This window comes from Narcine bancroftii, chromosome 14 (assembly GCF_036971445.1).
Source record: "Narcine bancroftii isolate sNarBan1 chromosome 14, sNarBan1.hap1, whole genome shotgun sequence".
In the NCBI taxonomy this organism is placed as follows: domain Eukaryota; kingdom Metazoa; phylum Chordata; class Chondrichthyes; order Torpediniformes; family Narcinidae; genus Narcine; species Narcine bancroftii.
In genome coordinates this window covers 12,345,828-12,490,006 of record NC_091482.1, presented here as the reverse complement: position 1 = coordinate 12,490,006, position 144,179 = coordinate 12,345,828, and the positions used below count along the sequence as shown (strand labels likewise).

Here is a 144,179-nt window from a genome sequence, read left to right as displayed (position 1 = left end):
AATGGAGATTATGCTAGACAACTTCGAGCACAAAAAGATAATTTCAGATCTGTTGTTTCACGTAGGAAATTGGAGAAGAGTTAAATTAACTTTTAGTGAATTTAGCATGTTTAATCGCATAATGATCCTGACACATTCAACCTTCTTTCCACTCACATCCCACTTTATGTATTCCTTGTGCCAGAGGTGCTCTCTGATTAGTACGGGATTGCTTACGGTGGGAAGGGGCCAACTGCTCTGGACCCAATTGTTACTGACATATTTTGCTTGAGAAAACTTGTCATTGGCCCATTTCCTTTGGAGTGATGAACCCGTGCACATAACAAGTCAACGAGGTACGATTCAAACAGTGGTTTTCCAAACTTTTTCTGTCCACCCACAGACCACCTTAAGCAATCACAGAACACCTCTGGCATAAGGAATACTTAAAGTGATCTGTGAGTGGACAGAAAAAGGTTGAGAACCAGTGGGTTAGTTCGAATGACCTAAAAATATTTTGCCTTGATTTCGGTTTTTACTCAGTACCTGATACATTTAGTGTCAATGTCCCTAAATAGTCGGCCAGCATTGATGGATGCCAGTTGCACAGATACTGTAATTCCATCGTGGCAATGTCCTGGTGAAACTTTTCACCATGTTCGTCACCAACTCCACTGAGATCAGCAGGGAAAAAGCCCAAGTGCGAATGCAGAAAATGAATTTTCAATAACATGTTGCACTTTATGGTTTTGTAGACTTATAATATGACAGGAAATCAGGAAAAAAAAGGCTATATTACAAAAATGTGATGGGAAATTTTTAAGGTGCTTTCCATGATCAGAAGCCCAAAATCCATAAAATACACCCAAAAATGTTCAGAAAGCAAAATCTACATTGTCCAGTGTTATTACTAATATTTCAGGCCCAAGCCCTTCCTCAACATGAAATCAACTATCTGGGATACTGGGACTACCCTCATTGTGGGGACAAGGTGATTAAAATGCTCTGCATAATGATTGATATTTGTCATTTGCATGTTATTAATAGTGTCTTCATTGAGCTCTCTCTGTGCCACCTTGAGCTGTTGGTCCCTGTCCAATACCTCCCACCCTGTCCACATGATAGTCGCCTTCTCCCCTCTGCAGAGGGAATCCTGCAAGTCCATTTCTCACTGTGGTTCCTGCAGTGGTTCACTCCAGCCACTTCAAACACATTCTGACCAAGACTTGCTACATCAGCCACTAATCCTTGGCAGCTGCCAATCAACTGCCCCTTCACCCCTCCCTGATTCACTAATCACCCACTGGTCCCTGTCCAACCCCCCTGCACCTGCCCTCATTATCTTATTATACTGGCTGTTTCCCCACTGCATTCTGAAGTTTAAGCCCTAAGACTTTAACCATTCTTTTTCTCCCATTGATGCTACTGGATCCACTGACTGCCTCCAGCAGATTGTTGCTCCACATTTCAGGATTTGTAATCCACTGGACTCTTCTGTTGGCCCATTTATATTTCTAATTCAAAAAGTGCTTGGCAGGCATAACTAATTTGCATGAATTTCCTTTAGTACATTTATCTTCAATTATTGGAACAGTGGTTGCTATGGTGGCATGCACTCAGTGGTTATTGATTGTATCGGGATAAGGTGCAGAATGTGCAAACAGCAGGCCATGAAAACAAGCTGGAAATCTGAAATAAAGAACAGAAAATGCTTGAAACACTCAGCAAGATGCAGGATCATTGGAGAGAGAAAAAAACACCCAATATTAGGGGCATTTAAGAGACTTCGACAGGTACATGGATGAAAGAAAAATGGAGGGTTATGAGGTAAGAAGGGTTTTGGGTTTTTATTTAAAGTAGGAATATATATATAAAAAACACAGGGCTGAAGGGCCTGTACTGTGCTGCAGTTTTATTTTATCCCCCAGCTCTGATGAAATGTTTAGCTGTGTGTCTTTCCACAGACACTGCATGATCTGTGAGCGTTGGCAGAATTTTCTGTTTTTAGTTCCATTTCAATTGCTCTCAAACTCTGTTGCAAGGTAGAACAATACAGAGAGATGACAGTTAACCTCCTTTCTTCAATCTGATTACTGATGATTAGATTAAACTTGGCAAAAAACAGACTAAAGATCTTGTTTTAATGAATTATGCTGCCAAAGTTCACCAAGCTCACTATTACAGTGAGGTGGTAATAACCAGGCAATAGGTGGCTGCTTTGGCTATGCAATCTTTTACCTCCAGTCCTTTGAGTTTATCCAGAAAATGTGTCTGTAGCATTACAGTACTCCATCAGTATCGCACGGGAATGTTCATCTAGATTGGTCAGAGAAATCCCATTCCAACACAGACTTCCTCTGTAACCTCATCTCCTTCATTCCCCTCAACTATCCACCCCCCCCCCACAAAGATTCTGTCACCCTCCTACACAGTCATACACCTGACTAAGGGCCCAGGCTTGAAACGTTGGTTACCCTTTACTTCCCGAGGATGCTGTGTGACCTGCTCACTTTCTTCAGCATGTTTGCATATTCCACTCGACCCCAGCATCTGCAGACTTGTTTATCCCCCAAACTACCAAGCCACGCAACTTTCAGATGTGGGAGGAAAGCAGAACATCCAGAGGAAACCCACAAAGTCACTTGGATGCTCTGCATGGCCAACAGTGGAGATCAAGATTGAACCCAGGTCTCTGGAGCTACATGATAGCAGAACTACTAGCTGCACCACCGTGCTGAACTAAGGAACTAAGGCAAGATTAAAAGGATAATTTGCTTAATCACCTTCTCTAGTGTATTAAGTTCTTAAAAATGCAACAAAAGTTCAACATACTTGATTATTCTTGGTTTTATCTGGGAATCCTTGTCTAGAATATCTTATGAAATGTTACAACATTAAAGAAAACTATGTTATTAGATACAGACTTTTAAAATTTTATTTAGACATACAGCTTGGTAACAGGCCATTTCGGCCCACGAGTCCATGCCTCCCAATTTACACCCCATTAACCTACATCCCCAGTACAATTTGAATAGTGGGAGGAAACCGGAGCCCCCGGAAAAAAACCCATGCAAACACGGGGAGATCGTACAAACTCCTTTCAGACATCACGGGATCTGAATTCCAGTCCCAATCGCTGGCGCTGTAAAGCCGTTATGCTAACCATGCCACCCCTTATCAAAGAAGTGATCTTATTGGTTCATTACACAGATTCTCAGTCCTAAATAAAGGTCATTTCACCTTTGAAAAATATTTTGAGAAAGCAGAAGAAACTGGAAAGATCGTCTAATAGCTCGTCTGGGCAAATGCCGAATGGCATATAATTGTGCTTTGTGATTATTTTAAGCTCGATTCATTTGATTTTGTGTTACAGGCACACATGTAAATGCCCTGTATCCTTCACTAGGAGGTTGATTTAGCACATGGATCTAGTACTATTATGCACCTTGTGTTTTGTAGATCGTCCCATTAACAAGTTATGGTTATTCGTGAATTGGAAAGATAGCACGAAAGGCATACACAATATTTCTCTCAAAACCTTGGACCTAAGAAAAGCCACCTCAGTGGATTTTTGAATATGGTTAGTAAATAAATAAAACAATCTCACTTGGGAAGCAAGCTCTGCAGTTGGCCCCAATATCCTCTCTCATTCTAGGTCAACAAGTAGATCACTCTACTGTTGTTTGTAAAGCAGATGAAAACAGCCGAGCAGTAAGCTGTGCTCTTCCACCTTATTGCTTCGCATTATACATGAAGGGCTAAAGGTCAGACATAATCAGAGAGCAGCTGGAAATGCCTTTATTTAGCTCCGTTTTGACTGCTACCTGGTTGCTGGTTGGTGCCACTGCCATTGACAAAAAAGTAGAACTGAGATACAAATGCCCTCTTGCAAGGATTCGTCCACCAGTTTTCAGCTGAAAAGCTGGCTGCCTAAATAACGTCAGTTCTCATACTGAATGGACCAGGGATTCATTAGTATCACAATCATTCGGCCACATGGTCAGAGTCTCACTGATGCTACAATTTGAGATGTCAAAAATATGGCAATTGGCTGCCATATGCTTGAAATTGCAATGGTGAAGCCCAGATAGGAAAGTTTGCTGCAAGCTAACCTGGGAAGAATGGAGCTGTGACGGCACCCAACCCCAACTTCAGTGCCAGACCAGTTCGGGTGAACTGATTCAGGGACAACATGTGTTCGGAGTGCCACAGTGTCCCTAAGACAGCAGATGGGTGGCATCAGACAAGCCCGCTTGTCATCAGTGTTTTTTGAATCCATCTTTAAGAATGTATGCGCAAGGAAGGTGGGTGGATAGGAATGAGGCTCTGCTGCGATACCACCAAGATTAAATACTGAGATCATCTAATCCAACTTAATTAAAGAGCCACTGGAGTGGAAATGATACCCAAAGAATTATATCCACAGAAATACCAGAACAGAATGGGCTTGAAGATGACAAGGCTATCAAATTGATAAATGAGATGTGATAAAAATTCAAAGGAAATTTTATAGATTCTCAGGAGACATAGATTATGACGAGGGTGTTCAGATTCATTGCCCCATACACAATAAGGATAGCTGGGCAAAGAGCTGGTGCAGATCTAACCGGTTAAACAGCTTCCCACTGTGATTGTGAATTTTCTGTAATTTCTGTAATTCAGCCTAGCATTCTACAACTTTAGCTAATTCCTCTTTCTGCCTGTGTTGGCTCAGTTTGGCTTATCCTATTGGTATGGTCTCTCCTTCTAGTTATGTCTCTCAGCCTCACTTTTACTACCCACTATGCACATTGGCAGCTGTTCCTATTGAGCTATTGTTCCAATTAAATTCAGTGGGATGCTTTAAATGCCTTCCCCAGCCCATTGCAAGTTGCACTTTAAATCATGCATTACATGATATTTCTACGTTTTGTTCAGCAAAGTCAAGGTCCAAATTATTGTGCAGTGATTGTCATATGACTGGCTGCTCAACATTTATTTGAAAAAAGTAATAAAGCAAATTAAATTTTAAAAAAATCAATCTGCTCATTTCCGAAATATTGAATAATGTCCACAGATAATTAAAGTTGTCAGTGATGCAGTGCTCTTTTTTTTTTAAAGAAGTGCAGGAGCTCACCAAAAACATTGTCAAAAAGGTCCCGGAGTGGAGCTTCTGTGATCTCCTGGAGCACTGCACCCCTGAGAGTTGCACCACACAGAACAATTGGCTTATGCTCAATGTTCCCTCTAATTTTTAGTAGTCATTGTGCTGTTGGCTAATCTAAATCACCCAAGGTCATTATTCGCTAGGTGTCCGCATCGGAGCTGTATTGAACATAGATACATAGCACATTTCTTTCCCTCTACCTCATGGTCCAACCCCCGACCATCGTTCCACACCAGGTCGCTTCTGTGGACGTTGCTGGACGCGTCATGGGTAACGTGCGTACTACACTGAAGCCGAGCTGTAGTACCGCGATAGATCAATACTTGCAGAGAGCCACATTCCTCCTGTTGGTGCAGGGGAACAGAGAGTGTGTAAGAGTCCCTGTTTGTTGTGTGTGTACTCGTGTGTGAGCATGTTGAATATAGGTTCACTCTTGTCAGAGTCCAACTTATGTCCGAGGTGAATGTCTATATCGTTGCTTAAGTGAAATAGTAATCGAGTACCATTTAACATTTTTCCCCCGTCTGTCTCCCATGCAATAATTAAAATTACATGTGATAGTAACACTTGTGTCCGGACACATCCAACCAGATACTCTTCCCCAGCATGACAGAGTAGGAGTTGGTACTGGGTATTGGCCAGATCCAATTAACTTCTCTCAGACAAATGTTTCCATTGAAATAGCTCATCGATGGGTTACCAAATTCACACTGCTTCACCCAGAATAATTTCATCCAGGAAACTCGGTAAAATTTAACAATGTTCCTGCATTCACAGATACTCTTTGACCAGCACCTCCTGGTTTCCACTCAATGGGCGGGGTAACGAAGGAAGCCTTGGAAAGGGGCGGCTATAGGAAGATGTAAAACAAGAAAATGGTCCAAGGTAAATGCAGAATGCTATTACATTCATAGTGGGAGTGAATAAAACCATGGGAGTTGGGTACAAATCATAATTAGAATGGAGATCATAAAGGTCTATGCTAGAATAATACAACAAGTTGACCACGAGATGAAATGGTCAAAATAGAAATCCTGTGCTATTTTAATAAATGAATGGGAAGTTTTAGGCAGAATAAGATAATCAAATGTCCTTTTGATAGCCTTCGTCACAAGGAGTTAAATCAGAAATTTAAATTTTACCATGGTTGAATGCTCCCGTGTATAACTACCCCTAAAGTAGAAATTTGTATATCTATGGAGGGGAAGGTAATCTCATTAAATGATATTTTGATACATTTCACATAACATGGCAAATTCCTGAAGTCAGTAGTGCAGTATAATGAATCTGGTTGAATGAAGACAGTGTAGAAGATAAAGCTGATCTACATAATATTCCATTAAATTTACACTCTGTCTTAGAGCTTTCAGCTGATTCATAATTAAATACACTGCTCTAAATTAACAAACAATTTACTTTGATTTGAATTCCTGTCCTTGTTCTTTTATTTTCTTAAACTTGGAGCTGCCTCATCTTATTAATGTACTAATAATTGTTAGATTGTGTTCAAAGCAAACAAGACTGAATTATGGCATCTAAGAAATAAAACTCTCGAACAATGATGTCGCCACAACTCCTTACAATAAATGCTTCTTGAAGCAAGACAGAAACATTCTTCTTTACAAACAAGCAACATGAAAATATGTACAGGTCATGTACATGCTTAGGAATGATTCACATTTGTCAAACACCTTTAAAACTCAAATTATAAGTTGTTTTTGATTTATAGTTTCAAGAAGAAAGTGACCCTGGATTTACTCTAATCTTTTCCACATATGCTTTAAACATATTTTAAATTTTGAGCTTGAATAAAACTTGGAGAAAAACATTTTTTTGGTTTTCACCATTTCCGGCTCACCCCGTCAGGAGTCTCGATACATTTTTTAAAAACAAATATCAGAGTCTTGCTTGTGGTATTCAAATAAGCCCTACATTTTTCTGAAACCATCTGATCAGATCGCTAAAGGGCACGAATTAGATGTGGTTCATATGGATCGCAAGAAGGCAGTCAGTCAGTTTTCTAATAAGCGGCTTGTTGAAAGAAAATTTAGATGAGGATACAATTTGAAGAGTCATGGGGTCGTAACATTGTGAGCAACAGGATGATTTGATGTGACCTGTTTGGGGAAGTGGACGAATATTGAAAACAAAAGTATTTTTTAGTCTCACTTCTTGCAGTTGCTTTCAACTCAGCCCTCATCTGCGTTTCCCTGCCCTCTTACCCCACACCTCCCAAGACCTATCAAGGACAGGGTTTCCCTTGTCTCCACCCTACAAACCAACTAGCCATGAGTCTCCTCACCCAACATATTAATCGCCACAATTTCTGCCACCTGCAACCAGTAGTCCCTTTAAGCGGTGCGTGCGCACTCCCGCACAAAATGGACACAGCTCAGAGGGAACACTGCCTCCAACGCATTCTCGCCACCAGACATATAATCCCCTCCTGTCTGCTTTCCGCTCCCTCTGCGACTCCCTCATTCACTCATCCCTTCCCACCAATCACCCCTGTTATATACAGTGGAAACTTGGGACTATTTATGCTGGAACAGGAGCACTGCAAGCCTGCAAGAACCACATCACACTTGAGTACTGAGCATGCCCACTGAACAGCCCCCTTGGTACCTACCCCTGTGACCGCCAAAGTGCTACCCTTACTCCTCCTTCCTCTCCACTGTTCGGGGCCCCAGGCATCACTTCACTTGGGAATCTGTGGGGGTCATTTTCTGCATTCAGCACTCCTGATGCAGCCTCTTCTGCATTGGGGAGCCTGGGAGTTCACTTCATTGAACACCTTCCCTCTCTCCACTGCAACATCAAGGACTTCCCAGTGGCCAATTATTTAATTCCACACCGACATCGATCCATGGCCCCAAACTGCCGAATCAAGGCCAGCTACAAATTGGAGGGAACAGAACCTTATTCTCCAACCAGATGGCATCGGTTTCCATTAACCCTCTCCCCCAGTCTCTTACCCTACCCCTGTCTCCCCACCCCTTCTATCAGAGAATTGCCCATCTTAGCCCTCGGCCATCTCCCCATCACCTCTCAGCTTCTTTCTCTCCCTACCCTCCTATTACCTCTGACCTGTGAGCCTGTTCTCCTTCCCATTACTCCTCTTCATCACCTTATTAATCAGGCATTTGCCTAACTTTCCATAATCCTGAGGAAGAGCTCAGGCCCGAAATGTTGACGGCCTTTGACTTCCTTTTAGATGCAGTGTGACCTGCTGGAGTTTCTCGATGTTGTTTGTGCAGTATTAACAGAACGTCAGCATATGAGACACCACCAGAGAGAGCTTAGTGAAAAGCAAATGATCCACTCACCAACATATGGAGCAGTCAGAAAACCTTCGCATTTGAAGTAAATGGGGAATCAAAATGGATGTTTTCTTATTAATATATCAATGACCTCCATAGCATAATTAATTAAGTTTGAGTTAGTAACTACTATATATATATATATATATATATTTTCTTTGGCTTGGCTTCGCGGACGAAGATTTATGGAGGGGGTAAAAGTCCACGTCAGCTGCAGGCTCGTTTGTGGCTGACAAGTCCGATGCGGGACAGGCAGACACGGTTGCAGCGGCTGCAGGGGAAAATTGGTTGGTTGGGGTTGGGTTTTTCCTCCTTTGCCTTTTGTCAGTGAGGTGGGCTATATATATACACACACACACATATATATATATATGCGTGCGCATGTTATAGTCAAATTTTGTGGCTTGTCAAGAGTCTGCCATTGGGGCATTGGGCAGGCGGCCTGGGCCTAGGTGAGAATTGGCAGGAGCTCCAGTGGGTGGGCAGTCGGGGCGTCAACTTTTACATGTGACATATAGAAAATACCAGATTTTTGGACCAAAAATAGGAGTTTGATTTTTCACAGTATCAGCTATTACAAACATATATATGGTAACTAGCAACGCTATGGCTTTGGAGTGACACGGGGTGGCTGTTGCTGGATAACGGGGCATAAAACCAACTGCTGGATTAACTCAGCAGGTCAAGCAGCATCCGTGATGGCAAAGGGATGGTCAATGTTGCAGAGTACCACAGTGGAGACTTGTTCGAATGACCACTTCCTGCGTAAAGAAATTTGTCTCACTTCAATCTTCAGTGAGCATTCCCCTGAGATTATGCCCCTTTGCTCAAGATGTTCTTGCCTCTCTCAATGTCAATCCCTCTCAGTGTTTCAGTTATATCTTTTCTCATGGTTATAAACTGCAATGAGTTAGGCAAATCTTATTCAATCACAAGACAATCCCCTTACTTCAAAGGCAGTATGGTAAATCAACAGTCTTGGATTCCCGACAATTATGTTGGAAGGAGAGGAAAATTCACTTCTCAGATTTTGAGCCAGATTGGACCTGTCACTAAAGCAAGAGCCCAATTGGCCTCAGTGGGGAATTGTTAAGCAGAGATTCAAGGGACAAAAGGGAAAGGTCAACTACTTCTTCAAACAGAGTAAAACACAAATGTCTGCAGATACAGTGATTGAAGTAAAAACATGATATTAGAGAAATTTAGCAGGTCAGATAGCATCAAGGCATTGATTAATGAAGGTCTCAAATCCAAAACATTGGTTATGTATCTTTATTTTTGCTATTTAAAATATACTTCTGCTGAGTTTTTCCAGCATTGTGTTTTTACTTCTTTAAATAAAATATTTTACTCTAATATTTTGTCCTTTTATTGCTTTATTAAATGTTACTTAACAACTAATTTTTGAAATTTTAATCGTCTAATGTATTGGAATATCATAGACATTTCAAACGCTTCGAAATCACAGCTTTCACAGCAGGGGCGCGACATCCTCAGTGAGTCACTGGATGGCGCCACTGCTCAGCTTTGCCTCTCACCTGGATGAGGTGCGCCAGTAAGATTTCCCCTCAGTGTCGAAACCAGGTGAATCTTGACATGGCCCAGAGCAGGAAGCAGCTCCTGGCGGATGGGTTTAGTCAACAAGTTCGGATCCTTTGGTGATGTCACAGAACAAATCCCACTTTGCAGTACTATCTGGTGGCTTGCACCATAAAATGGTTGGGAATTCGTTGGACCGTTATAAAAACAGAGCTGAAGTGTCAAGCCCCAGGTTGAAAGTAGTCGTCCACCTCCATCCATAATGTATTTTAGGGCAACTCAGAGAGGCAAACACATCATCTTTACAACACCCCACATCTTGGAGAAATTAAAATAACTAAGGTGAAAAACTCTTCAAGAAAGAAAGATCACGCCACCTCATTACAATATTGTTCACAACCGGAATGGTTTCTATTTGGAACTGCAAGTCATGTCTCTAAATGCAGCAACTTTGTAAATGAGTTGTAATGGATATTGAGATGAAATTTTATCACCGTGATGAAGCATTTCAGGATGGCACTTAATTTATGCCATTACTGGCATTGGATGATGGCAGCATCCAGTGACACAATCAGTGAACACCAGGCAAATCTATCAGAACAGAATGTACAATGTTGTAAAGCTGAAATATCAGTGGGGTAAGAAAGATAGTGTTAACTTTCAGGTATTCTAACCCCAATAACCTTTCACATTTATAAAACTGACTCCACATGCTGTCTAACCTGCTGGGGATGTCAGGTGTTTTCCAGGACTTAATGCAGGAAAAGTACCAGGACCTGTTGACAAGCTGCTGTTATCAAGAGTCCATTTATCTTCTTGTACCTGCTTTTGCTAGTTCACTCTCAACTTATCCCAAAGCTCCATTAAACCAGTCAGGTTCTGACCATTCATTTTGTTTTGCCTTTTATCCACAAAACTGAATCTCTGGCAACCCTTAAAAGTGATAAATGTTTTGTATCAAAATACACTCAACTTTAAATCTTGCAACCACAAAATTACAGAAAATTCACAATCACAGCGGGAAGCTGTTTAGATCTGCACCAGCTCTTTGCCCAGCTATCCTTGTTGTGTATGGGGCAATGAATCTGAACACCCTAGTCATAATCTCACGAAATTTCCGGTTTCTCAAAACTCCCTTCGGGCAGGTATTCCCTGAGGTCCAGCACCTCCAGTTTATAATCCAACAGCTGTCAGGTTCTTGAACCTCCCTGAACTACACAAAATCCTAACTAGAAATTTCCCCAGGACCACCAAAAGATCTGTGTGCACTACTGAATCTTCATTCTATTTTTCCTTTTAAAGGGGCCTGTTTTGGTGCTGTAATGTTCTATAAATTCTCTCTCTTCTTACCCACTTGTGGTCATTTAAATTTTTACCCTTGGAATGGAGGTGATGTACCTCTTTCACTGTAACAAGAATTTTGGTGCATCTGTACATTATTGTCAAGTAATACCACATTTAGGATGTAACATGCATGAAATTCTTTAACTTTTTACTACCATAAGACAGACAGAGAGATGTCACTTCACCCAGCACCCCTCACAGAAACCTGCAGCACTTGGTGTTCCTAGACTCTCCCCTCCAAGTACTAGCCAGTCCTGTGCCTGCTTAGCTTCTGAGATCAGACATATCCAGGCTATTAGGAGCTGTTTGTATACAAACATAAACTAATTGAACATTGAGCTGTGCAAATTCTTTCCTGCTGCTTTATCCAGCTCAATTTGGAATGTCACGGGACATTTGGCAACTCTGCGTTGGAATTGTATTCTGCTTCATTGTCAAATCTATCAGAAATTCAATGCTGCACTGAAATATTGTATCACCAGTGAAGATCGATCAGGTAGTTTATCCAATTTGATTCCCAACTTAAAATGAAAGAAGATCACTGGCTGGGTTCCAAAGAAGGGAATCCTAGTGCAAAACAATCAACTTAGGAAAGCAGTCTCGTTTCACCACAGCTCACAACATAATGACTGAAACATCTCAGGAAATGTACCCACACTTCAGGGAATCACAAAAGAACTCTTGGCATGTCTCTTGAGAAACAGCCATGGAGTTCACTCTGAAAGCATATAGAATAAATTTGATTCCTTGATGTGTTAGTAGATTAAACCCTGTTATACTGTGAGATTTTGATTTCCTGGATAGAACTCAGTTGAGTAATGCATACTATTGAAAGGACATATGCCACGCCAAAAATAAAGATCTTAATTTCTTTATGTAATGTTCATTCTACTTATTGTTAACTGATGTTTTCTCCACAATTACTTTGAATGGGAATATCCCTTCGATTCATAGCCTCACAAAACACTATAACACAGTATAGGCCTTTTGGCTCACAACCCATAAATACATATTTAAAAAAAAAAGAAAATCCTTCCAACGTCATAAGCCTCTATTTTTCTTTCATCAATGTGTCTGTTTAAGAGTCTCTTAAATGCTCCTATTCTAAACCTCCACCACCACCCCTGGCAATGTATTCCAGACACCCACAACTTCGTTTAAAAAAAAATACCCCTAATGTCACATCTAAACATTCCTCCCCTCACTTCGTAAAGCTTACCTCAATTTTCTTCAGATTTTTTTTTTTTAAATATATCTGACTAAATTAATCTCACAAATTAGAATGCAGGAAAATGACAAAGGTCATAAATAACTGTTTATGAATTTACCACATCTGCCAATTTTATATAAAAAAAACAAACATAATTAAACATTGTAGCCTTCTAAAAAAATCAATCAAATTTTCCAATAGGAAGAGAAGAGCAGTCTTGAGCAGAGTTCATCTATTTTCCAATAATTCTATCTTAATTACCTTTTGGCAGAACATTAAAAGATGGCAATTTCATTGCGTCCATATTAGCATAGGATTTCTAGAACTGATGAAGATAACAGAGACCTTTAAAAGCATCTTCCAGCCTGTAGAAAGTGTGTGCACAATAGCAGCTAGTAAGGTCACCCCATTTACATTAGAAAATATGCAGTATCATAAAATAATGAATGCCAAGCATTTGAAGGGGATGTAGGGAAGAAAAAAACTAGTTAGTTTTAAATTTCCTATCCATGACTGCACGGAGCTCCTCGCAATAGTACCATCTCCCCAGACTGCTGAGTTGAAGTGAATTAATGCCACAAATTCCCTGAATCACTTGATCTCCATTGTCCAGTAAGCTTCCTGCGGATCGGAGCTTTACGAATTCATCTGCCTGAGTCACCTGACTCCAATTACCTTCAAATAAAATCCCCGTTGAAGTCTGCTGCAGGGCAGCTTAAAGATTGGTTAGCGTGATGGGCAGAGAGGAATCTCACAGTAGTGTTGAAGAAGTAGAAGTGGCCCATTGCAAAGCCCCAATGGTGATCTGTGAAAGGAACAGCTTTCGATTATGGAGCAAAGTGTGATGGACACATAGTGTTCCTCAAAGCCTGGTCTCCGGGGTTTAAGAAAGATTTCAATTTGAAACTGATTACACAGTGTGAAAGGAATGTCATGTGGGACTTAAAAGCATGAAGCTGAGAAAGGATAGCAAGGTTCTGGAACCCTGGATGATGAGAGAGATTGTAAATGTCAAGTCAGGTTTATTGTCATCTGACTGTACAACCCAGCAAAACAGTGTTCTCTGGTCCTCAGTACAAAACACGCAGGCACACAACAGGCAGACAATGCATATGGCAAGACAAGCATCCATATAAACAAATAAATAGTTTCATAAATACGAGAGTCACAGATGGTTAGTGTGAGCAGTTCCTTTGGTCATTCACATTCTCACTGCCAGTGGGAAGAAGCTGTTCCTCAGCCTGGTGGTGCTGGCTCTGATCCTCCTGTATCTCTTTCCTGACAGGAGCAGCTGAGAGATGCTGTGTTTGGATCGGAAGGGGTCCTCAATAATTTTGCACGCCCTCTTCAGACAACTATCCTGGTAGATCTCATCAATGGAGGGTGGGGAAGGTAGGTAGACTCCAGAGATCCTCTCTGCCACTCTTATGGTCCTTGTGGATTGACCTCCAATCAATAAGGGAAGCACATGCAAGGTTTATGAAGTTGTGATCAAGGAATGTAAATAAACCAGGAAACAAAAAAAGAAATTAAGAGGGGCCATCAAATGTCTTTGGCAAGTAGAATTAAGGAGAATCCTAAGGCATTTTGTTTGCATTTTTGTAGCAAGAAGGTAGTTATGGAAAGGACAGGTCATCTCGAGAGCAAAGAAGGAATATTGCACGGAGCCAGAGGAAGTGGGGAGACTCTTAATGAGAACTTTGGATCTATACTCACAAAGAAGAAGGCTGATGAGATCAGGGAGAGGAATATTGATCATACCTGTTCCAGTTCTGTCGTGTTCTGCATTCTATGTTCTGGGAGTCTATGTTCTGGGAGTCTCTGTTGTGTCAGGACTAGAAGTAATTCCTTGGGCCATTCTAGCTAAAACCAGATAAATAAAATTGACATCAAATTGATGACTTATTTTGTTGCTATGGCTGAGCCAGGATTAGAGTGATTCAACCATGCAAAATATATGTGTGGACTGCCCGATGGTTTGCAGGGGATGGTTATGTGGAGATGCATCTTTTATGATAGTGAAGGCCATGGTATTTTGTGGAAGGGGAGTTGGTTTTAAGGGGGAAGAGAGATTGTGCTTGAGAAAGGGAAACATTCACAATATCAGTTCAATACACAAAAGTGGTGGAGAAACTCAGCAGGTCACGGTGCATCTGTAAGACCATACAACAAAGGGGCAGAATAGATTACCCCTGCCATTCTATCATGAACTGATCCATTTTCCACTCACCCCCACTGCCCGGCTTTCTCCCCATAACCTTTGACGCCTTGGCTAATCAAGAACATATCAATATCTCATAAATACATCCAATGACTTGGCCTCCACAACCATCTGTGGCAACAAATTCTACAGATTTACCACTCTCTGGTTAAAGAAATTCCTCTACAACTTTGTTGTAAGTGGGTGCCCTTCAAACTTGAAGTTGTGCCCTCTTATTCTAGGCCCTCCCTCCATGAGGCACAATGGTTAGCGAAGCGGTTAGCACAATGCCTTTACAGTGGCAGCAATCCTAATCCCACGCTCTCTGCAAGGAGTTTTTACATTCTCCCCGTGCCTGCGTGGGTTCCCTCCCCCATTCAAAATGTACCCAGGGTGTAGGTTAATTGGGTGGCACGGACTCATGGGCCGAAATGGCCTGTTACCATTCTGTATGTCTAAATTTAAAAATTTAAATGTAAATAAATCTCAGGTCCAAAGGTTCCCCTTTGCTTTCTCTAGATGCTGCATGACCTGTTGAGTTTCTCCAGCACTACAACCCCAGCATCTGCAGACTTTCCTATTTAACTCCATTAATTTCAGCTTATTCTAGGACTAGGAAGTGAAGCAGGATTGTCAGCAGTCTGACGTTTCTGCAGACGGGGAAAATCAGAAGATGGATTTCTCAGGAGCAATCATGTAAGAGGAGATGGGCATCCAAAGGATGATGGGTTTAACACAAGTATGGGGTGGCATGTGATATGGCAGGACCAGCCGAACAGGTGATCTTATTGTCAGTTGCAAAGGAGGTGGGGAAAGGGAAGACTAGGCAAGAGAAGGTTGGTAACAATCCAATTTCTCCTGGAAGATCCCAGAGTAATGGATTCTTTTGACAGAGCAAGTGCGGATGGATAGCACTTGCAGTTGCGTGGCCAGATCTTGGCTGGCGGAACTGGTTGTGTGACTTGTGTGTCCAATTGTCCTCTGAGGACTTGAGGGAGCAAGGCTGAAAGCAGGAAGTCTCTCCCTGCCAAAGCGCAGCTATATTTCCAACTGAGTTAGGGTAGCAAAAACCAGAGTAAACTCTGCTCTGCCCGAGCATTGGATTGTTGATCAAAACTGAAGACTCTTTGGTTTGTTTGCACAATGTCATAACACTCAAACCTTCAAGGATCGGAATTATTTTCCTTTAAATCAGAACACAAAAAAAAATTCTGCAAAGGCCAAAGTCATGATCAAAATCTGGGCAAGGCGAGAACAAAAGAAACATTCTTTTCTGTTTATTTGACAATGGCAGGCTTGATAAATAATTGGGACCTTTAGCTCCCTGGCATTTGCTGACCATCCAAGGCTATTGAGATTCTATTAATGTGAAGCAGTTTTATCAACTTCTTAATTTTAAATGAAGATTCCAGTTACAAAATCAATTCCAGAAGTGATGGGTTTCCTTTGACACTGACGACTAAGTCAGAGGGAGAGTGGTTTCATACTGTGGATTTTCTAAGCATCGATTTTCTTTTCCCTAGCTGCCTCTGCGTCCCCACCCAGAGAGTGGCTCAACTTCAGACCTTTCACAATCATTGCATCAGGTGGATGGAAATTAGTCTGTGCATCACCAGCTGAATAGTGCTCTCATTGAGTTATTTGCCACAGACCCTGTGGCCCACTGATTCTCCACTGACCATCATTCATCCTTTGCACTACTCCCATTTTATTACCCCCACCTTATCATCCCTTGAAGCTCCCACTCACTTACTCACTAGAGGCGATTTCCTGTTGATAGTTGACCCATCATGTTGCATGACTTTTGGATGTGGTAAGAAACTGGAGCACTCAAACAGAGACCCATGCAATCACAGGGAGAACGTGCAAACTCTGGGGGTCTGAATTGAAGCTGGGTTATAAATGGTGTCACCCAGTGCAGTAACTCATGGTTCCCCCCCAAAAAAAATTAGCAATGTTTGAAAAAAAAGTTGTAAAAATCAACTTGATTAAATTTAATATTTCTTAGATTCACCTCCGCCCTAAACAAAAACGGATCAAGCCAGCACCTGAAGTGACTGTATACTGTCCTGAAGAAGAAATCTGTGAGGACCCCCCCCGAAACAGAAATATCACTTGAAATAATCCCTTACATGGGAATGCCGTAGGTGCCCTGTTGATTAGTAAGGGATTACTAGGAGTGGGTTAAACTCATGCGAGTGATGTGCCCAAGTCTGCAGACGCTGTGATTGCAGTTAAAAACACAGTAAGGGCTGGAGGAACTCCTTGGAGAGGGGCTCGGGGGGTGGGCGCATGTCGTTAGCTCCCGTGGGCGCTGCCAGATCGCCGGGGTTCCTCCTGCATCTGTGTGTTTAAACTAAGTGCTTGCCAAGCAGCGGAACTCATCAATCCCCCACCCAGCGAACAGGCTCCAGATAAAACCCCCTCGATTGTTGCAAACGAGTCAAAGGAGCTGCTTTAAGCGGATCCCGGCCATTAGCCCCAGTTACTTCCAATATCGATCATGTTTTGTAATGGATTTCTGCGGCTCTGCGCATATGAATTATGCAGAGGGAATCGTGGGGGGAGTGAGAGGAGGAGATGTGACACACGAACCCCGAAAGGAAAGACGCACGCTTTAAATGCATTTGTGTCCCCCCACCCCCCCAGGGCTCTGACGATTGGTGGGGGGGTGGGGGTTGGCCAGGCGACAACCTGGCTGTGGGGGGGGGCAAAGTCTGTGGCAGGGGGGGCCGTGGAGACGGGCAGGTCATTCTGTTCGCTGAATCCGCCCTGGAACTGCACGCACTTCAGCGAGCGCAGAGGGAGAACGGGGCTCCGCTGTGCGGTGTCCTGGGAATGGGGGGGGGGGGGGGGGGGGATTTGCTGCTGCTTCCGACGAGTAGGAATGGAATATTCCACTCCACCTCCTTGGGTTGGAGTGCGAGGGAGTCCAGTGTGTCCGCGCAGAGGGTGGCAGCGTTACGCAGAGAGCGGATACAGTCCCAGGGAGGGTGGGACTCTATCATCCATTGACCGCCCCTCTCTCTGTTGTTTTGTTTGTTACTTTCTTTCCTTCCTTTCCCCCCTCCCCTCCCCCGAGGATGAAAGTGTAACATATCGGAGGAGAGCGCAGCGATGGCCATCAACACGGACGCCGAGTTTCAGAAGAACTTGGGCGGAGCGGAGGACGCGGCGTTGGCGAAGGAGCACCCGGAGACGGAGAAGCTGCTGTTCAGCACCTCGGACGGGAACCTGGAGAATGGCATCAAGAACTCCAAGTCGTTCGGTGCGAGCGCCAAGGAGCTGGAAGCCGAGCCCAACGGCCACAACATGCAGTACATGTCTTCGGAGTCCGTGACCCAAGTCGGCGCCACGCCCCTCTCCCCGTCTCGAGTGAGCGTGGGCAGGGCATCGTCCACTGGTACCACCAGTGCCCAGGAACAGCCCCGGCCCAGGGATTACCTCATCCTGGCCATCTTCAGCTGCTTCTGCCCCATGTGGCCCATCAATATCGTGGCGCTCGTCTACTCGATCATGGTGAGTGGTCAAGCATTTGTGTCGCCTGCCCCTCGCCCGGTCGAGTGCTCCGCGCCCCTCAACGGGCAAGTCATAGCCCGGTCCACGATGAGCTGGGGAACTCGCTGAGGGTCTGGTTGACCTCAGACGAGACGTTGCTCCCAGCTCTCCTGAGGGCTTCTTCCCCCCAAAGTCCATCGCGGAATGACCCAGAGATTTTGTATTCGATGTTCCAAACTTCCGAGGATCCTTGCCAACCCTCCACCCTTGGTCACAGAATGGAACTCGGGACAGACAGACCACATGGCAAATAAAAATAAACCTGCCCACTTTGGGAAACGCATTTTCTCCAACACCTTAAAAATCCGGTTGTTTTTCTTTTCTTTCCAGTGGAAATGTTGAACGTGAAGGTAATTTGCTGTATCAATGTGTCTGCAACATTTGGACAGAGCACACTCCCCAGTGTACTTGTTTTAAGGATTTAGCAGTAAGGGAAACCCAACCCTTAGTAGTGATTAGGTTCAGGCAAGACCAAGGGAAGTGGGAACTAAAATACCTGGGAAAGGTAAAAACACACAACGCTGGAGAAACGCAGCAGCTCAAAGTGTACGTTAGATAGCAAATATAAAGATACATTCAGGCTTGAGCCTTTGGGGAAGGTTGCAGGACTGGATCAGACCGCAGTCAGGGAGAGAGCAGGGCAAGCATTTAAAAGCCGGAGTTAGGAAGTGGGCTTCGCTGGAGCCCACTGTAGATCACCTTACAGGGTTGAACAGGAAGTAACACGAAAATAGGACTGGATGCAAGTTCGCAATGAAAACCGTAAATGCTGGAAACACTCCGCAGGTCAGACACCACCTGCGAAAAATGAAAGGGAATTAAAGATCCAGCCAAACACCCTGGTTCTCATTGAATAGGGTTGGAGCCAAATTCTCTCTCTTCCGCCCCCCACCCACCAGAAGCTGTTCGACAGGCTGAGAGCTGCCAGCGTACAATTCTGTTTACTTTCGTGTAGCGGGCGGTGCTGTCCTGGGGAGAGACGAGCCAGCGGGTTCAGATCTAAAATTTCGACAAGGCGAAGCGGCAATTGTGGGCTCTTGCAGTCACGGCGCCGGCAATGAGGATCAGGCCAATTGGGGCTTTGCGGATTGGTGGGGTTGGAGCTTGAGCTTGAAGACAACGGGACAAAGGGTTTGGGGTTCCTGGTGCTGGGGAGACGCTGGGAACCCCTCTCCCGCACAAAGCAGCTCCCTCCTTAATCTGCACTCAAATCTTGCGTCAAATAACCAGTGGATCTATTGGGGATGACGTGGGGGTCGCAGGAATTAAGAGTCCAGCCGAGGGTCCCTCTCTAGAATGGCTGTTCCCCGTTCCTCCAGAGTCCACCCTTCCCCAGACGGTACCCCGCGGGTGCCCTGCCGATAAATAGAACCTGGGGTGGCCCTGCCTGCAGTTGTTGTGGCCGAGACCTCCAATAGCTCAGCGGAACCAAGAGCCCCGAAACGTCTGGATCTGCGGGCAAGTTCAGTATCCCAACGGAATCGATCGGCAAGGCACCACCAGAGCGGTCTCGGTCTTGTGGAGTCAACAACATCCAAAACGTCTTTATTCAAAGAAATGTTTCCCCAAGCATGATGTTGGGGACTAAGGCAGATTGACTTTGGTCAAAGTGTTTTAAGGATTTAGGATTCGGTAGAAGGGTTCAGTAAGGGAAACCCAACCCTTAGAAACTCATCAGGTAAAAGATAGTTGTAGAGTGATTAAGCTCAGGCATGACCAAGTAGGATCCATGGAACGAAAATACCTGGGAAAGGTTAAAAAAAAACACTGGAGAAACGCCGCAGGTCAAAGAGTGTACGTTATGTAACAAAGATACATTCAGAATGGAGCCTTGGGGGAAGGTTGCAGGACTGGAGATCAGGGAGAGAGCAGGGCAAGAGTTAGAATGTTAGTATTGAACTGGAGTTTAACTGAAGCCCATTGCAGATCAGCTAACAGGGTTGAACAGGACTCGGTGCAAGTTCGCACACTGATGGTGGAGTTGTGGTGTCTGGAGATTCAATGAATTTCAGAAGTTAGAGCCATGGAACACTAGTTCTCGCTGGGTGGAGCAGTGATAGGAAAGGGTGGGACATGTGCTCAGTGCAACACCATGTAGGAACATGGGCGAGCTTCTGAAAAATACATTGACCCATCCCACAATTAAAACTTGGAGCAGGGAATATAATTTTGGCTAGTTTTTGACTAACCAGGCTCCATTGCTATTTTAATCATCCTTGGTCTTTCATCAACTCTTGGTTGAGTTACGAAATCAACAATTATTAAGAAATGTGCAAAGAACTTGGACATGGATACAAAGACGATCAGCATTCCTAGACAAACAGGAATTTTTTTTGTGTCAGTCAATATCAGTCTTATTAAAACAAGTTATTGGTTCGATGGAGTGAGCACAGCAGAAATTAATTCCTGTCAGTTCGAACCACACCCATCTCCAAAAATCCTCTGGCTTTTTAAAAAGGTTCCCCTGTCCCCGGTTGCAATTATTCCAGGGTGAGCCAGCGTTCTTGGGTCCCAATAAATCACTACAGGCAGGATACCCATTTTATAGTTACTTTCCCAATTCAGTTTTCCCCTTTTCCCTGCAGATCTTGGACTACTGAAACACTGATACAAGAGACGATAACTTATTTCTACAAAATGCACTACCCATGGCAGAACCCGGAATATTGACGAACGGTTGCTAGATAGTTTGTAAGTAAAAGACAGGAGGTTTGAGGATAGTTTAGTAATCATTTGCCTCCCCCATAACAGTGAAAAATAGGTTTTGCCATATTTTGTCATAAATCAGGCAACAGAATGCACTTCTGAAATCTGTTTGGAATTTTTGGCTAGTTCAGCAGTTCTGTGAGCAAAGAAATAATAAAGAACATTGGAAATCTGTGATGCTTGGAGGAGCATTTCACTGATTTTCTCTTAATTTTGCTTACAACAATGGCATTGCAATTTAATCCGCAAAACACTCGAATAGATCAGCACCATATTTCAAAGGGATTGTAGGTAAACAGAGCACAGTGCGACTGGTTTACAGATTCAGGGTCCAAGAGAATAATCATCTGGCAGGTGCGCAGTTCAGATTGACCATTGCCAAAAAGGCAGACCATATAAAATGTAATATAATCTCCTGTTTGTAAACTGAACAGTTAGGGGGAACCAGCCACAGATGAAATCAATTGCTCAGATGTTCACACACTTCTGAGCATTTGTTAGGCGATTAGGATGGACAAAAGCAAAATTGAAAATGAAACAATGAGATTTCTGTCATCACTTGTTAATGAAAGTATAGGTTTCAGTTTTACAGCTTTGAATGTTCTGATGAGCAGGGCAGTGATTTTATTGGTTTGCAAGGACAAGGCGCTGTTAGCACGTGGAAATGTAGAGATAACGTTTGCCCTTCCTCGCAAAATAGGACTTTTTCTGATTTGACAGTTTCTGGAGCCCATTTAGTCTTTATTGCTCAACTGGGAGAGAAATTAGGCAGAGTTTCTGGATTCTGATTGCTATGCCATGACCTCTCTTCAGTTCTACATTGCAAGTTTATTATGGCCCAATAGATGACTGCCATGGGCCCTTTTGCTGTAAGAATATAAACCATTAAACCCTGGTTATTATTTGTGAAGCTACATCAAGCAATTAAATGCCTTGAGGCAGAAGCAAAAAAAAATGCAGAAAACTGCAGGGTCAGAGAGATGCTGGGTTAACATGCCCAGTCAAAGGTTGGGTGGCCATTTCCAAATTGGAGGGCATGCAGCAGCAGAAGACTCTGGGAGGGGGGGGGGTCCGCATGCAGGTGCCTTACCTGCCATGAACCTCCATGAGCCGCCATCACAATTCCCCCTCCCTCCGACGGAAGTGACCCCAGTGGACCAGATACTCCAATCCATCACTCAAGAAACATGACTGCTCCCAGCCTACAGCCCCCAGGATGCCGCATCTCTGCCCCTTAAATTTTCCTCCATTTGGGACTCAAGGCCTACATTCTCCCAAAATGGAGTCAAATTAATGTCCGGCTCAAGGTGGCGCCGGACAGAGTTCTCAAAATCCGGACTGTCCAGCCTAAAACTGGACATCTGGCCACCCTAGTCAAAGGCCCTTCATCCTCCTCAGATTTCAATTCTGTTTCTCTATTCACAGATGCTGCCTGACCTGATCAGTTTGCAGCATTTTCTCCTCTAATTTCAGATTTCTTCCATCATCCTTTCATTGAAAGGGAGAGGCAACGACAAGCACTCTTTAAAAACTTGCAATGTGAAACATGCCCTTCAAATCTTTGACTTTTATTTCATTACATCTTCCAATATTCTATTGATGTGAATTGTAAGCAATAAGAAGTGCTCCTGCTTTTATTTGGGGATATTTAGCCCACCAGGGATTGCCTGGTGAAGAGTCACGCTGGGCTCTGATGCAGTGTGTAAAACAACACTGCATTTTTGGAGGGTAGGAGGAAACCAGAACACCCAGGGAAAACCTACAAACTCCTTATAGACCAATTCAAACCCCGATCGCTGCCACTGGGTTAGTGCTGTGTGAATTGCTATAGATGGTCCCTCTAAATTGTCAATGCAACAACTTGGGCTTTATAATTTCAATAGGATCAAATTGGCTGAGAGTGAATGTGTTTTTTCAGCCAAAATTCATGAGGCTGTAGGCAATATCGCCACAAGTTAAACGCGGTAAATAAAAGTCAACCTTGGATTATGTGGATCGGCCCAACATTGTGGGCCGAAGGTCCTGCACTATGCTATTTGTGTCATACGGGAATGTTTCACCTCCCTGAATTCTCAAATGCAAATGGGATTTGTTGCATTCAGGCAGCCTGAATCCTTGCAGAAGGAAAAGTGTTAACAAGAGATCTGTGTGCTATATATTTGTAGGGCTTGAAGTAAATTGTAGATGGCAGTCACAGAACTGGGGATTGCCACTGGCCTCGGAGCGATAGGTTTGGCTACGGCAGAGCATCTTCCATTAGTGGTTAGATCTGGACTGAATGATTCAACCAGTTAGTAAAGTAAATCAATATGCATTCATTACTGTAATATCACTTCATGGTTTTCTATTTGAAATTCCTCACCGTTGTTCAATGCTATTTGCTGACTGCAGTTCTCATTTTGAAGTGGTGAAAGACTTTCCAAGTGCGTCCATGATTTTTTTTTCATCCAGATAGAAAACCTTCGAGTCCACCTGTAATCTAATCGAGTGACCACTGCTTAAACTACAGCTACCATTAAGTACACTCGCTCGGCTGGAACTGTTAATGCAGATTTGTAGTTCTTGTCCAAGCTGTAATAATTTAAGGAAATAGAAAATCATGAAGTGATATTACAGTAATGAATGCATATTGATTTACTTTACTAACTGGTTGAATCATTCAGTCCAGATCTAACCACTAATGGAAGATACTCTGCCGTAGCCAAACCTATCGCTCCGAGGCCAGTGGCAATCCCCAGTTCTGTGACTGCCATCTACAATTTACTTCAAGCCCTACAAATATATAGCACACAGATCTCTTGTTAACACTTTTCCTTCTGCAAGGATTCAGGCTGCCTGAATGCAACAAATCCCATTTGCATTTGAGAATTCAGGGAGGTGAAACATTCCCGTATGACACAAATAGCATAGTGCAGGACCTTCGGCCCACAATGTTGGGCCGATCCACATAATCCAAGGTTGACTTTTATTTACCGCGTTTAACTTGTGGCGATATTGCCTACAGCCTCATGAATTTTGGCTGAAAAAACACATTCACTCTCAGCCAATTTGATCCTATTGAAATATAAAGCCCAAGTTGTTGCATTGACAATTTAGAGGGACCATCTATAGCAATTCACACAGCACTAACCCAGTGGCAGCGATCGGGGTTTGAATTGGTCTATAAAGAGTTTGTAGATTCTCCCCATGACCCGCATGGATTTTCTCTGGGTGTTCTGGTTTCCTCCCACCCTCCAAAATGTACAGGGTTAGTAGGTTAATGGAGGGCATGGTTCCATGGGCTAGAAAGGCCTTCTGCCGTGCAGTACCGTTAAAATTAAATCCCACCAGTTCCCATGGAACAGTACCACCAGTCTCACTCCCTTCTCATTTCCATCATCCTGCAACCCATTTTCTCTACCACATACCCATCGACTCCTTTGATTCTTTTTGCAGAAAGTCATTTATTGTTGCTGTTGAACTTGTCAGCATGTCTGAGATAAGAAATCGGATGCGCAATTAGTGAAACAACTTTAAACAGGGTGAACATTTTCAGTAGGTCAATTTACACTTTTTTGTTCTGAAACACGGTCAATATGGATTAGAGAAAGGATTTTTTTTAATGCCCCCAAAATACTCCACAACATCATGATATTTATGCTACCCTTATCAAATATACCAGTGACTTGGTTGAGATCATCAATTTTGCTGTTAGGTATCAATTTATGCCATTAAACCTATTAGACCATAATTTGGCAATGGATAAACTCATTTGATTGAAGATCCTTTTACAATCCAAGACCCTCAACCAAATGATCTGGGCTGCTGTAACTCAGTGGATGAATGGACAGTGCACATTTGGCTTGTTGAGCTTCCTACATCTCAAAGGCAGTAATTTTGGAAGAATAGTCTTGGCTTTTCTAAGAAATATTCTGTATCAATCCTCATTTAATGGCCTCATCGACATGCGTGGTTCAAATTTATAAGACATTATTAATGAACTTATTGAACGTCTGCCTGAGAATCTCATGGAAATTCATTAGAAAAATGAAAATAACTTTTTTGTGTGCACATGTTCATTCCAGCGGAGAAGTGCCACATAAATCGTTCAGACAGTCGGCTGAGAGCTGCAACATAGGCGTTCCAGCTCAGTACCTCTGCTAACTGTAGACACGAGAAATGAGAGTCTAGATCACAAGGCCAGTCTTGTCAGAATTTTAAATTGTTTAAATTAAAATCCTTCTTTTAAAAGAAAAAGGACATCTTCAGTACAGAGATAAATTTGTAATAGTCTGGAGAACTTGATCTCCAACTGGACGTATCCATGAGGCAGTTCTATTGCTTGTATCAACGGGGTTCTCAGAAATAAATTACCTAACAGTCTACAATTAGTTTGGAAAATATTATAATAAAAGTTCCTTTCTAATCATTTTTTAATCTTTATATAATGATGATATTTGGGTGAAAGTAAGGATCCCTGTTTGAAGTTTCTTCCCCCCCTCTTCCAATTCATTTTGAATTTCCTTTCATTTTCAATTCTGCGTCAATTTTTTTTTTAAATAAAAGCTTTAATGCATTTAGCTACCTAGCAAAACGGCTACACTTTTTAAGAACTCAGTTTTTATTTCTTTTAAAAAAAAAACACCTAATACCTGTTTTTATTTATGCGCCAACAGTCCAGAAACAGTTTACAACAAGGCGATACGGATGGAGCCAGGAGATTGGGACACCTTGCCAGATTACTGAGTATCATTGCAATAGTCCTGGGGACACTTATCATAATCACTTACTGTGTGATCAACTACGCAGGTAAAGGTGATCAGGAAGTAGCACATGTGAGGCGCTGTTTATTTGTACGGTCTGTTATTTAATATAAAGGAAGTTGCTCAAATCCATCTCATACCTTTGTGGAGTCAAAACTCACCATCGTTGAGCCTTTTTGTTAAAAGGCAATTTCTCTTTTTTTTTAAATTAAACAATTAATTGTGTTAGTTTACAACTATACACATTCCACAACTTAGATTGTCTTTATAATCTGTACAATGGTGCATTGAATTTGTTAAAGTCAACAACAGAATATTAATTCTGAGTTTAAAAAAGTCAGAACTTTTGTCTGTTTTGGTCACGACGTTTAAAGACGGTAGGTACACACTGACCAGGTTCATTGAATAGAAGTTCCATTTGCTTGAGTGAAGCTAAGTGGACGTCTTCCAGATTGAAATGGAGCCACATTCATTAGTATATTGCTGTGCTCTCTTGCAGCTCTACTTCTATAACCATATAACCACTTACAGCACAGAACAGGCCAGTTCGGCCCTACTAGTCCATGCCGTAGCAAATCCCCACCCTCCTAGTCCCACTGACCAGCACCCAGTCCATACCCCTCTAGTCCCCTCCAATCCATGTAACAATCCAGTCTTTCCTTAAATGTAACCAATGATCCCGCCTCGACCACGTCTGCCGGAAGCTCATTCCACATCCCCACCACCCTCTGCGTAAAGAAATTTCCCCTCATGTTCCCCTTATAATTTTCCCCCTTCAATCTTAAACCATGTCCTCTAGTTTGAATCTCCCCTTTCTTAATTGAATAAGCCTATCCACATTTACTCTGTCTGTCCCTTTTAAAATCTTAAACACCTCTATCAAGTCCCCTCTCAATCTTCTACGCTCCAGAGAAAAAAGCCCTAGTCTGCACGACCTTTCCCTGTAACTCTAGTTAAAATTTATTTTTTTTCCGTCAGTCATACCAGTAAAGCAGAGATGCACCATTACAAAAAAAATTAGGCTTTTTACGGCAAATACTTCTGTGATAAAATATAGAAGCTACTTCCAAGGTTTCCAGCTCTGGAAAGTAATTATCCAGCATGTCAGAAGCTTGTTAAAATTCTGCGCCTGAGGATTGAACAGTACAACCTTAAATAACATTTTTTAATTAAATGCAGCAGTGCTGTGTTTTAGCTCACCACTTCTCCAAAAGCAGGAATGAAAAATGTACAAATTGGAAGAAAAAGCAGGATTATGCAATGTACAAAAGTGCTGGAGAACCTAAGCAGGTCATGCATTGTCAATAGAAAGCAAACGAATTTACACAATGTTGTTTCAGACCAGATTCCCTTGTCAAACTGGGATGCTGGATAGACTCAGCAGGGCAGATTGGATTGGTTGAGTGCGACACTCAGGCAGTGCTGTCTGACCCGTGAGCATCTCCAGCTCTTTCTAGTTTTTAAATTTTCCAGATCTGCAGTTTTATGCTTTTCAGTACATGGGTCTGGGAAATGGACCAGTATTTCCATCAGATAAGAACCATCTCCAACAGAAGAAAGCTCAGTATCACCAACACCCCTTGCAGTACCCATGACCTTGAGGTGACTATTAATTTGACCACTATATCAACGCCATCTACTGAGACAGGGCGGAAGCTGGGTATTCTGAGCAATTGGCATACCTTCAGTGCCATTCCACTACTTAGAAGGTTCAAATCAGGGACACCAGTCACTTAGTGAATGGGCGCAAATGAAACAACTCAACCTGCTTCTGACAGAAAAAGGCCTTTGACTGAGATCAACATCCACTCCTTTCTTAACAACAACCAAAGATCTATTGTTGACAAGAAACATTGCTGCAAAATGGAATCGTATGCATAGTCATCTTTAGGTTACACATCCTCCCGAGCTGAACAGATTATCGCCTTTGATTCATTGTTGATGGTCAGAACCATACACAGTCCCTCTGCAACCATAATCCCTATAAGTATTTGGGTGTGCTGGGGACAAGGCAAACCAGATAACATAGCCTTGCCCAAGAATAAAACTAAAGGCTCTAATTGTGAAGACCAATCAAACCCTCAAATTCTGAATACCACAGCTATTTAACCATGATCAAAAGGTTCAATTTGATCAAAATGTCTATGTACAGTAAAACCCCTGTTATCTGAAATTCAAGCAACCAGCAAAAAAAGGAAATGTTTTGAAAAAACAGGTTTAAAATTGGCTCACCTCATTGTTAGTTCACCAATCTCAAGCAACTGGAAAATTCACTTATCCGGCATCTACCAATCCCCTAAGGTGCCAGATACCAGGGGTTTTACTGTAATTGTAGATTACACAAGTGTATTAGATGGAATATTGGGGAGCCATGCTTCAATGTTCTTGTTAGTTTCTATGTCCCCCTAAGCTGCTTGAATAAAATTTCATACTGCATCTCGTTTCATCCAGATAACATCACGAGAAACCAAGCAAACTTTTGTTGTCACGTTTCCTTACTCCCAGCTTCATTGTTTTGTTAAGCCCCATGACTTTTGGTGAAGTCTCTGACTACTGTTTTCAATGAGCAATGTCTGATAACATGACCATGTTTGGCCCTCGTTAACTCTCAGCACCACTACCCATGTTGGCACTGTGCACTAAACCAAATGAAATGTGCCAGCTACAGTATTTCCACTTTCCCTCACCTTCTGCACAACTTCACCCTACAGAACAGCTCTTGGATGAAGGTACTTCACAGATGTTCCTACAATGAGGTGGGGACATCACACACTCCAGCCATCCACTAATCCCATCATCTTGGTGGTCCCCTCTCCTCACCCCTCTCTTCAATGCCTAGGTCCTGTGGGAGATTCCTTGGCCACCTTTTAAGCCCACTGCAAGCTCAAAGTTATTTCAGACATATTACTTAAACTGGGAAGGACCATCAGGGCTGGAGTCTGATACCTGTGACTATGTTACTGGTATTAGTAATTCTAAATCATTTTGACTGGAGACAAGAGTTCATATCCCAAGGCAACAACGGAATTTCAAATAAGTAAGTGTGGAATTAGAAGGTAACATTACTAAATGAGAGTGAGGCAACTAGACTGGTTAAAAGCACTGATATTTTTAGTGAGAGGAAATCTATTCTTATTTGAACTAGCATTTTGGGTAACTCCAGTTGCTGTTAGTACGGTCACCAATGCTCCTTCTTAGTTGTCAGTGTGCGCAAAAAAAAAATCTGTTGTGCAAATGTCTCCCCCCCCCCCCCCCCCGTGACAAAAGTATGTGCGCACTGAATGCTTGTGCAAATGTAGACTTCAAATGGTTTCAAGAAATCTTTGGTCCAGCCTCTCTCTCATGGCTAATAAAACTGAATTGGTGTGTTAAGATTTTAATTTTAGCTAACTGCCCTTTTGTGTGCACATTCATTTTCTTGATGCACTGGTTGCAAAATGTGCGCAAGCGTGGACAAGCGCCCAGCTTAGAGGGAATAATCATGACCTAATCATCAATGGTTAAAATGTTGGACTATCTTACCTGTTTTAGGATAAGGCATTCTACACAGCAGGGCTTTTTGTAGGTGTGGCCTTGTCGGTGTTGACCCAAGGTGCTCACTCCAATTGCCCAAGTTCAGTCCTGGCCTCTGATGCTGTCTCTGTGGAGTTTGTGTGCTCTGTTTCTCTGCTGCCTGAATCTACGACCTCCTGGGTGCACTTGGTGATGGGCAATGAATGCTGGCCATGCCAGACCACCACCAACAAGCATGGATGAATAAAATGTAGACATTTACTGCTCATTAACCTGGATATGCAATTGTGAACGTAAATCAAGAAGTATCCAACAGGGCACTTTCTTCCAATGACATTGCTAAGGTATCCCTGGAACCAAACCTCACCATCAATGGCACTGCAGGATGTGGATTTCATGATTACACATCACTGGTTCAACAGGTCATTGAGGAAGATGAGCCATTGAAACAGAACTAAAAGCACCAGAGCATTTGAGGATGGCAAAAGCACTGTGCAGGCCTAACTATCGTCAGAAAACCTAAACCCCACCTCGCTCCACAAAAGAATTAAAATGGTTGAGCAAACAATTGGAGGAGCAGAGCAGGCAGAAATGGTCAGTTCAATGTTCTAGATGCGGACTATCAGAGCCAAGATAGAATAGGTAAAGCGGGACAGATGGGAGAGATTTTTTTTTGGGGGGGGGGGTTAACCTAAAATTAGAAAAATATTCATGCCATTCGGTTGAAGGTTGCCCAGGAGGAATAGGATGCCTGGTTCCTCAACTTTACATTTAGACTCACCCTGACAATAGAGGAGGCTGAGGACAGATGTCACTGTTGGAATGGTTGGCTACTGGAAGCCCAGGTTTTGGCCAACAAATAAGAGTGAAGCTGTTCAGCAAAATGGTCAACCAGTCTGCATTTGGTTTCACCACTGGAGAGTGCACCAAAAGCAGTAGATTAGGTTGGGCGATGCACGTGTCAAGCTCTGCCTCACCTGGAATGTCTGTCCATGGGCCCAGGATGGAGGTGGCGGAGAAGGAGTAGGGGCAAGTTTTGCCAGTTGGTGAAAATGGTTGAGCTTTGGCAATTTTACTGAGCTTTGACTTGTGGCTTTGTCTCATCTGTCATTTGTTGATTGTACCTTGCACTTACTGGTTTGCCTGATCTGTGGGGACTGTGAAGTGGGAACAACAAATTCATTAGCATGGGTGACAACATCAAAGCAGGAAAAAAAATGGCATTTATGTGGCATCTTCTGGAAGCTCAGGAGGTTCCAAAGGCCTTTCACAAATAATGCAGTAAAGGTATCCTTGAAGAAAATATGGCAGATAATTTATTATCAGCAAACTCCATCATGAAAACAGCCAGGCATTTCAGCGAAGTGTAAATACGACTAGGATGTTGTTCCTGTGGTGTATTGAAGAGTTTTCAAAACTGGTCTCTGGAACGAAGTTTCTCTGCCACTCATTCATTCACTGTACAAAACCTTTCTCAATGACATTTCCAGTGTACTCACATTTTTAGATTTAGTTTATCTATAAGAATCAATTTTCCCACAAAGTCTGGGGGTAGATGTACATAATTGAGAAATAGTTTCCTCAGGCAGCATCAACTCTGCCAACCTTCAGGTTAAAAATCCTGAGGGCAGCACGGTTACAATTACAGCACCAGTTATCAGGGGCGGGGTTCGAATCCCGGGGTTGTATGCAAGGAGTTTGTACAGTTCCCCTGTGTCTGCGTGGGGTTCAACCCTCCCCCCCAGGTTCCAGTTTCCTCCCACCCTTCAACATGTACCAGGGGGGTTGTAGATCAATCAGGTGTAATTGGGAGGCACGGGCTTGTGGACCGAGAAGAGCCTGCTACCATGCTGTATATCTAAATTTAACATTTATATTCTCCAGTTTAGTGTTCACTAATTTGACAATAAATCAAAAGATAAAAGGCCAGAATTTATGGTTGAGATTGCAATGAAGCCAGTATTACTCCCCAACATTTAAGCACAGACAATGAAACAATAGCAAAGTTCAAAGTACAGCCAAGTGCACAAGTTTGGTAGCTTTTGTTTGAGATTATCCCTCCACTGACTTGTTGATGCCTGACTCAGTAGATTGAATTGCATGTGTACTTTCCGATGCATGCAAACCAAACTCATTGTAGGAAGCCAGGAAATGAAAAATCAATACACCACAAATCTAAAGGAAAATAAAAGAGAAAACTGGCACTCAGCAAATCAAGCAGGAGTCAGACCCATGAAAGGCCTTCAGCTTGAAATATTAACCATGTCTCTTTCCGTGGGAGTTGTAAGACTGGAGTGTTTCCAGCATTTTCTGTTCAGCCATTTCTGAAGTAACCTGCTGTATTTCCAGACACAATCTATGCAAGCATGGTCTCCCAATCCCAGAATCATCCTGTTAATTATTCTATCTACTCTGCCCGAGGGTTTCGATTCACCATGAAGTGCGGAGCTCTCAGCTGGAACTATAAACACAGCTGATCTCAAACACAGATTTCCTACATGTTCAGGACGATTTGTTGGCTTTGCGCTTTCTGTTTACCTGGCTCTCATCCCCTTTATTAACCACTGCATTCAACATCTCTCTCTCTGCTTACATCTGTTAGATGTGAATCCACGAGTAAAATGCGAAAGTTGCAGACACCAAGATTGAAGTAAAGCTGGGGAAACTTAGCGCCAATATTTTAGGCTCAGGTCCTTCAAAAAGATACGCTTTCCATCACATCAATTTCACAGGAGATTCCTTTCTAACTTGTACTTCCTGGTTTAGACTCTGCATCGAACCATCTGATTGAATGAAAAGGCCGACTGTTTGCTGACACCATTCATACACATCAGTATAGTGGAGCCAGTGCACCATTTACATCGACACTTGTAGTAGTTTGCAAGAAAATGTCCCGTGGAAATTAAACAGGTTGGGGCAAATTTAAATCCAGGAGTTGCAACTTTGCTGGTCACACATTCTTGGCCAGGTTATAGAGTATTTTGACATGATGCATTCTTTGTCAATTGTATGTGCAGAGGTTGTCTCTTCTCAGGCAGGACCTCAGGGTTAAGAGCAGCTGGCTGGGCGGGCTCTGAGGTGGTTGGTGAACCCAAAATGCAGTCGGGAACCTCTTCCACCAGTGGGTCAGGTGGTGCTGGAAGGGCGAGTACTATGGGATGCATCACCCATGCTGGCTGCGCGGTTCTCACACCACCTTGAATGTTCCTTCTCGGTTTTGGTCAGTTAGTAAGGATGTTACAGCCATTCCCCCCTCCCACCTTCTACAACACAGCATACAAGTGCAGTGTCCAGAATTGCTGGAGAAATTCAGCATCTCTAGGAAGAGTAGCCAATGTTACAGTGCAAGACAAGTGGTCAGAGCTTCATAGCTGGATGCAGGTCTGGAATTTATCCTCAATTATGATGCCCAAACAAAAAGTCTGTTTGGACAGATAAGACTTGCTTTATTTCACTTATTGCCCCATGAATTGAGATGCTTCAAATAAGAACTGTGTAGTCTTATCAGCCATGAATGACAACAGGTCATTTTACAGAGACCTCAGGTGTAAAGAGAGATCATCAAATGTTAGTTAACTCTTCCCTCTGCAGCTCAGAAACAGACCCTTCAGCCCAAGTAGTTTATGACCAACTTGCTTTGTCCCATTGACCTGCACCCAAGCCATAACCCTCCCGTCCATGCACCTGCCCAGATAGTTCTGAAAGCATTGCGGCAATGCAGACGTGGCAAGTGTTCAAATTTGGGGCAGTTTTCACTGGGAGTCAGCTACAAATGGATGCACAAGAGTCATCTTTTTAACTGCTCTTCATATTCATCACAGCCAGCATGGCTGGTCTCCACAAAGATAGCAGATATTGAAATCCTTCCTCACAAAAGCACCACATTTTTGAAAGTACTCTCTTCCATTAGTTCTCATATAGCGTGGCATATTTTCCACTTAGGATGATTTCTTAATTACATTAAAACTTACAGCATCTCAGAAGTATAAAGCTTTTAACAAAACCTTAGAATTGATTTGGTTCAATAACGGAATTAAACTTACTTAATATGCACTAAATGTTCGCTGTTTACTATTTGTCCAGAGGAGCAAACAGGGCGTCTCCCCCCCCCCCCCCCCCACAAATCGCCCCTCATTTCGAGTGTCGATGAATGGAGTAAACAAAAAATTAATTGCAATTGAAAAGTAAAGAAGCAACAGATGGTGAAAATCTAAAATACAAAATGATCACAACAGTCTTCAGGTCAGGGTCGTTTCTGCTCGCACAGAAACCAAGTCAGTGTTTCAGGTTGGAGATCCTCCATCCGAACTGGAGACTTCATTCACAGGTTCCTTTCAAGCCTGCTGCTCTTAATTTTCTCAACCACTCACTGCTGCAGTCAAAGGTTCCCACCTACTTCCAAAGGGCATCAATCATCCCCGTATCCAAGTAGAGTAGCATGAGCTGCCTCAATGACTACCGCCCAGTAGCACCAACTTCTACTGTGATGAAATGCTTGGAGAGGTAGGTCATGGCCAGAATCAATGTGTACCTAAGCAAAGAAGTGGACCCACTGCCATGCACTTATGACAATCATTCCACAGCGAAAGCAATATCCATTCGGCTCTGGTTCACCTTGAAAACAACAATACACATGTTTGCTCTTTAGCAACTATAGCTTGGTCTTCAATACCATTATTCCCTCAGTGCTGGTCAAGAAACTACAAACTCTAAGACCCCCCCCCCCCCTCGCACCTGGATCCTTGACTTTCTCAGTCAGTACGAATTGGAATCAATTCTCATCTCCTCGCTGATGATCAACACAGGCAGACCCCAAGGATATATGCTTGCCCACTGCTCTACTCATTATATACCCATGACTGTGTGGCCAGGCACAATTCCAACACCATCTACAAGTTTCCCGAGGGCGCAACAGTCGTCGGCAGCATCACAAATGGCAATGAGGAAGCGAACAGGAGAAAGACAGATCAGCTGGTTGAATGGTGTAACGAGAACAACCTTGTGCTCAATGTCAGCAAAACCAAAGAGATGATTGTGGACTTCAGGAGGAAGTCAGGGAAACACATTAATCCTCATCAAGGGCCCAGTAGTGGAGAGGGTCAAAAACTTCACATTCCTGGGTGTCAACATCTCCAAGAATCTGTCCTGAAGTCTCCATATTGATGCAATCACAAAGACTCGCCAGCGGCTAAACTTTGTGAAGTATTTGAGGAAATTCGGTACATTACAGAAAACACTCAAACTTCTAGAGGTGGAGCGTGGAAAGCATTCTGGCTGGTTGCATCACTGCCTGGCACGGAGGCACTAACGCTCAAGAATAAACTCCAGAGGGTTGTTAACTCGGCCTGTGACATCACAGGCACCAGACTTCACTCCATCGAGGGCATCTACACATCTTTAAAAAACAACCCAGCCTCTATCCTCAAAGACCCCTACCACTTAGGCCACGTCCTCTTCACTCTGCTACCATCAGGAAAAAAGGTACAGGAGCCTAAAGACAAGCACTCAACGGGACAAGGACAGCTTCTTTACTGCTGCCATCAGATTCCTGAATAAACAATGAACCAAATATGGCCTTCCTTTTCATGCACTAATACTTTTATAATAACATTTTAAGATGGTTACAATATGTATTTTTGCACGATAATGCTGGAGCAAACATTGGATTTCATGAAAATAAATTCTGATTCTTAATGCACAGCCAGGATTAAGAACGTGGACGCTGCCCATGTCATTCACAAGATTAAACTAATTACTGACCTCAAGATTTATTTTTTTTTAAATTCTGATCTCGTGCATTGGAGAGGTGCTTCAATTGAACCCAAGGTCAGAGAGTCATACTGCGTGAAAACAGGACCTTCAGCCCATCAAATTCATGCAAGCCTGCAGCTACCCTTTTATTTTCTCCACATTTCATTTTTAACTGGGATTTGGAGTTGCTATGTGCTGTTCCCATAAAGCTGCCCAATTCCACATTGGGACATTATGCCTTGGAATTGATGTTCCACATTAGTTGCATGAAATGCAAAGCCCCTTAAAAATATACTGAGCTCAAGGCTGCCTCATCAATTGATCACGTCTCTTTTTCCTCTCCAGTCATTGATCAAAACAGTCTGTTGAGATGAGTTCTATGGCTGAGGCCAAGATTAAAACCTGTCACAGCTCAAGGCCTGTCACTTCCCAATGACAATTTAAACTAATGGGCAAGAGTGGAACAAAGTAGAGTCAAGGAGAATCTTGGATGGTCGAGTTTCTCAAGGCAGTTTTGCTATCCTAACTGTATCTTCTTGTATCGTCACCCATCTCTCCCAAAGGAGAGCAAATCCCGATCCCTTCAGGCTGTCAATTGATAATAGAGTGAACAAGCTCTGAGCCCACCTGGTTTCTTCATACAATATGGATTGTGCATATTAGGTTTGCTGATCCCTTGTTCAGCTGTATTAAGCTGGTTCAGAGGGCTGTTAGGCATCAACCATAATTGCTGTCGGTCTGAATTTACAAAGAGACCATGAAAGGATAGTTGATTTTCTTTCCTAACAGTTGTGAGAGTGAACAAGAAAGTTTTGCAACCTTATTGTTCCAGATTTTTATACAGAGACCCAAAGTCGGGGATGTGCCAAGATGGCATAGAGGGCAGACGTGCGCTCCAACCCCTCCTCAGCCAGTTTTTTAAGCACCCGTCTTTAAAGTTTATCTAGGTGAATACAAGTTGTATCTTTATTTTTGGGAACATTAATGGGTCACAATGGCAACTAATGTTTAAAAAAAAATGAAAGCTCAATTACAGAAGAAATTACCATTTAAAAGTGCTGAAGAATTGAGACCTACCTGTCCAGTTGAAGCCACAGAATTGTCGTTTGGAACCTCCAAAGCACAGAGAACTCCTGCCAGGCTGAGTATTACACCGGCGCCGACCTTGTCTCCACAAGATGGTGCCGGCAGGTTGACAAGCTCGGCCAGAGTTGATTCGCGCGTTCGTGATGTCGGATGTAACAACTAAAATATCTAATATGTCTGAAGATGCATCCAATATGTCTGAAGATACATCTACACTTAAGAGGGATGTCAGTAAATGTATAAAATCAGTGGATACACTGCAAGAAAATTTATTTTTTTTTAATTGAAAAAGCCTTTTCCGAATGTAAAATTCAAGTTGTACGTAATAAGGAAAAAATAAAGAAAGTGGAAGATTTGTTTGTGGATTGGGGAATCCAGAAGAAAGACTCACTGAAAAAAATTGATTCATTAGAAAATCAAAGTCGGAGAAACAATGTGAAAATTGTGGGTCTTCCAGAAGACATTGAAGGGTCTGATCCAATAAAATTTTTCAAGAGTTGGATTCCCGAGGTGTTGGGCAAAGATTTTTTTTTCTGGGAGGTTTAGTATTGGAGAGGGCACGTTATGAAAGAAGCTGCTACCGGGACAACCACCATGAACGGTCTTAGTTCAGTGCCTGAACTATCAAGGCAGAGAAATGATATTACGGTAGGCGGTACAGAAGGGACGACAAAGTCAAGCTCCGACGATGATTCAAAATAACAGAGTTTTTTTTATAATATAAACGCAGATTTGAGTCAAGAAATTATTAGGCAACGATGGGAATTTAATTCGGCTAAAGTAGTACTGTGGTGGAAGGGTTATAAATTTGCTTTCGATATCCTGCTATGTTAAAAGTCTTTTATGGTAACTTTCAATCTCAATTTTTTGAGAATGACCATGATGCATTAATTTTTGCTAATTCATTACCGGATTTACGAGGACATGGAAGAGTTTCACCATCGTCGCCCAAAAAGATTGGAAATGGAAAAAATGGAAAGAGATTTTAAACACAAAGTTTTATTGACATTGAAGATCTGGAACAATCATTGGGAATGGAGTCATTGGGTTAAATATATTTACAGTATTGAATTGTATTAATGTGAATGATGTATTTCTGGCTGGGGGGGGGGGGTGGAGAGCACTGAAATGTTTGATAGTCATCTGCCACTAATGGGGTTTACCACACCCAGTTTTTTAGGGTGTTACTACCTTTGGGTAGTGTTTTTTTTGGGGGGGGGGATAATTAATTTTTTTAAAATACACATTTTCTTATAAAAAATATTCAGGGGAGGGAGAGTGGTTTTAATTTTCTAGAAGGGGAGCGATATTTTGTAGTAAGTGATTATATTCTTAGTTTGTAAGGATGTTTAATTTGAAATTTGCAACTTTTAATGTTCAGGGGTTAAATAATCTGATTAAGCAAAAGCAAGTTTTGGCTTGTATCAAGAAAATTAAACTTGATATTGCCTTTTTACAAGAAACATTTGACTGAAAAAGAACATTTGAAATTGAAAAGAGATTGGGTTGGACATGTAGTTTTTTTTCTTCATTTAATTCTAAGGCAAGGGGTGTAGCAATTCCAATTCATAAGAATTTGTCTTTTGAGCTGCAAACTATGGAAGGGAATGCTGGAAGCTTTTTGAAGGTGAATTGTAAAATTTTTACTGAATCTTGGACTTTGCTTAATGTTTATGCACCTAACATGGATAATGAGTGTTTTATTTTGGAAGCTTTTTTGTTATTAATCAAGCGAATGAAAACATTTTAGTTGGGGGAGATTTTAATTGTGTCTTGGATCCTTCGTTGGATAGATCCCCCAAAAATATAAAGAAATCAAAGATGGCGATACAAATTGGGTCCTTGATGAAGGATTTAAATTTGGTGGATGTTTGGAGAAGGGTTAATCCTACAGAGAAGGATTTTTCTTTTTATTCAACTCAACATGATTCATTTTCTAGAATAGATTTTTTTTTTTTTAAGTATCAGCACATTTACAAGGAAGGGTATTACAGGCAGAATATAAAAGCAGGGTTATATCCGATCATTCTTTATTATTTTTTTCTTCTGCTAGTTCAGAAATGGTACATTCATCTTTTTTCTTTCTCTTTGGCTTGGCTTCGCGGACGAAGATTTATGGAGGGGGTAAAAGTCCACGTCAGCTGCAGGCTCGTTTGTGGCTGACAAGTCCGACGCGGGACAGGCAGACACGGTTGCAGGGAAAATTGGTGGGTTGGGGTTGGGTTTTTCCTCCTTTGCCTTTTGTCAGTGAGGTGGGCTCTGCGGTCTTGAGATTTAACACAATGTTGTTGAAAAAAAGTTTGTTATCTTTGTTAAAGAACAGATTAGTTTTTTTGTCTGAAAATGTTAATTCAGTAAAAAGTAGTTTTGTGTTATGGGATGCGTTAAAAGCTTATTTAAGAGGACAAATTATTAGTTATACCACTAAAGTTAAGAAGGAGTATATGGCAGAAAGCTTTGAATTAGAAAAGCAAATTAATGAATTGGGGAAGGAATTTCAGAAGGAAGTGACAGAAGATAAAGTGGCTTTGACTAAATTGAAATTGCATTATAATACATTGCAGACTTATCAATTTGAATGTTTAATTAATCGATCTAAGCAGCGTTATTATGAATTGGGTGAGGGCACATAAGGTACTTGCAGTTAAATAAGGAACAGGGGTTTCACGGATTATTAATGCTGTAAAAAAAAAATTCAACAGTTACCTATAAACCTCAGGAAATTAATGACCAGTTTTATTCATTTTATTAAAAATTATATACTTCTCAGGGGAAACAGGATAATGGTTCTATTGATTCTTATTTATCAAAGTTAACATTCTCAGCATTAGAAGGAGGATGTTATGGATCTGGAAGCTCCATTTACAGAATTAGAGATTAAGGCGGCTATGTTGGAAATGCCCAATGGGAAGTCACCAGGTGATGATGGGTTTTTGGTGGAATTTTATAAAACTTTTTATGAAGATTATTCTTCAGTGTTTGGGGAGGTATTACAACAAGTGACTGAATAGTACAAGTTATCAGAATCTTGCTCTAGTTACTGTAATCCCCAAAAAACTGTAACCCGTTGAAAGTGTCTTCGTTTAAACCTATTTCTTTATTGAATGTTGATTATAAAATAATAGTAAAAGTGTTAGCAAATCGACTTGCTAAGTATTTACCTAAATTGATACATGTTGATCAAACAGATTTTATTAAAAATAGAAATGCTTCAGATAATATTCTTCGTTTGATTATTTTGGTCAATGCATATCGATAGCAGCCCAACCACCGAATGGTGGTTGCACTTGATGTGGAAAAAGCCCTTGATAGGGTTGAATGGGATTTTTTATTTAAAGTATTGGAGATACTGGGATAAGAGTGAAATTTTACCAGTTGGAGAAGGAGATTATTCAGAGTATAAAAATATTAAAAACTGAAATGGTCTGATAAAATTAAATATTTAGGAATAATTGTAAATACTGAGTATCAATCTTTATACAAGTTAAATTATATTCCATTATTAAAAAAGATTAAAGCAGATTCAATTAAGTGGAAAGATCTTCCGTTAACTTTAATTGGTCGAGTTAATTGTATTAAGATGAATATTTTTCCTCATATTCAATATTTATTTCAATCAATACCATGTTCTCTTTCAAAGAGTTTCTTTCAGGATTCAAATAAAGTTATGAAAGAATTTTTATGGAAAGGTAAACTATCATGGGTAGCATTAAATAAACTTACTTGGAAATATGTGTTAGGTGGGCTTGAATTATCTCATTTTCAAAATTATTATGAAGGAGCCCAGTTGACACTTATCAGTAGATTGATGGATTTCGACTAGCCCCTGAGTTGGGCTAAAGTTGAGATGGCCTGTATTTCTGAAGTCAAGGTGTATCAATTTTATATTTCAATAGAATATAAATTTGTTGAGGGAATAATATGCTGATATTAAAACATCTATTAAAATTATGGATTAAAAAATATTTTAGGATCAAAAGGTAAATTATCAATTTTAACTCCATTATATAATCCCAAATTCGTGTTATATGGCGAGGTCTCCACTGGCCACCGAGACAGAGGTGCACCAATGAAGAGGTACAAGGCCTGCCTAAAGAAAGCTCTTGGTGTCTGACACATTGACCACTGCCAGTGGGCTGATATCGCCTCAAACCGTGCATCTTGGTGCCTCACAGTTCGGCGGGCAGCAACCTCCTTTGAAGAAGACTGCAGAGCCCACCTCACTGTCAAAAGACAAAGGAGGAAAAACCCAACACCCAACCAACCAATTTTCCCTTGCAACCGCTGCAACCGTGTCTGCCTGTCCCGCATCGGACTCGTCAGCCACAAACGAGCCTGCAGCTGACGTGGACATTACCCCTCCATAAATCTTCGTCCGCGAAGCCAAGCCAAAGAAGAAGAAAAATAATCAGCTTATTTCTTTTTCAGTGTTTAATAGTCATTTAAAGAGTTGGGATTCTAAGGGTATAAAAACATTACAGGATTGTTTTGTAGAAAGACAGTTTCTTTCTTTCAATCAATTGAAAGAGCGTTTTGATATTTCTGAACATTATTTATTTATTATCAACTTCGATCTTTGGTAAAAATATGTATGGTAGAGAGATGATTTTACCTGTATTGATGGAATTCTAGTCTTTGATTTCTTCTATACTGAAAAGGGGTTATATTTCTGTTATGTACCAAGTATTACAAGACAATGTGGATAAGTCAGAATGGGAGAAGTCTAAGCTTAAATGGGAAAATGATTTAGCTTTTGTTTTTCCTGAAGACTACTCAACAGATAAGTGTCGTGATAGTGTTACTAAATTGATGAATGTGCGGGATGAAATGGTTAATTATAACTTTCTACATCAGTTATATTCAGCACCGGAGAAATTGAAAAAATATGGTTTTAGCAATTTGGATTCTTGTTTTAGATGTGGTGTATGTACTGGAACTTTCTTACATGCTATTTGGTCTTGTGTGTATGTACAACCATTCTGGGATGAAATTAAGTTAATTTTGGAAAAATCATACAATTTTAAGTTACCATTAGATCCATCTATTTTTTTTTTAAATGTGTTATATGATTCCTTTAAGGGGATTAAGGTTGGATAAATTTCAAATTGCATTTATTTATTTAGCATTGTCTGTAGCTCAAAAATGTGTAGCAAGTACATGGAAAGATAATATAGTGATTAATATAATGCGATGGCATAATGAATTGAAAGCTTGTATTGTTATGGAAAAAAATTACATATAATCTACATGACAATTATTCTTTTTTTGTTAATGTGGTTACCACATTTGGAATATATGCATTTAGATATATTTTGATTTATTATATACTTTTAGTTTCTGTTTATATATTTTTAGCTCTCCTTAAGAGAGGTGGCTGATGGGGTGGGAGACTTGATTTATTTCTGTTTATATATTTCTTTTAAAATGTACATTTAAATATATGTACAAACACACATTTACACTATATATATTTATATATATATTTATATGTGTGTGTGTATTTATTTATATATACATATAACATTTTCTTTATGGAATGTATTTTGTATTACTATTAATGATTCTTCAAATAAATAGTTTTTAAAAAAACAGATACCCAAAGTTAAATTTGCTAGCTTCTGAAGCAGGAATTCTATAGTTTAGGTCTGTCAGTCCCCGCATTGGTCCTGGTGCCCTGCTCCCCCCCAACAGCCCACCACCAGTCCCCACTGATCCCACCGTCCTGCTCCCTACTCCTGACAGTCTGCCACCAGCCCCCACCATCCTGCAACCCCCTGCCACCCCACCACCAGTCCCCACACTGATCCCAGGACTCCATTCCCCCACCACCAGTTCACCCTGGGAGAGAGCAGGGCAGTGAGACCAGCGCGGGGACCAACGTCAGCAGTTTGTGTTTATAAAATATTTTCTGCTGTAGCTAAGCAGCTTTTGTTTTCTCTTGTAAATTACAGCAATATTATTATTTTTACGACTTTTCCTCTGGTCTTAAGTTGTAGGTTTGGTCCAAGTTTTTTTTTGCTAAACTGTAGTTACACATTTCAATGACATTAAATTGGTGTATTTACGGGTAAGCATTTTTCTTAATATTCCCTGCTGAAATGGGGGGAGGGGGCAGGGGGCAGGGTTGTTATATGCCATCAAAAACAGAAGGTATTTTTCATGGTTAGGCACTGCAATGAACTAAACAGAAAGGTATTTATAAACCCATCGTTTGTGATGCATTTGACTAACCTCTCGTGTCCTTCCTTTCTTTCAGTTGGCATGTAGAAAAGCTGCCAAACCACAAGAGGTTAAGGAATTAATTCCTTTACAGACTTAATGAGGTGAAGCCCACCTCTTTAAGGAAAGCCCAGTTTGCCAACTCCAGAACAAGGTGAAGGGTCTTCACCAGGAGTCACCCAGCTAATCCAATTCAGCTCAATGTGCATCATTTTCGCCTCAGCGTAACGAGTGTTGGAGACTTTCAGTTGATGTCTGACAACAGATTTCAAAGCTAATCAGCCGGTTCCATAAAGGGTACCTGAACAAGAGGACAGCTCTGCAGAGCCTTGATCAGGAATGGTACGCGTGCATGCGCCTGCAACCAGAGAAACATCTCAGCATTTTTAGATATGATTACAAACCCTTTTCCACAAAAACTCTTCAAGTGATTTTGGTTCTCTATACAAATCATCGGGACTGTCTACGTAGCTAAAACTTGCCAGTAACAAAAGTACAAATTACACCATAGAAGAGATGAATGAATCTGAAAAATGAAGAGATTGGAACCAATGTTTACACAACTAGTTACCCAGGATGGCAGCAGTAGTTCTGGTAACTTGTGGGGTTTTCTTTAAAAAAAACTTTTGATGAACAAAATGATTTCTATTAGCTTGTGGAAAGTGAACACATTAAGGTAAACTAAAGGGTATCAGATATCTGTGGATGTGAACTTATTATCATGTTTGATGTTATATCATCCTTGTTTCTGTGGCTGCAATCACCAACCGAACAAGTGTTGTTCAAATATTTCTGCACATTATCATTTGTTGTCACAAAATGCAAGATTGCACTCAAAAAGTTATCGCCAGCTTGAAGGACCATTACTTGCCTGGCAATTCAAGACCTTATTGATTTTTTAAAAATTCATCATTTTCTTTTGAAGTGGAGAAATTTCTTGCAGAAGAATCAATTTTCCCACCACATTCCTTTTGAGTCAGAGGCTGGGTAAAACAATGGTTCAGAAATCGAACATTTACAGCAAGAATAGGAATTGATTTTGAGTTATTAAAGATAAATATATGGTCATTTGTTGGAAAATTCCAATAAAATTCACCAACACCATCAGTCATGCAAATATGTGGAATTAACTTAAGAGAACCATGCAGAAAAATCAAATCTGTGTTTCCTTGAATTGACGACAAATTAATTGTGGGAACATTTGAAGGACCTTCCTTAATTGCAGTAATTTTTAATGATGGCTAAGTTGATGCAATTAAATTGCTTTCCCCCCATTAATATAAATGATGTCTCCTTCCAATCTGTGGAAATAGAAGTGGTTATTTGCTGCCCTTTTCTGGCAACGTACATCTTAAAAATTTCAATTAAGGTTGCTGTTGGAGAATTGGTGACGCACTTCTTGGCAGTGTCTGCAGACACCCTCCTTTTTAATCATTTGGACAGCAAGTAGACCTGTGGTTGGCTGATTGTATTGTTTACTTCATGCTTGCCACTTGCTTATGCCAACGAGCCCCAACTACAGCCTTGAGCTCGCCTCCATTTCTTGAAAAACAAACCGTTTCTGCTTAAGCTTTTCCAATTTGCTTTCAGGATGTGGATTGCAGGATTGACCAACTGTTGTAGAGACTCATTGATAATATTGGTGCAGAATGATACTGGTCATTGCAACCTGATGTAAAAACTATTTTAACATATCAGTATTGAGTAGGATGAGAGAAAGCTTACAGTTGTTTTTGAGCTAACAGTAGTGAATAACTCAAGACTGAAGAACCACTTGGCCGAATGCCCACCTTCCGTCCATAGGCCCAAACTCCTGGTTGCTAACCAATTCCCCTTCCCACACAGAAAGATTTGTCCTCAGCCTCATCCATTGCTAAGCTGAGGCCAAATGCAGGCTTGAGGAACAACACATCATATTCCCTCTGACAGCCTCAAATTGATCATCGATTTTTCCTGTTTTAGATCCCCACTGTTTCCATCTCCTCATTACCTCCTCTTGCTCTCACTTCTCTAACAGATCCTCCTCCCATTGGTCTCTCCACATCTCCAACCTTCTGTCCAGGATCATCACCTATTTGCCCATCCTCAGCTTCCATCACCTGTCTGATATACCATTCAAACAATCATCGCTGATCATCTGAGTGTTCCCTCTCAATATTCTTGGATCTAGGAATGCTCTTAAATATATTCAGCAACTTCACCTCTGCGATAATTAATTTTCCAACTCAGTGCAGAGATTTCTCCTCATCTCAGGCCCAATTGCCCTGTATTTGGAGACTGGACTCTCATTTGAGGTGCTCCAGCTAGCCACATCGGTTCGCCATTCTTACCACTGATCCCAAAACACAAGAAAGTTAACCATCTCCCTTTGTACAGTTTAAGTCCAAAACTCCAGATGCTAGAAATTTTGGCCAGCCTAGAATTTGGACTTTTGAAAACTCTCAAACCCTTTAAATTTAACAAGCTTTTGTTTGTGTTTGTGGCAGGAACAAGTGACTATACTTGTCGGCTTTATTTTTATTTAAAACTGCTCATTTTGAGCATTGAAGTGAGTGGCATTTACTGGTGAATAAACTATCAAAATTTATATGTTCATCTCTTGAATTTTTTAAAAATACTACCCAAGAATCCAGAAAACTTGAACCAACTCAATCCCCAGACCATCCAGATTTTTGGACTTGTAGCAGTCCCAGGACTCTGTCTGGTCAACCATCACTGCACTCCCTCTTGCTATTTTACAGTCTGGGCTGTTTGTCCTTAAGGTTTCTGGAGTAATTTCTTCACCCCCCACCCACTTCAATCTTCTCTTCTGTACTGTCACACTGTTTTCAGAGCCCAAGTTTGGCTTTCACTAATGATCATTTTACAATACAGCAAAACCCTCAGTATCTGACACCCATGGGGGAAATTGTTAGATGCCAGATAAGTGAACTTGCTGGTTGTTTGAGATTGTGTTGTGTGGACTTACAAACTAACCACTAGGGGGTGCCAATTTTAAACTTGTATTTTTCATCTATTTATTTTCTGTGATTTTTTTGCTGATTGCTTGAATTCCAGATAATGGGGATTTTATTGTATTTGAATGGTATATGTATTTGCATGGTATATCAGACAGGTGGTAGAAGCTGAGGATGGGCAAAGAAGTGATAGTCCTGGACAGAAGGTTGGAGACGTGGAGAAGGATCTGTTAGAGAGAAAAGTGAGACAAGGCTTGTTTGTTTTTGCTTATGAAAGTTATTAGAAAGATAACTTAATAATCCAACTCAGTTTTGCTGGGAAATGCGACACTACCATCATGTTGGATAGCATTGCTACATTTGGAGCATATTCCCATTTCTTTTGCTAAAAGCCTTACAATTACTCTACACCTGAAATGAATGTCATAATTCAACGAACAGTTGACAGGAATGATCTTGATTTATTTTGAAACATTCAAAACCTTGGGAACTGTGATGAAGCTGCCAAAAATGTGTGATAAACGATAGCTTCTCAGTCTTTTCAAGATGCTCTTTATACATGATGCATGAATCACAGGTATAAGTAACACAGTAGTCTGTGGACACCGTGACTGCAGTAAGAACAATGCTGGAGAAATTCAGCAGGCGAAACTGTGTACTTTGTATAATAAAGAACCAATATCTTGGGGCTTAAGCTCTTCATTCAAGGTATGAGCACCAAAAAGTCTGACATTTTTCTCCAATTTTGATGAAGGGGCTCAAGCCCAAAATCTTTGTTATACAAAGTCCACTGCTTGAATCACAGTATTGAGGCAGGAGCCACTTCCATAGATACTGGTAGATTAAATACCATATTTTCTTACATTCTGATTTGATAGATTATTGCCCACAACGGTATTACTTGGCGGTTGCCACTAGCAAGCATTTTATATTTCATTTCCAAGCCATATTGCATTGGGTCATTTCCTCCAATTTAAACACAGATCTCCACATGTGCTATAGAAAATATTTCATCTTCAATGTGGGTTTTGTTTCATCCCATCATGTTTATGGTAATGTACAGCATTAGAATTTCTGATCCACAAAGTTGTACGACCAAATCTTCTGTGACTAAATTCATACAAGACCCCCATTAAAGCATGAACCTGCTGGTGTCTTTCCCTTGGTGAGTTAAAATGTTCATTTTATTACATTAGTAAGAAGAACTGTGCACATTTTTTTGGATACGAGTTTGCATGGGATGAAATAAAATGTAACTTGCATGTTTGCTATTTGGGAATTACATTTGACTTGCATTAATAAAAATGTCAAAGCTTTGCTGCTATGTCCTGCCAATATACTAATAAAATTTTAAACCTTCTAAATCATTGATTAAACTTCATTGCTCTGAAAGAAGGGTAAATACTGGACACCTGAAACAAAAATAGGTATTAACTGCCTTAACAGTTACCTTCCACAACCTGAATCTGATCAATCTAGAGCAGACTTTGTGAAAGGTTCAGTTTGGAGGTTCACGGTTTCAACAGAACACGTCTGGCAACAACTTTGGACATCGCTACAAGCATAATTAAACACAAGCCAAAGGCTGCTTCTTCACCACTTCAGCCACTTTGTGGCGCGATCGATGACCTCTCGCAGGCACGAAGCAGGTAGTCAAAGGCTTGATTGATCTGAAGACCCAGACTTGCCTCGACATGCTGCTGTCTCACGTCCAAGGCAGGTACGAGGGAGTCGACTAGGGCTCTCGGCCTTTATTGGAGGATCTTATGGGGAGGGGCTACAGGTACAGAAGGCGGGCCAGCCTGCCCAGCCCAGGCAGGACATGCCCGCAGTGCCGCGTTCCACCACACACTGAAACCAGTGCAACGGTGAGAGTTTGGCCTGTTTGCCGACAGGTTTCCTTCTGAAGACACTGATGGATGCCCAGGGCATTCAGTCATAAATGAATTTCCAACATGTTTTAAAAGATAACTATGAACAACTTCTAGAGCCCTGAAAGTTAACATTTACAAGTGTGCAGCCTGTTACGAGTCCAGAGGACCCCAAAACTCTGGCACAAGCCTCATTCCTTCAGAAGGGAACATTTCTGAAATCTTGTACGTTTCCCATTCTGTTTGCTCCTTCTTAATTTCATCATCTTTTCATCCTACATGATATTTTATTTCTTTTTAAAATATTTGTATTGATTTTAATAAATGACTTATCCAAAAGGAATAATTCAATGATTATGGATAGTTACAAACTAAACAAGATATTCCGCATAACACTAACATACATCAATTGTAAATCATATCCATAATTCATATTCTAAAAAGTATACTTTTTTTAAAGAAAAAAAATCTAATGCAAATAAGAAAATAGTGAGGAGAAAATCTCAAACCCCTTACTGAACCGCATTGCCAGACGTTATACATGACTGGTGTGGTGGTACACCACCGGCCTACTGCAGGGGGCAACCTCTGTACCTGCAGGAGTGTAAGGGGACAGGACAACACCTGGCCGGCTGTCAATCAGTTGGCCTGAATGGATCAAGCCCCACCCAGTCAGGTGTCAATCACCCTCTGGGATACAAGCCTTGCCAGCCTCCCGAGGCCTCAGAGTTGCTGCAGCCACAGCCAGCCTGGCTCTGTGGAAATCTTTGTGGATTAAAGCCTGTTGTGGAGTCTTTATCTTTGCGCGTGTCTGATTCTGGCTAACAGTGCACCACAAATGGTGTTAAAAGAAAAATGAAGGTTATATTAAAAAAAGGAATGTGGAAAAGAGTCAGACAATTTAATTACATTGGAGTATAATTATAAAGTAAGAGAGAGAGAGTCATAAATAACCCCCATAACCTCTGGAATCTACATGATTTAAAGGTGATTTATATTTCTTTCTATTCAGACTCTGGTTGCAGCTACTTTAATCCTCAAATAAAGGCAGATGGTAAAAATGTTAAATATCTTAAGCTGTCTCGAACCCACCCGCAACTTGTTAACTCTTTAATAATCCAGGTGGAGCAAATTTTGTAAACTGGAATAATAGGGGCGGGGGGGGGTGGGGGACACACTGTTTCAGACTAAGTCCAGTCTCCCACAAGCACGGTGAAATGCTGAGACGCAGAGAAAACTTGCAAAGATTGCCCTTCCACAGTGCATCAGGAATGGTGTGAATTGAAACTGTTTGCCCACAGGTTTTCTTTCTAAAGGCACTGGAATTTGGACGAGTACACCTCTCCAGTGAGCCAGGTTCAATCCTATCTCCAGATGCTGTTTGTGAGGGGTTTGCAAGTTTTCCTTTCAACTGTATGGGTTTCCCTTTCGGAGATCCAGTTTCCTCCCTCATCCCAAAGACATTTAATTAGCTGCTGAAGAATGGGATACAGGAGAGAAAACGTTACAGGAGACCAATGTTATGACCAATGTTATGACCAAACAGTGGTCACAAAATCCCTTCCCTTTGCCACAGACCCAGCTATTCAGAAATTGCTGTACAAAGCAATGGAATCCTCACAATACATGAGGTCGTTTGCCCAAGTCAGTCTTGTCAGCTCCCAATCGTATTAGTCCCCTGTAATATTTTCCTCGCCTGTACATCCATTCTTCTGGGTCCAACCACTGAGGCAAATTTACAGTCTAACATCAGATCTTTGAGATCTGGGAGGAGATTAGATCTCTGAAGGCAAACCCACACACTTGGAGGGTAAAAACTGCAAATTCCACACAGACGAGCTTTGACTCAAACGGCAAGGGAAAAAAAAATCAAAAGCAAAATCCTTTAAAAGCAGCCTCTAGGGGGCAGAATTCCAAAAGGGACAACTTTCTCAATGCACTTTGAAGTGATCATTCCCAGAACTCTGGGGACAGCTGGTGTGGCAACTCCACTCAAAACCATTTTCACTGTTACAGTCTGCGCCTTTCCCCCAAAAGTCATGATAGTGGATTCTTCAGTGTTCAGAATCTTTTCTGCAATGTAACTGGGGGTATTTGAACGCCCATCATTCAAATAGACGGAATTAAATCTCTCTTCTTCCTCATGCCCACACTTACATGATAACAATTACTCCACTTGTTGCTTGGAGGTGAATGTGACATTGTGCAAACCACTGTTACAATAATAAAATTCACAGGATTTTTTTAATTTGCAGAATGAATAGAATTGCTGCTCCATCCACAATGTTGGATATATTTTGTTTAAATAGTACAAACTTATGGTTTCCAGTTACAAACACCACACTGCACGCTCCTGACAACGCAGTCCTTAAAAATTTGGATGATAACATCATGCAACTAAACAGATAGGAGAACTTACAGGCCCCCTCCTCATTCTTCGTAAAGTAGGGTAAAGGAATTTGGGCAGTACGGTCGATGCAACACCTTTACAACTCCAGCCATCGTGCCCGGAGTTCAAACCCCGTGATTTGTGTAGGGAGCTCTCCCCGTATCTGTGTGGGTTTTCCCTGGGGTGGGGGTGCTCCAGTTTCCCTTCCACTGTTCAAAACATACTGGGGGTGTAGGTTAATGGGGAGCAAATTGGGTGGCAAGGACTTGTAGGCCAAAATGGCCTGTTACCCATGTCTAAATTTAAATATCTGGGACCAAATTAAATACTTTGATAGGGGAGAGGTGAACTGAGAGGGCAGAGAATTAGCTCCCTGCACAATGTATATTAGAAAAAAAATGACTCCCCTCAACAGAAAAAAATTATGTTGTTTTATTAACTCAAAATGAGAAACTTTAACTTTCAATTCATATTTTAGAAAAGGATAAAGGAAATAATTTTAAAAAATCTTTCTGATGGGCAATCAATGATTTGAAGTTGTCAAATAACTGCATCAAACTTAATAATCCACAGTATTCACTTTCAATCTGTCTGCTGCAGTCGGAGGTTCCCATCTGCTTCAAAAGGGCATCAATCATCCCGGTGTCCAGGAAGAGCGGAGTGAGCTGCCTCAGTGACTATCGCCCGGAACCACTAACTGTGACAAAATGCTTTGAGAGGCTGGCCAGAATTAACAAATACCTAAGCAAAGGACTGGACCCACTGCATTTCACCCATCATCACAAATCGTTCCACAGCAGATACAGTATCACTCAGCCCTGGATCACCTACAAGACAGCAACTCATACGCATGGCTGCTTTTCATCGACCACAGCTCAGCATTCAACACCATTACTCCCTCAGGACTAATCAACAAGCTCCAAACCCTGGGCCTCCACACCAAGTTAAACCGTGCAGGGCATGGCCAGTCAGTCCGAGCTAAACCGTGCAGGGCATGGCCAGTCAGTCCGAGCTAAACCGTGCAGGGCATGGCCAGTCAGTCCGAGCTAAACCGTGCAGGGCATGGCCAGTCAGTCCGAGCTAAACCGTGCAGGGCATGGCCAGTCAGTCCGAGCTAAACCGTGCAGGGCATGGCCAGTCAGTCCGAGCTAAACCGTGCAGGGCATGGCCAGTCAGTCCGAGCTAAACCGTGCAGGGCATGGCCAGTCAGTCCGAGCTAAACCGTGCAGGGCATGGCCAGTCAGTCCGAGCTAAACCGTGCAGGGCATGGCCAGTCAGTCCGAGCTAAACCGTGCAGGGCATGGCCAGTCAGTCCGAGCTAAACCGTGCAGGGCATGGCCAGTCAGTCCGAGCTAAACCGTGCAGGGCATGGCCAGTCAGTCCGAGCTAAACCGTGCAGGGCATGGCCAGTCAGTCCGAGCTAAACCGTGCAGGGCATGGCCAGTCAGTCCGAGCTAAACCGTGCAGGGCATGGCCAGTCAGTCCGAGCTAAACCGTGCAGGGCATGGCCAGTCAGTCCGAGCTAAACCGTGCAGGGCATGGCCAGTCAGTCCGAGCTAAACCGTGCAGGGCATGGCCAGTCAGTCCGAGCTAAACCGTGCAGGGCATGGCCAGTCAGTCCGAGCTAAACCGTGCAGGGCATGGCCAGTCAGTCCGAGCTAAACCGTGCAGGGCATGGCCAGTCAGTCCGAGCTAAACCGTGCAGGGCATGGCCAGTCAGTCCGAGCTAAACCGTGCAGGGCATGGCCAGTCAGTCCGAGCTAAACCGTGCAGGGCATGGCCAGTCAGTCCGAGCTAAACCGTGCAGGGCATGGCCAGTCAGTCCGAGCTAAACCGTGCAGGGCATGGCCAGTCAGTCCGAGCTAAACCGTGCAGGGCATGGCCAGTCAGTCCGAGCTAAACCGTGCAGGGCATGGCCAGTCAGTCCGAGCTAAACCGTGCAGGGCATGGCCAGTCAGTCCGAGCTAAACCGTGCAGGGCATGGCCAGTCAGTCCGAGCTAAACCGTGCAGGGCATGGCCAGTCAGTCCGAGCTAAACCGTGCAGGGCATGGCCAGTCAGTCCGAGCTAAACCGTGCAGGGCATGGCCAGTCAGTCCGAGCTAAACCGTGCAGGGCATGGCCAGTCAGTCCGAGCTAAACCGTGCAGGGCATGGCCAGTCAGTCCGAGCTAAACCGTGCAGGGCATGGCCAGTCAGTCCGAGCTAAACCGTGCAGGGCATGGCCAGTCAGTCCGAGCTAAACCGTGCAGGGCATGGCCAGTCAGTCCGAGCTAAACCGTGCAGGGCATGGCCAGTCAGTCCGAGCTAAACCGTGCAGGGCATGGCCAGTCAGTCCGAGCTAAACCGTGCAGGGCATGGCCAGTCAGTCCGAGCTAAACCGTGCAGGGCATGGCCAGTCAGTCCGAGCTAAACCGTGCAGGGCATGGCCAGTCAGTCCGAGCTAAACCGTGCAGGGCATGGCCAGTCAGTCCGAGCTAAACCGTGCAGGGCATGGCCAGTCAGTCCGAGCTAAACCGTGCAGGGCATGGCCAGTCAGTCCGAGCTAAACCGTGCAGGGCATGGCCAGTCAGTCCGAGCTAAACCGTGCAGGGCATGGCCAGTCAGTCCGAGCTAAACCGTGCAGGGCATGGCCAGTCAGTCCGAGCTAAACCGTGCAGGGCATGGCCAGTCAGTCCGAGCTAAACCGTGCAGGGCATGGCCAGTCAGTCCGAGCTAAACCGTGCAGGGCATGGCCAGTCAGTCCGAGCTAAACCGTGCAGGGCATGGCCAGTCAGTCCGAGCTAAACCGTGCAGGGCATGGCCAGTCAGTCCGAGCTAAACCGTGCAGGGCATGGCCAGTCAGTCCGAGCTAAACCGTGCAGGGCATGGCCAGTCAGTCCGAGCTAAACCGTGCAGGGCATGGCCAGTCAGTCCGAGCTAAACCGTGCAGGGCATGGCCAGTCAGTCCGAGCTAAACCGTGCAGGGCATGGCCAGTCAGTCCGAGCTAAACCGTGCAGGGCATGGCCAGTCAGTCCGAGCTAAACCGTGCAGGGCATGGCCAGTCAGTCCGAGCTAAACCGTGCAGGGCATGGCCAGTCAGTCCGAGCTAAACCGTGCAGGGCATGGCCAGTCAGTCCGAGCTAAACCGTGCAGGGCATGGCCAGTCAGTCCGAGCTAAACCGTGCAGGGCATGGCCAGTCAGTCCGAGCTAAACCGTGCAGGGCATGGCCAGTCAGTCCGAGCTAAACCGTGCAGGGCATGGCCAGTCAGTCCGAGCTAAACCGTGCAGGGCATGGCCAGTCAGTCCGAGCTAAACCGTGCAGGGCATGGCCAGTCAGTCCGAGCTAAACCGTGCAGGGCATGGCCAGTCAGTCCGAGCTAAACCGTGCAGGGCATGGCCAGTCAGTCCGAGCTAAACCGTGCAGGGCATGGCCAGTCAGTCCGAGCTAAACCGTGCAGGGCATGGCCAGTCAGTCCGAGCTAAACCGTGCAGGGCATGGCCAGTCAGTCCGAGCTAAACCGTGCAGGGCATGGCCAGTCAGTCCGAGCTAAACCGTGCAGGGCATGGCCAGTCAGTCCGAGCTAAACCGTGCAGGGCATGGCCAGTCAGTCCGAGCTAAACCGTGCAGGGCATGGCCAGTCAGTCCGAGCTAAACCGTGCAGGGCATGGCCAGTCAGTCCGAGCTAAACCGTGCAGGGCATGGCCAGTCAGTCCGAGCTAAACCGTGCAGGGCATGGCCAGTCAGTCCGAGCTAAACCGTGCAGGGCATGGCCAGTCAGTCCGAGCTAAACCGTGCAGGGCATGGCCAGTCAGTCCGAGCTAAACCGTGCAGGGCATGGCCAGTCAGTCCGAGCTAAACCGTGCAGGGCATGGCCAGTCAGTCCGAGCTAAACCGTGCAGGGCATGGCCAGTCAGTCCGAGCTAAACCGTGCAGGGCATGGCCAGTCAGTCCGAGCTAAACCGTGCAGGGCATGGCCAGTCAGTCCGAGCTAAACCGTGCAGGGCATGGCCAGTCAGTCCGAGCTAAACCGTGCAGGGCATGGCCAGTCAGTCCGAGCTAAACCGTGCAGGGCATGGCCAGTCAGTCCGAGCTAAACCGTGCAGGGCATGGCCAGTCAGTCCGAGCTAAACCGTGCAGGGCATGGCCAGTCAGTCCGAGCTAAACCGTGCAGGGCATGGCCAGTCAGTCCGAGCTAAACCGTGCAGGGCATGGCCAGTCAGTCCGAGCTAAACCGTGCAGGGCATGGCCAGTCAGTCCGAGCTAAACCGTGCAGGGCATGGCCAGTCAGTCCGAGCTAAACCGTGCAGGGCATGGCCAGTCAGTCCGAGCTAAACCGTGCAGGGCATGGCCAGTCAGTCCGAGCTAAACCGTGCAGGGCATGGCCAGTCAGTCCGAGCTAAACCGTGCAGGGCATGGCCAGTCAGTCCGAGCTAAACCGTGCAGGGCATGGCCAGTCAGTCCGAGCTAAACCGTGCAGGGCATGGCCAGTCAGTCCGAGCTAAACCGTGCAGGGCATGGCCAGTCAGTCCGAGCTAAACCGTGCAGGGCATGGCCAGTCAGTCCGAGCTAAACCGTGCAGGGCATGGCCAGTCAGTCCGAGCTAAACCGTGCAGGGCATGGCCAGTCAGTCCGAGCTAAACCGTGCAGGGCATGGCCAGTCAGTCCGAGCTAAACCGTGCAGGGCATGGCCAGTCAGTCCGAGCTAAACCGTGCAGGGCATGGCCAGTCAGTCCGAGCTAAACCGTGCAGGGCATGGCCAGTCAGTCCGAGCTAAACCGTGCAGGGCATGGCCAGTCAGTCCGAGCTAAACCGTGCAGGGCATGGCCAGTCAGTCCGAGCTAAACCGTGCAGGGCATGGCCAGTCAGTCCGAGCTAAACCGTGCAGGGCATGGCCAGTCAGTCCGAGCTAAACCGTGCAGGGCATGGCCAGTCAGTCCGAGCTAAACCGTGCAGGGCATGGCCACTCAGTCCGAGCTAAACCGTGCAGGGCATGGCCACTCAGTCCGAGCTAATCCGTGCAGGGCATGGCCAGTCAGTCCGAGCTAAACCGTGCAGGGCATGGCCAGTCAGTCCGAGCTAAACCGTGCAGGGCATGGCCAGTCAGTCCGAGCTAAACCGTGCAGGGCATGGCCAGTCAGTCCGAGTTAAACCGTGCAGGGCATGGCCAGTCAGTCCGAGTTAAACCGTGCAGGGCATGGCCAGTCAGTCCGAGTTAAACCGTGCAGGGCATGGCCAGTCAGTCCGAGTTAAACCGTGCAGGGCCCAACCTGAAACAACGGGCGCCTGGAGAATCACAATCAATGGGAACAGAGTTGAAAGCTACTGAAATCCAATGCTCAGAAGCCCAATAGATTTGTGGGCTCACTACTGAAACGATTAAGTTAGAGATCAGTGTTTCTCACATTTGACCAAACTTTTCAGAGAATAATGGTGACTGGAGTATTAAATTTAAAACAAAGTCACACAATCCAAATCCATGGTACAACAGAGCAGACCACAGCATCTCAGAATCATACAAAAACATAAGCTTACCTTCTGTTTTCTGACCACAGTTTGCAGGTTCCAGCCCAAATTTAAGTTGAGGCCAATGGTCACGTTGCATCTCAATGCATAGAACTGATGAGAAAGTTAATATTCTGGCAGGTGTTGTCAATATGTTGTAAGTGAGTCATTTGGCATCCAGATGATCCAAGGGCTTGGTTCACAGGTGTGATCAATAAAAGGTTTACCAGGTGAGGATTGAGCTGCCCTCTGATAAGCCAGATATTTACACGTGTCTGGAAAAGGATAGTCCATTTGAAGATATATCTGGGAGAGCTTCTCTAAATATTTGAAGGGATGCAGCTGGTGAGCCAGGTACAACCTCTGTAGGTATGCAGTTTGCATATGCTCCTGGTTGGCTGCATGGGTTGCCTCTGGGTTCCTCCCATGTTCCAAAGATATTCAGCGGGTAGATTAATTAACTACTGTAACCTTCCCCTCGTATGCAGGTGAGTGGCAGAATTTGGATTTATTATCAGAGAACATGAATGACACCACACACAACCCTGAGATTCCTTTTTCCTGCGGAATTACCATTCATTGATAGTGAAAAAATGTACTTCATGTGCTCATGTAAACAATAAAGAAATGTAAACAATCTGACTATGTAATACAGAGAGAATGGTGAGAGGAACCCAGAGCACTGGGAGGAAACCCATTTGGACAGGGGGAGAACGTATAAACTCCATACAGACAGCACCCGGGTCACTGGGACTGTAATAGCATTGCGCTGACCTATGTTACCCACGCTGCTCTATGCTAACTATTGCCGTATTTCTCCTCATCCGCACAGCATCGATCATTGTCCCCACTCTGTGACTTTAGCACATAAAGCATTAGATTCCAAAGCAGTTCCTTGCTCCCCAAGGCAGAACCAAGGTTATGTTTATCTGACCTGCACAACTTTGATTAATGATATGTAATTCTGACAAAGAAGCAAAGCTTTTAAGTTGAGGAGTTTGGGAATACTCTCTGGATATAATTGATCTAAACCATCACAAAAGCCGTCTTCTCGAAATTTAACATAAGGACGTGATACCTATTTATGTCATGTTACTGCCACACACTTTCTGCTGCCCCAACCGATTCACATCTGTGGCATGGTTGGTAGCTTTGGCATTCCTGAGTCAGAAGGTCATGGTTTAAGACCCATTTTAAAGGCTTGATCACAAAAGCTCGACAGTCACACAAATATCCAGGCAGTGTTAGAGTGTTAAAGGTGCCATACTTCCCAGGATTCAAACCAAGGCTCTTTTTTACTTGTAATTACATTAATTCTATTGTATTAACTAAAACAGCTAAGAGTATACTGTCAATATCCTGGCCAATATATTTCCCTTAGTCATATCGGATCGGTTGTGGTACGATGGCCTTATTTAGAGTGGTCTTATTTAGGCTAGTGCACCTGCTGCTTGACAGTTCTGAAGACCTGCATTCAATCCTGACTTCTGATCCTGTCAACATAGTATAAATGGATGGTAGGCTGGCATGGACTCAGTGGGCTGAAGGGCCTGTTTATATGCTGTTGACATCTATATGCACTAGCTCACTTCCTTGCCCTTAATAGTTGGTAGTTACTGCAAATGATAAAAATATAGGGACCATTTATCCAGTCTTGTGATGCAATATGTATGCAGTCTGCTGAATGGGCAACTAACCCTTGGCCCCTGCTCTTTTTCTTCTAAAGACAACTGTAAAATGCTAAACACTAAGTAAGCAAATTTGTCAAACTACATGAAGGATATCAGTAAGATTGTAAGCATGCAGAGAAGATTTACTAGGATGTTTCTGGGTCTGTTGAGTTACAGGGAAAGATTAAACCGGTTAGGACTTTATTCCTTGGAATGAAGAAGAATGAGGGGAAATTTGATAGAGGTTTACCAAATTATGAAGGGTCTTGACAAGAGTAAATGTGAGTAGGTTCTTTCCACTTCGATTAGAGAGATAAGTACAAGAGGACATGATTTTAGGGCGAAAGGGGGAACTTCCTCACAGAGAGTGGTGGGAGTGTGGGCCAAGCTGCCATCTGACGCAGTAAATGTGGGCTCATTCTTAAGTTCTAAGAATAAATTGGTGAGATACATGGATGGGAGAGGTCTGGAGGGTTATGGAATGGGTGTAGTTCAGTGGGACTAGTGGAATGACGTTTCAGTGCAGACAAGAAGGGCCGAATTGCCTGTTTTCTGTGCTGAAGTGTTCTGTGACTTCAGGTTATCCATTGCATTACAATGCTAAGCAGAAACCTAATTCCTGGCATTCAGCCTAATTGCTATGTATGGATTCTTGCTTCTGCAAAATATTCCATAGCTTATTTACACATGTTGAATCACTACAGCTTGATGCTGACTGAGAACATAGGGCCTGCTTTTACATCAATGGCCAGAACACCAGGATCATCTATCTAGTCCTGTTAGAATTTTATAGATTTCTATGAAATTCCTCTTCATTTTCTTATGCTCCAGTGATTACAAAACCTAACTGAATCGATCTCTCTTTACGTCAACCTCGCGACCTCAGGAACTTTCCATTCACTCACTCCATGAGAAGATCATCTTTCCTCAGTTAAGAAGCAGGTTGCCCTCCATGGTGTCTCGCCAGGGTCCTGTACAGCCTCAAGACATCCTTGCCCTTCCACTCAAATCCTTTTGCAATGAAGGCCAACATACCATTTGTCCTCCTTACTCTTCCTTTCAACCACTAGAGAACAAGGACCCATTCCCCTTTCCCAATCTATCACCATTTAGTTAATAACCCTTGTTTTTAGAACCAGAGAATAATGATTTTTTTTCAGACTTTTTCCCCTGAGGTGTATCAGAATGAGGGGAGATTTGATAAAGGATTGTAAAATGACCCTTATAAAGGGTATAGACAGAGTAAATGTAGGTGGGCTTTTTCCAGAGAGGGTAGGTGAGATACCAGAGAACATGGTGAAAGGGCAAAGGTTTAGAGGGAAATTCTTCACAGAGAGGGCGGTGGGAGTGTGGAACGAGCTGCCAGCTGAAGTGGTGAATGCGGGCTCAATTTTGACATTGATGAAGAATTCGGACAGGTTCATGAACGGGAGAGGGATGGAGGGCTATGGACGAGGTGCAGGTCAGTAGGACTAGGCAGAAAGATAGTTTGGCACAGACTAAAGGGTCGAAGGGACTGTTTCTGTGCTGTAATGTTCTATGGTTTCTATGATCCACTTTGCACGGCATTTGGCCACTCTTCCAACTTGTCTAAATCACATGGAAGCCTCCTCATAGCTCAAATTCCACTCCAGCTTTGCGACCCTTGCAAGCAGGGAGATATTAAAAGTTTCCTCGTCTACATGACTGATATACTGTGAGTGGGTGGGCCCCAAGCACAAACCTCTGCAGTACCCTGATAGCTGCTGCCTGCCACCCTGATAAATGCCTGTTTATCCCTTCTCAGTTTGATGTCCGACAATCAATTCTCAATTCATTCCAGCGTATCACCCCAACACCATGGTCTCTCGTATTTATGAAATAATATTTATTTGTATATATCAATACTTGTCCTGCATATGCACTGTTTGTATGTGTTATGTCTGGTTGTGTGTCTGCATGTTTTGCACCAGTGACTGGATAATGATGTTTCGTTGAGTTGTATTTGTGCATTCAGATGATAAACTTAATTTTTCACACTAATCTCTGAGGTGGGAACTTATCAAGAACTTCTGGAAATTCCACTGGATCCACTGGTTTTCCTTCACCTGTACGACTCGTAGTAAACTTCAATGGATCAAGATTGGCCTTCTCAATGCGGATGAGGAATCCAGATCAAGTGCTTCCCCTGCCCCTGCCCCAGGCCTCATTTGCATTGAGAGAGATCACAGACCACAAGGGCCACTTTGAGAATCATCAGGCCAATTTGTGTCCCTGCATTTTACAGCATTTAAGCGGAAATGTTCAGAATTTAAAAAATCGGTGTGCAGAAGTTAAGCTAAGATTTCTAATTCCCTCATGTACAGCAATGCAGCAATTCACCAAGGTTGCGGACTTACAAAATCTTTACCAAGCATAATTTTTATACTTCACGTGATGCTTCATAAAGTATGGAAAAATAATTGATTTTCCAATCTATACAGCCTTGGAGGCTGGTTATATGATTAAATGACTTGCTTACTATAAATAATCATTTACTTATTCAGGGCAGTACAGTTAGTGCAGCGGTTAGTGGGTTCAAATCTGGTACTGTCTATGAGGAGTCTGTACGTCCTCCCCTTACCTGCGTGGGTTTCCTCCAACTTCTCAAAATGTGCGGGTGCTATCGGGTTAATGGGGGGGGGGGCACAGGTTTCATGGGCCGCGCTGTATGTCCAATTTTAAAGCAAGATCAGGTAACTTGATTTCCCTATTGGTAAGAGCACGACAAATTTCAGTAATCAGTAAGCCAGAGGCGTTTCCCTTCCCACGTCCATGAATATTAACTCATTAATTGGTAAATTTGTGCTTCCATTTCTTTCAAATCTTTTGGAGAAACAAAGTTCCATTTGGATGTAGAAAAAAACTCTTCCAATGTTTACATCCTTTGCTGCACTCTGGGTAATTTGGTAATTCCACAACTGATTGAACACTCCCGATTTTCCATCTGCTGGAGGAACAAACGTTAAAAATGAGTACTTCCTGTAGTCTTGTGTTCACCATTTTCTTGCAGCTTTATCCCATTGTTAACTCTGTTCCTTTTTTCATATGAAAGGGAAAATATGCAGAGAGGAGAAAGAAATCCATTCTATTATAGAAAGATGCATTAGCTTCTGGAAATAAGAGCTCATTACAGCAGACAGGTTTCCAAAACTTTACCTGAATCAATAACGATGGTACTATCACAGGTTAAGAAAAAGCACATATCCTGTGATATATTTTATGTGCCACCTCTTCCTCAGTCATTTCAAACCCAATTATAACTTGCAAGCTAATGTTATAAATGCTGCTGGCCATTTTTTGAGAAGTAAAAAATTATAAAATTCCTGGCATAGGCAAATAGAATTGATTAAAAATGACAGGCAAGTTTTAGATTTTGTTCGCAAGGTGGTTTAATGACTGACAATACATTGCCAAACCACAATAAGACGACTTACTAAAGCAGATCTCATGTCTCAGGGAGAATCAAGAAGCCTCCTGTTATCCCCCTGGGTGAAAGGAAATATTGCCACGCAGGACATTCTGTGTACTACCGCAATGTAACCGGGGGGATCCTTCCCAGCAGGCATCAGGGACTCAGACCAGACAAGCATTCAGAGTCTGGAGCCGGGAAACCGTCGGGGGAATGAAGCAGACAGGATTGGTGCCTGCGTCCAGGAAACCCCCAATGAGTAATCACTGGTGTTCCACTTGAAACAACGTCAGAAAGGCAGATCAGTAAGGCACTTAACAAGCCTAGTTCGATAGATTGAGTCGATCCACTGAAATTTTATCCATTGGTTCAAGCAGCATGAAGGCACTGAGTTTAATACTTTGCAATCTATCCCACTCATGGCTTATAAGGGCTATCCTCTAATTTATATTCAGATATCTCTTTTACCTTGCACCATATCTTTGAGATAAATTATGTAACAAATCTATTCATTTCAGTTCCTATTGATTTTAAACCCAAATATCCTCCTGGGGTTATCTCACGAGCATTTTCCTTGTGCCTTCATCTCAATTCAGATTTAATTTCCCTTCTCATTGGCACTTTGCTGCTTTACGACCTCAGGATGGAACATAGAGCTGCACCTTCAACTTCTGCAATCTTGACCTCCAGTGGAGTTTGCTCGTTCTCCCTGTAGTTGCATGGGTTTCCTCAGGGTCTACGTTCTAGATAGTTGCTGGTTGGTTGGTTAATTGACCACCGTTAAAAAATGCCTCCTCATGTCGGCGGCTGATAGGAGACTTCAGTACATTAGAGAGAGGTCACTGGCAGAAGTGGGATTGCTCTGAGAATCGGACTGAAGTGGTCTTCTATTGGTAAGGAAATACGAAAGTCCTTTGCTCTTCAAGGCCTTCCACATTCCAGTGCTGATGGTACAGTTTGGCCTCACTTTCCTCTGCCCAGGCCTGTGCAAAGCTGGTAATAGGCTCAGGCCAGATGGGGAAAGTGGGCCTCACTTTGCAAAAGTATTTTGCATTAACAGTTAACAAAAAAATTAAAACAAGAGTGTATAAAATGCAAAAGGCAGCACTAAACAACAAAGCTAATAATGAAACATTAATTTAAAATATAATCATGTATCTTGTATCAACAAGCATTGAAACTACTCACTGGCCTGACTGCACAAGGTGATAGCATTTATCTGCTGTCAAAGCCAAATCTCCTGTATGAATGGTAGAGGTAACCTATAGACTGCTTGCAGAAGAATCCTGCTCACTGTAGTAGATACAATATGACAAATAAACCAACGTAAATTCCTGAAATAAAATCAAAGTCTGCAAATGCTGTGATTGTAGTAAAAACACAAATGCTGAAGGAGCTCAGCTGGTCTCACAGCATCCATCGGAGGTAAAGATGTTTCGGCCCTGATCCCTTCTTCAAGGGGTGACTAAAAAGCAGGCAGGAACCAGAGGTAAAAAGAAGCTGGAGAGAAGGGAAGAAAAGGCAGGGGAAGGTGTATAGACCATAAAGAGAAGGTGTTAATTGGATAAGGATAGGGGGACAGGAGAGAGGCAAGATGAGAATTGATTGGGGGAGGGGGTTTGCTCTGTGAATGCAGAGCTGGGGGAAAGAGAAGTAAAAGGATTGAGAGAGAGAGAGAGAGAGAGAGAGAGAAACAGATCTAGAGGGAAAGAGACATAGATGGGGAGGGAGCTAACGGAAACCAGAGATGTTGGCTGTTAGACCCACTCAATCTATGCAGTTGTGAAACACAAAAGTCTGCAGACACTGTGATTGTAGTCAAAACATAGAAATCCTGGAGGAGTTCAGCTGGTCTCGCAGCGTCCAGACATTACCAACGTTTCGGTAATGTCGGTAAGGTATCTTTATCTCCTGCGAGAGACCTGCTGGGTTCCTCCAGCCTTTCTGGGTTTTTACTTTAAACTTACACTCCTGTGCTATTTCCTGATGCCCCTGAATTCCTCGATTCTGCATCTTACACATGTCTAATGATCTGCATTCCACCACCTGGGGCTGCACAGATTCACCTCAAGCACTATAGCAATGCAGATTCCACCACACATCTCGACACATTCACACCTTCAGCCCCTCCTGCTAGTTATCAAATCAATGCCATCAGACCGCTGGCGAAAATACAAAAGTGCGCCAAAGGTCATTTCACTTCAGTCGCTCAGCTGGTTATCTGCGAGGAGACTGTTTAGGCTGGACGCAAGCTAATGTTGGAGGTAAACGTGTAGCATCATGCCTGACCTTGAAGATTCTGGAAAGATTAATTTTCTTGCCAATTGGTGCCTAATAAATGGCATTAAAATATTTGCAATGAATGAAGCAGCATTTTTATAGTTATTTCCTTTAAACTATGAGCACGTTATGTTATAGCTAGACTTCAAATCTGTTGAATCACTAGGTGCTTTCAAATTGCAACGTCCGGGTAGCCCTAGTGGGACTCGGCTGAGATTACTGGGTCGTGTGGGCAGGACGCACCTTTCAAATATCAGCCAACCTGGCAATTTTAGGGGGGGGGGGGTCCTTGCCCCTGCAATGATGTGGTGAGTGAAAAGTCACGCAGTCACAGAGGAATCCCTTTCGATTTGAAGATCTCCTAAACACCCACCACATCCCCACCCTGGTCAGATTCCCCCTTGTTCCTGGCAGTCATTCCCCTTCCCCCAGTGATGAGCCACTGCCGTGAATGGGAGGGTGAGGATGCTGCCAAGATCGGGGGGGTGGGGTACTGCTGCAAATGGAGGTGGGGTGGGGAGGGTGCCACTCTGGTTTGCAGCAACTGCTCAATGCGGGAGCAATGGCCGTCTTCCTTACCCATAATGCCCCACGCCACTAGAAGGGGATTATGGGTAAGGAAGGTGGCCATTGCTCCCAGATTCCCCTGTTGAGCCGTCACTGCGAACCGGAGAGGTGTGTGGAGGCAGCAATCCCTCCCCCCGTTCGGGGCAGCAGAACGATATCATCCTGCGTTGAGCCAGCCAGGGGTTTCCCTGTGACACATTCACGCAACCGCTGACATCACCAGAATGACCGGGTCTGCCATTTCCTCTTTCAGATCGCTGGAGGAGGATGTCCGGGTAAGTTTACTTAGTTTTCCGACCATCTCTGAGGTAGGTTTGGGATCCAATTGAGTTTTGACCGGGTTGACCCGGTTGGACCCTTTCAAATAGCCAAATACCTGGGTCATCAATTTCCAGGCTAACCCCACTTTGCGTAACAATTTGAAAGGGCCCTACTGTCAGATCTCCCACCTCTTAGCAGCGGTTTAGTCTTCCTGAACAAAGTTTGACACGACTGCAACTTAAGTAAAGAAAACATGCAAATGTCAAGTTCACGTGCAGTAAAATAATGCAGCACCCTAGATTATCATGACACCTTGATGTTGCAGGAATTTTACATTTAAATTTAAAACATTTAAACATTCGGCACGGTAATAAGCTCTTTCGGCCCATGAGACCATGCTGCCCATTTACACCCAACTGATCTACAACACCCCCCAGTACATTTTGAACTGTGGGAGGAAACCAGGGTGCCTAGGGGGAGCCCACGCAGACATGGGGAGAATGTACAAACTCCCTACAGACAGCATGGGATTCGAACCCAGGCTGCTGGCGCTGTAATAGCATTTAGCTAACCGTTACCAATTGTGCCGGCCATGCAAATTGAAATTATTGTAAAGCATTTCTCACAGCTAATGTTCCTACATTTTTCATCATTAACGTCATTTATAGTGAAAACGAGATTTAATTTTTTGGCAATACAAAAATATTAAATTACACGCGGCCTCAATATACCCCACCCTCCTGGCATCATTCACGGACAGAAGAACAAACTCTTGCTGTAATGATGTCCTTGCCCTCCAGATCTAGTTATCGTGTGACTCGCATAGTTTTTCATTCTTTGTTGCTTCAGCCCGTCTATTTTACTGTTGTTTGTAATCAATGCAACAGCTTTAAACAAAGCCAAGAAATTATTTTTCAAATAATTACTTTGTGTCCACAAAATACTTGGGACTCGTGGCCGCGCTGTATGCCCAAATTTAACATTTTAAATTTGAATGTCTACATTTAAAATTCCTGCAACATCAAGGTGTCGTGGTAATCTAGGGCACTGCATTATTTTATTGCATTTGGACTTGACGTCTGCATGTTTTCTTTACTTAAGTTGCAGTCGTGTCGAACTTTGTTCAGGAAGGTTAACCGCTGTTAAGAGGTGGGAGATCTGATAGTAGGGCCCCTTCAAATTGCCATGCAAAATGGGGTTAGCCAGGAACTGGCACTGGATGGATTGGACTGTATGACCATTTTCACATCTTATTTAAAATAATCCAGAGGAAGAAAATGCTTCCCTCATTATTGTTTCTATGAAAGTGAGGTTTGATTATGCATTTTCCTTCAAAATATTTTAATGATTTTCAGGAAACCACATGATCACGAGAATTCCTCTCAACTCGCTCCATGAGAGCAATGGAAAGGGTGCAAGGGGGATGAACAAAGGGTGATTGCCAGGGCGAGCCTGGGGGGTTTCTTTGGAACATACAAAAATTTATGAGAGCTTTAATTCAGATGTATGAGCGGATAAAAGGAAATAGATTAATCAACCCCTCCCTCTTATAGAATAGGTTTATTTTTCTTTTGAAGTGTTTTGAAAATGGGTTTGGACAAGAAGGGTACACACAATTTATAGCATGAATGCTTAAGGTATTATTAGAGAAATAAAATTATCTGTTTTTTTCATGTATATTGGATTAATATGTGTGTATTTTTTAAATTAAATTCAACAAAGATAAAGAAAGCAGATTAAGGTCCTATTTCTCCTTGTCGGGAGTAATTTAACTGCTGGAGGGGAGTTGAGAAAACTTTCCCTGAATAAGTAGAGGGACTATGGAACACTCTCCCTGAAAGGCTAGAGGATTCCTCGTTGTGCTTTAAAAATATGTGGGTAAACAATTTGAAGAAATAGAAACCTGGCATAGAAATACCATGGGTACAAGAGGAGGTTAGAGGCTGGGTTTTTCACAGTGAACAGTATAAAAGCAAAGGGATAGAATGTTTGTTATTTTTACACAGATTACACTGTTCTGTTCTATCTTTTTCTAAAGACTAACTACTTCAGCAAACTATCTTCACTTGAGTTTGCCAGAAAAATGAATGGAATGGACTGCTAGATATTGTAGTTGATGCAGGTATGTATTTAACGTTTAAAAAAAAAATGGATGAGACATGGATAGGTTTAGAGGGATATAGGCGAAATACAGGTAAATGGGAATAGTGTGAATGGGACAAGTCGAGCTGAAGGGCCAGTTTCCATGCTATATGGGTTTCTCACCTCCTGACACCCCACAGCCTTTCTGGTATTGAATTCGGAGCATCTCGGAACATACCCTACTCAAGCAAGTGGTGGAAATGAATGGAGCCCGATCAATCATTTCCTCTACCAACAGTCTCAGTGCAAACCAATGACCAATTTTGGTGCAGTACCTTGTCCAGGCTACATCTCAAACCAATCTCTATCACCAAGAATGGCAATGGCTGCTCTCCAAGTTGCATGTTATCCCAGCTTCATCATTGTGAGTTTAAATGTTGGAACCACTTCACTAACATCACTGAGTGAGTATCTTGATCAGAAGGGGCGAAGCAGTTCAAAGAAGTATCTCACCACCAGCTTCTCTAAGTAGGGATCAGCAAAAAATGCCAACCTTGACTAGATCCCAATAATTAATATAGAAATTTTTTTTGGCATGGACCTACATCCATTTGGAACTTGCTGAGTTTAGGATGTGAATCCAGATGCTAATCCAATATGCTCACTCCCGTGGGGAAGTCCATAAATAACAAGTTTGATTTGAACCATATTCTTCCTCTGTCAGATCTTTTTTCTTACTGGCAAAATGATCATTTAAACTACAGTATTCCTTCTATTAATCCGTTTTGAATTTGCCAAACCACTCATTTAACTGGCTAAGACTAAAAATAACAAGTTTGGAGTTAACACTGGTGTCAATATATTTTGTTGAATATAAAGGCCCAAAAAGTCGCCAATCAACATAAACATATTCTGGTGTTTGGATTAATAGTTTGGATTAATAGTTTGGTATGTGACTAAGGAAATATTGATAATATGAAATATGTTTTTTAATTACTGGAGCGATTAACAGCAGTAAAATCTGATATTGTAATTACTGGAGCGATTAACAGCAGTAAAATCTGATATTGTACAAAAAAGCCAATGAATTCTAAGTAATGTAGGAGTTATTAATGTCTGCAACGATGGCAAAGACTCCACTTAGCTTTAATAACAATCTGAAGATCTATTACATGACAAAGTACTAGCAAGCAAGATCACTTAGAATTCTAATTTATTAACAAATTATATATCGTCAAAGCTCCTCTGCACAATGCAGAAAATGCATTAGGCAGAGAACAAAATTATTTTACAAATCATTAAAATCTACATTAACAAAATTTCCAGAAGCATTCAACGAAGCAGTAAGGGTGGGGACAGAAGTGGGAAGGGTGAATGTTACTGGCATTCTGAGAAAAGAATGTTATTGACACCAACAGTTTTGAGAAGATGAGCAAAAAATAATGCCCTCAGCAGCTGTATTAACTCTACTGAAAGGCAAAATGGGACCCTTTCTGTGGGAAACAAAAATATAACTAAACAATAGAAGAATTTTACTTTGAACAAAGCCAATTTGTCAGAGAATATCTGGTAGCCATAGTGTCAAGTTAATTCATGAAAGATGCCAAGGTAAATAGATAGTAATCTCTATTCAAAAGACACTGTTATGTACAAAAAGGTTCATTTCTTTCTGGATGCCACTGGAATGATTCATGTTTCCAATCACTGAGTTTTATGCATGAACCCACATTTCAAAGTCGTTACCTCAATCTGAGGAACAGATTCTCTATCTTAACAGGAGACAACTATTTGTTACATTCTCTGCAAATCAGAAGGCCACAGTTAAGTGGTTTGTGAATAAATGCATTGAGATTTTTAAAAAATAGTTCAGAGAACATGTCACAATCTCATGGTAAAACATTGAAAAAAATAAACATATGTTCAACATGATGTCATAACTCAAGGTGTTTTGGTTTCTCTCTTTCATAAAATTAAGCTTTGGTGATTGATTTTTTTTTACCCAGAAGTCCTCGAGTACTTGGTTTCACTGGTTAGTGACTTCAGCTATTGATTCCAACACATGACCGTAGTTGCCAATGCACAGCACAAACAGTATCTTAGAAATCATCGCAAAACGTTTAATACAAGGCTATCGACTTCTGCACAAAACGGTGGACGTTAGTAGGATGACAGTTATTTGGAAACTTCAGATTCAAGGCATTTAAAGATGGTGCAAAAGTCAGAAGTTAATTTGAAAATATATTTCTTTTGGAATATAAATCTACTTCCTTTTGCTCTGTTCCAATCTTTCTTCATGCTCCCACGATGATGGGACAGCTTCTGACTTGGTCTCGGACAAACTGCTTTCTAAACAAATAGACTAGGAGTTGGATTTTGAACCTGCAATTGCCGCAGTTCTCCCAGAGAGCAGCAGAAAGTGGACAAGAGCAAATCAGAAGAACAAGCCTATGCTCTGTCGCTGTGACATAGGTCCACAACTTGCTCCTGCTCCATTCTGCACAGAAACATTTCTCAGTGCACGTCGTACATACTCTTGAAAATATATATTTTGGATACAGACACATACAAATCGTTTATTTTTAAATGCAATCAATTATAATCAATAATTATAAATCAAACAGTAACTCACCACCTGGGCAATAGACTTGGGTGGGGGGGAGTAAGGAACTAGGAATAGACCATATTTAACCACATTTTGAAAGGATAAATATACGTGCTGTAATTCAAAATTATACTTTCCAAGAGCATAATTACTTGAACAAAAGTCAGAAGATTTACACTTGAACACAAACTAATCACACAACTGTGGCCCATGGGAATATTGCCTAAAAGCATTCCATGTTAACCAAAATCCATTCAACCTAGCAACCTATCCAACATATGCAGGTTGGGTCCATATTCTCCCACTCACACCACAGTGCTTTTGAGCTGTGGAATGATCTAATTACAATATTTCATCAGTGAAAAGCATATAGTAACAATAAGATAGTGCAAATGCCAATTACACCTCCCAAGATTAATGTATCCCTACGTTTCCTCAAATTTATCCTCTGAACCAAGCTGTTAATGGCAGGAAATCGATCTGGCGTAGTTGTTGAAGAAAAAAGTCATTTTCAATTCATTAACACAAGTTACACGTTGAACAATAAGGGTTTAATAAATACCTTATCCCCTCTAATGTCTTTTACTGAAGGTATAGGCCCCATGGAATGTAGGCCTGTGGAAGTCATGTGTTCCCTGATGTAGTGGGGCTTCATGGAGGAAGGTGAATGTTTTAAGAACCAACAGCTATTCAACTGCAAGTAGTATCAAATACAGATCCAAACATGTGGTACCTTCACATGGATCCTTTTTAACTGTATTTGCTCCAGTGACAAGACTTTATAAACAGTTGCCTCCAAGAGGCTTTCCTTCTTCCTGAATTGTGCATCCACCGCCTAAAGACATAATGGATAGAGCCCTGAACAGTGTCTGTTTAATTTCCCGCATCTCTGCTCTCACTTCCTCTCCTCCTGGACAGAATAAAGATGGAGTTCCCCACGTCTTCACTTTCAATCCAGGAACCTCTTCTTTTAACGGATGTTCCTGGACAATTTTTTTTTACCACCTTCAACAAGATTCCGCATCCTCCACTTTCAAGATCTTTATGAAATAATTTCCTTTTTCCTCCTCTATGAAACACTTTCTTTTCTGCACTTTTAATGCAATTGATGGGATCTACTGGAAAATGAGCCTGGCCAGGTATCTGATGTTTCAGTGGGGGAGCATTTTGGGAATAGTGACCATAATATAGTAAGTCTTAAGATAGTTATGGATAAGACTGGACCTGGTGTGAAAGTTGGAGAAATGCTAATTGCAACTGCAATTAGGCAGGAACTGGAGAAAGAATATTGGGGGTAGCTGATACACTCAAAAATTGCAGAGATATTAGTAAGAAGTATTCAAGAAGTTGCTGGCTGTTATTTACATAAATGAGCAAACTAATCATGTCAATGGGAGTTAATGCAGATGAAGGGGCAAAGAAGGGGTAGTTTGGGGGTAAATCGACATCTTAGTGTGGAAGTCTTTTAAAAATGAGCTGGTTAGTGCAGGACCATCAGATTTCTGTAAGGATGAAAGAACAGAATGGCAAGGCTCGGGAACCTTAGATGTCAAAAGATTTTGCAATTTTAGTCAAAATGAAAAGGGAAACAGATTAAGGATTAGAAAGATGAAATCAGACCAGGCCTCCAATGAATATAAAGCAGGAAAGAACTTAAGCAAGACATTAGGAAGATTAAAAGGGGCCATGAAACATCCTTGGAAATTAGGATTGCCCAGGATATTTTAATACCTAAATTAGAAGCAAGAGGGTAGATCCAATCAAGGGCAAAAGAGCAGATTTATGTGTGGAGTAGGTGAGTGATGCATCAAAGTAATGCTGTACAAAGCAATTTATAGGACTCCTGTTTTGATTTCCACTCAGGGATCCAGAAATGCCAGATATAGAATGCTACAGCACAGAAAATAGGCTATTTGGCCCTTCTAGTCTGTGCTGACCATTATACCCCTAGCCCCATTGACCTGCTCCCATTCCATAATCCTCAGACCTCTCCCATCCATGTATCTATCCAATTTATTCGTAAAACTTAAGATCAATCCCACATTCACCTCATTCCACTCTCTGTGAAGAACTTTCCCCTAATGTTCCCCCCAAACCTTTCCCCTTCAGCTTAAAACTATGACCTCTCGTATTTATCTCCCCCAATCTAAGTGGAAAGAGCCTACACGCATCCATTCTTTCCGTGCCCCTCGTAATTTTGCAAATATCTATCAAATCTCCCCTCATTCTTCTTCTCTCCAAGGAATAAAGCCCTAACCTGTTTAATCTTTCCCTGTAACTCAACTCCTGAAGACCCGGCAACATCCTAGAAAATTGTCTCTGCATTAATGTTATTGATATTGTTCCAGTAGTTAGGTGACCAGAACTGCACACAATATTCCAAATTTGGCCTCACCAATGTCTTAAACAACTTCAACATAACATCCCAACTCCTATACTCTGTACTTTGATAGGTAAAATTCAATAAGGCAGGCAACATTTCAATTTACTCTCACCTGAAAATGACAAGGAATACTTGCTAAAAATTCTTTTAAAAGGATACTGGCCAAGGAGTTCACTTTGCTTTGTATCGACTTCATCATTCCTCGTTGTGATGTCACATTTTCTTTAGTTGCCATGGCGATGCTAAAGAAAAAAAAGAAAGATAATTGCTAAGAATAGCTTGCTTAGTCTGTTGTATTTTCCAAGCTGAATTGACAGAAAGTTAAAATATCCACCAGTCTGTTTCTTCGGAAATACGACTTGCACTGGCACACTGGGTACTCCCAAAGCAGTTCACATTTTGAGTTTCCTTAAATAAATCTCTATCCATCTTTCTCTTTATTTACTTCTTGGTCCCTGCATCAATTTAACAATGTTCAGAGTAGCCACATTTTCTCCCCCTAAATCTGCATTCTCCAGATAACCACGCTGAAATCCACTGAGACCAATAATGAGACACATTCAACACACCAACGAGTTTGCACAGAGTTACATTCAGCCAGGCAAGCTGAAATGTAAAAGCATTTTCTTAGCCAGCAATGCTTTATGGTCTGTTAAGGTCTATTCAAATGAGGCGTAACCTTATTTTTGAAGCGTCTTTTATCCCTCTCATTGGCTTCCTCAGGAGAAGAGAAAAATTTAAAAAAAAAAACAATGGTGGGGGTCAATTAACACGACCGTCCCCTCAACCCTGTGTGGCTTGCTTCGACAATAACACCATCCACAAATTTGCCGATGATAAAAAGGGAGTGGGTTGCATTAAAAAAAAGGTGATGGATCAGGAGGGAGATTGAAAACTTGGCTGAATGGTGCATCATCGACAACCTTGCACTCGATATCACCAAAACCAAGATTGTTGACTTAAAGAAGGGAAAACCAGGGGTTGTAGACTCAATGATCAATGGGAGTTCAGAGGTGGTTCAGAATTTAAGTTCTTGGGAGTCACTATCTTGGAGGATCTTTCCTGGAGCCATTTCACCAATGGCGTCGTGAAGAAAGCAGGTCAGTGCCTCCACTTCCTCAGGAGTTTACGGAGGTTTGGAATGACATCAGAAACCTTGGCAAATTTTTACGTGTGTGCTGACCGACTGCATCACGATCTGCTATGGGGACACCAATACCCTTGAGTGTAAAACCCTCCAAGAGATAGTGGACACAACCCAGGACATCACAGGGCAAACTCTCTGCACCATAGAAAGTATCTACAGGGAATATGACTGTCAGAGAGAAGCAGCAAGTATCAGGGGTCCATACCACCTGGAACGTGCTGCTATCAGGAAGGGGCCACAAGACTAGTACCTCCAGGTTCAGGAATAGTTGCTCCCCCTCCACCATTAGACTCCTCAACAACAGACTCATTCAGAGACTCATTTAAGGACTTGTACTTTGCTCATTATTTATTACTGAACATTTATTCGCCTGTATTTGCACAGTTTGTGTCCAGTTCTTCATCTGTTTACATTTCTTTATTACATGTGTATAATGTGCACATTTTTTCTGCATTACCAATAAGGGGTGATTCTACCTCACCTTCAAGAAAAAGAATCTCAGGGTTGTATGTGATGTCATGTATGTACTCTAACAATAAACCTGAACACTCAAAGGAACGCTGATGAGAGAAGTGGAGAAAAAAATTGAAACCAAAAATAAAACTGAGGTAGACCTTGAAGGGCATATTTCATGCAAAAGATTCGATAAGCTCCTGCAAGTGCGTGAGTTGGAGGAATCTCAGCTAGAACGCTCTGGTTGTCAAAGGATGTAAAGAATAGGGAACAAAATAAATGCATGTGACACACAATAGGTGAATAATTCATAAGAGCATCACAGTTGGGTACTAAGTTGAGAGGAGATGGAAAAGAAAAGTAATTCAGGCAACGAGGGTAGAAGGATAGTGAAAATAGAAAGGAACAGGTGATAAGTAAGAAGAGAAGGGTACCCATTAGAGGTCAAAACAATAGACAATAGGTGCTGGAGTCGGCCAATTGGCCCTTCGAGCCAGCACCGCCATTTGTCGCATCCCTTTCAATAACCAATCCCAGCCTTATCCCCATAACCCTTAACTCCCCTGCCCACAAGAGCCTTATCCAACTCTCTCTTAAATCTATCCAATGAATCCACCCCCACTACCCTCTGTGGCAGAGGGCAAGTCTGGAATATTTAATAGGGGCCTGAAAATGGTTTTCGTCCAGAAAGGCTGAAGGTAGTGGGAGACAACAGCAGAGGTGAACATTTGTACGCAATGCTGGCCATACTGAATGTAAATAAATGATCTGCGCAAGGGGCATTGCTAGATTGCTGAAGAAAACAGAGGTTGAGATTGCAAACCATAATCATCCAGAGGTCAAAGAGAAGAAGAGAATGATAAATGCGACATCCCAGTCCACCATAGGCTGCTCAATTTGGAGGACAACACAATAATCAGGATTTAAAAAATGAGGACTTGGACATGTTTGAATTAATAAAGGCAAATCGGTGTGTAGATACATACCGCTCATTCATTAAATAGCTATCGACGAAGAAGACTAAATTATTTTGATGGGGTATGGAGAAGATTGATGATGGGGATACAGTCAATGTTTTTCTTCCAGAAAGCATACGATAAAATTCCCATTTAAAAGGCTGAAGAACAAAGGAGTCAGTAGCTGCACCAACCTAAAGAAAAATGAGCTCAAGACAAAAGCAGGGAGGCATGGGAAAGATAATGCTACCGGGGTGTTCATAAGGGGTTAAGGGCTTGGTCCAAAGCTTAATTTCTACATCTTAATTATTTAATCTTGGTAAATGTCACTGCAGTTCAATGTTTCAGAGTGACATTGGTTTTGGAGATAAGCTAAAGAAAAAGAAATACATACGGTTAGTGTAGAGGTTAGCACAACACCCCACTACAACATCAGCAACCCGTGTTCAAATCTGGCGCTGACTGTAAGGAGTTTGCACGTTCTCTCCAGAATAACCTGTTAGTATGCTGTACGTCTAAAATTTAAAACAATTTGCAGTTTGGGCAGACAAGCTGCAGATAAAATTTAATCGAGAATTGGTACATTTCGCAAAAATAACATGGTAAGTCAATAGCAACTGAACAGCACCATGCTAAGGTATGCAGATCCAGAGTGCATAAATTATAGTTTTGAAAAGGGCAAGATGTTGAGGGAGACATTAAGACAATATATATGATGTTCGGATTCAAAACATAGAGAGTTCAAATGCCAATATTTCTACAGAAGTAGACCAAAGCGGCACACAAAAACAGACAGCTATTGGTCCTCTGTGTGGAAAGAACTGTGACATTTGTAAGAACATAAGAGCTGGCTGGTCGAGCCTGTTTTACCATTCACCTAGCCATGGACTTCAGCTCCACCTTCTTGCCTTTTTTCCATAACCTTTAATTCCTTTACAACTCAAAAAAAAAACCTGTGTCCTAAACATATATAGAGAGGTAGCCTCTGCCATTTCCTGGGCAGAAAATCCACAGATTAACGTTTTCATTAATTTCCATTATTCACTTTCCCATTGTACTTTTGAGAAATGTCAAACCAATGTCTGAGGAAGGAAATTCAAAGCTTTGGAAGTTTGTTCAAAAGCGCTTGCAAATAATCTGCCTTCTCACTCCTGCCTCCAACACAACTGGAAACATTTTGCTTCTCTATTCCCATTTGCTAATTTATATTATATCAAGAGATAATTAAATGGCAATTTTCATACTTTGAACATACGGTTGCGATACTGTCAATGGTTCATGGATGGCAAAAGCAAATCTTAAGGTGCAATGGATTCTTCAAGAACAAAATCCAATTTCTGAGGACAATTGATTTTAGCACAAATGCCCAAGAAACAAGGATTTTTACTTTGTGCTATAGTGAGAGGGCACTAATTACGACACGTCTAAAACTAAAAGCTGCAATATCCTCAAAATGTTTAACTACTATATACAAAGCAATATTTATGACTCCAGAATGACCTCTGTGACGCGATTGAATCATGTGATTGAATTATGTGGCGTCCCCATGACTGACAACTGCCTTTTAAGGCAGCTCATTCGGTATTGTTTCCTTTTTAGGGTCCAAAGATTTGTGCCACAAGGTCCTCTATAAATCTCCAAGAGACACTGAATGCCAAATGTCCACCTGAAAAAGCCTCCTTTTCCAAATTTCTGTTCAGTATTGAGGTTTAAGGCTCATCTCAAAACAAAATTCAGCCCATAGCACTTGGCATTTGTCACTGTATACCAATGTGCTTAAATGGGAAGAGAATGTCAAGAACTCCTCTGTAGATTTACTGCTAAAATATCTCATCCAGAGTGCAGTTTACACTTCAGCAAACTACTAAGGAGTACAGCCTCAATATACTGGTGCTGTGGAAGCAAGGAATGGAGCACAAACATGAAAAAAAGATCAACAGCGCTGAATAATTAGCTTCTGTGCTTCCTTACGAGAAAGAGAGGCGCAGATAGAGACATCGGAAATGGGACAGTAGTTTGCAAAGAGAATTTTGCCTAAAGTAGAAAGAGAAATTCGATTAAAATTTAAAAAAACATTGTCTATCTGACATACTGCACTACTTATATTTCAGATTCTTGACCAGTTTTTTAAATTGTTTGATTTGAAACCAAAAATCCATTGTGTTAAATAATAAACCACTGATTCATAGGTGCCTGTTTTGAAAAAAATATCTTTACAAACTACATAATCCTGAAATCTGTCCATTGTTTAACTCAAAGGAAAAGCCACAATAAGATTCACTTTAAAAATCAAATCGGTGTTGACAACTACTGACCATTAGTCAACTGACTATTCTCTTGAGATCATCTTAGTGACGAGAGATTAGTAAAGAGAATATCTGCTTTGAAAAATGCCTCAGCTAACAACAAATGTTTTCAAAATGTCTGCTGCAGCCTTGTTCTGACAAAATAACATATACAATTTCCTTATTTTCAAGAACCACCAATTTCTGTGTGAAAGAGAGAAAATATGTGGCTTCATCTCTTTTTATTATTCAAGGGAACGTTTTAACTATTTGGAACAAAGGACTTAGAAAACATACAAATGAACATAGTAAAACTCAAGGAGGCCAACATGTGGATCAGTGGTGACATCACACTGAAGGGTACTCCACAGAGAATGTGGAAGTCAAATAAACCCTGAAATTCACAGCATGAAGAGGACCAGTTGATCAGATTGCTTAAGCAATTCAGACAAATCATTGTGATTTAAGGTACATGATCGCATACTTTTCCGAAATGTGCTGAGTCGTTCTTTCAACTGCTGTTCAGAAAACAAAGAGCACACCCTCAATACAATTTGGGCAAAAACATTTCCCTCACATGTACAGGGGCCACGGTTGGCAGAAACCCCTTGACTGCACCAGCGACCAGGACTGGGGTTCGAATCCGACACTGTCCTTAAGGAGTTTGTACGTTCTCCCCATGTCTGCATGGGCTTTCCCCAGGGGCTCCAGTTTCCTCCCACTAATCAAAACACAGTGGGCTGGTTGTAGGTTAATTGGGTGTAAGTTGGGTAGCACTGACTCATGGGCCGAAATGGCCTGTAACAGTGCTGTATGTCTAAAGTTAAAAGTAAATCACAAAAGTTGAAGTAAAAACACAATGGTGGAGAAAACCAACATTTCAGTTCTGAGCCCTTTATCAAGCCTTTCTGGTTTGGTATCAACTTCCATTTGTGATCCTGAAAAAAAAACACACAAATGCTGTTCAGAAAACAAAGAGCACACCCTCAGCAGGTCAAAGAGTGCCTTTATGTGGCAAAGGTGGAGAGACATCACCAACGTTTCGGACTTGATGAAGGGCTCAAGCCCGAAACGTTGGTGATGTCTCTCCACCTTTGCTACATAAAGGCATTGTTTCACCTTCTGAGTTTCTTCAGCATTTGTGGGTTTTTTTTTCACTTAACCACGGTGTCAACAGAATCCTGTGTTTTACCTCCATTTGTGATCCTCCTTGGTAAGTTGTACTACATTAATGGTGCTACATAAATGGAAACTCTTGTGGGTGCTGCATGTTTACATCAAAAGCACACAATTATTTTGCACAAGTGTTACTATGTTGTTGGGTAATGGACGTTAAATACCATGCCCCAAGACAGAAAAAAATGAAATAGATACATTGGGATGCTTTTATATCCTCTCTGCTTGAAGGGAGATATTTAACCAATTCAATAACCCACATTTTTTCCACACAATGGGGAAATACACCTTAATTTTGTCTTGAATGTAAATCATTTTTACCTGCTTTAAAATAGTCATAAGCTTGAGAATTGTGTGCTAATTGCTCCGCAGGAATTATTCAACACAACCTTGTGTTTTAATGCTATCAAAGTGAGATATTTGCATAAAACATGAATAACTACTAAATTATGTATTGTTTAAAAATACCTCCTCTCTCCGACCTAGCAAGTAAAATATTCATTCTGCCTGTGAGATGCCATATGAGGAGCCAGAAAATATTTATTCAGTGACATTTTGAAATAAATGCCCTTAATTAGTCTCTCCCCATTAAAGGGCATTTATTTCAAAATGTCACTGAACAAGTATTTTCTGGCTTCACAATCCTATCAGGTAGAATGGCTCCCCATCAGATTTGCAACTAAACCAGTACCACCTGGAAGCCCATTCTCTGACAGGTATTCAACCTTACAAAAATATACAATATTCAAAGAGGTTCATATATTTCTGCCTCATCAGATATAAATCCCATGACAGAATTTGGTTGAGATACCCTGAAATGAAATAGATTTGAAGAAATTTAATTGGATATTTTAAAAATTTTTAACATTTTAATTTAAACATACAGCATAATAAAACAGACCCCTCCAGACCACAAGTCCGTGCTGCCCAGAAACCCCAATTAACCTACAACCCTGGTATGTTTTTGAAGGTTGGGAGGAAACCGGAGCACCTGGAAGAAACCCACACAGATAGCGGGAGAATGTACAAACCCCTTACAGACAGTGCAAGATTCGAACCCAGGTCGCTGGCGCTGTAACAGTGTTGCACTAACCGTTCCGCCCTAAAGACAATAAAGCATGCAGTATGTTTTGTAACTTTGAGATTCAATCCCAGCAAGTTTTGAGTTGCTTCAAATAGCTTCCAGATTAATCAGTTGACTGATCTTTTCCATTTAGTTATATGGTTTCTTAATGGAAAATGCACAGAAAACATCAGGGCATTCACCAAAAAGATCATATTCCTTTGGTTAAAAGTAGCGCCTTTTCAATGCTCGGGTCAGAACTAAGCTGTAAAACCAACTGTAAAAATATATTGTCAAAAGGATCAAGAGACATCTGATTTTAACAAACACCTACTGGAATGAATGAGTCCTGCTCGCTCATGGGAAATGCAGTGAGATTAACACTAATTTGTTAAAACTTTATTAGCAATCATATTTTTTCTGCTTTCTCAGATAGATATCTGAAAGAAACTGATTAAGCACGTTATGTAAACAAGGAAGACGCCTTTAGCACAGAGTTGACTTATTCCATTTTCTATATATACCATAACCAATCTTTAAGGATTTGGTCACATCGTGGAATTAAAAATAGTGAAGGTTGTTTTGAAATTTTTGACCTTTGAACAAATGAAAACTACATTTAATATGTCTAATAATACCTTGGGGTTACTATTAAGGAAAGGCCTTTATGAACGAAAAACTGGGTACAAATTTGACATTATCAAATTGTAGTGAGGCTGAATTGTTGACTTGTAACAGTAATATGCGTAAATTTATCTCTGCAATCTGTTTTGTTACAAAAGAGATCTTCTAAAGAAGGGATACAATTCAAGAGAGAGATGGGAAATTGATTTGAATAGCAAATAGATGAGCAAAATTGGATGGTTGGAATGTGGATTGCAGAGGGTCATGTGACCTCTCTGGCTGGAGCTTGGTCGGAAGTGATCTCACCTGCCGATCAATGGTTAGATCTGCCCACCTGTGAGACTGACACACGATTGGTCCTTGCAGGTCACATAGAGGGGTCCTGCATTGCAAAAGCAGCACATGCCGTCTCTGTCTGTCTGTCTCTCTCTTGTTTGCTACTGCCTTCAAACCATCCCTGAAGCCCAGTCTGCAATGACTGCAATGGGCCCATCCCAGCTCCCAAGCCATGATGGATGCTAGGAAGCCAGGTTAATATATATATATATATATATATATATATATATACACTCATTTATTTGTTAATACTGTGCCTGTGGGTGTTGGGTGCAGAACAAGTTAAACCTCGTTTCTCCATATACTGTGTCTGTGTGCTGTGTATGTTAGTCTCTATGTGTGTGTGCCCTTTTGCGAATTCTCCTGTATGCAAATAAAGACCACTTTTTGTTAATACCACGTGTCCTGCCTTGATTCAATTTTTTTTGTAATATTAATTTATTATTTTAATATATTTAACAATCGACAATCATATTGATTATCTGAACCTATTCTGAACACAACATAGCTTAGGATGCCTTTCCTATAATAGTTTCATCTGAGCAAGATCTTCCCCAAGCTTGAGAAGGTATGCTTAGACAGAGTAAATAATTCAATAAATCTTTTACAACGAGAGGATTAAAAGGATTTAACTGCAAACAAGTAGAAGGAAGGAAAAAACACAGTGAGCAGGTAGTAAGGGAAGAAAGCAGAAACATTTGTAAAATGAAAATAGTCTCAAGTTGTGAAACAGGTCAATCTGATCAAACATCGCATTGTCATCTTTATGCACCACACAAATCTTTTCTCATCTTTTTGATGAACAGTTGCAGACTTGAAATGTTGACTGCTTCTTTTTTCACATATGCTGGTCTGACCTGCTGAGTTTTCCAGCATTTGCAGGTTTTTTTAAATTTCTTTTTCCATCCTGCCTCATCTTATGCTCGGAATAGCAGCTCTTTTGTTCCAAATCAGGAAGTCAAATTATGCTAAGAAAGTAAATTATATACAATAGGTGAAGGAAAATTAACTCCCAAAAATTAATTGTCTCCATGAGAATCTTTCTCTGCTCAATTTCGCTGCCATTTGGCACAGTGGGATGGTCTAATCTTGCCCTTCTTAGTCAACAGCTAGCTAACATCAATGATCTGCAAGATACCGATCAGTGAGGGCCTTTGGAACACAGGACCCATTTCCTGAAAACAGCAAGCCTCTCCCCAAAGAATATTTTCTTTATCACTGCCTATGCTCTAGCTCCAAGTTCAAATCGAAGCCATCTCTCTGATATTAATGAGCAATGAAGAATATTTAAAACCAATGAAAAAAATTCATGCTATTAAAATATTTAAGCTTGCATTTTAAAGCAAATTAAAATTTAGGAAAAGCAAAGAATTTTTAAAACAATTAAAAATAATTAATTATATTCATTCCAAGATACGTTAATTAGCTGAAATGTTCATCTCTGTCTGAAATACTTGTTTTCTTACAGAAATGGAGATGCAGTAACATGCTTCAGAACTCAAGACTTTCCAGAGTAACTGCTGGAAGTTGCCCTGTCACCGTTGGGACTTCACCAGGAAACCAGATTTTTTGCATGGTCAGATAACAGTGCCAAGGCCCTCTCAGGAAATTCTAGTCTTCTGCACTCGTTCAGTTTATGACTCCATTTGGCCCTTGCTCTAAAATACTTCTGTGCCTTCCAATTTAGGTGGGTCATCTCCTTCTTAAAAGCAATGGTTAGTGAAGTAGTAGTCTGTAAGGAGCTGGTACATTATTCCAGAGCTGTCTGTAAGGAGCTGGTACATTATTCCAGAGCTGTCTGTAAGGAGCTGGTACATTATTCCAGAGCTGTCTGTAAGGAGCTGGTACATTATTCCAGAGCTGTCTGTAAGGAGCTGGTACATTATTCCAGAGCTGTCTGTAAGGAGCTGGTACATTATTCCAGAGCTGTCTGTAAGGAGCTGGTACATTATTCCAGAGCTGTCTGTAAGGAGCTGGTACATTATTCCAGAGCTGTCTGTAAGGAGCTGGTACATTATTCCAGAGCTGTCTGTAAGGAGCTGGTACATTATTCCAGAGCTGTCTGTAAGGAGCTGGTACATTATTCCAGAGCTGTCTGTAAGGAGCTGGTACATTATTCCAGAGCTGTCTGTAAGGAGCTGGTACATTATTCCAGAGCTGTCTGTAAGGAGCTGGTACATTATTCCAGAGCTGTCTGTAAGGAGCTGGTACATTCTCCTGTGTCTCCGAGATGCTTCAGCTTTCTCCTCACCTTTCAAAAGGTTCAAGGGTTATAAATTAAATCGGGCTATTTGGGTGATACTGGGCCGTGTGCTGGAAGGGCCTGTTACTGTTAAAATTTAAAAATTGAATGTCCAGTGATACAAATGAACTCAGAAGAGGGTCTGGGCAGTGAATAAGATGCAGTGCACTTCAGCAGGATGAAAGAGGTAATGCAAGGGAATTCATCAGAGAAAGAGGGGCAATAAATAGAGCAAAGGGGACTTCTGTGATTGGATGAAATTTGACTTTAATGCTGAATTAAATTGAAATTTAGACATGCAGCACAGTAACAGGTCCTTCTGGCATACAAACCTGTGCCGCCCAATTGACCTACAACCCCCTTACATTTTGACAGGTGGGAGGAAACCAGAGCACCCAGCGGAAACCCATGGGAAGAACCTTACAGACAGCACCAGACCAAACCCGGGCCACTGGCACTGTAACAGCATTGTGCTAACTGCTATTGCTAATCGAGCTGCCTGTACTGTGTTATTACGTGGTTAGTATTTTGTTCCCTTTTCTTACTTTAATCCTGATGGGCACGACCTAGTATGTCAGACTGTACAATATTACACATACTGTATAACAGTAGCCACACATTGCACAGACACAGAGCTTAACTGTTCCTTAATCGCTATATAAAACTGGGGGTGCTGCAGCCGGCAGGACTCAGTATTAACATTTCTTTCTATTTGTAACCGACCATTTTTGCCTGCCTTCCCCTTTTTTTTGTGCCTTTTTCTTTCTTTTGTATGCTCTGGCTTGCTAGGCATGTCCCAATGGATCTGATAATGCAAGCTGACGCAGACTTTATAACATTAACATCAAAGAAGCTAACTGTCCCTAAAATGCCACATTATTTCATTTTATCAAATGTTCCACTCATTGCCCGTCCCCCTACTATCTAAATTAATGGCCCCAGATCTGAAATAGTAACCATTTCTCTTTTCACAGATACTGCTTGTCTCCTGATTTTTCTTCCATTATTTTCTGTTTTTATTCCAGCATTTACAGTTTTTTAAAAAAAAAGTAAATTCAGTAGAATCTATAATCAAACTGGGTTGGGCAGTGGGGAATTAGGAGAATGTGGCAAGATAAGAAATATTAATTGATTAAGATTGGTGTAAATGGGTGTTTTATGGTCAGTGCTGATGGACTATAGTATGAGTGTGTCCAAATGTTAATTACTTTTGAAAGAATTTACTCAATAACAATTAGACAACACAAATTCTAAACTATGGATGGAAGTATTCCTGCTAAAAATCTATTATACTTGACTTTCAATTACATCATCAAATGACTCAGCAAAATGCACGACAAATTAAAACTGGAGCTGTTCCAATGTGACAAGATGTGACTGAGAACAAAAGACATTTTAGACAAGCTCACAGTATGTTCAGTGATGCCTTACAACGAGAAGAGTTTCAGTAAGTATTTAGAAAACCTCCAAAAAAAAAAGCCCGAAAAGAAATGTTGGTATTCCATGATTAGACCATGGAATATTTATTTTCTTAGAAAATTACAATAAAATATGGTTATTGCAGAGCTCTCCACAAATTAAAATCAATCACAGGCCAAATCTCAAGGAGATGTGCATAATCCTTTCCAAACAAGGCACAAGTGCAGATCTAGATTGCTTGCAATAGATAGCAAGGTTGTTGGAATGCAGAATACAGGTAGTTTCTCTATATTGGGTGTCATGTTATTAAATATTTTTACTATTTAATATAATATAATAGTTCTTCCTAAAAATGTGTTTCTTTTACATTCTACGCTCATTATTGGCAATAAATTGACAGTTGAGGCATGTCCCATTTTTGATTGGTGAGTTGCTTTTTCATTTTTGATGGTTTACTTGTGACAAACATAATAAAATGAGTAAAATACATCACACCTCTCATCCTCCTCATAAGTACCTTGAACAAGCTTGTCAGAAAACAATACATGCTTTCCAAAGACTGCTCATATTTAAACTCCCCAGCTTTAGCAAGCACCTCCTTCATTCACATCTAAGGTTCAAGATTCGGGGGAGTAGATTGAGGACAGAGATGAGGAAAAAAAGTTTTTCCCAGAGAGTAGTGAACGTTTGGAATTCTCTAACCAGGGAAGTGGTTGAGGCTGCTTCATTAAACATATTTAAAATTCAGTTAGATAAATTTTTACATGATAGAGGAATTAAGGGATATGGGGAGAAGGCAGGTAGGTGGAGTTAGGTCATAAATTAGATCAGCCATGATCGTATTGAATGGCGGAGCAGGCTCGATGGGCCATTTTTGGCCTACTCCTGTTCCAACTTCCTATGTTCCTATGTTCAGAAATTTTCAGATTGGATAATGTAGTTTAGAGATAAGATCTTACCGAATTTGAATAGGAAAATGAAAGTTCATGACCAATTCTCCACCTCCGTTCACATTCCCACTTGATTTTTGGAGTTTCATATCATTAAAAAAGATCATAACTAGCTGAAAGTCCATCACTTAGCTTATGCCATTCCATTAGCAATGGTCCTTTAACCCTCTAGTTTTTTTAAAAAACAATCCTCTATCCACTGTTATACATTATCCCAAGCTCCTTGGCCTCAATTGTGCACCGATTTTCAATAGTATTTTGATAATCTTGATAAATGATATAATCTCCCTCATTTAATCCTTGCTATATACTAAAAATACTCCCATATTTTGTAAAACACTATTTCATTTCTTAAAATCATGTTCACATGATAGTTCACATGCAGGCTGTCAAATCAAATGTTCATTTCTACTTTAAATTACCTTTTTAAAAAAATTAAACATACAGCATGGTAACAAGACCTTCTGGTCTCCGAACCCATACCACCTAAATACACTAATCAACCTACACTCCCCGTACGCTTTGAAGGGTGGGATAAAACTAGAATACCGGGGAAACCCATGCAGACACGGGGGGGGGGGGGGAAGAATATACAAAATCCTTACAGATAATGTCAGATCCAAAACAAAGTTGCCAGCGCTTTATTAGTTACCACCCCTTTCTTGATTGTAACTTCCAACAATCAACAAATGTTCAAGCTAAGCGATGTTTGAGTTATGGCTGTTGTCTTCTTTGTTAATAATTGACTGATTTAAGATAATGCATTAACCGAGAATACCCAACTTTTCTTGCATTTTAAAAGGCACGAGCAAAAGACACAGGAAAGGAGAAAAGGAAAATACACAGTTCATGTACCTGTAATCAAATGACAAAATTAGCTTCATGGATGAACTTGAAGACCATGACTTTTATTTGAGAATAGATTTTTTTAAATGTTGACACAGTTACAAGGATTAGTAAAGTTGAGTATAAAGTAAGAAGACTTTCTGATCATTTGCCACTTTTAATGATATGTTCAACTTTAGAGGAAGAAAATATATCTTATAGATGGAGGTTTAATACTGCATTATTACAAAGAGTAGATTTTTGTGATTTTATAAGAAAGCACATTGAATTATTTTTAGAAGTCAATTTTAATTCAATAGATAGTAAATGTATTATTTGGGATGTGTTAAAACCATATAAGAGGTCAAATAATAAGTTACTCCAGCTAAAATTAAAAAGGAGTATATAAAATAGACAAATCAATGGATGAACTTGAACTGTGAATTAATTACTTATAATTTTAAATTATACAAATAAATTTGCTCATGTTGCTTACCTTATTGTGTCTTCTATCAGCCGATCTGAGCTGCAAAAATTAAACAAAATTATAGGGTAAAACTATATTCCTATGCAATTCATTTAGTTGTTTTCTTACAAATTGCTGAGAAATATTTTCAACATAGTACTTTCAACAGCTCTGTCCCAGTCAAATGAAAGAAATGAATCATACAAACTTCGCCTATTTTTAATTCATCAACGGTAGGTTTGTAGCACAGAAATGAAAGAGGCCTAGGAGCAGGCTTCTTTTCTGATGAGACGTAAAAAGAACTAATTTGCTAAAAATTGGCTTAATATTCTTTCATTCTCTTCCTCCAAAATATTAAAAAACTTGGTGCACAGTTGGAGATACAGAAATACAGAGATTTGCATGCAAGTACAGTAGTAGGTAATTTTTCATTTATGATAATGTGGTAACATTAGAAATAGCAGTGTGCTTCATGACTGCCATGCTTTTTCATAAGATTATGTCTGTTCATCCTTTACCTCAAGAACACTTTCGCGCACTAATTGCCGTAGCTCTTGATTCCCTGGACATCTAAGAATCTATTAAACGCTGAACTTCTGTACCTGTGAGGGCTGAGTTGTTGCTGAGAACAGTATTTCTTTGAGATTTTATCTAAACTCAAGAGAATGTGGCCTCAGTCTGCTTAATTTCTCATATAGCAAATCAGTCACCATAGGAGTCATTCTGGTAAATCTTTTCTGCACTCTATCACAAATGTATCCTTCCTTAGGTTGAGAATCTAGATTTGTACAGGATGGACCATTGACCATTTCTGCTTATGAATGCCACCTGACCCGATGAATTCATCCAGTTGCTCATTTACTGAGTCATAAATCACATGCAAAATTTGGTGTACGATTAGAGTAAAATTTGCAATAAATTTATAACTTAGATTTGTAACTATTGACAAAACAAATTAAAACAGAGTTGTGCATGTTTTATTCAACTTCAGTACACACAAATTAATGGGTCAGAACAGGTGAGGACTGCAAGCTTTCAATGACCAAGAGCTGGGTTAACAATGTACTGGGAATAAAGGAGAATTGAAAAAAAAACAAATATTGTAAGCAGGAAAAAACAGAATAGGGAGGGTGGGGTGGAGAGGGAGGGAGAGAGGTAAATAACTATAATCAGAAATTGCTATGACATTCTAATTGTGTCATTTCCTAAGCATGTCGTTCCTGATCGGAAATGAATACACCATCTTGAATACTCAGGCCATGCAAAATTCTGACTTTTCATCCAGTTTTATAGTGCAGTAATGCAACAAAGATGTTTGTGCACCCAATAGGGCTCGAAGCCCAATGAGTTGGTCAAAGCCGAATAAGCAAAAATTCTTAAATCTATTTGGCACAATGTGATATTTTTCAGAAGAGGGCAGCACAGTGGAATAGCACTGCAGTATGGATATAATCCTGACCTCGGGCATTGTCTGTTTTGAGGCTGTACATTCTTCCCACGTCTTGCCTTGGCTTCCACCCAGTATGCTGGTTTCTTCCAATATCACAAAGGCTTGCTGATAATTGGTTACTGGTACTACCTTTCACTGAAGGGAAGAGGCAGAAGAATCAAAGGATGCCAATGGACATGCGAGAGAGAACAAAGTGAAGGGCTAAAGGTAAAATAAGTGGAATCGAAATGACTGGTTATTCTGAGAGTTGCCACAGACCTAACAGTCTGAAGGGCCTCCTTTGTTGTGATAATTTTGTAGCCATTAATTTTGTACTAATTACCTAAGGATTTCACTTAAAAAAAAGTGAACACACTGAGACATTACAAGTGTAACTGAATCCCCAAGATCATTACAGACTCAAAATAGAGGAGCTGTCCTACAGCCTAGACGTCCCAACAGTATTGGTGAGCTCCAGACAATATGTCACTAGCATTACATTCTTTTCTTCATTCAGTTAAATATCACAACAAAAATTGTTTTCTATTATTTTCACTTTGAGCTATTTAATTAGAACAAAGCACGAGATGTGCTTCAAATCTTATTGTAATTGTTGACTAACGTGCAGTCATCGCGTAGTTTCAACTCTTATCACCACTTCTAAATTAGAGTTACGGAGCACAGAAGAGAAACAGACCTTTCGGCCAACTAAGATACCTTCCTGAGCTAGTTTCATTTACCCTCATTTAGCCCACATCCCTCTAAAGGTCTTCTATTCGTGGCCCTGTCCAAATGCCTTTTAAACATTGTAATTGTACTGTCTCTACCACTTTCTCTGTCAGTTTGTTTCATATACCCCCCCCCCCACCTCCCATTTTCTGTCGAAAAACTTGCCTTTCATGACCCCTTTATATGTTTCCCCTCTCATCTTGAGACCTCTTTACCCTGGGGAAAAAAAAAGTATGACAATCTATATCTCAGGCCCACGTAAATCTCTACATGGGTCTCTTCTCAGCCTCCTACGCTCCAGGGAAAACAGCCCAACGATCCTGCCTGGTGTCATCTTGGAACTTAACCACTTCATTCCTGGCAATATTCTTGTGATTCATTAATGCTCCTCCTCTATCTGGCTCAATCAAATGGTTCCTTGAATATGGTTACCAAATATGCACACAATATTTCCAAATAATGTTTCACCAGTGACTGAGACAGATGTAACATGAAGCTCTAACTCAATGCTCCTTTCAATGCGTTGCCATTTTTAGGAAATTGTGTACTTGCTCCTCTAGGCCTCGCTGTTCTCCAACATTCACCAGAGCCTTGCCATTTACTGTGTGAAATTTTGCCAGGTTTAACTTCTTAAAATGCATCACTCTGCACTCATTTGCGTAACATTCCTCCTATTCCTTTGTTCATGTTCCCAGTTGATCTAGATCCTATGTTAATAATCTTCTTCACTGTCCACCATACCACCCATGTTGGTATCATCTGAAATCTTACTCATCATGGCACACACACATGTTTCAGTTATACAGCATTAAAATATGTGCATTACAAAGCATCAGGTCAGAATCAGAATTTATTGCCAAGTCGTGAAATTTGGTGTTTTGCGGCATCTTTCAACAACATATAAAAAAAATAAAGATAGTACAAAAAGTAAGGCAGTGTCTTTGATTCATTGATCATTCAGGCATCTGATGGCAGTGGGAAAGAAGCTGTCCCTGGCCCACTGAGTGCTTGACTTTAGGCTCCTGGAGGGAATGGCCTGGGTGGTGGGGGTCTTTGAGGATGGTAGCTGCTTTTTTAAGACACTGCCTCATGTAGATGTTCCCAATGGGGTGAGGTCTGGTGCCTGTGATGTAGCAGGCTGAGTTAACAGCCCTCTAGAATTTTTTCTTGTCCTGTGATTTGGTGCCTCCATACCAGACAGTGAAGCAACCAGCCAGAATGCTCTCACGGTATGCCTGTAGAAGTCTACGAGAGTCTTCAGTGACATACCGAATCTCCTCAGACGCCTCACAAAGTCTAGCCGCTGGCGAGCCTTCTTGCATTGCATTAACGTGGAGGCTCCAGGACAGATCCTCAGAGATGTTGACACCCGAATTTGAAGTCCTTGACCCTCTCCACGACTGAGCTCTCGATGATGACTGAGTGCTCACTGTAATTGCATTAACATGGAGGCTCCAGGACAGATCCTCAGAGATGTTGACACCCAAATTTGAAGTCCTTGACCCTCTCCACGACTGAGCTCTCGATGATGACTGAGTGCTCACTGTAATTGCATTAACATGGAGGCTCCAGGACAGATCCTCAGAGATGTTGACACCCAAATTTGAAGTCCTTGACCCTCTCCACGACTGAGCTCTTGATGATGACTGAGTGCTCACTGTAATTGCATTAACATGGAGGCTCCAGGACAGATCCTCAGAGATGTTGACACCCAAATTTGAAGTCCTTGACCCTCTCCACGACTGAGCTCTCGATGATGACTGAGTGCTCACTGTAATTGCGTTAACATGGGGGCTCCAGGACAGATCCTCAGAGATGTTGACACCCAAATTTGAAGTCCTTGACCATCTCCATGACTGAGTTCTCGATGATGACTGAGCCCTCAATGAGCACAAGGTGCAGATGGCTTAATTGGACAACACACAAAAAAAGCAGGAAGAGCATGATTTACAGGTGGAATGGACTTGGTTGGATAACTTCCCTTATAATTCATACACCGTCATAAATCATTGGGACTATAGTGTACAGTCATTGCACTTTGCCGGAGAAATCATTCTACTTCTTCCAGCTAACGTTGCTGCCAGTTCTGATGACTGCAGGTGTTTTTTTTCCCCCATGATTCTGTAAATAGACTCCTCATGTTAACAGCAATTCTGCTTGCTGCAAAATAGGCTGTTTTGACAGGGGCCTGGTCTTACAAACTGCCCCAGCTCCAACTCATTGGCTGATGCAATATACCTGCAATGGACGCAATACCATGTCAAAATAAATGGAAATCAGACTGAAGATTGACATGACTTTATTTATGAAAAGCAAGTTTTAATTCTTCAAACCTGCATTCTGAATAATAAAAGTGCTGACAGCCAGAAGTGCTTTAAGCCACAAATTTATTATTTCAATTTAAATGAGGTTGACACAGAAATGATCAAAAATGTTCCAAAATGTGCATGATACACAATTTCTTCTGTTTCATGCTCATCAGTTGTAATTTGGGACTGTAGAAAACTGTTCACATCTACAGTTACAAGACAAATTACTTGGATCAGATATTGACCAGAATATCCGTTAGAGCAAAAAAAAAACGTCATACTGGGCAAGGTTACTTGATTTTGTTTTGTTGTTGAGCTTCCGACGGAAGAAAAGGGCGAGTTAAAAAGGTGGCCTCCATTTTTTTTTGGAAAATTTTATTTTTTGTTTTTCAAAACCCACAAAATATCACTTCTGAATGTTGTCAATTTTAACATATTTGCACATTCTTAGTACAAATCACTTGAGTTTCAGAGACAATGCCAATATACTTGCAATTCCCCCCTCCTCCCCCCCCCCCAACATCAATAGAAAACAACTGAAGAGACAGAAAACAGTAAAGGAAGGAAAAGAGAAATTCAGCATTCGGCCAGTCTTTCCAATCGACATCGAGTCTTTGAGGTGCTTCACTGCTGTTGCCTTCACGTGTTCTATCAGATGTTTAGATCTGTGAGCTGTTGTTATTTCTGGGCACCAGAGTGCCATATTTTGGCAAAAGTGTCATATTTATTTCTTAAATTACATGTTAATTTTTACATGGGCACACAGTTGTGCATCTCCGTGGACTATCGAGTGATGAGCGGGGGTAGTCGGACCTCCAGGTGATCACAATTCATTTTTTTTTTTGCTACGTCTATGAACTGAATTTGAAATTTTGTTAATTTTCTGCCCACGTCCTCCAAGTTTCCCAATAAATACAACTCCGGGACAAGCGGGAAGTCTACTCCTGTAATTGTAGTTAATATGTTAGATAATTCAAGCCAAAAGGGTCTCACCTTCGCGCAACAGGTGGCCTATATTTTGAATCTGTCAAGCCTTCGAATAGAGACTAAAAAGCAATCAGAACCATAATATTTTGTAGACCCTGAGAGTAAAGCCCTCCATAAGGGAGTGGACACAGCCTGGACATCATAGGCAAAACTCTCTCCGCTATCGAGAACATCGACAGGGAATGCTGCTGTCAGAGAGCAGCAGCAATCATCAAGGATCCAACCCACCCAGCATACGTTCTGTTCTCGCTGCTGCCATCAGGAAAGAGGTCTAGGTGCCACAAGACTCGCGCCACTATGCTCAGGAACAGCTGCTACCCCTCCACCATCAGACTCCTCAACCACGCACTCAGTCACGGACTCATTTAAAGACTCTTACTAGTGTACTTCATTGATTTTTAAAAAATTCTCTCTGTATTGCAGTCAGTTTGTTTACATTCATTATCTGTTTACAGCTCTTTATTTGTTTACATGTTAATGCTTGCATGTTGTTTTATTTTGCACGACAAATTAGTGGTAATTCTGTCTCGTCTGCAGAGAAAAGAATCTCACAATAAATCTGAAATCAAAAAATAAATTCCTCACTCTCGAATACAAAATCATATTTTCAATTTCACTTCAGCTTCACAAGAGTTTGATTGAAATGGTGTAGAACTTAGTTCCTCTATAATTAATATAAGAAACGATAAATCATTACAAGTTTTCTACTAAATATTATTTATAGCTAATAAATATATAAAGAAATGCTCTTTAAAATTTTAAACCACAAATTGATACACAGATCAGTAATTTTCTAGATTGCCAGTTCAATCCATCAATTAATGGGAAAAGTCACCATTTTAATTATAAAAATCATTAAATGATACATTATGTGAGCATGTAGGTAAAATAAACAATTCCTGAAATCAAAAGTAGATGGGAGGATAAGGAGATTGACAAGATAGCGTAAAACCTTAAGAATGCAAATAGGGAAATGTAGATGAAATATCTCACAAAATTTAAAAGGGAACATGATTAGTTTTCAAAGTGAACTGAAACAAAAGGTTTTAGTGGACAAAACAGAATTGACTCATTCTTGACAAATCTTTTAGAAGTTACAGCCTGTGGGAGGAGGGTGGTGGGGAGGAAAGGAGGGATTATGTATATATACTACATGTGCATTTTTTATATATATATATATATATATATAAATATCTATTTATTTATTTATTTATTTATTTATTGATTGAATGTATTGTGGTTTTAAAATTTCAAATAAAATATTTTTTAAAAAGTTACTTGGCCTGGCCCATGCTGGTGAATAAAAATGGAAATGAATAGGACACAAATTCCAAAGGGTACACTTTGTTGGTTAACATTACGTGGCCTTGTTGGGCTACATTTAAAATGATTTGCTAAGCATTTTTTTTCCCTATTGTTAATAAATTGACCTGAATTTTGCTCCAAATACCAATTGTTCCAAGTGAAAATGCCTCAATTCCTCAGCATTGATGGCAGCTTCCAAATTCCCATGAAATCAATTAGATTCTCCAACATTTACCTTACGTGGCTTTCACATTCTATGCCAGATAAACAGGGAATGAAGAAGGATAAAAAGGACTATGGAATGCTTTTGGCAAGTATGATTAAAGAGAATCCCAAGGAATTTGAGACAAATCTTAAAAAAACAAGAGGGTAACTCAGGAGAAGGCAAGACCACTCAAGGGAGAGTAATGAAGGAGAGGATAGGACCATTCAAGAGGGAATTTATGTCTGGAGCCAGAGGAAGCAGGAGAGGTGTTAACTGAGTACTTCACATCAGTATTCACCAAGGACACGGAGGATAGTGTCAGGGCTCTTTAAGAATATTAAGGTGGATAAGTCCCAAGCCATGATGGAATATATTGTAGCTTATTGAGAGAGGCAAGAAAGGAGATTGCTGAGTCCATGAAGACAATAATTTTAGCTACAGGTGAGGTCCCAGAGGACTGGAGAATAGTCCATGTTCTTCCCCTGTTAAAGTAGGGCATAGAGACAAATCAGGAAATTATAGATCGCTGAGCCTTACATCACTAATTCTTAGGGATGGGATCGACTCACATTTGGAAAAGCAGAGTCTTACTAGGGACAGTAAGCATGGCTTTATGCAGAGTCCTGCAAACTCGATTGCATGCTTTTTTGAGGAAGTAACAAAGATGGTTGAGGATGGTAGAGCAATGGATGCTGTGTATGTGGACTTTAGTGAAGTTTTCAACGAGGTTCTTCATGGGCAGCTGATCCAGAATATTAAAGCACATGGGATTCAAGAAGACTGGGTAGACTGTACGCAAAATTGGCTTGGCCAAGGTAGACAGAGGGTAGAGTTAATCAGACACAAGGTCTGTGACCACATGGTGGTTCCACATGGATCAGTGCTGGGACTCAGACACTGATGGAGTTGTGGATAGTGAGGAAACAAGTCAAAGGATTTGGCTGGATGCAGACCCAGTTGGAAATGTGGGTAGATAATTGTCAGGTAGAGTTGAAACCAGACAAGTGGGAGTGACTGAAGTTTGGGAGCAAACAAAGAATTGCTGGAGTCACTCAGCAAGTCAGAGAGCATCCAAAAGTAAATATGGTCAGTCAACCTTTTGGATGTGAACCCTTCAGCATCTGCAGCGTTTGGGTTTCTCTACTGCAGTTTGGGAGTGCAAGTGCAAGACGGAATGATGCAGTAAATGACAGGAATATTAGGTGCACTGATGTGCAGAGCGACCTGGGAGCATACGTCCCCGAAAGTGGCAACTCAAGAAGATAGTGAAGTAAAGAAGGCAGATGGCATACTTTCCTTCATCGGTTAAATTGCAGCTATATATACTTTGGTTAACCTACATTTGGACTATTGTGTGCAATTCCAGTTGTTGCATACCAGGAAGGATGTGGAGGCTCAAGAGGACGCAGAAAGGTTCAAAAGGACGTTGCCTGCATTAGAGAGTATTGGCTATAAGGTAGTTGGACAAACTTGGATTTACAAGGCAAGTTTTCTCGGGAGCAGACTGAGAGGTGACCTCATTGTGTATAAAATAATGAGAAAGAGAGTTAGAAGAAACATTTTTTTTCATGGGTAGAAATATCAAATATTAGAAGGCTTCGCTTTAAAGTTGAGAGCAAGTTTAAAAGATAATAGATAATAGGTGCAGGAGTATACTCAGCTCTTGAAGCCAGCACTGCAATTCACTTTGAGAGTGGTAGGTACCAGTATTAACTACCAGGATGGGTGGTAGAACCAGATGTAATAGTAACAATGAAAAGGCATTTAGGCAGGCACATGAACTCAGTCTGTGACATCACAGGCACCAATCTACTCTATTGAGGACATCTACAAGAGGCGGTGTCTTAAGAAAGCAGCCTCTATCCTCAAGAACTCCCACCAGCCAGGCCATGCCTGCTTCACTCTGCTTCATGATCTTGAAGACGAGCACTCAGTGGCACAAGGTCAGCTTCTTCCATCCTCTGCCATCAGATTCCTGAACAAACAATGAACTACAGACACTAACACACTTTGTCTTTTTCTTGCCCTATTTTATTTATTTTTGAAATGTGGTTCCTGGAAATATTTGCACTCTGACGCTGCCGCAAAGCAACAAATGTCACGAGATGTTCATGACGATATATTCTGAGGTTATGAATGGATGTCAACCAGTGAGGTGACACCCAGTGCACAATCTGCATATCTATTTTAAAAGCACAACAAGAAACGAAGAATAGGGTATTTGCTATTTTTTGGGCTTCAACTTTTAAGTGACCACCAGGAAAGCTGGAGCTGGGGGTTTGACTCGATGTGAAAGACTTCCATAGCAGATTAGTGGACAAGATTTATTTTAGCCTGCCCAGGCCATGATCACGACATTAAAAATCCTGTGGTCATTCCGTGGCTTGTTGACTTTTAAAAGTTTTTTATTGGGTTTCATATATAAATCGTACAAAGTCTTCTAACAATAACAGATCATATCATATACACATCACATATTAAACATATAATGTAAATCAAAGCCTATCCATAACTGTTAATTTGTCTTGTTTCTTTAAGATATCAAATTCTATAAATATGGTAATTAAGTTTATCTCTTTCTCATAATATCCCATTACAACTTTGGATAGAAAATAGATAAAACAAAATTAAACAATCCCTTTATGTAAACAAGGGACAAATTCTATCTTAATGATAAGATCTATGATAACCCATGTTGATCTAATTAATCTAAAAAAAACAAGAAAGCTCTGACTAACTGAACCCCTCCCTCTAACCAAGGTTAACTTATAGAATTGTAAAGATATGGATCAAATTGCGACCTTCAGACACCAAACAGAGGGTCTCTGGAGCATCCAGACTTCTTAAATCTTCCAATTATCACAGTAATCCATGAATGGGCCCCACATCTTGTCAAATTGAATGTTGCATCTAATTTTCTCCAAGCTTAACTAGGTCATTACATCATGTAACCAGTAATTAGAGAAGGTGGAGAGTCATCCTTCCATTTCATTAAAATTGCTCATCTAGTTATCAACGAGGTAAAAGCTAAAATTCTCTCTGGGGGTGAAGTCAATAATATATCCTCTTCTCGAGAAAAAAAACAAATGAAGCAATGAAAGAGCATGGTTCTAATTTGATCTTTAGAATCATTGATAAAGTTTGAAAAATATCTTTCCAAAATTTTTCTAAATTAGTGGTTTCTTGACTCAATTGGCTTTTCAAGCTCAAATTAGAGAAAGGCAGTAATTCCAGGAATAAAATCCAGTCCTAGTTATCAGTAAACATTTGATCTGATTTGGAAAGTCATTTTTGATCAAACAAAACAGACCTGGCGCTGGGTTATCAATGTTGGTTCAAAATTATTAAATGTAACCAATGACCAATTAGATTTCCTTCCCAAAATACCTATATTGTAATTCTTTGAGTAATGTATACTTGTTAAGGATGCCCGTATCTTGAAAAGTGAACAAAAAGACACTTGTTGAAACATTTTGTTTATGGTACTAACAAATAGATAAATATGAATCACAGGGCAATTGAATTTAAATAAGCTTCAATTTTATTTTACCATAGGACTTTAAGCTCTCCAGGAAATAAGAATTTATAATATAAATTTTTTAAGCAATCCTTAATTCTAATTCAGTTAGTATTTAGCCTATGGTTTATAAGATATGTAAAGATAATCTGTCTGGTTTCTTTTATACTTTATGCTTAATGAATGTCTCTGGCAGGACAGACAAGATTATGCCTGTGGTCGATACTTTAGTTCAACTGCTTGATGCCTTTCAGGAATATTTGGTCATCAGCTAATTACAGTTTTAATATTAAAATCTGTTTCAGATGACACAAAGAAAAAAATGAAAGAAAAAATTCCTTTTGCAGCTTCTGAAGTGTTGCTCCATACAGATCTGACAATTATTTCTGGCCTTTGTTATCTTGGAAAGTGAAATTACAATCGATTGTTTATAACAGACAGCAAGACTTCTTTAAAATCTAATTCATCCATCCCTTTTCAGCAAACGGAACAAGTTGACACAAATTGTGATTTTCCCAGATCTCCTTGAAAAAATGACCACCCTCAGTGGCAAATTTATCACAGGGTGATCAGCAATTTGTTATTTAATAACAATAGTGAATGTTTTTTGGAGAGAGGATACTGCAACTAAATATAAAGTAGCAGATATTTGTAAATATTTCTTGGTCAATAAAATTTGCATACTAGTTCATTTATGATTTGACATTTAAAATGCTGCAGTCGCCATCATAATCTTCTTCAACAGTCTCTTCAGAATGCAGATGATTTACTTCCAAAGAGATTCTTCTCCAGATGGCACAAGTGGGCAGAGAGTTGCAAAGTCACCCAGCTGCTTCTGCTTCTCTTTGCACCCAGTTCAAGGACTTGAGGTTCTTGATATCATCCTTCTTTTGGAAAGTTTGTTGGAGACAATATGTAGCAATAAAGATTAAGACCAGCAAAGATAAAACGGCAGAGTCCTTTTTGACACCAGTCTTCACTGTTATCTCACTGGCAAATACCATGATTTGCATGTTGTTATGAAGTAAACGCCAGATGAAGACGAATTTCAGTCCTCTCAGTCAATAAAAGGATTTGCTGAGGTTGAAAAAAAGCCATATTACCTGCTGCAATTTTTTTTTATTATAATACAATGCCCTCAGGGGGCAGGAGAGGTCTGGGCCTGATGTCCCGCTCACCCAGGAAAAGTGCAAGCTCAATGCATCACCTCTCCTTTCGCAGTGTAGTGATCACCGCATGGCCACTGTTGGCTTACATCACTGCACCTTTTCGTCAGTGTCCCTTGTTTTCACTGTTTGGTACATCATGGTGTGATTGAGCATCCAGCGGTATAACTGGATGGGTAGGTTGGGCTTGTAAGCCTTGGTTGGCATCCCACCTAAAAGAAGGAAAACTCAAACCCAGGCAGATGGGACTTGTTAGCCTAGTCAGCCCATCCACCGAGAAGAAGGACACTTCAATGGAACACCAACAACCCGAGGACCTGGCTGTCACTGACCCAGCTTGCTAGGCCGTGGCCGATAAACCCCGAGTGTAAAGGGTGGGGCCAATACTGAACACACTACACTCCACCTAAAAAATCTATTGTGCAGGGTCGAAGGATCCTTCCTAAATTTCCGTTTGTGAAGGTAATGAAGACAGTGCCCGCTGTCCCTCTGAATAGATGGAATCCAGATGATAACCAGTAGCTTTGAAAATAACAATGCTGATTTATTTTGAACAAGGAATGAATACGACAAAGGTTCACTGGAAATATGATTTTCAGGAAATCAAGAAGGCTAGTTGCAACGTGATGGGAGAGGTTTGCTTACTGCATTGCTTAGTAGAGCGATAAAGTAATTCAGGCTAAAGTCGGAGTGAATTATTGATCACTTTTTATGCAGTGGGTTGAAAATTGACTGCATTACCAGAGTAAGAAACGCAAAAATCGTAGAAATCAAAGAACAATAAATGCCATGTAAACCATTTGAATTATTACCAGATACTTATCTTTCACCTATTTTTGTCCAGGGCATTATTTTTCATATTCTAAAGTAAGCTAGAGAAATGTTGGTTGAACATGCCTGAAAATTTTTTGCAATTGCATCTTTAAACAATAAAGGAACCAGAGCAGAAAATGCAGAAACATTTAGTTCACAGAAGTCTATATCTGGAAAAAACCATGTATTTACAAGACATTAATGAAGATATACTGTCTAAACAGCTATATAATGGCTTATAAAATGTTAACATAATTGGATAGTTTTGCATGAATGAGTGATGACCATATCAAGGTTGGCCACCAAAACTGGAACCGTTTATGATGTTCCATTGCCTTTGTAATTGATGGAATTCTTAGACATAAATGAACCTGACAATGTTAAGCTGATAAACATTGAAGATGACCCACACACGGAGACTAAGCCACAGGGCAAGGCGAATTTGCAGTCAAGAAAACTGTCCATTTTCTGAAAAATGTGCTATGCCATATGCAAAATTAAAAACATGAATAAGGGATTCGCAGGGTTACCATAAAAGAAAATTGAAACAATAAGATGCTGTCAAAGCAATGGGTAATATTAAAAAAATTAAATTCATATTTTACATGATTTAATTGAGAGAGCAAAAATGTGCAGTCATTGACGAGAGTCCAGCTTCACAGAATTCTGCTTCCCTCTCCCCTTGCTGCTGCATGCCTACTTGCACCACATCTAAAGTAGCTGATTTTTTTTTTAAAAAAACAAAAAATGTGTGGCAGTTTGAGTCACAATTTATTATTATGCTGGGTAACCTATTTTCTTGAGTAATCAAATTGCAAATAGGCAGTAATATAGCTTCATTGCCATTCAGTTACCCATGACTACTTGAGAAAGCTGAAGGAACAACACATGAGGGTGACACAGTGGTCTGTCAATCAGAGCTCTCACCATCCAGGATCCACGTTCGATTCTGATCTTGGAGGTAGTAGTTTGTACATTCCTTATATGATTGTATGAGATTTCTCGGGACCCTCCTATTTCCTCCCACATCAAAGATACAGTGGTATCTACATGACAATAAACTCTCATAAGTACAGATGAATCAAATTTCTAATATGCTGCAGCCGCATCGGTATGCAAGACACAACAACAATAAGACTATACATCAATAATAGTATCATACCACAATGTGCCATGTGCCAAGCATGCCCTGTTGTTTACCAGCAAAGTCTCAGCGTTCCTCCGCGGGGTCCATCCAATATCATCAGCTCTGTACAGGCTTTAAACAGCCTGTTGAAGGAGTCAATAGTGTTTTATTTTAAAAATCCAAATAAAATTGAATAATTTTACATGTAATTTACGATTAAAGTATCGTGATGTGCTTTTAACAGCATCCACTGGTCAGCCAAATTTTTTTTGTGGAGGGGTCATCTTATACAAAGGGTTTCACTCAAAATCTGCTTTTTAGGAAATTCTGGGTTGTCTTATACAACAAGATATACAGAAATTCATTTCAGTCCCTTCAGGTTCTTGAGCCTGTGCCATCCAAATACACCGACCAACTCTAAAGGTGTTTGGAATGTGGGAGGAAATCCACATGGTCACGGGGAGAATCTACAAACTCTTCACAGACAGCGACAGATATGAACACAGGTCACTGGCACAGTCAAGACTGCTGAGGGGATCATTGGGCTCTCTCCCTGCCATGATTGACATTTATAACGGCTGTTGTTTTGCTGAAGCCATAAACATATTCTCCCTCCTACCATCTTGGAAGAGGTACCAAGTGTTCGGGCATTCAAGACCAGATTGTGAAACAGTGTCCGTCCGTCCTCCGCCCCCAAGCCATGAGGCTCCTGAACTCCGGGGACACAAGGCTAACATATGTAACATGATATTTATAAATGATATATTATTTATAAAAAAATGTTTCTGATGCAATTTAACCAGCTCCTCGGTCCGGAGAAACACGATCTTGTTTTCACTGTACACTGCAATAGATATGGTATGAAAGACAAGTAAACATGACTTGACTTTCTTATATCCTTTTGTTACATATCTCCACTTCACCACAATATTCTTACATCACAACTAAACCAATTCTGCAATTATATCTTCATGTTTGATAGTATTTGGTAATTCAGCATTTAAGTTTCAGATTTGTATGCATCTTGCTGAAAGTAACATAGAATACATTAATAAGTCCAAATTATGAAGACAAAAATTGGAATTTATGAAGAAGCGACACCCATGAGGATTTGTTTGACATTTCAGGGCCAAGGTTAAGGAATACTGTCCTGTCAAAGATTATATTTGGACAGAGATATCTCACGTGATCAACAACACAAAAAAAAACGAGAAAAAATCTACTGTCAAATGCAAAGACATCTGAAAATCTCAAAAAGTCATTGCAAAATTCCTCAACAAAACCACCAGGTCTTCATTTCAGTTACTTGTTTGAGGGATCAGCTGTGTATAACAATTACTGTTTCAAAAATCTCAGAAAATATTTTTAAGGCATCCTGCAGATGAAAAAATTGCTGCATTAATATAATTATTTTTTAAAATGTGACAACTCAGGAAATTCTGCATGATTTTTTTTTAAGAGGAAAATCAGGTGCGTTATTGCCAGCACAAAATGAAATGCATTATAATTAGGTTTTGAGATTCAGCGACTTCTCAACTGGATAGCTCGGGCAGTTCTGACTAGAATTTGATATTTTTATTTGGCGGGTTTCTGATATTAAACTGATCTTTGGTTAGGATATCCTAATAGATCACTGATCTGATTAGAACCTCAACACATTTTAATCAGAGATTTAAAAAGGATATTCCCTAAAAATACAGAATTTAAAACAAAGTGGCAAATTAAGGAGTCTGAAAATCGTACGGAAATTTGAAAACTCAAAACATGACTATCTTTGAGGTGTTAATAACCAGTTTATCCATCAAACAACATCGCTGCACTAGTAATAAAAACACAATCCTGGAAAAACTCAGCAGGTCACACAGTATATTTTATAGAGGAAAGGTAAAGATACACAACCAACTTTTTACACCAATACAGACCCATAGGCAAGAGGGAATATTTGAATAAAGGGAGAAAGGGCACAAGAAAACAGAGGAATGGAGGAGGATGGCTCTGTAAATGGAAAGGGAAGGGGATGAAGAGCAGGAGGAAAGGAGACAGAGGGAGAACAGGGAGTGGTCAAGCAGAAACCAGAGGGCAATGTTAATGCCACCTGGTTGGAAGGTGCCCAGATGGAATATTAGGTGCTCCTTCTCTAATTTATGGATGGCAGTGCACAAGACCATGAACAGACACGTCAGCACCGGAGTGGATTTTTTTCTGCATGAGTTGGTTCTGAAGAATGCTACGTAAATAATAAAATTGTTCACACTATGTTGGCCATAGCTGATTAATGCAATGAGGTCTTATTATATCCAGTCAGCTTTGTGTTACTCACCAATACATTGCAATAGGCTTTCTACTTTAGTTCTGTGCCCGTATTGGAGATGTTCCATTTTGTTGCTACTATGCCTCTTTGTTAGAGACTCTTTTGCCAATGGAAAATTCCAACATCTACAGTCATGCAGATTGAACATTGTTCTTGATAGAATGATTTGCATATCTCTGCAATTAGCCAGATGCAATTCTTCTAGGCTACCTCCAATCCGAGCATATCCTTTCTTGAACAAGGGAATCAAAACCACGCAATACCTTCGGGTACAACTTCGACAACACCTCGCACAATTATAACATTTCCATACTTCTAAACTCCAATGCTTTACAAAAACACAAATATACTATTTAACTTATTAACTGCTTGCTGTATCTGTGCTAACTTTATGCATTATTGCACAAAAACACCTAGATCTCTTTGAAGGCCCACTCATCTGCAGTCTCTCTCCATCTGGATAAAAGTCTGTATTTTGATTTCTTCTATCGAAGTATGGGAGGTTGCACTTTCCTATGTAGAACTCTGTTTACTAAGTTTTCACCTAATCACTCAATGTATTCCGTCTCAATATCCTCAATAGAAGAATGCAAATGCTTTGCATTTGTGGATAACCGATTTTTATATTTTCTACTTTAGAATTATCTTCTGAATTTCAAATTCCTGGCTGTCATCTTTGAGGATCCGTCCTGGAGCCTCCACATCGATGCAATCATGAAGAAGGCTCGCCAATGGCTATACTTTATGAGGAGTTTAAGGAGATTCGGTAAGTCACCTACGATTCTCGAAAACTTGTGCAGGTGTCCCGTGGAGAGCATTTTGTCTGGTTGCATCAGTGTCTGGTATGGAGGTGCCAACCCTCAGGACAGGAAAAACAACTCCAGAGGGTTGTTAACTCAGCCCGCGACGTCACGAGCACCAGCCTTCACTCCACTGAGGTGGTGTCTTAAAAAAGAGAAAGCAGCCCCTATCCTCAAGGACCCCCACCACCCAGGCCATGCTCTCTTCATTCTGCTACCATGGGGAAAAAGGTACAGGAGCCTGAAGACCATTACTCAGTGGCACAAGGGCATTTTCTTCCTCTCTGTTACCAAATTTCTGAATGAACAATGAACCACAGACACTACCTCACTTTGGCTTTCAATTTTTCTTGCACCATTTTATTTATTTTAAAATGTGGTTTATAGAAATGTTTGCATTGCGATGTTGCCACAAAATAAATGAATTCCGTGACACGTTCAAAACAATAAATTCTGATTCTGCTCACTCTAAAGTATGTTCAGAAGAGAAGCCAAGAGCCCCTCACGTCATTGTGGAATTATACTGCAAACACTCAACACCTCCTGTGAGGCACAGTAGCGCTACTTCTCCATGCAATATTTAAAACGATATAAAATAAATATACTGTAATTCAATTCATAACACATGCAGATGATCAAAGATATTCATGAATTTGACATATAATTTTGATAGAATACAGAAAGAAAAGTAAATGGTCCACATTTCAGGTCTGATTAGAAGTAAATTAAATAAAAGGTTAAAGTATGATTACTGGTCTGTGAACTAACACCAATCAAGCGTCAGTTATGAATTCAGGATTACTGCTACACAATTACTCCTTTGCACTCCTGCAATTGGGCATTACTCAGGTCTGTTACGAGGCCCATATACAATTAGATTGTGCCTTGGCTTGCATAAAATCTGATGAAGGGATTTCAGAAATGAGGTAAAACAACCAGGTAAAATTTGGTACCTTTAGGAGGATGGTGTACTGGACAATGAAAAAAAAACTTCCAAATTTAAAGGCCAAAAGAGGGAGAATGATAGACATTGCAAAAACATTGCACAGCTTTTTACTGCACCCATAAGCACTCGAGAATGCAGCTAAGGTCTCCTGAGCTCATTGCCCAGCAGAGCCAACAAGCCTTACTGCAGTAATATTTTTGGCTGAAACAGTGTGATGTCATTTGATTTATCAAATACAAAAAAACCCTTTCAATGAAGAAAGCAGAAATGAATAATTTAAATCCACGCATCAAAATACGTCGTTTATTTGAGCAAGACTACACAAGTCGTTTGCAGTATTTCCCCACAATGTTGTCAGTTTTGAACAGTGCGACTGGTCATTGTCCCAGTTCATTGTTTGGATATGTGCTTTGTAAAATGTTACCCAGGAGAGGACATGGCTTTAGGCTGAAAGGGGAAAGATTTAGGGGGAATTTCTTGACCCAGAGAGTGGTGGGAGCTGCCATTTGACGTGGTAAATGTTGGCTCACTCTTAAGTTTTAAGAATAGATTGGAAGATACACAGATGGGAGAGATCTGGAGGGTTATGGGATGGATGCAGGTCAGTGGGACTTGCGGAATGATGTTCGGACACAGACTATGGTAGCACTATAATCCCTTGGTGTCCATCATGAACCATTGTTGATGCTGAACACAGATCAAAAACATAGAATTTAGAGAAATTCTACACACATACAAAACAACATTTGAGGTTAACAAATATTCTGATTGAACAGAAGCAGTGGGAAGGATTCTAAGAAGAAATAGCAAGTATTTTCAGCCTTTAGCACCTTTGGACAGTAAGCTTTAGGGGCAGAATGTGAATGGCAAAATGAGGCTCTTGATCATAGATCCACAGATGATTTCAGGGGTACTGGTGTCAAGAAGCAAAGCTCACATAGAAGACTTTCTGGCAATGGATTATCTTTCTGAATCCAGCATGTATGGTTTTAATGTTAAATAACACCTGCATTAGTTACTGCAATACTTTTTCAGTAGATTAGAACTTGTTGATTGGGATTCAAAGCTGCTGACAGGCTGTGAAAAACATGACAAATGCAAAGATTATTCATTTCGATACTTTTTCATGTGAAGTTGTGCACAAAAAAATTAATTTTAAAGGATTCTGAGCAAAGCCCCATTGAATTTTATGGCGCAAGTGTGACTGAAGAGCAAAGAAGAATGAGAGGAGACTTAATGGAGGTCTAGGAGATTCTGAGAGGCATCGATAAGGTGGACAACCAGCACCTTTTTCCTCAGGGCAGGAACAGCAAACATTAGGGGACATCTCTACAAAGGGAAAGGAAGAAATTGTAGGGGATACATCAGCAGTAAGAGTTTTTTTTTGTTTTACACACAGAGTTGTGGGTGCCAGGGATAGTGGTGAGACTGAAACATTAGGGGCAATTAAGAAGCTCTTAGACAGGCACATGGATGAAAGAAAAATAAGAGAGTTATGAGTAAGAAGAGCTTAGATCATTTTTTTTGTTAGGAATATATAGGTGTCGCATCATCGAGGGTCAAATGGCCTGTTCTGTGCCGTTTAAGTATGTTCCGAGCTGACATCGATAAAATGAATCAAGTTAGATTTGGGCATGATCACAATTTAAACAGAATTTTGTTTGAATGCACATCTATAGTTACACACTAGAGACACGACATCAAAAAATCAATGTTAAGACATCTGTGCTTTACCCCAGTTTTTCTGGTAGTGAGACTCTCCCAATAAGAAGATAAAGCAAAATCCCTCCTACTCCCAGATGGGTGCACTGATCTCAAGCCGCAAGTCAATGGTGCAATGCCTAATGTTCGTCTTTTGAGTAACCTCACACAGATGATCTCAACATTATTATGCTACTCTTTTGTGGGAGCTTTTTGTTTGCAAATTAATACAATTGAAAAGACATTTCTGTGATTGAAGAGGGAAAGGGGCAAAGAGCTGCAGGAAAGGAGATAAAAGTATAGGGAAGAGAGGGAGAATGGGGAGTGGTCTAGCAGAAACTAGAGAAGTTGATGTTAATGCCGCCTGGTTGTTCCTCCAATTTATGGGTAGTGTTGGCTTGGCAGGGGTATTATTACTATATAATACCACCTCACTGACAAAAGGCAAAGGAGGAAAAACCCAACACCCAACCCCAACCAACCAATTTTCCCCTGCAATCGCTGCAACCGTGTCTGCCTGTCCCGCATCGGACTTGTCAGCCACAAACGAGCCTGCAGCTGACGTGGACATTTACCCCCTCCATAAATCTTCGTCCGCGAAGCCAAGCCAAAGAATATATGTACTACTATGAGAATGTCTCTTGAAATACAACAGCAGAGAGATGTCATTGACTGCTTTTTCCATCGTAGGTACCAGGGTTTCAATTATTTTGGCGTATCATTTTACGATTGTAGAGCCCGAGGTCCCCGCCCTTGCCCGGGAGCCGATACGTAGTCGTGGTTTTTGCACCGAACACACTTAAGTAGCGAGGCGACTTCTTCGATGCGGACAGAACCACACCCGATGTTGAGAATGGAGTTGTCGTCACCGACTCCGGTTGCAGATGCTTAAGACTTGGACCCAGCACTTTTTGGCATCTTCCCAGCCAGAAGCAAAGATTTTTTTTATTTGCTCGCTTAATTTACAGATTTGTTACTTGGCAATTGGGGTGTCGTAACAAAGTCTCTGGCACGTTCCTTGCAGAAAATTGGGAGGTTGTCATACACCCAATATATGATAAAACCATGAAAATGAGGCCGAAAATGGGGACCCGACTTATCTGAAGGTCAACTTAAATGCCAAAATATACAGGAAGTTTTTATAATGATAACTGAACATTAAGGTCAATAATTCTAAGGCAGTGGTTCTCAACCTTTTTCTTTCCACTCACATACCGTTTTAAGTATTCCCTATATCATCAGTGCTCTGTGATTAGTAAGGGATTGGTTAAGGTGGTATGTAAGTGGAAATAAAAAATTTGAAAACCACTGTTTTAATCGTACCTCATTGACTCGTTATGTGCACGGTTTCATCACTCCAAAGGAAATGGGCCAATGCCAATTTTTCTCAAGCAAAATATTTCAGTAATAATTGGGTCTAGAGCAGCGATTCTCAACCTTCCCTTCCCACTCACATCCCACCTTAAGCAATCCCTTACTCATCACAGAGCACGGATGGCATAAGGATTACTTAAAGTGGGATGTGAGTGGAAAGAAAAAGGATGAATACCACTGTACTAAGGGTTTATAACCAAGGCACCTGAAATAGAGGAGGACTGTAATCATTATTTATGGTTTAAATGTTCTTAAGTCTAAAATTTACTCAAATATAGGCAACTGTTCTCCAAAGCCTTAACAACCAAGCCTGTCAACAATAACTTGTATTTCAGTAGTTTATTACTCAAATTTTTCAGTAAGTGAATAGAATTTTGAATCCCACACTTAGGTAAAATCTTAGATTTTTTTTCCGGTTTGTAAAAAGATAACTGCAAGAAATAAACTTCATTTATGAGTGATTTGACCAATCACTCAAACAATCCAACTTGTTTCACAACATGGTGGGGATAGGGGTGGGCAGGTTGAAGAGATATTGTATTTACGCCTCTCATTACAAAAGGCTTGTGATTGAGAGAAACGAAAAGTCAGCAGTGAGGAAAGGACCGGAAACTATCATCAATCCGATTATTTTAATAAACAAAGCACATATTCAAATAACATCAGCATTTTAGGGATTTAATTTTGCTCTTTAAATTAAAACTTTATCGTTGTTCCAAATGAACAAATTTCTATATGTTCTCCAAGGATATCTCAAGTTCTGTTCTATGTCCCAGTTCACAACATCCTATGAAACAAGCTGATTTCTGCTATCTCTCAGTGTATTTTTATTCTAATTATGTTTTCAAATCCCTCCACGGGCACACACCTCCCTCATTCTAACATTACAATCATTAGTTACTTCCCTTTTTCAATTCCAGGTTCTCAATCATCCCAAACATAAATGAGGCCTGAGGCTCCTGAAGTTGTGCCGACCTATATAAGCCCACTCAACAAACTACCTCACGTCCATTACTCTCTACCCATGTGCTTTTTTAAAACACCAGCCTCCACCACCACTGTTGGCAATGGCACCTGTGTAAAAAATCTTATACCTGAATGTCTCCCCTAAGCTTTCCTCCACTCACCTTGTCCTCTGGTGTTTGCTAATCCAACCATGGGAAAAAGGTGCTGTCTCTCATACAATCTACAGAGTCAAGGAATATTATAATCCAATTCGTCCATGCTGACTAAGTTACTATACACATTTATTTCTCTTGTTCTAACTGTGCAAGTCTGAATTTGTATTTTGTTGGACCAACCCAATCCCTCCAATTCCCAATGCTGTTTGCCAAGGTTTGCAAGTGCTCTCCCTAGATTAGAATTATACTGGTGCTTGATCACAACCCCTTGACCATCAGGAAGGGGAGAAATAAGGAACAAAAACAAGTGGGGAAAAAAAGTAAAAAGTAATGAGACATGTGTGAGAGAATGGTTGGGAAGGAAAATTACAATAGGAAATGATACATAAACGAGAGAATATTTCTGCATTCTCTTGCCTCCCAAAATATGGGCCCTTAAGATCACCAAAATTCAATGAAGCAGCCCATTTTAATTTTTATAGAATTGTCCCTTAAACTTAAAAAGGATATCTGAACCCAGTTGTATGATATTTATTGATGAATGACATTCCAGATAAAAGTTGACATAAAGCCCACAGACTCTTCACACCACTACACCCCAAGATCGCACCAGCCATCAGGCACACACTGATGTCAAACCCATCAAACCCCTCCAGATATTATTATCCAGCAATGCTATCTAAAAATAAAAATCTCTCCAGAATAGCCATGTTTGACTATCTTTTAAGAAATTAATGATGCCCTCTTGCTCACTGAAATTCTGAGTGTGTTAGGTCTCTGGATAGTTCACTTTCTCTCAGACACAAACAGAGGAAAACAATAGATTTTCACCCTGTTTAATACTTCTCTTCTGCCATCTTGAGACAAAATTCAGTTATTACATCCCAGTCTAATTAATTTTTGTCTTTATTCGCAAATATTCTCATCTCCCTCTTGATTCTCTTGCTTCCATCTTCAGGCATCTCTCACATAGATAATGAACAGATTTTGTCCCTCAATGCTCAATTTGGTGCAAAGGCAACCATTATAGTTACAAACTGGGCATTGGACTGGGCAGCTTACTATTTCCCCAAGATTTTTTTTCAGGCTTTCAGTACTGCAGTACACTTTACATTCCACTACAGAGTCAACATAAATACACTTCTTCAATTTGCCAAGTTTCACATGTAAACTGTAAAAATGTTAAGCAGTGGTCTTGAAAGTAAGTTCCAGAAACTGCCATATTTTTTTCCAATTTGAAGGATTCTTTCAAGTATAATTATGTTAAATAATATATATTCTTTAAGTGCTCATTCATGAAGAGATCATTGCACACCTCTGTTGTAATTGCAAATAGAAAGTTATAACATTCACCTCATGGCTTTGAAATGTAATCAATTAAAAGTTAAACCTCTCCACTGAACTATACTAGACATTACTTAATTACATAATAAAACACTCAACTCCTTTCCCTCAAACAGAAGTATTAAACACAAGAAGCAACATGGGCAAAACATGAACAAATCTATATTTTATATAGATAATATCAAAATAACAAAATGTCCAAAATTTGGACTCTCCATCCACATTTTTAAATCAACAAAAATGGGCAGTGTACCACGAGGGGTTGCAGACTCCAGGGTACACTTCTGGCTGATGCAGGATACCAGGAATGGGGAGAACACTCCCTGGGAGATGACCCTACAGGAAGGTGACCACTGAAGGTGGATCGGTGAGGGACTCCGAAGCTGAAAGACCTATACAGGCTGCTAGAGACTGGCTCATGGGAATGAGATATCAGAACAGGGACTTGAGAGGGTGGTGAGATCAAGAAGGGCCTCAACCAATGAAAGCTTCATTTTTTTCCATCAGAGGTTTTGGATCTGGGGCTCAGGTTGTTAAGAGTCTGTGAGGCTGCAGGAATGCTGAAGGCAAATCCACGGACACTGCGTGTCTCTGAAGGGACTCCCTTTTGCTTCTTTCTTTTATTGGGGGTTCCAGGCAATGCTCATGTGACTCTTTGTATTAGACATGACAATAAAAGGAACCTTTGAAAATAATATGATAACTGCACAATAATTAATCCACTTACTGGCACACTTCCACTTGCAAATGAACACCCAGACCACAAATGCTTTTGTAACAAAAACAGTCCCAGCTGTGCCCTTAAGTGATTTGTGAAAGCCTTAAGATTTTTTTTTGCAGCTTACTAAATACAAACCCAATAATTATCCTGTAATTTCCTTTCTCCGCCAGAGCAGTTGAATCAACGCTTTGCTTGACCTCCTTTAATGTAATGTGGAATCAGAAGTTTGCAGATGACACTAAGATTAGAGGTGTTATAGACAGTGAGGAAGGCTTTCAAAGCTTGCAAAGGGATCTGGACCAACTGGGAGAATGGGCCAAAAAATGGCAGATGGAATTTAATGCACACAAGTGTGATGTGTTGCATTTTGAAAGGACAAACCAAGATAGGACATACATAGTTAATGTTAGGTTTCTGAGAAGTGCAGAGGAACAAAGGGATTTGGGAATACAGATACATAATTCCCTGAAAGTGGCATCACATATAGACAGGGCTGAAAAGAAAACTTTTGGCATCTTGACCTTCATTAACAAAGTATTGAGTTCAGGAGTTGGGATGTTATGGTGAGGTTGTATAAGAAATTGGTGAGTATTGTGTGCAGTTCTAGTCGCCAAACTATAAGAAGGATATCAGTAAAAAAGAATGAAGAGAGAATTTATTAGGATATTGCCAGGTCTTCAGGAATTGAGTTACAGGGAAAAATTAAACAGGTAGGTATTTTATTCTTTAGAGCGCAAAAGAATGAGGGGAGATTTGATAGAGGTTTACAAAATGATGATGGGAATGGACAGAGTAAATGCGAGTAGGCTCTTTCTACTTAGATTGGGAGAGAGATAAATACAAGAGGACATGGCTTTGGCTGAAAGGTCTATGGGGAACATTAGGGGGAACTTCTCCACTCAAAGAGTGATGGATTTTGGAACGAGCTGCAATCTGACGTGGTAAATACAGGCTCACTCTCAGGTTTTAAGGATAAATTGGATAGATACGTGGCTGGGTGGGGTCTGAAGGGTTATGGAATGGTTGCAGGTCAGTGGGACTAGAGGAATGATGTTTTAGCACAGACTAGGAGGCCCAAATGGCCTATCTTTTGTGCTGTAGATTTCTATAGTGTTAAAGTGGCAAAATGCACTTTTACTACAGCAAGCAGGGAAAAAAAAACAGGGAAATAAAACTTACTTGCGAAGATGTTCATGTTCTTTTAGGAACAGTTCTGTTCTTCTGTTGTTAACTCCTGATCCCCCTTTGTAAGATCTGATTCAAAAATATAAAGACTTTATTGAAACTTTTAATGTTAAATTACTTTGCCTCCACACAAATTAATGATAATTCAGCACACAGTAAATACCCTCAATCGTACTTTTCACTTTAAAGTGATCACTTTTCAACCTCTTTTTGAGAGAAAAAATAATCTATGAGAACGAAACGAAGTACAATTCGTATGTTCACTGGATTCCTGTTCTACATTATACTTGGGTGTTCAAAAGCACGTGTTTTTACTAGCAGCTCGGCCTCATCACAGGTAATCAGTTTTGTGAAATTTTTTTTCTTTTAGAGTAAGTGGATTTGTTGGTTTAATTATAATTATTCTGTATAATATCCCTTTTTTTTAAAAAAAAGGATCTTATTAAGATATATTACGATTTGTTGTAAAGGTAATTAATTGATTTGTATGTATAATTTATACTATAATGTATACTTTAACACATAATCATAATTAAGATTAAGGGTAGGAATTTAAAATATGGCACACTGTGCATTTACTTAACTTTATGTTATGTATACATTAACACTTTGCCTTGCTTTTTAATATTTTGTATGTGGATGGTTATGTGAACCTCAATAAAAATGTTTTAAAAGGAAGTTCACTGCACAAGTTCATCTTTAACTCAGCTTATTTAAAAGGAAAATAAATAGACCAACAAAACAAATGCAAATCAACAAAGATAATACACTAAAGTGTCATGTTTGCTCAATAATTTATTACTTCAACTGGTTTAAAACAAAAATTGTTGTTAAGCAGTGCACATTTCACATAGATTGCGATCACAATGTTGGTTTGGATCAAAGAAGCTTCTATTAATACTAAGGCTTGGCAGCATATATAATAAAACCTTTAGAAATTATTTCAAAAATAGCCATGCTGAAAGTTCAGATTTACTGTCAAAGTGCTTGCTTACTCAATATCTTTCCGAACTGATCCCAACAAGTCTTCTCGTTCTCGGATTGCAATAAAGTTTGCTTTGGTTTTATTAAATTCATGCGTATAATCCTGTAAAGAAAAAAAACTATGAAACCATTGTAGCCATATTTTCTTTTTCACCGTAACAACTAAAAGATAACAAACCATGTATCGAAAATGGAAAATCTACATGATGGCGCATGCCTCAGAAATTAAAACCACAGAAATTCGTCTGCTCCTCAACAGCTCTTTTTCAAATGCCAATAGCGTACTCTACAACTTTTGAAGGCAAATATGGCAAGCTACAAGTGCCAAATTATTCAGAACTTGATGTTCCCACAATTAAAAAGTTACTGTTGGCAATACCGGATTATGAAATTAGATCCTTTATATTGTCTTTCATCTGTTTGAAGCGGTGTCTATTATGCTAGATTCCCCTGAATGCATTAAGCCTCCTTTCCCCTTAGTTGATGAGTATTTGATAACAGCCCTATTTGTTTGAGGCTTGGAATTGAAAAATCCACATTATTTTGCATGCCCTGGAAATTAAAACACTCAAAATCCACCTGCAGAGCAGCTCTTTTTCCAAATACAAATGGATTAGTCAGCAGCTTTTGAAGGTAAATATGAGACTCTGAACCAAATCCTGTGGCTCAGAATCTCATACCTCTCTTGTAACGTGGCTATCCATTTAGGATGTCACACTTATGGGAAGCTCTTCCAGCTCTTAGCACTGTGTGCAAAACTTTTCCCTACATTTCCCCCATTCCTTTCTGTCCAGGGCCACAAGCAGACCTTCCTCTTTCCTTTCTGTCCAGGGCCACAAGCAGACCTTCCTCTTTCCTTTCTGTCCAGGGCCACAAGCAGACCTTCCTCCCTGTGAGGCAAAGGTTTACATGCACTTCTACTACATTCAGTGTGGCCTCCCACTAGTAAAGGGGTCTCCAAAGGGGTTGATAAATGGAGTGGGGGGGGGGTGCCAATTGAACTTTTGTGGTCAAAAGCAGGGGTGTGTCTACAGAAAATAGCACCTATGGTGAGGTTGGCCAACCTCTCGTGAGAGGTGGCCTTGGTGGCCGCCATGTTGTATTGGGCTTAGGCCTCTTAATAAGTCGAGTGTGAAGGAGTGACAAGAGCAAAAAAAGGAGGTATGGGTTCGAAGCCGCCACCACCTCCCCCTCACCCCGGGTCTGGCGCTGCCAAAACCCCTCCAACTCCCAGTCCGGTGCCACCAAACACCCCAAGGATTCCATGCCTTGGGGTCAGGGGTTGGTGAGGGGTCAAGGATTCCATGAAGGTGTCCATAGTCTAAAAAGTTTGGGGACTAATGTGACAGTCTGCATCACTGCGCACCTCCACTCTATTTGTGGGTCTTGTTGCTGAGGTCTTTGTATGTGTTGTATTTTACCATGACTCTACGATTATCCTTGCAAACATGAGAGTCCTTCTAACTCAAAGCCTTTAGTAAGTTTTTAAAAAATTCCTTTCTACAAATGTTAATAGAATTGCAGATAGTTTTCATTAAATTTAACTCTTCCTTAGAGATCAAAATCTGTGATATTTCAAGTTTGGCTGCCTTTCTATTAAATTGAATTCACATTACAAATAACCCACACTTTTACAAAATAAGGTACATTATTTTCAACTTTATCTATTGGATTGTCACTGAATTCTCACAACAGTTTCTAATTAAAATGCATGTTCATTTCCAAGGAAGTTGGTATTTGCAGTTTTCAATCACACTTTACTTTTCAATGAGTTTGACAAATGTAGATTCAACCCACAATGGAGTAATAACACAGGTTGCAATTTATCTTCATTTATATATGGTGCTCTGATCTTTCAATATTATAACTGCACTCTGTCAATTGGCTAATATTGAATGGAAATTGATGGTTTCTTCAATCACAAACTTTTACTTTCCGGAGGCAATATTTCAGATGCCAATATTAAAGTTGCTGTGTGTCCAATTTTATTCAAAATGTTCTAATTAATAAAAAAAATAACTAGGAGGAAGCCTAGGATTATTAAATAAACTTTCATACAGAACAAGAATTATAAGCTTTATAACTTTAATATTTATTGTGTGTAGTTCTGGTTGCAAAACACCAAATTTCATGACTTGTTCATGACAATAAATTCAGATTCTGATTTATAGTTTAGGGATTACGTGGAGGCTCTGAAGAGAGTGACTGGAGTATATTAGCGATGCAGAGAGGTTGGGCAAACTGAGGAGTAACTTGACAGTGGCGTATAAAATTGAGGTACGGATGGTCGTTTTGGAAAGGTCAAATAGGTTTAAGGTGAAAGGCACAAAAAATGCTGGAGGAACTCAGCAGGTCTGAGCCCTTCTGCCCAAAACTTTAATTATATATCTTTGCTTCCTAAGGGTGCTGTGAGTCCTGCCAAGTTCCTCCAGCATTTTAGTGTTTTTACTACAATCACAGAGACGGCAGACATTTGTGGTTCTCTCCTTAAGGTGAGAGGCAGAATATTTAAAGAAGATGTTCGGTCAATGATTACATTTGTGTTAAATGGTGGTTTTAACCTCTCCTCTGAGATATTGATCATCAGTCACTGAGAAACAATTACTTGGGTAAGGTGGTGTGTGGTGGTGGTAGAGGTGGAGAGGGGTGGGGGGAAGGAATATATTCTTCTACCTACCTCAAAAACATTGTTTTATGGGACAGAAAGAAACAAGTGCAATATTATAAAAATCTGGTAATGAAATATTTGTTCAATAACATCACCAGATTGAAGACCCTTACCTGTAAGATATCTCTGTGCCGTTGTAGTGTGTGCATGAGTGCTGCATTTAATGATGTAACACCAGGTGTTGAAGTGTATTCTGCCATTTTGTCATTTACTCCCGTGAGCTAGAGACAAAATATAAATAATACATTGAAAAGTGCACAGAAAAAAAAAGCGAACACTTAAAATATCAGCACAAGGTTACAGAATTCCTTATCAATACATATTTCTCCATTTTTAATTTTGCCTTCAACTTTTTTTTTAAACTTTATTTAAAATTTTATGACATGAATAAAATAAAAATTATATTTAAAGAAATAATAAAAATTAAGATAATAAAAATTAGGATACTACATCATTAAACTACACAAATTACCCCCCCCCCAATAATTATAACACAACATTAATTGTCTAATTTAAAATTAGTCCAACCCTCCCCCCCAAAATAAAGAGTGAAGAATTAATTAACAATGTTGTAAATAAAATAGAAAAAACCCCACTTACAAAAAAAAGGATAAAACTTAACAACAAAAAAAATTACTAACAAAAAAATATCAATACTAAAATAATACCCTTAAACATATATTTAAATCAAACATAATACATGTATTTAACAAATGAAATCCACTTTAAAACTAAGTTCAAATATTAAAATCATATATCAACCACATATCTGTTATACAAAAAAATCATAATTAATAATACATAAATACAGAATTTCCATTAATACCAAGTTTCCTTTATAATTCATTGAGAACAAAAACATCCTTTAGAAAAACAATCAGATAAACTTTTTATTCCCTTGCCCTCCCCTTATATAAAAAAAAGAAAAAAAGAAAAAAAAGTTCAAACTCATAAAACTCTCCATATTCTTCATTTATAACATCTTCAAAATTCTCTATCGAAATTAACTTAATTTTATTAAACTCTTCTCCCTCAATGTATTTGTACTTGATTTTCTTCTTTTTCTTCTTATCACCTTTCCCCTCATCTTCCTCTTCATCTAATTCAACATCCTCAATTTTTGACTTATCTTCTGTGACATCATCCTCTTAAAGAGAGAAAAAAGAGAAAAAAACCCCCCCAAAAAAGAGAAAAAAAAGGAGAGAAAAAAACCTCCTAATTCCCTCTCAATTACAATCAGAAAACAAAGAGTTTAAAAAAAAATTATTTAAAAATAATAATAATAAAAAAAAACCTTCACTTCTTAACCCAAAAATTAAAAAGAAAAAAAAAACAGGTTGGAGGTCACGACTACCTCCTCCTGTTTAAACCGCCCAAAGCGGTAACTCCCCCAAAATATTGGGTGTGAGATAACTCACAGGTAGCTGATAACTTCTGGAAACTAGTGCCCACCCAGTTCCCTGTCCCAACTCCCATTTCATTAAACTATCATCATTATTTAAACTATTTAAACTCTTCTCAAAAAAAAAGATACAAGATTTATTTTTTTAAATCAACGTTACCACTTCGGTCACCATTGCTTCCATTTCGTTTAAAAATCTGGATCCCACCTTACATCTCTACTCTCTTTGGAGACCTTAAAGGACTACATCGTTCCTGAAACTGCATGGTTGGTAGAGACTGAGCAAAGTCCATAACTTCTTTAGGATTGTCAAAGAACTTTGGCTGATTTCCATCCTGAAAAATCTTCAGTACCACAGAATACCTGAATGTTACCTTATGCCTTTTTTTCCACAACCGTTCTTTCACAGAATTAAATTCGCGTCGTTGAAACATAATTTCTTGACTCAAATCTTGATAGAAGAAAACAGGATTATTCTGAACCATCAAAGGAGATCTATTTTGCTGGGCATTTCTAATAGCCGTACGTAAAATTGTCTCTCTGTCACAATAGTTTAAACAACGGATCAAAACAGATCTTGGATTCTGTCCTGAAAAAGATTTTCTTCTTAAAACTCTATAAGCACGTTCCAGTATTAAACCTTCAGGGAATTTATCCTGTCCTAACACTCGTGGAATCCATTCAGTAAAAATTTTTCTTGGATCTGGTCCTTCTATGCCTTCTGGAAAACCAACAATTTTCACGTTGTTCCGTCTAGATTGATTCTCCAAATAATCAACCTTTTTTGCTAAATTTTTATTTTGGATCTGCAATGTTTCAATTATTCTATTTTCATCTTGCAGTTGATCCTGTACATCGACTAAACCTTGATCACACATTTCAAATCTTTCAATGGTTTCAAGCTTAAAAGCTCCATTAATGGCTTCCGCCATCGCATTAATCTTGGAAATAAACGGGTTCACAAAATTAGCTAAGTGACTCAATACAGAATATATCTTATCTTCAAGATCCTTAACAAACATTTCAACAGAAGTAGATTTAGGCATAATAGGGTCTTGCTGTTCCTTAGAGACCACGGGATCTTCTGTCCCTTCCCTTAATTTAGTATCTTTTCTAGCAGTTTGACTTTGTATAAAAATCCCTCTCAAAGTCCCCGCAGCAATGCCAGGAGACTGAAGATCAGGGTTATCTTTAAGCCAAATCTCTTTAATCATCTTCACTGAATCGATGTCTGGAAAAACCGTTGTAATTGAAGATGCATTTTGCAGCGCCACCACTGTAGCAGTCGAATGACAGCTCTTTAACTCTCCAGCTGGTGGCGCCCCAGCTGATTCAACTGTCAAAGTCTCAGTAACAGCACTCACAGTGGCCGTTGTGTGAAATACTGGCACCCGGCCAGCTCTTTGTTCTGAAAGCTGCTGAGTGCGACCTTCAAAGAGCCTTACCGGTATAAAATGGAGTTTCAATGCCGAATTCTGTACATCTTCTTCTGGATCCATTCTACGCTGAGTCCTGGCTTCTTGTAAACAAGTAGGCTCAGACAATTTCGGAAAATGTAGTTTTTTAACAGTCTGTTGATGTCTTCTTTTACCTTATTTTTTGCATATAAACCATTAGGCACTAATCCAGCACCTCTTATTATTTATAAACTTTTAAAAGAACTTTAACGGGCACTAAAGACAAAACAATAAATCAGAGTCAGGAGAGGTCTGGAAGGCACGTCTGTTCCCTACGCCATCTTGCCACTCCCCTGCCTTCCACTTTTAAAAAAAAAGTTTTTAATATAGTGCACAACTCCTGCTGCTAAGAATACGGACAAGTATTACTCATCCAATTTTCCCATTCATGCTGATTGCATCGTTATGCTATTCTGCTATTTCACTATTCAAAATTAAATGCAAATTTGAATGGTCAGTGTGGCGATTTTGAAAGCACAACCAATTGAACCTTCAAAAAAAAAGCACTATCTGAAAGTGTCAGTTTGACAGTTTTATCTGTGTCAAGAGTTTGTCCAACTCCCAGTACATAAAATTTGGAAGAAATCTCAAAACATTGAAAATGCAGTTTCAAAAGGGCACGTAAAATTTGGAAGAAATCTCAAAACATTGAAAACGCAGTTTCAAAAGGCAGTGAAGAGAGAGAGAAATTATGTTCATAAGCCCATGACAGAATACAGAGCAGGGTTCAGGTAATAAAAATATCACATGCTCACTGATTCATTTATTGCATGCAGGAAATTCCATTAACAAAACAATATGTGTGTCCAAGATTTCATTATTTGTGGATTTTGGGGAGGTACTGTGATTCTGTATAAATGCAAGTTCTTTTAATTAACTTTTTCTTTAAAAATGTCTTATTTTCATACATGAAATATAATTATAAAATATATTCTCAGTGCCAACAACAATTTTGAAGGGCACTCAGATGAAGCTGCATGGTGTAATTAAGGACTATTGTACATAGAGGAATAAAGAGGGAATAATGGGAGCACAGGAAAAGAATGGCAGTGCTGCACTGTTGTGGACGCAGGAGAGCAAGGAAGGAGACACAACACTGCTCTGCAGGGTCCTACTACTGCCTATTGACGGTTCCAGAAAAGCTTTAAACAGCCAGTTAAATGAGCCAAAAACCTGCAACCATGGAGGTCTGTGCCCAAGATGGCAGTGCCTGTGCTGGGCAGTGTGCAATAATGTGTTGTAGATTCCAGGGGATTAGTGGACCAGCACAAGTTGAAGTACCTCACCTATATTACATTTTTATGTATTATTATGTGATAATAAAAGAAACCTTTGAAATTTTGAACTTTAGAAACAATGCAATCTGCAAAGCAAAGCATTTTCGGAAATTTTTAAATGCGTCTGAGTCTGTATGTTACTCAAAGAATTATCACTTTACTGGAATGATTTTACCTTTCTTTTTAAAATATTAAACAATAATATCGTTATAGTCACCAGTTTACACAAGTAGATTCAATCGCTGATAATTCAAAATCTGGTACTTATTTCTCCAGCCGCAAGTGCATAAATCATAATATGAGCCAAATTTCATTTTGATAAAATCAGTTCCTGTTATTTAGTGCAGTGGAATCCCGAGGCACGATTATTGGGAAAATTATCTGATCATCTTCAGTTAGATCTGGGATGGTGGCCTCAGATGCAGACAACAATTAACAACATTTGGCTCTCTAGAATGCTAAGATATTACCGAGGCTTTGGAGAAAGAGAACTGCACCACCTACAATGCAGTTAAGTTGCTTCAATCATCTTAATTGCTCATAATCACCTCTAGAATCATATGAGAACTATGTAGTGACACAGCATGAATTTCTAAGAACAAAACTTTGTCGATACCTTTCTGAACCTGAAACATGACCGCAGATTGACAAAACAAAGTGTCACATGCTGTGTGTTGATGCTACACATTGGCAGGCAGCCTGCAGACATGTGGAGCAGCAGGTGAATGAAGCATTTTGAACACTGTGTAAAAATTTCCGTTTCTGCAGCATCTGCTTATGAGATTCTTTATGAAGAATGTCAGAGAAAAATCCAAACAGTAAACGAGAATGAGAATGAAGTTAAAAGGTATTGGTTCAAGGTTCCAAAGATGCTCCAAAATAAAATTGGAGTGATGTTTGACTTTGAAGGTGCAGAAACTGCACCTCATTTCCATGCTATTTTCACATGTGGTGTCAATTGCATATTGTTGTCCTGAACATTAACATGACCCGTTTCTTGAATTAATTCTAATTTAGTGGTTTTGAGCAGACTTCTACAGATGTGTTGTAGATAATGTGATGACCGACTGCATCACAGCCTGGCGTGGGTCACCAATACCTTTGAGTGAAAAAAATCCTGCAAAAGGTAGTGGACTCAGCCTTGTACATCGCAGGCCAAACTTTCCACACTATTGAGAATATCTACTTGGAACATTGCCATCAGAGTGCAGCAGCAATGATCAGGTTCCATATCACCCAGAAAAGGCTCTGTACTCATTGCTGCCATCAGGAGGGATGCACAGGTACCACAAGACAAGTACCTCAAGGTTCAGGAATAGTTGCTACCCCTCAACCATCAGACTCCTGAACAACACTCATTCAGAGACTCACTTAAGGATATTTATACTTCTGTATTTGCACAATTTGTTCACAATTCTTTCTTGGAGTACAGTTTAGTTACCAGTAATTAGAAATTCTGCCTGGCCTACAGGAAAGAATCTCCGAGTACGTGATGTCATATATGTACTCTGACAATAAATTAGAACTTTGAATTCAGAGGGAAACAAAGGTTTCTGAAAACAGGGAGAGGCAAACCAAGGTTGCAAAATTTAGGCACTGTTCAGAGCTCAGGGTAATTGACAATGGCAGAATGGCAAAACATCATCATGGCAAGCAGTATTCGAGCAATAAATGACTGTAAGACTTACCTTGGCTAACAGTTGCTCAATTTCTACAGCCATTGTTTCAAACATTCTATCTTGGCTCGATCCATTAAGAAGCGGGGTTGTATCTGAGCTACAAAATTGGAAAGAAAAGGGCAATTAACCAGCAGAACAATATAAAGCAAAAACGTGACCATGCAATAATCGATTTGCACTGCAATTAAATCATTTCATTAATTTACCTCAATATACGAATAACCAAAATAACATTGTTAACAGCAATCTTGAGGCAAAACATCCTTCATTAATTTTGAAGTGTTTTGCATGAAATGTGTATTTTAAGAAGTTGAAATGAAATATTCAACCGTAGGTAAATATTATTCAATGTTTCAAAGCGCACCATTTCTCTGGTTTTGGAAAATCTTTCATCTAACTTTACATCTATTGAAGTAAAAAAAGTCAAGTCTATTCAGAAAAGAAATGCAAGCAGTTAAGAATTTTGTGGGCCCAACTGTGGCCGATTGGGTACCAACCAAGAAATTATCAACTTCTTTCAACTTTCATTGCTACCTTCAAAAACAAGAAGGGACAACTTCCAAAAAAGTCAGATAATTTGCAAGTTATGCTTGAAACCGACAAGTTCCATTAACAACTTACATCACAATGATATTTTAATCAAAAGAACATTAAATACCAGCAAGGGAGCAGATGGTTCAGAAATACTGTAAATTAAAACTACCAATTGAAATTAAACTGGGGTACTTTTTGTTGTAAATCTTAAACTAAAAGTCCAATATTCAAAGGATTTTTTTTAATGCCTGATGGAACTGTAACAATTGAAGTCATCTGTAATGCAAGAACACGAAAAAAGTCAATGAAGGTGGACTATTAAAATATTGGAAAATAAATATCAGTAGTAAAAAAGACACTTTTCTGATTGTTTTTTTTTAAAGTAATTTCCAGCAGTCAATTGAAATGCCTCAAACTTGAAAAATTATATTTTATTCTTCAGCATGGCAAGACAAAAACTTGAACAGTTGAATAATTCCAGAAAAGTCAATAATCTGAAACAAAGCGACATGGCCTGTAACCGCTCTGTAAATGGTTATGGTTATTTGAAAGTTCAGGAAAAGACAGTAAAATTAAAAAGACTGCTGTGTATTACCTATACCTGTCGCGATGTCCATCTCTTGAAGTGGTACCACTGTAACTGGTGCAGAGCTTGCTGAATGATACCAATTTCAAATCAAGTTCATTCTCCAGTTGTCGTGCCTGCTTCCTCAGGTCTGCACATGGAAACAGACAAAAAAATTATACATCTTCTAAATATTACAAAAATGAAAATGGCAAGTAATAAGATTAATTCTATTGAATAATTCCATGGGCCTCAAAAATTACTCTCAGTGATGATAACGCAACTAGTCAAACAGCAATGAGGGAAACCAATTTTCTAATCCTTAGACGTTTACTCATGCATAATATACAGGCATGAAGATTTTATTTGTCGTCATACCTACACCACACCACCCAGCGCACATTCTGTTCTCGCAGCTGCCATCAGGAAAGAGGTCGAGGTGCCCCAAGACTCGCACCACCAGGTTCAGGAACAGCTGCTCCCCCTCCACCATCAGACTCCTCGACAACAAACTCAATCAGGGACTCGTTTAAGGACTCTTGCTTGTGCACTTTATTGATTGATTTTGTTCTCTCTGTATTTCAGTTTGTTTACATATGTTATCTGTTTACACATTTATGCTGTGTACATTTTATTTTTTGAATGACCAATTAGAGGTAATTCTGCCTCGCCTGCAGGAAAAGGGAATCTCAGGGTTGTATCTGATGTCATGTATGTACTCTGTCAATAAATCTGAAATCTGAATTTAAGCTGTCCCTCCAGATTGCCTCCAAAATTCCTCACTTAACTGGTTTTGAAGGATTTCATGGACTTGCTTTCAATATTCCAATCAGCAATCCAAAACTAATATTTATCAAACTTTTGCCCATAATATTTCACAACTAACTTTTACAAATGAACATCACTATGTTCATGTTCAACATTAAGAATCCATCTACCAGCTCTTAGTTGGCAGCCTTCAATATCATGGAGAATCGAGTGCGCTTTCAGGTGCTCCTCAAATTTTGTGAGAGTACCTGCATCCCCACCCACTCAGACAGTGCTTTCCAAATACAACCATCCTCTGGGTGAAAAGAAAATCCTCAGACTTCCTCCAACTTCTTACCAGAAACATGCACCATCTAATTTTAGACACCCTATGCTAGTTTCTGATCATCTCAGTCGAGTTCAGACAATCCTCAGTGCGTAACATGTGCAAGTCTATAGGATCTGACTTTCAATGGCCATCATGAAACAGGAACACGACAGCATCAATGCTCTCCAAATCCAGAAATCTTTTATTCCAGGCCTTCTTCTATAAGCTAGATCTATATTCATGACATGATGGCAGACAGTTTAGTTCTTCGGTACAAAACATTCAAGATACAGCAGAAAGTTATTAAAATAAGATAGTGTTTGGAATTTGAATTTTCGATCATATTTTTAAAAATTTTCTAATACTTATCAATCCAATGATCAAGGAAGCCGGCACAAATCATCACATATGGACCTGCGTTACATGATTCACCAGCTGAAATCTTTTTTTCTCTCAGATACTGAAAAACAATATCTGCTGCTTCTTCTCATTTTAATTGTCTTGTGCTTCATCACCACTTTGACCGTTAGAGATCTATTAAGTAATTTACTTGCCACCCAGCAACCTAGAAGCACTATCTGTTTTAATTTGTAAGGTATCTGTACCACATTTGGATCAAAAAATGCATCTGGTAAAATGTGGTAACCTTGAGGAGAAAAGGACATTTTACAATTTTAAAAAGTTAATTGAGTCTAGTGAAAACTGCACATCAAATTGTGATATAATTGACAGGTTTCAAAGATTACAGTAAAATATGACAGATTCAAAAGTAATCTACAGGATGATAAATGGAAAGAAAATTGCAACACACCACTTCTGCCCTGCAGAGATGACAAGTAGAAAAGGTGCGTGTTTAACAGATTGGAAACCGAGAAAAACTGAAGAATTATTCCTTTTGTGGGGAGACAGTTAATTTATTTTTATGGACATCTTGGCAAATCATTAAAAAATGTTCTCTTTCATTTTGACCTTAATTAGTAGGAGGATTGTCGGTGGCACCTTCAGTGGCTTAGGATCCGAATCTTCAAAGTACAAATCCATTGGCAGCTGATATAGATGATCAAGATAAAGACTGAGCGGGGAAGTCATGTGATGGAGTAGTGACCGGTCGGGAAAACCAGCCCTCTCCAGAAAAATAGAAAAAAAATCAGGAAAAAGCAAAGCAGGAAAGAAGTAAAGCACAAGAAATAGAAGATAAAGATACAGAGAAGAGAAAGAAGATAGCTTCCAAGAAGGAGAAAGTAAGAACAGCTGGAAAAAATAAGTTAAAAAGTCACCGGAGAAGAAGGAAGAAGGCCTTACTTGCAGGAAGGAACGGGACGCTGTGGTGACGAGGTGCGCCCGACCCTCGAGGTCAGTACCTGCCCTACAGAGTCGAGACCCACCAGCTGGTGGCTCTCGGAGCCAAACCAAAGTGTGCAACGGCGTATGCGCGAGGAATCGCGCATGCGCAATCAGAGGAGGAGGACACCTGCGGAAGGGGGGCTCAGCAGAGGAGTGGGCTGTCACAGAGTGAACAGCTGAGGGACGTCTGACACCAGGGCTCTCAGCTGGAAGGTAAGGAAGACAGCAGAAGAGAGTGCGACGAAACAGACGTGAAAGAGAGACAGAGGGAAGATCGACAAGAAGACCAGCGTCAAGAAGCACAACAGACGAGCAGCCCAAGAGGGGAGGAACAGCAACAAGAGGCCCGACAAAGAGATACAAGCAGCTCATCAGGAAAAACAGAAGAGACACAGACACAAAGAAGAGAAGAAGACACAAACACAGATACAGACGTAGAAGAGGAAGAAGAAGACCAAGATCTTCACAGAGAAATAGAAGGTAAAACTGATGGATAAAGAGAAATAAAAGGTAAAATTGATGAACAGAATAGAGATAGTCTTTTTTGAAGAACAAATGAGATCACTAAAAGAATGGTTGTTATTAGAATTTAATGCAATTAAAAGAAAAATGAAAAGAACAGAAGATAAAATGCAAAGGTTAGAACTGGTCATGACAGAAATAGGGAAAGGGGGAAACGGCTGTAGAAATGGAAGTAAATGACTTAAGAGGAAAATTGGAAGAAGGTGACAAAAAAATTAGAGACACAAGAGTTGTTATCTCAGAAAATTGATATGTTGGCGAAACAACATAAAAATAGTGGGGCTGAAGGAGGGTGAAGAAGGCACAGACATGAAGAAATTTATAAAAGGATGGATCCCGAAGGTCCTGGGGATGACAGAAATGCAGGAAGAATTCTACAATTCTCCCTGCCCGGCAAAGGGTATGGGGCAACTCAGAGAGGGGGCAGAACTTTGGGGTTAGGGTATTAGTGGATGTGGGAACTGCGGGGGTACTTTATGTCTTAAATGTATTGTCATGTAATCAGAGAAAACAAAGAGATGAAAATGGGGAAAAGGGGGATGGAGGTGGCAAAGAAGTGGAAAAGAGATGTAATCAAGAACGTTTTGGGAAGAATTAAATCAGATACTAAATGAAATTACAAAAAAAAATAGCAAAAAAGCCAGAGATATTTCTTTTAAGTAACATAAGAAGTAGAGAATTAGGCCTCAAATTGGATAAAGTGCAAAAAAAATTCATTATGATAGCCTTAGCGATAGCAAAAAAATGTATAATGTCAACTTGGAAAATGGAAAAGAGCCTGAGAATACAGCAATAGTCCATGGAAATGAATAAATGTATTCCATTGGAAAAAATAACATATAATTTTTAAAATAAAGTCACAATGTTTGAACAAATTTGGGAACCATACATGGAACATATCAGAGAGAGCTTGCCTACGACCTCCATCCCCTAAAATGAGAATGAAAATGATAAGAAGATAAAACGACTAGATTCAGTGTGTAATAAATAGATGATGCATTTTTCTTGTTTGTTTTCCTTTGTGTGAAAATATTGTTTAATGGTTTTATTGTATTGTATATGTTGAATATTTATGGATATTGGAGGGGGGTGGGTAGAGGGGAGGGAGGGGGAAAAAAGGGGAGAAAAGACCATTGTGTAAATTTAATGAGATACGTTTGTACATATTTTGGTTGATAAGGTTCAGTTTATAAAAATTTAAAAAATTATTTAAAAAAAATAAAGACTGAGCCATGATGGATGCGAGGTAGGGAAAAATTAGATAGTTGTGGAGTAGGATTACATTGGTCTACACAACATCCTGGGCTGAAGGATTGTACTGCGCTGAAATGTCCTGCCTTCCCCCCCCCCCCCACCTTAAATAGAAATCATTCTGATAGATAATTCAAAAATCAAAGGTATTTCAGAAGGTCATGGCTATCTGAATTCTATTTCACTTCAATTTCCCCACTTTCAATATTAAATGTTTTTTTCTACGGATGCTTTCATGGTCAATTCCTTTGATTGAACTGGGGTCAGCAAACTTGTCAGAAGGGTCTCAACTGATGTGTCCTCTGGGTGATCAACTCAGCACAACAAGACTGATCAAGAATCATGAAGTCCATAACTGTACTTTTGGCTTTGGACAATGACAGTTGTATTATGTTTTACAACTTCAGTTGAGGATGACTCAAAGGGCAGCAACAATAATGTTATTATTCCATTGTCTTTTTGATAATTTTGATACAAAACCCAGGTTTCACTACCATAAAGGTTGCTTGGTAGGCATTTCATATTGATCTTGGAGTCAAGAGTTTATTATTGTTAAAATTAGGGAAAGATTTGCATTAAATGGCACAAACCAGATAATTCAATAATCCATCTTCAAAAGGACACAAGAGATGAAGTGATCAACAATAGAGATCAATTCAGCCGACTGGTCTGCAAATATATTAAGACTTATTACACAGGTGTAAACCCAGTGCATAAATAACTAGCAAACTGGTGAATCAGATGGATGTAGGTAACTAAAAAAAATCAGCTAACTTATCTTTGGCTACTAGTGTTTAGTTTACATGGAAAGTATATAAACCATAAAAATTTGCAGTTGAAACAATAATGTGTCCATGATTTTGAATTTGAACTTCTATACCCTTTCCACTGTAGCAAATTGCATGTATTCTTTCCCACTTGGTGTTTACATATTCAATGCAAGATAACACTACACTTAGTTGAAAAAATCTTGCATAGTGCAATGTACCGAGTTTTAAATTGTTGTTGAGGGTAATCAAAGGAAGTTGAAGTACACCTGCTGACTTCTTTTTGGCAAAAATGCTTTCAACATAATGAGTCATTTACAACTGGGAGGTCAACTGCAAGAGCGAAGTACTCGGTTAATGGCAGGACATTTAACAACATTGAGATGTAGAGGAATCTGGGGGTCCAGGTCCTTAATTCTCTGAAAGTGGGTGGTAAAGAAAGCTTAGGGCATGCTTGCCTTCATTGGTGTGGACACGGAGTATAAGAGTAAGGAAGGAGCATTGCAGCAACATAAACTTTGGTTCGACAGCACATGGGAGTATTGTGTGCATTTCTGGTTGCTCCATTTCAGGAAGGATGTAGAGGCTTTGGAAAGTGTACTGAAGAAATTTACCGTGGATTGGAGGGCATGAGCAGCATGCGTGAGGGAGTATTGTGTGCATTTCTGGTTGCTCCATTTCAGGAAGGATGTAGAGGCTTTGGAAAGTGTACTGAAGAAATTTACCGTGGATTGGAGGGTATGAGCAACATGCGTGAGAGATGTGAATCATGTGAAAAGATTTTGTTTAACTTGGCATTGTGTTCAGTGCAGACATCATGGGCCTGTTCCTGTGTTTCACGGATCCCAAGGGCAGGAGTAGTAAACACCAGAGGGTCACCAAAGTGTAGGAAGGAATGTTTAGGGGAGACATTAGGGGGATAGGTTTTTTTTAAAAAAAGGATTGTGGGTGCTTGAAATGTGCAAGTGGGTGATGGTGTGCTGGAACAAATAGGGGCATTTAAGAGACTCTTAAAAGGCACATGGATGAAAGAAAAATAGAGATTTAAGGAGGGTTTAAGTTTTATTTAGGTATGTATAGGTCAGCACAACATTGCGGACCAAAGGGCCTATACTGTATTGCAATGTTCTATATTCTTGTTCTGGACCAAGAGCAAAAGATGACCAATCTGTTGTCTTGAAGCAGCTGCAATCTTGCCATGAAATTATTCCCTCTCATCCCAGGTTATGGGAGACGTCACATCAAATACAAAACTATTGGGCCCAACCAACATTTTAACATTTATCCTACACATTTGCAATTCCACTTCCCATCAACTCCTTTTCCTTCATTTGGATTTGGCCTGACAGATGAATTGGGCACCAGCAGCTACAACTCACCTGGACCTGCAAAAAAGAGATGAAAATAGGCATCTGCAAAGGTTTAATAAGGCCTTCGTTGTAAGTATGCCACAGGCAACAGCCTTTGACAGAGCCAAAGTTGTGGATGGAATTGGTATGTATCCAAAAAAACTAACATATTCTTGTAGTGTGGTGTAAAAACAACTTTCCCAAGTATATGGAATGATGTCAGATTGTATAGTGCATTCTTGCCACTTAGCCAGATTCAAGCTCGATGTCAGAATTTACGCAGATAAATCTAGGCTTTTGTCATTTAATCAGAAGAACTGCCTTATCAGATGAGGTTAAACTCATTAAATCAAACGCCAGTCCTCCCTTTCAGCCGAGCTCAAAAATTCCATGTTACAATTTCTAAAGAGTACAGGGGAGCTCTTGCCTGCAACCAAAACCGATCCCTCCACTAATTTAAGACACAAAGATGACCAGATCGTTAACAGATTGCTACTTTTGTAATCTTATTTGATATAAATTAACTATCATTTTTAAAATCTTGCAACATCTCCTCAGATAATCTGAAATTGTTAATGTATAACTGAAAGTATCTTTAACCAACAGCTGCAACCTCTTGTGTGTCTCTTTTTCTTTATTTAACCTTTAGTGACAACATTGCACTGATCTTTTAAAACCAGCAATGTGAATGGATGAACTACTGAAGGTTTAAATCAGAGGTTGGCAAAGTGGTCTACGTTGACACCTGGGAGGGTTGATGGGACTATCCAAGGGGTCGATAAATGTCTGTAGAAATTTATCATTGATAATATTTATTTATTTTACTTGCTGGGGGGGTCAACAAGAGAGCAAAGATTCCGTAAAGAGATCAATGATATAAAAAGTTAGCTGACCCCTGGCGTAAATTCAAAGTAGACACAAAACAAATTTCAGAAAATTGCACATTAAAATAGGAGATGGAATCAGATAAATATTATGCTTAACATACGTTCTAATCTCAAATATGGTTAAAGTTAACTGCATGCCTTGTACTCTGTGGATTTTTGATTTCCACTGGCAGGTGCAACCCGAGGGGGTGGGGGGGGTCCATTCCCCAGCTATTACCTGCATTGACTTGCAACAGCTGCAGCGCACCTCCAGTCCCAAATGACGGAGGATGCTGGAGACAGTGAGCGGGATGGTAGAATGGAGGACCGCGAGGGGGGGGGGGGTGGGAGCCGGAGACCGCGAGGGGGGGTGGGAGCCGGAGACCGCGAGGGGGGGGGGTGGGAGCCGGAGACCGCGAGGGGGGGGTGGGAGCCGGAGACCGCGAGGGGGGGGTGGGAGCCGGAGACCGCGAGGGGGGGGTGGGAGCCGGAGACCGCGAGGGGGGGGTGGGAGCCGGAGACCGCGAGGGGGGGTGGGAGCCGGAGACCGCGGGGGGGGGTGGGAGCCGGAGACCGCGAGGGGGGTGGGAGGACAGAGGGTGATGGAGACAGTAGGTGGGGTGGGTGATGGAGACAGTGAGTGGGATGGGGTGGGAGGACAGGGGGTGATGGAGACAGTGGTTGGGGCTGGAGACGGGGGGGGGCTGGAGACAGGGGGGGCTGGAGACAGGGGGGGCTGGAGACAGGGGGGGCTGGAGACAGGGGGGGCTGGAGACAGGGAGGGCTGGAGACAGGGGTTGAGGTGGGAGGGCGGAAGGAGCTGCAAAACGTGACCGTGGAAGGTGCAACGTCTCCCCCAACCCCCGGCAAAGCGAACCGGAACGGCCCTCCGGCCAAGGCCGGCGACGTGTCCGCCTTTCCCGGCTGCCCCGCAGGGCCGAGAAGGGGGTCACTGACTGGAAGAAGGCCGTGCGCTCTGAAGAGCGGCCTGGAGCCCGAGCCCGGTCTCGGCTCCCGTCATCGGTGCCTCCTTTCCCCCCTCCCTCGGTCCCTCAACTCACCCTCCCAGTAATTGCTGCTCCCCGTCGCCATCTTTGCTTCCAACGTCACCCGCCTGGACCCTTATTATCTGATGCACAAACAGGGGGGGGAATCGTTCAACAGCGAAAGAGAACCAGAATTATTCCGCACTAATAAAATTAGATTAACAAATATACTAAATAATAGTTATGTCAGTTCATACATAGTCCTCATACACGATCTGTGATTTGATAATATTTATCTAAAAAGCTGCAGTCTTTGCTCCCCCCCTTCAAGAGAATGGCAGAGTCCAGGATTTTAAAGGGACCGTTCGGCAACCAGCGTTTGCGCCTGCGCGTCGTGCAATGGGTTTCTGAACTGGGACGTGGAGAGGGAGGGACATTCAACGTCTCAATCAAATCGGAAGCAATTCTACCCTTTTGCCGTTTACTGTAAAACATTTTGCAAACTGACTGGCTATCTGGCCGAGACGTTAAATTCACTGAATCACTTGCATAGCTTTTTGCTCCTTCTTATTTTGCATGAGAATACACAGACGGGGGTTGGAGTTTGGAAGGGCTGAACAAAATAAGAATGGGAACATTCAGAGCACTCCTCCCCCTCCCCCCCCCCCCCCCCCCCCCCCGAAGGTTGCAGAAAGTAAAGTGCATGGATCGATTTCTTTTTCTCAAAACTTTTTTTTTGCTTTCCCATGACATGGTTTTACATTTATTTATGGAGAAAGATCTTGTTGAGTTTTTAAAGTGATGCAATTCGTGCAGTTTTATTTGATGTTTAAGAAGTGCAGTCGGCATCGTTCTTCAATCTGCTGTACCTGGAATGGGAGAGCGATGGGTTACCAAATTACCCACACCAACCAAGTGAGCAACCTGAGATCGTCTCATTTGCTGGGTTGTTCCTCTAAACAACGGACCACTGCCTTTTAAATGCACCCACCTGCTTGAACAGCTCATTCCACACATTACTTTCTCGTAATTGGGATAAATGCACCTCGAGTCCTTTTTGACTCTTTCTCCTCTCAGCTTACGTTCGCTGTAGTTTTGGACTCCACTGCACCGACATAAAGACGATGACTATTCTTTATCTTTGCCTGTTTTGATTTTACACTCCTCATCTTCCTGTGCACTAAGGAAAGAAGTCCCAGCCTTTCCAGCCCACGTCCTGCAATCATTTCCAGAGTGACTAGAACGGTATACAACGTTCTAAACTTGCCTTTCTCGGAGTCTTCTCTAGCTGTAACTCAAAGGAAAGGGAACCAAACTCCTTCATTGCCACCTGCATCACCACTTTAAAAGGATTATGTATCTTTAGCCTGGGTCTCACTATTGTACACTACCCAGGGCCATATTATGATATTCCATCTTGGTCCGACATATTTATTAAGATTAAACTTCCTCTGACCCAGTTGATCAAGGCATCCTCTGCTGTCATATCGACTCTCTTGGATACATCACTACTTCAGCATTCCCTATTATCCAGGTCTTTCTCCACCTTAAATGCAGATACGTTTAGAACCTAATTTCCTGTGGCTCCACAGGTGTGGATGTCCACTTTGATCCTTAAGGGGTCCTATTCTCTGGTAACCCTTCTGCCCCAAATATATTCTCATTCTCCCCTTTTTACCTCCTGATTTTCTTCTAGTATAATTTTACATCCACTCTCTTAGGATTCATCCAAATTACTGGGCTGGACACATGCGGTCATCTTTTTTCCGAACCAGAGCCTCAATATTTCAACATTTCTGAGACTGTACCAAAGCAGTCATGTTTTGAAGTCTAAACTTTAGGATAATAATTTCCCGTGTTCCCTTTATTTCCACCCCTGTAACTTAAAATATACTTGTATCTGATAGCAAGTCCTCAACCCAAAGTGTTGAGCCCATTTCATTTCCCACTCGTTTGCCCAATACTTACGTTTTCAGGGACAATGCATCCAATTTGAGTGCTTTATTTTTTTGCATAATGAATAACTTTTTTATTTGGAAGGAATTCTGTTCACCTCAGAGGCCAGACAAAACTCCACATCAGCACATCATCCAAAATAAAACAACTCCAGCAGTGCAATGGATTGACAATGAGATCTCTCAACATACTTTAAAAGTTCATACTGTACAGCAGAAATAAAATCCAAGCTTAGACAGCAGCAATTTATATGGCACAATCTCATCTTCCATTCCCAACACTCAATTACTTTCCAAGTATTCATTTTTCGCTATAACAATACAAATCAATTTTATCAGGGTGGCTTCAGTAAATTGTTTACTTGAGGCACAAGTTTATTGCTCATTTCCCACTCAATGCAAAAACAAAAATTGAACTTCCATTAATGCATCAGGCAGTCTATAAAATACATTTTGATCAAGCTTTATTTGTCAATTGCCTGTGTTTAGTTTTAATTTTCTAATTAAAAGTTGCAAAATATTAATATTATTATGCACCAAAGGATATTTTACCCTGGTATGTTCTGATTTGCATTGCTTAACTGATAATTAAAAAAAAATTCAGAAGGAATAGTATTGAAAATTTGATTCTCAATGATAGACTGAAAAACTGCAATGCAAACAAATTTGACATACTAATTTACACATTTTATTGCATTATTAATGCCTCTAACTGCAGAAATTGGTCCCCTAAAAAAATAAATTTTTAAAAGCTTTCAAAATCCCCTGTAAAAAAATATAATTTATTCAGTCATTGTAAAGCATTAACTTTAATTGCAGGTTCCTAAATCAGTCAGAAAAGGCATGTTAAGAGAAAATATATTTTATTTGTTTCTTTCAGTTTTGGAGATAGACTTCCCAAATGATGACCAACAGAAGTATACAAACAAAATTCAATGGAAAGAAATCAAAACTATTCCAATCTGTCTTGCTACTTACTTATTTATATACATTGTTTCCATCTTGTTATTTTGATATACCTATCACTACAAGTGAAACGTTTTAACTAAATACCACTGCTGTTTTGCTGTACATATCACCGTCAACACCATAATATGCTCAATAAAGCATTTATTTTGTTTTGATGCCACACCCTTTCACTGGTACCCAGTGACATTACCACAAAGTGAAAGCAATGGAAAAATTTAAGGCATTACAGTATAGAATCAAATACACAATATTGATTGAAGTAGTCCTGTGGAAAAAAGGTACAAATGAATGACGACAACTATATTTTGAAGTAATCCTCAAAAACGTATCTGGAAAACAATCAGTTACAGCAAGACATTTCCTATGAATTGACTGATAAAATGATGGATCAGGTGCTTTTGGCAATGCTGTATTTCTGGTGATCAATACAGTATTCAGGCAAATTAGGTGTACATTCAGTGGCACACAATGAAAACATTCACACAGAATTACACTCCCATACTCGTACAGTTCATTATTCTGTAATCCTTCACCAAAATTCAATAACCACTATATTATACTGAAAAAAATTACACCCAAGTTTTAGATTATAAAAATTATGAAAAAATGCTTCAAAAAGTATACAATAGGACCACAAGTTCTCATTTTACCATCCTGTAACAATTTTTACCGTCATGATGCAGTTCAAGCAATTTAATGGTCTCAGTAACAATACTTCATAATTGCATGTTATATTAAAAGGGCACCTTTTAAAAACTGTGCCCAGTTTCTCTAATGACAGTTGTAATTGCAATCAAGGGTGCTCCAACTACAAAATAATCCAGTGTGCATCAAGAAACTAATTCAAGAACAAGTAAAAGTAACTACAGTATTGAAGACTATTTTCAGAAATGTTCATTTGGTTTGCTTTCTCTTTCGTCTGTGCAGCTCAAAAATTGTTTGGCTTTCAAGTGCTGTTTACTGACAACTACGGAGTCTTAAAAATGTAAAGAATATCTTAAGTATTTCTGCGCAATCGATTGTTGATGCATGGTTGGCTTGGCGGTTAGCGCAACGCCTTTACAGCGCCATGGGACCCAGGTTTGAATTCCTGTAGGAATGTGTACATTCTCTCCATGTCTGCATGGGTTTTCTCCAAGGGCTCCGGTTTCCTCAAACGTACCAGGAGTGTAGGTTAATGGAGTTTAAATTGGGCCGAAATAGTCTGTTACCGTGCTATATCTCTAAATTTTTTAAAATTAAATTTTAAAAAATTTAAAATTCAGTTTATGAATTATTACAATACACAAAAGTGCTGAAGAAATTCAGTAAGTGACACAGCATCTCTAGAAAGTAAAAAGTAACCAACAGCTTTCATCAAGGTTTACCCTTTAATTCCTAGAGATGCTGCATGAACTGCTGAGTTTCTTCGGTGCTTCTGTATGGTATGACAATCCCAGCATCTGCAGACTTTCCTGTATAACTGCATGTGAATTATATTAACAATGTTAGTTTGTTCCTAACTTGTAATATTATTTACTGCATTTACATTTTATGGAGTTAAATATAAATGAAATATATACAATTGGTGTGGAGCAAAAAGTAAATGACCAAATCTTAAAATCTGCTAAAGTTGATTGGAAGAGAAGGTAAACAGAGTTACACACCCTCCTTTACATGATGAACAATGTTCATGCATAGCATAAAGCTGCAGTACACGTTAGGTTAAAATGTCCATTGTTTAAAAGTAGCATGCATAACCGGTACAAATCTTTACAGCATTGAAGTGCAAAATTTCACTTTGCTCTGCCCCTTTATTTCAAAACTATGTTTGTACAAAATAGAGTGGGGTTCCCAAAGGTCATTATGAATGGTGGAGGTTTATAAAGTAGATTGTGCATTCATGTTTGTGTATTTTTTATATATTTATGTATAGAAAAGAAAAAGATGTACTGCATCTTTAACTACTGGCTGTTAGAAATTGTTATGATAGGTAGAGGCTCAGATGGTAGGTACGGTGCAACAGCATTCTTTGTGCAGTTGATCTTCAACCATTGTATGCAAATGAGCAGGTCATCTCAAGATATGTGCAATTCTTAAGTGGTGGTGCAAGTTGTTATTCATTCTTGTAGCATCAACTGCCCCCCCCCCCCCCCACCCACAAAAGAACGACTAACAACGTCACAGAAATCACTTCAAAATTTCCACGTAGTGCCGTGTGCAGTAGATCAGGCATATCCTCTATTAAGGTAACGAGTCATTTGTTCATTTCACTTGGCAAAAAAAGATGAATATTACTATCAAACCAGCAGGGCTGGCTTGATACATTAATGTTTATTGACATACAGAGTGTCTTCATCGGTGTCAGTTTCATCTTGAAACTCGTTGCTGAGAAGAGATTTCTTTGAACCCATTGACATCATTCGGATTTCGTCTTCATATTCATCTCGATGCTGTCTCAAGCGATGAAAGCCATCTTTTTGATGATTGGATTTGAAGGAGCAGACACACCAAACAATGCAGACGGTCACAATTACTGCAGACAAACCTGCACCTAAGGTAAAAAAAAATTACTTGATTAACTTGATTTGTAGCATTACACAGTAAATTGAGAGTTTGGCATCCATTTATTTGCACCAAACCAACTCTGTTTTGGATAAACTTGTAGCAGGAATTCTTGAGCAGAGACTTACTGCCATCAATATCTAAATATTCCCTTCAATTCCACTCTTAGACTGTTTGTGTAACTTGTACATTGACAGTATTAAGTCTTCCAGTGGCAAAGATTTGTTCTGCTAACTTGTCCAGATTATAAGGCAAGGCACAAAATAACCATGTTCAAGCAAAGCCAGACTTTTATTGTTTCTGTACCTATGTTAGAATATTCATGCTCAAGGAGTGGTGCGACAAAGGTTTACCAGATTTCCAGAGGTGAGTGGGTGCTCCTTTAAAGATTTTGAGTCAGAGTTGAGAAGAATGAAGTGTTATTGTATTAAAACACAGGATTCTGAGAGAGTTGAGCAGGGTGGATATTGACAAGGTCAAGAGTTTAGAACAAAGGACAGGACTCAGGGATAAGGGAGAAAAATAACTTCACTCAGATAGTTTGAATTCACTACCTCAACCATAGCTTAAGAACTCAGTTAAGCATGGTCAAGATTAGGATTCACATATCCTTGAATGAAGGAAGCTAGCATTGTGAACGTGGAGCAGAAGGATTAGCCATGACCTTGTTGAATGATAGATCAAGTCTGATTTAGTAGCCCATTCCTGTTCTCTATCTCACTTTGATGAATGAATTCATCGCTCATTATGACGAATTTAAGCCATAGCCAAGTTCATAGAAATATCTCTATAATCAATTAATAATGGTGTGGCATTGCATTAATTCTTACCTGCTGCTGTTACCACCAATTCTCTAGGCAGGCCAAATAATTTATTATCCAGCTCAACAACAATCACCAAAGTCCTGGCAGCTTCATCTGATAATATAACAACCTAAAAAGGTACAAAAGAAACCAAAAGATAGAACATGAGTTGGCATATGTACTAGCGCAGGAAAGAGAAAAGATGCACGGTCATTTTGGTGCAGATCAACCCAGTGCTGCTTTTATCAGTGGCTCAGTGAAGTGGAGAAATTAACATTGATCATGATTCAACATATCAATTTTTCCCCCCCATTAGAAAACAAATTGGTTCTCCTTTTGTCGCTTTGATAAACGAATAGGCTAAATTTTCATGTTTAATCAACAAAATTGTTTCTAAGTTCAACGATCCTTTCACAAATTAATCAAAATGAAGGTTTACAAAACGTACCACCCTTCAATTATCTAATTTGAATAAGAAAATAGTTTGCAGTTTTTTTTATCCTATACTGGCATGCCATCTCCATGTGGAGCAATCTCATTCGCTCCATCTCCCCTTATTTATCTGCACCTCTAGAGCACATTCTCTCAAACACACATACCAATCAAATCCCCTTTGATTCATTTTGCCACTGCACCAAGTGGAACTTTACACTTGGTAAATCCAGTAGCCTAATAACCTACCAGCATTCTAGGGCAAGAGAATGCAGAAATTTGACACACAGACAGCACCCTTTTTAGGATCTTGCGAGAAAGCAGTCCTTGCTACTGTACCAGGTGAAATACCTACTAGAGTTTTCAGATTTTAGAGTTTTTGCTAAAACAATGTTGTCGGCAATAAAATTGCCACTTTCATTTTACAAAAATAAAAATCAATGGAAACCTGCGGGAATTTTTTTTTGCGCTGGTTAGGTTGGTACAAACACCATATAAACTCATAATAGTTGAATTTTGTAGCCCATTTTTAAGGTGAAATTTAGGGTGTTGACTATCGCACGCATACAAGTTGTTTGAGGCATCAGGAGTTCTGATGGGCGGTCAGGCGGGTGGCAAGACCGCATTCGGGGCTTTGGGAACTCGATGGGCAGGCAGGGTCTAAGCGAGAATCCTCAGCCAGGTGTTGGGAGCTCAGATGGGTAGGCAGCCTGGGCCAAGGAGAGAGTGTGCAGTTGAGGCATCAGGAGCTCCAGTGGGTGGGCAACTGGGGCCAAAAGGGTGGAGGGGTTGACTTTTACACACCATATATGGAAAATATCAGATTTTTGTGCCAAAGATTGGAGAGTTGACTATTGCATGGTGTCAACTATTAGATGAGTATATACAGTAAGCATGCAAATATAGAAAGACACTAAGGCTGAAAGTAAATCAATTATAATGGGAAAATATAGTTACAGGACAAAAATGAAACTGTATGTCATCAGCAAATGAAGCAGCCCAGTATTTCATGGAGAAGGAATTAGATAACATTCACACATGGACAGGCAATATTCATGCCACAGAAATGCCAGGCAATGGCCATTTCTAATAAGAGGGCTGGGTATCCTGCTGTGAATGAATCACCTCGACCCCACCCTCCCCTCTCAAGAAGCTGTACACTATCCAGAGAAAGTAGCCTGCAGATTAATGTTCTGTCAACCACCTTAAATCTACATCATCTCCAGTGTAGAGTGGCTATAGTGCAAACCATCTACAAAAAGACTTGAATCCGCCTACTTCAACAGCATCTCTTTAACCTGTGTTGTCTACCACCGATAGAGAAGGATAGTAGAAATACTGGAACAGTGCTACCTGCAACTTTCTCTCCAAGCATCACCCTTCTGACTTGGAAATATCATCGCAAAGTTTAAATCCTGGAACTCCTTCACCCCACAATACTTTTCCAGAAAGACTGCACAACTCACAATTTACAATTAGAGGTGAGTAAAATAAAATGGCTGTAGAAAGAATGCCCAGTCTCAGAAAATGAATATTTAAAAAAAAATTGAATGTTGCTTTATGACTTTTACATCAACCTTTTCTTTTTTTGATTGATACTCCCTGAACGGTTGAATTTTTACAGCTCTTCTGCCTTTTTCAGAGTTCCAGCGTCTACTGTTTTTGACTTTTAATTAACAATTGGATATGATAGATATCTAAGGTTATAGGGAGAAGGCCAAGCAGTGGGCTGAGTGGGCAAAATGGATCAGCTCAAGATTATGTGGGGGACAGAATTGATGGTCATTTCTGCTCCTATGTCTTGATAGTCTAGATTCAGATTTATTTTCAGAGAACACAGAGTCCCCAGGTTACAAACATCCAACTTCTGGACAACTCGTACTTACAAGTAAATTGTGCCCCCAATTCGTGCATGTGTATAATATTACCTCACAATCCAGTGTGCAAGACATTGATGGAACGAGAGTAAGTGTTAACTTTTAATCATGATTTTTTTCTATCTAAACTATTTTTAAAAATGTTTCTTTAATTTTTTTTTTACAGTACTAAGAAACAATTGACTAACTGACAAAATAAGAACTGTATTTATCTGCTCCGACTTATCTACAATTTGACTTAAAGACAGACGTAAGAATGATGCTGTTAGTAACCCAGGGACTCCCTGCACATACATGACATCACATACTACCCTAAGATTTATTTTTCTGCAGGCCAGGCAGAATTATCACTTATTGGTAGTGCAACAAACTGTACTCAAGACATGTACTCAGAAGAGAAATATAACCAAAGAGTTTCATGTACACAAACTGACTGCAATAAAGTGCAAGAATCCTTAAATGAGTCCCTGATTGAGTTTGTCCAAGTCTGATGGTGATGGGGTAGCAGCTGTTCCTGAACCTGATGGTGCATGTCTTGTGGTACCTATATCTCTTTCCTGATGGTAGAAGCAAGATCAGACCGTGTGCTGGGTGCTGTAGATCCTTGACGATTGCTGCTGCTTTCCGATGGCAGCATTCCCTGTAGAGGTGGGGAGGGTTTTACCCCTGATGTCCTAAGCTGTGTCCCCTACTTTTTGCGGGGCTTTTCACTCGAGACCATCAACAGCCCCATGTCAGACTGTGATGCAGCAGGTCAGCACACTTTCCACTGCACATCTGTACAAATTTGCCATGGTTTCTGATGTCATGCAAACCTCCACAAAATCCTGAGGATGTCGAGGTGCTGATGTGTTTTCTTCTTGATGCCATTTGTGTGTTGGGTCCAGAAAAGATAGTGACTCCCAAGAACTTGCCACAGCACCTAATAGGCTGAATATGCCTGGGATTGTCTGATCTCAGAAGCTAAGCAGGCTCAGGACTGGTCAGTACTTGGAGGGAGACAGCCGAGGAACACCAGATGCTGTTGGTTTCTGAGGGATGCTGGACAAAGTAAAGACCCTCTGTCTGCCTTACGGTAGACAAAGGTTAAGAATTTCATGCAGGTTACTTTCCAAATATAGTATTATGTGACAATAATGGAACCTTTACTTTCAAGTTTGCTCACCCTCTCCACCTCTGATCACCTAATGATTAGTGGATCGTACATCTCTGGTTTTCCCTTCTTGAAACCAACAATCAATTCCTTGGTCTAAATACCTGTTTGCGCTGATGCTGGTACCCTTCTGCAAGCGCATCAATATAATGTGATCCTGGAGCCAGCAGAACATGGAAATAGCCTGCCTCTGAAGTTGGAACTTTAATACCTTCATTCAGAATGATATCAGCTTTTGGGATGGGATTTCCATCATGATCCGTAATCTTTCCATGCAAACCTTTATGAACCTGGTAGTGAGATTAGAAGATGGTGTAAGGAACTTAAAATGGCAGTCGATTACATTAGGCAAACTGCAAAGCAAGTACTTAGGAAAAAGAGAAATATTGGAGCCAGTTCTTCATTTTTAAATAGGAATGGTTTACCCAAATGCTTCAACTATTTTGAAAAGGATTAGGGACATTATGCAACCTGCAGATATCCAACCATTGATCAACTTGCCCAGGCTTTGATGCTCAATGCTTACCTCAACAAGCATGCCGAGAAGAGACTTCTTGTTATCCTTCCAAATTGCAGCAAGCTCTTTTGCTTGTGGAAATTTACAACAGCCTGTGTAAACTGTGATCTCAGGACAGTGACCATGGGTAACACTAAAATCCTAGTCAAGCAAAAATAAGAGAAAACAAATGACTGTATCTAGGGGCCAACATGGACAATAAGCATGTTACTGTTTTTTTTCCCCCTTAGGTGGAAGCTTTACTGGAAGTTGTATAAAAAGTCAACAGTAAACACAAAAATATTTCCCACCTGTAGCCACCTCCAACCTCTTACCTGTTAGAATATAGAATATTACAGCTCAATACAGGTCCTTAAGCCCTCGATGTTGTGCCGACCAAAATATTCCTACCTAAAAAAAAAATAAGCCCTCCCTACCTCATAACCCTCTATTTTTTCTTTCATTCATGTACCTGTCAAGGAGTTTCTTAACTGCCTCTATTGTTCCATCCTCCACCAACATCCCTGGCAATACATTCCAGAAACCCACAACTAAACAACAACTTACCTCAGATGTCTCCCTTAAACTTTCTTCCCTTCACTTTATACAGATGTCCTCAGGTGTGTACTACTACTGCCTTGGGTGTGGTGGGGGGGGGGGGGGGGAAACACTGGCTGTCTACCTTAACTATTCCTCAGAATCTTGTAGACCTCCACTGAGTCACCTCATCGTTCTTCGCTCCAAAGAGAAAAGTCCCAGCTCTGCTAACCTTGTCTAATAAGACATTTTCCAATCCAGGCAACATCCTGGTCAATCTCCCCTGCATCTTCTACATAGATTCCACATCCTTCCAATAATGAGGTGGCCAGAAATGAACACAATATTCTATGTGTGGTTCACCAGAGAACTGCAGGTGATCTCTCAACTCTTTGAACTCAACCCCCTGGCTAATGAAGGCCAGCATCTCATAGGCCTTCTTAACTATTCTATCAACCTGCACGGCAACTTTGAGAGATGTATTCAGTGTTCCTTTCCCTTCTCCTGCCCCCACACCCCCCTCCTTTTTTTATACAGGCATCCACCTGATTTTCAGCACTTCTGAGAGGCCCAGGCCCAAATGTTGACTGCCTTTTACTTTCTATAATGCTGTGATGACTGAGTCACTCTTGCACTAGACCCAGCAGATTTTCTCATTTACCAATTAGGATCTGCCCTTTTGATAACAAGTCTTTCATGTCACTTCAAAATGCTTAACACTGCACATGTTCGTACGACTTGAATTTGTGAAAGGAATGTCTCAACAATTACAATTTTATCACAACATGCAAACCACCACGAGGGGGCAATACAGGAATGGCTTTTGTTCAGCCAATCAAAGCCTAGGATTTAAAAGTAGAACGTGGCAATTTTTCAGTGATTAAGCAACTCCTCATCCTCCCCCACACGATTTTTTCCCCAGCCTCATTTCATGCAATACTGACAATTGCTCACCTTCATGCTATACATGTGGCTATGCCACTGTGCACCACGTGCAACACCACCAGGAATGCTTTCATCTGTAACACATTAAATCAGTGAATGACAAACTTTAGACGCCAGAAGCAATCACGTGCTATAGAACATGATAGAACATTCAACAATAATGATTTTCATAATTTACTCATGATTGATTTGATGAACAGAAATGAAAGCTCACTATTTTACTGTAGAAGGTTTATGCAAAGTTGGACAAATAGCCCACAGACTATTTTGTATTTTTTGGAATACGATCTACAGTCTCAGTCTGCAATACTTCCCCTTTTAGCGGGGAACAAGGATGCTCATTTCCCTTTCCTTAACTGAAAGATGAGGCATTCTACAATTTCAAGTTTTGTTTCCTTTCTCACATTTGGAATCTGTGATCAAGCTTCATGATCCAACTAGGGCAATGACATTAACAAACTCAACATGCATTAACCTTTTCTGACACAAGAGACACTATGAGAAAACATCTCCATGAAACTGGAAAGACAAAACTGTGCCCAATTAAAATTTCCCTACGGTAACTGCAAAACAATTGGAAAATAGTAACCATATATAGTGGAAAATTACTTTTTATTCAAGATCGAAGTTCATTAGAATTAAATACCAATAACATTTCCGAAAGTTAACTTTCCCTATAGCAGACAGAATAAAATGTCAAATAATTGCGGGTTTATTTGTCTGGAAACAAATTTCTTCATGAAAAAAGTTGCCAATTTACTCAAAACTGACACATTCGGACAATAGGTTTTACACCATCAAATATCATTCCAAAGAACACATAAAGAACAAATAACAGGGTAGAGAATGGGTGGTGAAAACAGTGGCATTTAGAGGAGATGTGTGGGATGAGTATTTTATAGACAGAGTGGTGAGTATCTGGGGAAAGGGCTGCCAGGGATAGTGGTGGAAGCATTTAAGCTTCTAGATAGGCATATGAAGAGGCAGAGAATAGAGGGATATGGATCATGTACAAGTAGCAAGGATTTAATTTAATTTGGCATCTCATTCAGCACAAACACTGTTCCCAAGCTGATCTGTTGTACGTTCTCTCTATATATATATTTTTTTTTTCACTTTAAATTCTTACCGGTGTTGTTTGGACATCCTGGGTGACCCAGATGCATTTTAGGGTGATTGTTAGAGTACACATTTGCCAGATATCTTAGGGTTTCCTCATTCTCCACTGTTGAAGAAAACAGTATCGCATGGAGGTCAAAGTATTTTAGCCAATAATATTCCCCATTTACAACATGCAATTGGAAAACATTGCTGATTAATGAAAAAAATACCACCTTCTCTCTCAAACACAGACATATTGGAATTATATCTTTAATCCTCTGCTAAAACTCTGTTTATAAATTGTAATTCGAGTTTTGAAATATACACGATAACACATCTACTTTCTTCCACATTTCCTCTTCCTTCCTCACTCGATTAATCTTAAACTATCAAGGAATAGATATGATTAGCAAATGTATCTGAAGGTGAAATCGCCCAGTTGATAAAGTAGCCACAAATGGAAAGAAACAATATAATGAACATTAAAACTACATTTGCATTTAAAGGCTGCAATTCTCAAATTACAAACTCTTGCACATGATACTTTCACGTCGCATACAATAAATTTGATCTTTTAATCCCTCAAGAACCAAATATGCAACTGACAGAATGATAAGACTGGTGGTTTATGTCTCATTTCAGGCTTTTGAGCTACTATAAAAATGAAATAATCTTGTCCATAATTTTTGAAGTCAAAGGACTGATTTTTCCATCAGCTCCCCTACATGAGATGCTCACTCATACCTAGATCACAAATTCACTATTTTGAAGTTTATCAGAAAGGAATATGTAAGTTTTGACCAGGATGAAACATGATCACACCAACACTAAATGCTACATTGCCAGGTCCACTTTACAATTTGCTTCATGTTTCAAAATTGAAACTAAAATACAACTAAATAAAACTAAAACATTGGTCTTCACATTATATTGGTTTCTACAAACAACAATTTGCTTGAACTCTTATGTGTTTCATAATAGAAATATCACACCACGCGATACAGCACAAAGGAGGGATTGGTGTAGTGGCTAGAGGTAATGGGAAGAAGCAGGCGAGGGAGGGATGATGGATCCAAATGGAGGAGTGGGGGGGGAGGGGGTCAGAAAAGTAGAAAAGTCAGAAAAACTAGATTGGCAGGGTAGTGTTTGAGAGGAAAGTGCGCCAGGGGTGTGTGCGACCTGAAATTAGAAAATTCAATGTTCATACCAATGAGCTATCCAAATGGAATACCAAATGATGTTAGAAACATAGAAGATAGGAGCAGGAGTAGGTCATTCGACCCTTCGAGCCTGCTCCGCCATTCAACGATATCATGGCTGATCTTAAAGTTAAGTACCCCGTCCCCGCCAATATGCGTTTCACCTCATCAAAGGCAGAGCACAGATCAGTGTGGGAGTGCACATGCAATCAGAATATGTAGATGGTTGTTGCTAGAGTGCAGGCACGCTGGCGCCTGTTGCCTTCCCCATGGTTAGATTCACCAATATAGAAGCTACTTTGCAAGCACTAAATGCAATGGGACAGGTTGGAAGAGTTGTTGGCGAACCTCTGCCTCAATTAAAAGGGTTGTTCAAGTTCCTGGATGGTGGTGAAAGAGGTGAAGAGACAGGTGTTACTCCTTTGGCCACAAGTTAAAGTGCTGGGAACAAGGAAGTGAGAACGACAGGCCTCATCTCAAGAATAGAAACAGCACAAATGGAGAAAATGGGGTAAGGGGACGGCATCCTTCCAGGAAGATTGGGAAGAGGTTAGTTGAGGTAGTGGTGAGAGTTAGTGGTTTATGCATCAGTGCCAAGAGTATCTCCCGAGGTGGAGGTAGAAATTCAGAAAAGGAAGCATTTGAGATAATCAATGGGAATTTGAGAATAGGGTGGAAGTTGGTGGCAAAGATTATGAACTAATGCAATCAATGTAGTAGAGAAGTAATTTATGTGTAGGTGCACTTCTTGTGAGCGGTGTAAGCTAGAGACACGGACTGATCACATAACCAAAAGAAAGACAGGTCAAGCTGGGATCAAGCAAGTGCTTTGATCTTGAGTAGTGGGAAGAATAGAAAAATAGGTCATTGAGGGCAAGGACAAATTCTGCCAAGTAGATGACAATAACAGTCAAGGAAAACTGGATGGATTTTTGTTCAATGAAGAAACCAAGGATGCCAAGGTCTTCCTGATAGGAGATGGACACATGTAGTTGCAAGATGTCCATGGCAAGCATGGGCCAGTTGGGTCCGGGGAATTAAAAGTTATCAAAATAGTGAAGTGCACGAGAAGTGTCCTGGGTGCAGGCATGAAGAAATGAGTTTGTCAAAGAAAGAGCAGACAGAAACAATGGGCAAATGCTGCCTATGGATTTAAGGTAGGAGATTGAATTGACAGTCCACAGTCAGGAAAGTTGATGAGTGAAGACTGTGGAAGGGAGATCCCCTGATAAGATTTGTAACAGGCCAGAAAAATGGTGCCTGGTTATTCATTCAAGGGTTCATGTCCAGATGGTGTCAGAAAAGTGGCATCAAACCTCTGCAAGGGAGAAGTCAGTGCACAAGACTATCAGACCCTCCCTTCATGAGGCATATTAACAATATGGTTTGTCCAACAAAGGGAGGGTCTGATAGCTTTGTCCAGCTGATGTCACATCAGAGTGAACAAGCAAATGAGCCACTGACAATACCTTTGCCAATAATAGACTTGAGGAGTGGCTATATGGTAGATACATACCTGTTTGTACAGGCTTATCGTAAGGATATGTGGTAAGGAGGGAGCCACCATCTAAGACAACAGATAGTGTGAATCCTTGATTGAGGATCAGGTTCTTAACAATGCCTCTGGTCTCAGGCTGTGTCTTTGCTAACAGATCAGATGAGATCCCTAGAAAAATACAAGGTTACCATTTATTGCATCTACAACTTGGTCTTCAAGAAATACTCTCAAGCAAAACTCATTATTTCTATTCAATGTAAAGGCACAAAACTGGCCTGAGTACTTAAGAGATGACTAAGAAAATTGCATTCTTATTACATATACTGTGCGTACCACAAACTAATGTACCAATCACTTAAATATTTAAATTATGTTTAAGTCACCAGAATGTCCAATGATCATTTCTTGCATTAAAACCAAAGTTTATAAAATAATCTCAAAACAAAGACATTTTTCACTGATGCAGAATAAGCTTTTTGTTTAAAATTGTCTGTGGCCAAAGTAATACCCTGGATGTATTATGAACACTAATTCTGAAGCCAGCCTTAACAACTTCTCAGTTTTTCTGCAACAAAACCAGCGAATTTAATTCCATTGTATATTGTTAAAACAAAAGTAGTCAGG

General features: G+C 40.6%; 4 protein-coding genes across 7 annotated transcripts in view; 2 read left to right on the top strand and 2 right to left on the bottom strand.

Moving 5' to 3' along the window:
• The window catches only part of LOC138749394 (class A basic helix-loop-helix protein 9-like), a 5,207-nt gene extending 2,459 nt beyond the window's left edge, over positions 1-2,748 (top strand). Inside the window, exon 1 of the mRNA XM_069910666.1 lies at positions 1-2,748. This exon is cut by the window's left edge and continues 2,459 nt beyond it. The gene's annotated coding sequence lies outside the window, so the exon portion shown is untranslated.
• An 11,079-nt stretch (positions 2,749-13,827) lies between these two features.
• On the top strand, positions 13,828-29,280 carry LOC138749315 (trafficking regulator of GLUT4 1). Its single transcript, XM_069910532.1, has 5 exons — positions 13,828-13,930; positions 17,821-18,257; positions 25,658-25,816; positions 28,584-28,707; positions 29,276-29,280. The coding sequence occupies exons 2-5, from the start codon at positions 17,856-17,858 to the stop codon at positions 29,278-29,280; spliced, it is 690 nt and encodes a 229-aa protein (XP_069766633.1). The 5' UTR covers positions 13,828-13,930; positions 17,821-17,855.
• A 29,780-nt stretch (positions 29,281-59,060) lies between these two features.
• On the bottom strand, positions 59,061-128,170 carry gosr1 (golgi SNAP receptor complex member 1). 4 transcript variants are annotated; one of them, XM_069910311.1, is made up of 9 exons: positions 128,122-128,170; positions 119,917-120,037; positions 118,797-118,884; positions 113,086-113,193; positions 110,316-110,407; positions 109,315-109,389; positions 84,262-84,291; positions 70,402-70,531; positions 59,061-59,652 (listed from the first exon to the last, which is right to left on the bottom strand). In XM_069910311.1, exons 1-9 carry the CDS (start codon positions 128,150-128,152, stop codon positions 59,581-59,583), a joined length of 747 nt encoding a protein of 248 aa, XP_069766412.1. In that variant the 5' UTR covers positions 128,153-128,170; the 3' UTR covers positions 59,061-59,580. The 4 variants fall into 4 exon arrangements, with proteins under 4 accessions (XP_069766412.1, XP_069766413.1, XP_069766411.1 ...); XM_069910312.1 differs by having other exon boundaries at positions 59,062-59,649; XM_069910310.1 differs by lacking the exon at positions 59,061-59,652 and adding an exon at positions 66,501-68,386 and having other exon boundaries at positions 70,449-70,531.
• Positions 128,171-130,847: 2,677 nt separating this feature from the next.
• Positions 130,848-144,179, bottom strand: part of cpda (carboxypeptidase D, a) — a 64,649-nt gene continuing 51,317 nt past the window's right edge. Inside the window, exons 15-21 of the mRNA XM_069911465.1 lie at positions 143,574-143,723; positions 140,887-140,982; positions 139,767-139,831; positions 138,306-138,437; positions 137,884-138,069; positions 134,345-134,447; positions 130,848-133,503 (exon numbers count right to left, since the gene is read on the bottom strand). Coding sequence (XP_069767566.1) covers positions 133,277-133,503; positions 134,345-134,447; positions 137,884-138,069; positions 138,306-138,437; positions 139,767-139,831; positions 140,887-140,982; positions 143,574-143,723 — 959 coding nt within the window. The 3' untranslated portion in view covers positions 130,848-133,276. The remainder of the gene's footprint in view (positions 133,504-134,344; positions 134,448-137,883; positions 138,070-138,305; positions 138,438-139,766; positions 139,832-140,886; positions 140,983-143,573; positions 143,724-144,179) is intronic.

Coding starts and splice junctions, on each gene's coding strand:
- LOC138749315 (XM_069910532.1), top strand. CDS start 17,856: ATGGCCATCAACACGGACGCCGAGTTTCAGAAGAACTTGGGCGGAGCG. Junction 18,258..25,657: donor CGCTCGTCTACTCGATCATG/GTGAGTGGTCAA, acceptor ATGCGCCAACAG/TCCAGAAACAGTTTACAACA. Junction 25,817..28,583: donor GTGATCAGGAAGTAGCACAT/GTGAGGCGCTGT, acceptor TTCAATGCCTAG/GTCCTGTGGGAGATTCCTTG.
- gosr1 (XM_069910310.1), bottom strand. CDS start 128,152: ATGGCGACGGGGAGCAGCAATTACTGGGAGG. Junction 120,038..128,121: donor GAGCAGCAATTACTGGGAGG/GTGAGTTGAGGG, acceptor TTCCATGTGCAG/ACCTGAGGAAGCAGGCACGA. Junction 84,292..109,314: donor GAACATGAACATCTTCGCAA/GTAAGTTTTATT, acceptor TAATTTTTGCAG/CTCAGATCGGCTGATAGAAG.